Consider the following 121,896-nt stretch of genomic DNA (forward strand, 5'->3'; position numbering starts at 1 on the left):
CATAATTGAGGAGCAGGCATTGCCCCCCCAACTCCAAGCCTCTGGCAGGCACAGAATTTACACACATCGCCACATGCAGCCTCATTGGCCTGACTGGAGCTGCCCCCCCCCCCCCCATATATAGAAGTCAAACTATGCCTGTGTATATGCTTGTATATTACCTAGCATCATGTGGATCTCTGATCCATCAATACAAATAATTTGTAATAATAAACACTCACTCATACACACATGCTTACATACACAGACACTTAGTTATCTCTCCTGTCTATTTGGGGACAGTTCTATACTGCCACCCATCACTTTAGTATCTGAGTGCCTTCCACATAAAAGCAGTACTAAACTGAAATCCCCAGTGCACTTTGTGAAGACTCTGGCATTTCACCCTTTATGGGGTAAAAATTCCAAAGCTCGGGGTAGTGTTTATTAATTGAATTTGATTAATTTGCCTTCTTTTTGTGATGTGGAGGGGTATTGGTTGGGGGTTTGGGGTAGAAGAGGGTGACTATTAGCATAAGCAGTGCTGGTTGAAATTTTGTAATTCCAAAAAAATGGCCTTTTTTCAAAACCTGACATTTTCTTGAACATTTTTTTCTTTGTTTCCTTTAAAAAAAAAAAACTTTGAAGACAAGACATTTAGTCTGTTTTTAGTTTATAAATTTTCCCCCCAAACTTTCTCTCCCTTTTTTCCTCCCTTTTTCAGTGATAAAATAAAAAAAAAAAAAAGGGGGGGGTGAAAGGGGGAAGAGGAGAGAAAAGAAAAAGGGGAAAGAATGTCGGGGGAAGAAAAACTGAAAACAGACCCAAAACCCCAAGATGTAAAACAAACATTTGTGAAAAACTTTTAATATACAAAAAATTGTTGATTTTTTCAAATCGCATAATGAAAAATTCAACAAAATTGTGTACATTTTTGTCCAGCCCTCCATTTTAGGACTCTTGCACCTATCTTTGAGTATCTGGTATTGGCCACTATCGGAGACAGGATACTGCAGTAGGTGGACTCCTGATCTTGTCTGACAATTCGTAGGTTCCTAATGCTCTTTTCCCATAACTCATAGGAGGCCATCAGAGGCCTGTATTCCAAGGATTATCTGTTTTCCCCACTCACACACCATAAGATGGCAAAGAGCTTTAATTCTTTGTACTTGTAGGATAAGATCAAGAGCAGAAACAGCTGAAACTTTGGAGTGGGAAATGGAATAATTCACTGTGTGGAGTCCTGAAAGGGGGTCAGGGGAGAAGGAACAAATGCCAGCATTTCAATTTAGAGAGACAAGGTGAGTGAGGTAATATCTTACTGGACCAACAGTGAGAGATACAAGCTTTCAAGCTTACGCAGAGCTCTTCTTCAGGTGTGAAGAGCTCTGTGTAAGCACAAAAGCGTGTCTCTCTCACCAAGAAAAGTTGGTCCAATAAAAGATATTACATCACCCATCATGTCTCCCTAATATCCTGGGACCATCATAGCTACAACAACACAGCATACAACATTTCAATTTGCCAGCTTGGCAGGGCAGTGAGTTCTGCTAAATAAAGAAAAATCTCCAAAGAGTACAAGACGGATCCAAGAACAATGATTTCCAGCCACAATATTGCACTGATAATCAAAGTATGGTCCACGGGCCACCTGTGATCACCTTTCCTGGTGGTCTGCAGACTGAAATATTTTATAGCCAAAAGGTAAGAAATTGGGGGTTGGGGGAGAAGTGAGTCCATGAAAAGCTTTTTCTTAAATAGCCTTACAAAGCATTAAAAGCTTGAGCACCAGTTAAGTTAGGGAATCCCTGCAGCTCCTCTCCAGGAATGGCTTCATTTGAAATTACTCTGACAAGCAATTCTATTTTTAAAATGTCCAGCACCACTAGAGTCTTGTCCCTGCAAACACTCACATGTGTCCCGCTGAGGACTACTTGTGCTTGCAGTACATAAATGATAGAAAGATTATTGGACAACTGCGGCTCTGAACTTTTATAGTACAGCCAGCAATGTCACCTTCTACCAGAAAGCTGTACTGACTGGGATATAACTGTTCTAGGACATAACTGTTCTAGAACCTTCTTGTTAAGTGCTCCTGTTGAAATCTCCCTAGGGGTTATTTCATTAGTAAATCCTGTTTGGTAGGTGTCTTATCTATGTACATTCCATTCACTGTGCCTGATGATATCAGGATAGAACCAGAGGAAAGGTTATTATGACATCACCCAGACAAATAGAATATTCTCATCTCTTGGTGACATGTCCATTTGCCCCTCTGCTCTTGAGCTAACAGCCAGAGTAACTGGACCTCTAACTACACCTCTAGAACGAGGAAACTAAACAGGTTTACCCTGTGATTCAGTTTGGAATTGTCAGAAGTTTATTCTTAGTGCAGGAAAACTACCAGGTCCTAAACATGGTAGTGCAGGAATCATCATCTTCATCATCATCATCATCATCATCATCATCATCAGGAAGCTCATATGAATCTGAAACAAACTCAGAACCTGAGCCTGAAGCTGCAGCCTCTAAACTGGAACTCACTATCAGTCCTCTCACTGAAATCCCCCCCTCAGTGAAGAACATACTGGAGAAAATTGATGCTGCCCAGCTCGACAGAGCCAGGAAGGTACACGTTGACACCGAGCACCTGATCTTTGGGGCTGCTGAATGCATCCTGTGAGTAGGATGCAAGGGAGACTAGCCCTTTGTAGGAGAGGCATCAGAGATAGGTGGAGGTCTCAGATTTTATTCCCATTACCATTAGGGGTCTTGAGTTCCTTTCCATTTTTAGTGAACAGCTCATGTCCACTGCCAGTTGGTTTTATCAGCAATTTGAGGAGCAGAATATTTGCTTCCTGATATTTGTTATTTTGAAATAAAGGGACATGATCCTGAGAAGTGTTAAGCACTCCCATTTGCAGTGCTGAGACCCACCCTAGCTAGGTTCTATTCCTAGCTCATCCCCTGTTATACGTTACTATAGCACCCAGATCTCCTAACTGAGATCAGACCCTCATTGTACTAGGCAGCACATAATGAGAGGCAGCTCCTGCCTCAAAGAGTTTACAATCTGAATAGAGAAGTCAAACAAAAGGTGGGAGAAAGGAAGTATTATCTCACATAGAAATTTAAGTGACTTGGCCAAGGTCACACAAGGAGTCTGTGGCAGAATGTAACCTAGCTCTCCTGAGTCCCAGTCCAGTGGATTTACTTACCTGGGCTTGAGCTCCTTGCATGCAGGGTGTTCTAGAAACAGTATTATTAAGGCCCCATCCTGTCTCTTTAGGAGGTTTTTAAGCAACTGTTTGTAATTCTGGACAATGTGAACCGGGTATGTGACCGCTTCAAAGGGGACGAAGGGATGGACCCAGAGATAGAAGAACAGTTCTTCCTCTCCGGCACTTGGGCTGAGAGGAAACGGAGGGCACTTCTACTGGACAAAGTAGCCATCTTGCTCAAAGCCAGCATAGCTCAAGGGAAAGATTTAAAGTTCGTTCTGGAATCGTTAAAAGAATGGGGTAAGTTAATGGAGACAGATGGCCTCTGGGATGCTCCAGGGTACAGGCAGCTCTAGAGCCATAGCCCTAAACTTTAGGGATGTCTGGAACCATGCTCTCCACCTGGCCCCTATATCTCTATCATGGGGTCAGTCAAAAACCTGGGTCCAAAAGCCTCTGAACTTTGGGAAAGTTTTGAGCTGGATTCCAACTTCATAGTTTGATCCCATTGTGATGTTTGGGTGATCACCCAGGCTGGTAAGGGGTTCGGTCACCACCTTCCGTTATAACCTTGGGGTGCTTTAATGCTGTGCTGCTATGGCTCAGATCCCAGACACCAGTAGCTTGCTCACACGCACAAGGTCTTACCCTGGCTTTCACTGGCTTCCTCCTTCCAGGGTAACACCAACAGTTCTTATAGGCCTGTGTTTCCCCAAATCCATCCTTTCCCCAGACAGTCTAATTTTTCCCCTCTAGTTCATGACCCCCAAAGGCATGAAACTAGACTCCCAATTATCATCTCACTTTGCCACACACACTCCTCACAGTTTGCACACCCGAGAACTGCTTGGGTAAAAACAAACAAATTGTTTATTTAATAGAAAAACCACAGATTCAAAGATGAAATAGTAAGAGAGAGCAAACATATACAAGTTACACAGTAAATAAACATAAAGACACAGCTTCAGATGTCTTCTATATTAGTTACATTCTTTTTTCTAATACAAGTTACCTATTGCCTTTAAACAGTTTTCCAGCATGTCTCCTAACTGTTGGGGGATCCAGTGTTTCACAGACAACTTCTCACTTAGAGGCGGTCCCTCAGTTTCTGGATGAAAACTTCAGCTTCAAGGCTCCTTTCAAAAATATATATATTTTGATCCTTTTTTTTTCCCCCTCTCAGACTATGGTGATTCCTGGTTATTCAGACTAGGGAAATTCCCAGTTGTCTCAATGTCTTTCCATTAACTTTAATGGTCTACCATTATCCTTTCCTGGGCTGGACAATGGATAGGTACTTGAAGCTGGTATAATATAAGCAACTGGCTTGGGAGGTAGCCTATCCCTGCCTGATTGCTTCATCGCCCTGTTTTGAGGCCATGCTAAAGTTGCCCCACAGTTACAATTTACAATTTTCTGTGTATACACATACGTATATTAATAATCATGGTCTATATACATATCTCATAATGACCATCAAGTTCAGAACATTACAAGTTTTATCAAAACCTTACTTGGTATATTTTTATAGTACAATGACAGTATGCAATCAGTTGTTTTAACTGCTTATTTTGGGGGTTTAAATTTCTTGTTCTCCCCATGGGATGTCTGGACCCCAATTGTCACACCCATCTCTGCTCAAACCCTGCAGCTATATAGTGGGGGAGTCTGATTTACAGGACCATCTTGAATTTAACCTTTAGAATACCAGGAATCAGGTGATTTGCCCTCATGGTCTCCACTGAAGGATCTAAGATGAGTTATATTAGTTTTTAATACCTGTCACACACACTGTCCCCAAACATGATCCCCACCTCCTTCTCACCAACAAGGGGAGACACCCGCTTGCCCACCTCCTTAGCCCTCTCAGAGGCCCTTATTGAACACCCTAAGGGTAGGTCTATACTTACCTCCGGGTCCGGCGGTAAGCAATCGATCTTCTGGGATCGATTTATCGCGTCTTGTCTAGATGCGATAAATCGATCCCGGATCGATCCCGGAAGTGCTCGCCGTCGACGCCGGTACTCCAGCTCAGCGAGAGGAGTACGCGGCATCGACGGGGGAGCCTGCCTGCCACGTCTGGACCCGCGGTAAGTTCGAACTAAGGTACTTCGACTTCAGCTACGTTAACGTAGCTGAAGTTGCGTACCTGAGTTCGAAGTGGGGGGTTAGTGTGGACCAGGCCTAAGACTCCATCTCACACCTGGCTGTAGACATGTCACATATAAATTGCTAACCATCAGGCCAAGATCTTTTGTGTCATTTAATAAGGGTTTGATTTTCTGCTGGAAGGTAATTAACGTGAGCTTCATTCCCCTTTTTGCTTTGGCTTTTTTCAAGGTGAAATGTTGTCAGAAGGCAAAGAACAAGTAGGAGACACCCCCACTGTCCAGTGGGTCAGTGATATGGAGACCAAGCTGCTGACTTCCCTTGATTATACAGAAGGATGTATAATGCAGCTAATCGATCTCTGCACACCTCTTGTGGAACACAGACGGAAAAAGAGGGGGAAATCAAGTATGTGTTTCAAACATCTTGGAATAAGAAAAGGGGAAAAAATAATATTTCTGATTAATTTGGAGGAACAAAGATCTGATGCATATGCAGCCAGATTTTCAAAAGTGACCTTCAAGCATGAGGCATTTCAATATGCTTTATTGAGAGCACCCCGAAGTGTTTTCCCAGTCAGAGGCAAACTAAGTAGACAAGCTAGATACAGAAAGGATTATTATCCCCATTTTAAATATGGGGGACTGAGCAGTGAAGAATCTAGCCTAATGTCGCACAGAGAGTTTGTGGCAGAGCCATACATTGGACCCAGATCTTCTGAGTTTTGTCCCAGAGCCTTAACCATAGGACCATCCTTCATTTCATTATAGACCCTAATTCTTTCTCTTTGTGTGTCTAACTTTCCCAGTTGTTCCCAAAACCGGCATGTGGAGAGCATGGCGAGAAAAAGTTGCACAGAAACCTCAGGAAGCCCAGCCCTTGAGCCCTGAACAAATGCTAGAAGATGAATCTATAACTTTCTCCAGGACTTCTGAGCTCCTTACCATGTTACAGGAATTTGTAGGGTCAACACTGTTCAACAAAGCAGAAGTTGTTGTTGTTAAATATATAGTGACAATGGTGGCCAATCTCACCAAAGCCTTCACTCTGCTAACCAAACAATCCCGTGGCCTGCAAGCAAAGTATGATACCTTAGTATCCCAGGAGTCCAGGAAGCAGGAAGTTCAGTATGTGAACCTTCAAAAGGAAGTACAGGTGCTTAATGAGAAAAAGGCATCTTTGGAGGCTCGAGTCCAAAGCATTGAACACAAATACAAGATGCTTTTCATAGCAAATGAGGCAATGCAAAAAGAACTGCACAAGGTGAAGGAAAAAGCAGCAGTAAAGACAGAACCGTCTTTAAGAGACATGAAATTTGGGGTCAGGGCTTCTTATGAAAGGAAATCCCAGGAAGATGATAAACATCTGAGTAGGGAAAAGGATGCGAATCTGTCAGCTGAAAAATCCCAGGCAGACCTTGCTAAATCCCCCAGTGGGAAAAGGGAGGCAAAGGTACCAGATAAAAAGCAGCTTCAGAGACCATTGGTAGAGAGAACAGAAGATACCAGTGACAAACAGGATACAAAGCTTCTAGATAAAAAGCCATCACTGAAAGCCTCAATAGAGAGAGGTGAAGACACCAGTAACAAACAGGATACAAAGCTTCTAGATAAAAAGCCAGCACTGAAAGCCTCAATAGAGAGAGGTGAAGGCACCAGTGACAAACAGAAGGCACAGAAAGCCCCAGTAGAGAGAACTCAAGACATTGTTGTCAAATGGGATGCAGTCATCCCAGTGGAAAAACAAGAAGAGACTTCAGGAGACCTGGCTGAAAGATGGCATGAACAACCTCTGGACAGTGAGCAAACAGAGGCTGCTGACAAACGGGTTGTGAACCTCCTGGGTGGAACCCAGGAAGTTGTTGAAGATGTCACTGGTGAGTGGCATGAGATCCTGCCAGATGATCATGAGCTCAAGGCTGACAGTGAAGAAGAAATTGAAAGGCTCCTATCCCCAACAGAGCTCCCATGCCAAGGGGTCTCTAGGAAAGGAAAGCAGAGGAGGAAGAAGGAAAGCCTGTACACTGAGGAGACACATACAAAAATATCTCAGAGCCCTATCAGCAGAAGCATGCTGGACCCATCCACTGCACTGTATGGGTTTAATTCAGCTATCCTGGCTTATCTGGAGCAGAAGATGGAGAAGCTATGGAAATGTCCCTCTCCTGGGCAGAGACAAGCAGAGAGGATGCTGCCCAAGGACCCAGAAGCCCAAAGGCTCTACATGGCCTTGGAGAGGAAACTGGAAGAATGCTTCTCAAAAATGAAGATAAAATATTCCAGCAGCTTAGAGGAACAGAAGCTTCTAAGGAGCCTGGAGCTGACTGAAGATCATGAGGAGGAGGCAAAGCCACCCTTGGAGACTCTTCCTGGAATCTTCATTCCAGGGAAAGAAGTTCCTGGTCCCTCCATCCAGTTGAGTGACCCTGACAGTCCGTTTTTGGAGTCCAAAGTTCCTGTGATCTCACAATGGGGACTCCCTGCAGCCCTGTTGAAGGAACCTAATATCTCAGCACATTTTCAATTTCCCAAGCAATGGCAGCAGCAATGGCAGGAGACGGAACAGGAATGGTTTAAGAAGATACAGAAGGAGCAGCAGTATCAGATGCAATGGCAGTCACCACAGCCTGAGGAGCAGCTCCAGCAGCAGCTGCAAGGGGTAAAGGAGAAGGTAGAGGTGGAGCAGCAGGAAGAGCATCAGTTTGAGGAGCTGCAGCCACAGCAGGAGCCACTGCAGGAAGGGCAGAAAGAGTGGCAGGAAGAGAAGCAAACGCAGTGGAAGAAGCAGCTGGAGGAACAAGCAGAGGAGCAGAGACTGAGGCAGCAGCAGCTAGAGCAGCAGCAGAGGCTATATCAGCAGTGGCAGGAAGAGCAGCAGGAAAAGCATGAGGAGCAGCAGAGGCTGTGGCGGCAGCAGGAGGAGGAGCAGGAGGAGGTGCAGAGACTGTGGCAGCAGCAGCAGGAAGAGTGTCAGAGGCTGTGGCAGCAGCATGAGGAGGAGCGGCAGCAGCAGCGGGAGCAGCAGGAGGAGCATCTGAAATTGTGGCAGCAGGAGGAGCAAGAGCATGAGCAGCAGGCAAGGCACTGGCAGCAGCAGGTGGAAGAGCATGAGGAGCAGCTGCAGTTGTGGCATCAGGAGCAGGAAGAACATGACCTTCAGCTGAGGCAATGGCAGCAGCAGGAGGTGGAGCAGCAGGAGCAGGAGAAGCACTGGCAGCAGCAGGTGGAGGAGCATGAGAAGCAGCGGCAGCTGTGGCATCAGGAGCAGGAGGAACATGACCTTCAGCTGAGGCAGTGGCAGCAGCAGGAGGTGAAGCAGCAGGAGCAGGAGTGGCTATGGCAGCAGCAGTGGCAGGAGCAGCTACAGCAGTTGCATGAACAGCAAGAGCTGCTGCAAAAACAGATGCAGCAGGAGCAGTACCTGATCCCAAGGCCTAAAACAGTTCCCAGGAGCAGAGAGCCTGGGACCCTGGAACACTTGACAAAACAGATCCCACTAAGGCCAAGGAGAGAGATTGCAAAGGAAGAGGTCCTACTGTATGAATATTTCAAGCCTTCTACCCAGCAAATGGTTCCCACTCAGAGCAAAGTATCCCTGCACTCTCAAGCTCAGTCTACTGAGGAGACTAGCTGGCTCCCGACGCTGGCTCAGAAGACCAAAGGGAAGAGCTTGGTGCCCTCCAGCATGTCAGAGAAGCGGTACTGGGTGGATGTGGAGGCTCAGAGGGAGAACTTGGTGCTGCTGGGCCAGGCGACCCAAAAGTGCAGACTACCCCCACACCTGCACATGCAGGCGAAGGAGGTTATCACTGAGACCCTGCACACTGATGTTGAGAGGCTGGCTCTCCTCTTCCACAAATACATCTCCTTCTGCCACCTCCAGCATGTCAGGTACCAACATATGCAGACTACTGTTATCCATGTGGGGCCAAATCCTTGCTAAGGACCTGTTCCTGCTGCCATCAAAGCCAATGTGAGCCTGTCCATTGAGTTCAATGAGAGCAAGACTTTGCTCAGTCTTTACACAGGCTAAATTCCTATTGAAGCCAATGGGACAAATCCTGAGGTCCTTACTAAGGCCTTACTCAGACCACAGGCCTTGTGGCAGCTGGGGAATAAGTAAGGTGCAGACACACCTAGTTCATGCCCCCTCCCTTCCATGACATGCCACACACACAAACCCACCCTGGAATATCCCTCCACCTGGGGCTTTTGTGAAAGGGCTCAAATGACATCTTGCACCAGGGTATTCTCCAAAGGACAGCTGCTTTGCAGCCTCTTTGTTCGGCTGTTCCTCAGGGCAGCCAGGATGGGGTCCAGTGGATCAGATCCTGACTGGTGCTGAGCATGTGTAGCACTCATTAAAGTCTGCTTCTATTGAGCTCAGTGGTCAAACTCTCACTGATCTCAGTCAGAACAGGATTGTGCAAAGTGTGCTCAGAATCTCTCGGGATTTGGACCTAGCTCAGCAATAGACAGACCATTTCCTTTACTTCTATGGCAGTTCTGGGTGGTTGGTGCCTCTTGGGATTTGTCCCAAAATCAATCAAATTAGCTTATCAACTTTATTTTTTTTTTTGGAGGGTTGGAAGATAAAGGCTCAAAGCAGCACAAAGGAAACTACATGTGGTCTCATCACCTAGTGATCTGAGTGGGGTTTCCATGCTCCGAAATATCAGGGCTGAGATCCTTTGTACAGATCTGACAGAAAAACCTGGCCTCAAAATTACAGATGGGTCAAAGCCAGAACCATTCATCCCACCCCCAACCGTGAATTTTGGGGAAAAGGTAGTGATGAACTCAAGCCACAGCCCTTGGGTTTGGATTTCAAACACCCCAAAGGTTGAAAGTCTTGGATACAGGGTTGTGGTCTGGACCATCTCTAATTAAAAGAGATGCAAACGAGGTACTTCAACATCTAGAAATTAAGATAATAGGGCATTAGAAAAACTGAGATGGCTGGATGTATGGCTAGACAGAACCTTACATCCAAAGCACCCCTCAGTTTGCATATCCTTCCCCACTCCCCTGCTAACACAACACAAATCAAACTACGTAAATAGGTTCTATTGTGGAAAAGAAACATTTCTCATAATTTAATTCCTTTTCTTTCTATTCCAAGACAAACCTTAATGTCCAGATTGGAAGCTGCCAGAGCTGTAAATGATGGTGCTGAGGTCCGGAACTTGTATACATATGTGGAGAGGGTGGATGCTCACCGGAAAAAGGTGCTACGGTGCTGGGTGGCCAAACAGAAAACAGCAGAGCAGGCACGTCGACACTGCCTTGGCAAGATGATTTCCTTGTTTGCCCAGGTGAGCTTTCGGGGCGAAGTTCTCTTCTTGGTTCCCACAGATGATCCTGCTGACATGACTGGCATAACCAAGAGAAGAGTGTGGCCCTTGGTTTTTATTGGTCACTTTTGTTTCTAAAATTAGAAATATCCAATGGGATAACAAGACAGAAAAACAGCGTTTAAGGGGCTAGGGTGAAATTTCCCCTGTGCAGAAATGCCAGCACAAGGCCTATGCCAAAGGCATAAGTGGAACTTAAGTAATGCATCAGCCTTGCTCTGACTGTCTGCACAAGAGTGGATGTCACCTTTACTGATATTTCCCATCTATCCTTGAATCCTAGTCTTCCAGGGAGTGGGAAAGGTGTTGAGGATCAATTGTGGTTGCAAAGAAGAGGGCTGGTCCGGAGATTAGGGTACTAGTTTCAGACTTGGTTCAAGTCCCTGCTCGGCCACAGACTTCCTGGGTGACCTTGGGCAAGTCACTTAGCATCGCTGTGCCTCAGATACCCATTTGCAAACAGGATAATAACTACCCTACAGGGGTGCTCAGAGGACGAATACATTAAAGATTGTTAGGTGCTCAGGTACTATGGTAATGGAGGCCAGATAAATACTTCAATTGAAAGGAGCTGGAGAAAGGCAAAATGTTACTATGCCTGATACTGAGTAGCATGCTAACTGCCTGTAGCCTCCAGAAAAGCCAACAGGAGTTGTGGGTGCTCGGCAGCTTTCTGGGATTTGAAATAATTAATAAATCCCTGTAAAAAAAATTTAAAGTGCCACCTTCTCCTCTTTTAAATCCCTCCATAAAACCTACCTCTGCCATGATGCCTAAATATCACTGTCACCTGGCATTGGTTAGGCAAGTGGCGAACTAAGGCTTCTGCTTTTATTTTATGCTAACCTTTGTTTTTTTGTTCCCTCGTCCCATCAAATCCGCTCCCCACCCCATTTGTCTGCTGTGTCCACCTGTTGCATCCTAATAGCTAGATTGTGAGCTCTCTGGGGCAGGGACTCTCTCTTTGGTACTTGCCTATAATTACTATAATATCTCTACTATTCTTTTACTAATGATTACGAACTCCAATCCTTATGTTCTTACTCAGACAAACTCCTACTGGCAGAGGATTTAGATATTATTATTATTATTATTATTATTTATTATTACCAGTGTACAGATTAATTGGACCTGATTCTCCTCTCCCCTAACCCAGTTTTATCCCTTGTAGCTGTTACCGAAATATCGGGTCCACCTAGCTGAGAGCCAATAACAGCCAGACAGGGATAAGGAGGAGTTGCTTTATTCTGCAGAAGAAAGGAGAGCTTTGCACCTTAGTACAAAAACTCTGTCTTACACACATTTTACAGATCCTTTATACACATTCAGACCAAGGTCCTTGCAGTGTTAACACTTGATTGGTGGTGGTCAGACCCGTGCTTTTGCTATCTGGTCAGTGAAAACCGGCTTGGGACCAGCTCCAACTACCTTAAGGCCTTGAAGGGAAAACAGTTGAAAAGTTCAGGCTACTGTGTCCTTAAGGTGTCTGCTTCCCCCTAATGGCCGCTGGCTGACATAACGAATGCTCGGGCTCACTAGTAACTTTCACATAGCCCCTTTTGATTTCAGTCAGGTTATTTCTGAATGTGAGCGAGAGAAGGGAGAGGGGAAGCACTGGCAGCAGGAGGACAGCTCCTTTTCTTTGTTGTCCCATTAGCTCCGCCTGAGCTCTGAACTCCACCTCAACAGCCCATCCCCACTCGTGATCAAAGCAGTGGATGAAATGAAGGAGTTCCCATCCTCAGCCCATGCCAGATCCAAATCCCCTGGCTATCCAAGCCCCCTGGCAAGTGTGAAGAAAGTCAGAGGCTTTATGCATCCAGCTGGAGTCAGGTATATGGGGGTCTGAAAATGTTCAAGGCAGCCCTTATTAACACACCCTGCCTTGCTACAGCCCCAAATTGTGGTCTGATGCTCAAGTCCTCATTATGGTGATCCTGTGAGGTGCTGGTTGCTTCCTCTAAGAGGCTGAGCACCTACAACTCTCACTGACTTTTGAGGGTGCTCAACTTCTACCAGAATCAAGCTCCAAGAGCCCCAGCATTCCACTTGGCCTCTTCCCCTTTTCACTGTCTTCCCTCTTTCAAGACCTCCAGCCAGAGTAAGACATACCCTCTGTTCCCATCTTGGCTGTTTCAGCTTTTCCCTTCCTCTCTGTACTTGCTCTGTGGCTACGCAGAGGACTTCAGTCTCCAGGGCAGTCAACCACCAGTTGAAGCCCAATCCTGCTGAGCACCCTCAATTGCTACTGAGCCAAGTCCTGTCATTAACTCAAGCAAACTCCCTTTGGAGTCTAATCCTGAGAGGCACTTCTCACTTCCATCTCCCACTGAAGTTCTCAGAACACTGGGCCACTTATGTCGGTGCTTAAATATGGGTTTAAATGCTTAGCTTTAGCACTTGTTTGTACATTCTGGGTTGAGTCAGGAGCCCATGGCTTGGCCCATCACATTACTGTGTTAATAGGTTTGTAGCTGAGTAGTTTTTATTGCTTCCAAATGACTGTGTTCTTGTGCTCCTGCAGTGAGCAGGTTTGTGACCAGATAGAGTCAGTATGGAGGACTGATGTCATCTCTCACAGTTTTCCTATCGTTCCAAAACCCCATGTGTCACTGCTCTGGTCCCAGGCTGGTTTCCCAGATATCCCTAGATTTCTGGAACTGGACGTGAGCTCAGTTAGGAGCAAACCCCTTAAGTCTCTACAGACACGGTAAGCAGCCTTACATTTTATTTTACTTCAGTCTGCAGGACGAACCATGTTATAATAATATGACTGTGTCAATCTCTAATTCCCTCTTTCCAAAGACCTCACCAAGCTTTGCAAATATTAATGAGTTAAACTTCCGGGTGAGCTAGGGAAACATCTGTATTCCCATTTTACAGATGGGGAAAATGAGGCCCAGAGGGAAAAGCAAGTCAGTATCAGAGCCTGAAATAGAACCCAGCTCTTGTGATGCCCATCCAGGTGCTCTAACCATTAGAGCATCCTACACCTCTCTGCATGCTGAATGGGATTTCTTTTTTGACTGAAGCCACTCGGTCTCCTTGGTTTTATGCTGCAGAAAGAGCTGTATTTGAGCAGGGGGTGGGCAAAGGAAGGTGAGAGAGGGCCTTTGGGGGAGAGGAGGGAGGCAGGATGCAAATGTGCTATGAGTGGAGGCCAAGAAGAAGGCCAAAATATTATTTTCAGACACAACATTAGAGATGTAAGAGTTCCCTTGATACTTGCACATGGATACACCTATCAGAGTAACCAGGAGTAATGGGTGCACACTGAGCTAACAAAATTACCTTAGCATTACATATTAATAACAGACCAGCTAGCTCCCCACCACATGGCCTGTGTATCCACCTCTCATCCACACCACACTGCTTGTGTTCCCCCACAGCCAGATGTCGCTGTGCCCTGCTAGCTCAGTGTGTGTGTTTCTCCCCCCTGCCAAAAGCTTTGGCAGAGTGCTGATGTTTCCTTCTTCCAGGAACTTCTTAGAACTTCTGCACAGCCTGTTGCTGCAGGTTCACATGCTGCAGGTCCTGGCTCCTGCTGGTTGTGCTCAAAGCTACCTGAGCAGGGGACAAGACTCATTCCTGTGAATGGGGGAGGAGCACCCCAAAATGTGATGAATTACCACATTTTTTTAGCTGAGAAAGGCAAGCCATTTGTTCCCCATGACCCTCAAGATCTAAAAAGCTTGCATGGATTAAAATGACCAGCTATGCTCATGCAAATCCAGACAGTTGTGGGGCTTTGGGCTTCAGAACTGTCTCCTCTACAGCCAACCTAGCCTCTCTGCCTCCTTCTGTCCTGATCAATGTCACTTTGGCTACCATGGCACTTCTGCCCCTCCCCATAGCAAGCCAAAGACCACAGGGCAACCCCCTAAGGCTAGGCAGGAATATGATAAAAAAAAACTTTCCCCGCTCACAGACAAGTAGAGATGCTCGTTGAATCCAGAGCCAAAGCAGCAGATGATATGGGGTGAAAATGTGACCCTTATCTCTCATGATTTGTGGTAACATTGCTGCTACCTTTGTCTGGGCTAGAGAGTTGAGTTAATCTCCCTTCCTGTCTCTCTTCATGGGTGGCCTGTAGGTGTCACTGTTTAGTCACACAAAGCTTAAAGCATCCTTGTGTTCAGAATGACACTGCCTGCATTGAATTTGTATCCCCAACCTTTAACCTTGTTTAATTGCTACACACACATGCATGGAATCTCATTACATTTACTCATTTAAACTGATCTGATGATTCAAGGATGCAAGGGAGTTGAGTGGAAAGTACCTCTGGAAGAAAACAGCAGAACTGGGCTCACCTTCTCCAACATTCACCGAGTGCCTTTTATCCAAACATTGTTTACAAACCGTATGGCCACAGTACCCATAGAATCCAGTCACCTTTGGGGTGGAGGGCAGCAGTCAGGCTGTACAGCATCAGGTGTGGGTCTTGGGAAATGTTTGGGAAACCCTGACTCTTGTGAAAAGTACCAAGATCTTCTTGGCCCTACTCCATTTAACATTTGTATCAATAACCTGAAAGAAAACATTAAATCATCACTGATAAAGTTTGCAGATGACACCAAAATTTGGGGAGTGGTAAATAATGAAGGGGACAGGTCACTGATATAGAGTGATCAAGCTGGGCTCAAGCAAACACTGTGCCTTTTAATATGGCTAAATGTAAATGTATACATGTAGGAACAAAAAATGTAGGCCATACTTACAGGATGAAGGACTCTATCCTGAGAAGCAGTGACTCTGAAAAAGATTTGGGGTTCGTAGTGGAGATAATCAGCTGAACATGAGCTTCTAGTGCGACACTGTGGCCAAAAGAGCTAATGTGCTCATTGGGTGCATAACCAGGGGACCCTCAAGTGGCAGTAAACAGGTTATTTTGCCTCTACATATGGCACTGGTGTGACCACTGCTGGAATACTGTGTTCAGTTCTGGTGCCAGCAATACAAGAGGATGTTGATAAATTAGAGTGGGTTTAGAGAAGTGTCACAAGAGTTATTAAAGGATTAGAAAACATGCTTTATAGTGATAGACTCCAGGAGCTCAATCTATTTAGCTTAACAAAGAGAAGGTTAAGAGGAGACTTGATCACAGTCTATAAGTACCTACCTGGGGAACAAATATTTAATAATGGGCTCTACAGTCTATCAGAGAAATGTATAAAAAGATCCAATGGTTGGAAGTTGAAGCTAGATAAATTCAGACCGGAAATAAACTGTACATTTTTAACAGACAAAAACAATTAACCATTGGAACACTTTACCAATGGTTGTGGTGGATTCTCCATCACTGACAATTTTTGAATCAAGACTAGATGTTCTTCAAAGAGATATGCTGTAGAAATTATTTTTGGGAAGTTCTCTGGCCTGTGTTATACAGGAGATCAGACTAGACGACCAAAATGGTCCCTTTTGGCCTTGGAATCTATGAATCTATAATGTCCATGCAGAGCAGGCAGTATCCATGGATTCAAGGCTTCCTCTGAAAGCTCCCCACATAGTCAAGTGTATGATAACCAGGTCACCTGCCTTGGAAGGGGCCTGCAGAGTCCTTTGGTGTTGGAATCCATCATTCTAGTTATTTCAATATTGATGCTCATATTACAAAACTGTGGATAAACCTTCTGAGAGTAATGAGAGTATCAGTCTGTTGGGACTGGGAATGAATCTTACCAGCTGCAAGAAGCAAACACAATAGAAAAACAGACATGCCTAGCTCCTATGCTCAGATCTCACTGACATTCTGCATACCCAGCTGGAGGGGCAGAGGGAAGTGGTGCTTCTTAGGTGGGTTTTACAGGGCAAGAAATCTGAGGTTTTTCTCTGTTAGATGTTCACATAGTGGTAGAGCAGGAAAGGATTCCACAAGCTAGAGGGCAAACTGGGAGGGACTGAGGAGTTATTTGGGATCCAGTGGATTTTGTGTTGGTGAAAGATGCAGATTTGTAGCTCTGGAGGCTGAATAGGCATTTCAGGACCAGGTTTTTTACTTTACACACACACACACTCTCTCTCTCTCTCTCCTGTCCTTCAGTGCTTGGCCTGTCTGTGAATATTGCCTGCAATTATCATAAATTCTCAGTGGGGGCAGGACCTGAGTTACAGTGAGTTGAGTAATCAAAGTCCATTTAAGAGATTAGGTTCCTGCACAGGCTGTGGGCTCCAGCTGGCACAGTTCAGTGCAAGTTTCACTGACCAGTGTCTCTAAGACATGTGCATAAGAATGAGAGAGAAGCAAATTTAAGTGGAATAAAAACAGCACAAGAAATGATAGCAAAATATGCAGACCACGTGAAACGTTACCGTCTGGCTCTGTCATGGCATCCAGTGGACACCAAGGGGATTTCTGACTGATTGTGACCTTAGATTGTCAGGTGGGTGAGGTAATATCTTTTATTGGACCAACTTCTGTTGATGAAAGAGACAAGCTCTCAAGCTACACAGAGCTCTTCTTCAAGTCTGGGAAAGGTACTAAAAGTGTGCTAGCTAAATACAAGATTGAATAGATAGTTTGGTATAAATAGTTAGCACATGTTATAAGGGACCGTTCACGGTAAACTGTAAGATACCTTTCAGAGCTTGATTTGCTGTGACATTCGAGGTGTGTCTTTACAGCCCATGGCAGTGAGCCTCCCAGCCCGGGTCTCATGCTAGCGCTTTAAAAAAAGCTGTGTAGACAACAGCACTTTGGCCTGGTCCACACTACCCCCCCACTTCGGACTAAGGTACGCAAATTCAGCTACGTTAATAACGTAGCTGAATTCGAAGTACCTTAGTCCGAACTTACCGCGGGTCCAGACGCGGCAGGCAGGCTCCCCCGTCGATGCCGCGTACTCCTCTCGCTGAGCTGGAGTACCGGCGTCGACGGCGAGCACTTCCGGGGTCGATCCGGGATCGATTTATCGCGTCTAGACAAGACGCGATAAATCGATCCCAGAACATCGATTGCCTGCCGTCGGACCCGGAGTTAAGTGTAGACATACCCTTAGAAGTTGTGGCTCAGGCTCTGAAGCTCACTCTCCCTAGGCTTCAGAGCCTTAGCTCCTGCCCAAGCCACAGTTTCAAAGCACTCACTACACAGCTGTTTTTAGAGCACTATTGTGAGCCCCTTTAGCCCATGTCTGTTGACTTGGGCTGGGAGGCTCACTTCCACAGGCTGTGTAGATATATCCTCAGTGATGCTGTGTACCTAATGGCTACAGCCAGGGATCAGGATCCTGTTCTATGTTCTCATTTACTGTGCACACCAGATGTAATAAGGCTTATCACTTTTCATCTTCAAGGTGCTTTGCAAACATTAACCTATTAATCCTCACACACCCGCTGTGTGGCAGTTAAGTATTATCCCCGTTTTACAGATCTGTCTTTATCCACAGAATCTGTTCATGAATTTCTAGTACACCCCCTACCACAGTGTCAAGGTATCAAAATAATGAAGAAACAGAGTCAAGAGAGGTTACAGCCTGATTTTCAGAAATGCTGAGCACCCGTAACTCCAGCTGAACCTGCAGGTGCTCAGCATTTCTGAAAATCAACCCCTAAGTATCTAAGGGAGTTGATGTCAGCACTAGGATTAGACATCACCATTTCCTAATGTCCAGGCCTGCATTCTGACCATACTATTTAAAGGCCTGACTCTGTAAGGTACTGAGTGTTCTTAGCACCCAAATAAACCAGTCTGTGTTGCAGTCAATCAACACTTTGCAGGATTGGTCCTTTTGTTTGTAGATATCAGTCACTAATGCCCCTAGTTCTTACATACATACAACCTCACTGACTTTAGATGCAGCAGGTGTGCAGGACTGGGCTCTGCATAGCTATTAAATAATTAGTATTTTGTAACAATAAGCCTGTCTTCTTTTTTTTTTTTTAGAATCCAGAACCTTCCCAGATGGAAAACATATGGACACAAGTAAAAACCCATGTAAATATAGGATAGTCCAGATGCAGTTTAATGCACAACAGAAATGTATGTAGAAAGCAAATAAAGTATATTTTTGTGTTTATTTCATGGCCATGTGCCTTTACTGTAAGACTGCAGTTTATGTTCCAGTCTGTTGAGGCTGGGATTGTCAAAGGCTCCTAAGGGAGTTCCACTGAATTCTCAACTTCCGTTGGACTCCAGTCCTTCCACTGAATTTCTGTTTCTGCTCAGGAATGTGCCCCTCCATCCCCCTGGGCCTTCTCTTATTAGCTGAATAAGGGGCTGCAACAGAAACAATTGCACCTTCTGCCCGTGTGTGTTACAGAGCAAAATTCATGTGCTCTATATACTGAAATCAAGAGGTTATATAGTGAAAGGGACTGAATGGCAAGGTGAAAAGCTGTGCTTTTCAGGCAAGCATTAGCTTGATATAGATTTGGGCTGGACTATAGCAAGCTTTATCTCATTTTGGTGGGTTGAGGTGACTGATAAGGGGAGGAATACCAATGGCAGAGCCAGGGCTAGAACTCAGGAGTTCTGATCTCCTAGCCCTGCTTGTTTCAGAGTAGCAGCCGTGTTAGTCTGTAGCCGCAAAAAGAACAGGAGTACTTGTGGCACCTTAGAGAGTAACAAATTTATTTGAGCATAAGCTTTCGTGGGCTACATCCCACTTCTTCGGATGCATCCGAAGAAGTGGGATGTAGCCCACGAAAGCTTATGCTCAAATAAATTTGTTACTCTCTAAGGTGCCACAAGTACTCCTGTTCTTTTTGCCCTGCTTGGCCACTCTATCAGAGTTGCATTTATTTGCATAGAGGTATGGGGTTGTGTCATGTATTCCTTAGTAGAGGACCTGGAACAATAGCATCTTCAGAACATCCTGACTACTGTGCTAGGGAAGTATGGTGATAAGGCTTGTGACATATGTATTTGAACCAAAAGCAAAATATTTCACAGTCATCAGAACCAATTGACTTGGGCCACGCATAGCTTTTTCAGCACCCCTCACATTCATTTTGCAAGAGGAAACTCCACCTCAAAGGAGCGCTGGGGGCAGAGCATCAGGAATTTGCTTCCAAAAGAGGCCAAAAGTTAAATACTGTAACTACCAGGCACTCTGACAAATGCAAATGACTAATAACTACTGTAGTCAGGAGGCCTGGAGTAGCTGAGATGGGATCAAGATAAATTACTGCTGGGTGTGATGTGAGATAGAATCACACTCCCAGCAGCCCTGAGGTTTTGGCTGCTCCCAGACACAATGGAAATGCATCCCTCCCAACCCTGCAGCTACTTATGTAGAGCTCTTTTCCTAATGTTCCACTTACACCTGTGAATATAAGAACGGCCATACTGGGTCAGACCAAGGGTCCATCCATCCCAGCATCCTGTCTGCCGACAGTGGCCAATGCCAGGTGCCCCAGAGGGAGTGAACCTAACAGGCAATGATCAAGTGCTCTCTCTCCTGCCATCCATCTCCAGACAAACAGAGGCTAGGGACACCATTCCTTACCCATCCTGGCTAATAGCCATTAATGGACTTAACCTCCATGAATTTATCTAGTTCTCTTTTAAACCCTGTTATAGTTCTAGCTTTCACAACCTCTTCAGTCAAGGAGTTCCACAGGTTGACTGTGCGCTGAGTGAAGAAGAACTTCCTTTTATTTGAAGTGCAGCCAAGCTCTGACATCTGGGCTGCAAGCTCTTCCAGGAGTCTCTCCCCATCTTAAACCATGCAGCTGAGTCTAACGTGGGTCACGGTGTGAGCTGATGTTACAGATGTGTTCTCCCTGCCTCTGGTGAGAAGCTCAGGTACATGGGCTGAGAGTACAGTATAAATACCTCCACAGCAGGGCAGCTTATATAGCCTCTCCTGTTAGATGAAATGTCGGATCTACTCAAGCATGCGAGTGGCTTTGGGACAGGGACTGTCTGTTATGTATGTGTGCAGCACCTCGCTGTACGGGGCCTCTAGATGCTACTGCACCATAAAGGTAATAACAATAACTGTCTACTATGTGGGTTTGTGTCTAGCAGCCCCCAGAGGAGGTAAGACCTGATAGATGCACAGCTAAGCACTCCTTTAGCTGCAGTGGTCAGGTCCATTGTTCTTGGAACAGAAGGGTCCGAGTTCTGTCCCCTGAACAAACCTGTGGCATGCATGTAGCCACGCTGTGCAGTATGAATGATACGAAGTAGTCTGCATAGCTTGCACCGAGCACCGAAGAGGTGAGCCCACAGCATTGTCTCTCCTCATCCCCCACTCAGTCGTGTGTGCTAGTGTAACCAATTAAGCAGCTAGAGCTTCTCTGGTGAACACAAGGCAAGCCTGGAGCTGTTGGGGGTTAGAGGGTACACACAGTATGGAAGGCAATGGACACTGGTTGTCTCCACCTGGTATTTGGGTACAATTCCCAGAAAAGCCTGGTGTCCACAAGCCTATCAGAAACATCTGGCTTGAAAACTCATTTTAAGGCAGGAAATTAATTTGGATGTTAAGCCATTTCCTTTCATCTCTATGGAGAGCAACTCTGGTGGCACGACAGCTGGAGAGCAGTATTTGGGAAATGCTGATTTTCATTAAGTTGCAGAGAGGAGAGAGAGAGGTCATGGAAAAGCCAGGGATCCCCTCTCTGCCCACAATGCAACTTAATGAAAAGGAAGAGAGGTTCCTGGAGTGGGAGCAATTTACAGCCAACACTTCTTATTGTTCTTCCCTCACCCTTAAATTCTCCTTTTTCCAGGTTCTTACATGAGACCCATTTCCAGCCTGTCAAAGAGCCTTTAAGGGGTTCAGAACCCAGCTCTGACCTGTGCCTGGTTTTCCGCTTAATTCATGGGATTTAGAGAACTGAGTGCATGTGATTGAGAGTCAGGGTTGCTGAGAGATACAAGCAGCAGTTTGTTCTCAGTGGGAGAGGGAGCTGGAAGGAGTGTCCGAGTGCAGGAGTCTCTTGTGTCTGGCGTGTTGTGTAACTGGAGTCTAGGGAAGGACCAGCAGTGGGTCCCTGCTGGGGAGAAGCAGGAATTGCTTGGGAAGGATTAAGCCTTAGGGAGTGGACTGATTTGGTGGGAAGAAGCCCTGAGGGAACTCAAGCCAAAGGTGGAGGCTCAGAATGAAAGTGTTGCCTCTATCAGACTTTAACTCCACTTCCAATATTAATAAATGAGACCCTGGATGGGGGGACTGTGTGGAGCTGTACAAAGTGTGATTATACTGTAGAGTGGAGCTGTGGCAAGGACTGTTGTAGAGAGAAGCTGCACCATCAAACAATCCCACAAGGGTCGTAACTGTAGCAAAGGTTTGCACAAAGCCTGTGGGAATGTCAGCTCTGTTTCTGGATCCGAGCTCCTGATGGATCATATGGTTGCATTTTCAGAAACTTCTATTACTGCTGGCGTAAATGGTTCACTTCCCAGGCAAAACCAGTCCCACTGCTGTGAGGTGGGTAACCCTGGCAGCCTTAAAGCTGATGAGCAGTAATTACAGTCTTGTTCCAACATAGTTTAGTACAAGGCAAACAGTTTAGAGGTCTGGCTCTGAGAGACAGCCCGGCAACAGCATTGAGCAATCAATCCACTTTGTCAGGTTCTGGGTACATCCAGCAATCTGGCAGTGCTGAAGTGTATATTCTGTGACAGATAAATTCAGTTTAATGGGTTTTCTCATCTTCTGCTCACTCTCCTCCCATGCCTCTGGACCACCCTCCTAAAACCACCACAGATGTACTAAGGGTTCTCTTTATCTGTTTAAAATGTATCTGTATAAAAAGTCTATATGGAGCAAGAGTGAGAGAATAATGAACTGGCTGGTGTGTATGTTCCCTATTGGTCTTTGCTGGATGGAATCAGAACAGTTCCATCCTGTGGCATAGGCCCTGTCCTGCTAGCAGCTGATGGAGATTCTCCCTTAGCTCAAGCTGGGCTTTTGGAGCAGGAGGAGCTGAGCTCTGTCCCCACTGCTGTTGTGAAATTCCAAATGGTCACAGTGTGCAGCACCATGACAACAGTGAAGTGCTTGTTATTCTGTGGGTGTAATTGACACCACTTTATCAATGGCAGAGTTATAATGATCTCATACCAATCCAGATGGCAAAATGGCTACATCTTGGACATTAAAATGGTAACTGATTTCTACCATGGGTGTGTTACAGTGTTAACGCTGGCTACAGAGTGGGGGGACAAAGGCCGAATGGCAGGGGCAGCATGACAGGAAGCATGCTCTGTTGCTGCCTGTGCTGTACCAGTTCTGCCTCTGACATACATCAGTCTCTGGGGCTGTTAATTCAGCAATGGCACTAAAACAGAAAAAGCAAAGACATTTAGAGACAGTGGGTTCCCCCTCAGTCCACTAACTAGGACAGCCAGTGGGAGTTTTTCAGTATCAAACACATCAGGAGCTACTCTCCAGTGCTCAGGAGTCAGGGCAGCTACAGTGCCCCTCTGCCTTCTACTTAGGTTTCATCCAGGTCTGAGAACACTGAGGGAGGGGAGAGGGGAGAAGTAAGTAGTGAAACATGTTGAGAGGGAGGCGTGGGGGCAGGAGGGACAGGAACTGCAGTTACCAGATGCTGACTCATCATGCTTTTCCTCTTGGACCTTGCACGGTGAGCAGCCAGGAGGGACATTAATGTTTAACTCCATTTAAGCTGATTTGACGAGGGGAAGGTGAAGAGTATTTCTCTCCCTGGAGCCACTGTGCTGTTTGTACCACAGATATGAGGGCCTGGTGGCTGAATGGGTTTTGTCATACAACATAATCCAAAGAGCACAATCCAGCTGATAAACTCCAGAAGGAAAGAGGGGAAATCAACAGCATTAACGCTTTGGCCTCCATTTTCACGGTTTACTGGCCACACAAATATAGCTGGAGGATAGACAGACAAACACTGTAAAGAAGAAAAGTAACGAAAAGCTCTCTTCGCTTGCCAGCAACCCACATTATCAATTATGCATCCGAAGAAGTGGGTTGTAGCCCACGAAAGCTTATGCTCTAATAAATTTGTTAGTCTCTAAGGTGCCACAAGTACTCCTGTTATTTTTGCACATTATCAATGATGATCCATTCAGAAACAGGACCCCCAGAACCACCTGAACCCCAGCCTTCTCTGGCTTGTAGCATTTACAGTGTGGAGATCGGAGCAGGGCTCACGGGCTGTGCTGCAGGACCCATTTCTGTGTGGCTTTCTTCGATAATGTGTGTCTCGGGAAAATAGCTCTCATTGTGCTGCAACTGGAAAGCGGTAATTGGGAAGTGCTGATTTTCATTCCATTGGAGGGACGAGGAGGACAGGGGGAAAAGTCAGGGATGTGTTCAATGTAGTAGGCGAAGTCCATGGGGTGGGGGTGAAGGCAATAACATAGTGTCTAACCAAGATCACCCTTCTTCCTTGGATTGTCGGTCACTTTTTCTCCACCTTGAATTCTTCTTCCCAAGGTGAATGAAATCCTCACCTGACAGCCTCAGTCAGAAGGCAGATCTAGTAGATAAAGCACAGGATTCGGAGAACTCCGAGTTCTGTTCCCAACTCTAACACTGACTTACTGTATAACCTTTGGCAAGTCACTTCCCCTTCCTGTCCATCAGAACGCCATTTGTAAAATGGGGATAATGTTGACCTGCCTCTCAGTCAATGATTGTTACTGAAGCACTCTGAGATCCATAGGTGGAAGTGCAGAGGCAAATCACTAGCGCAGGATTGTAATAAATCCGTGGCTAGCTAGGAGCCCTCTGTTGGGCACCACACTCTGGGAAAGATGTGGGGAAATTAGTGAAAGTCCAGAGGACAGCAACAAAAATGGTTAAAGATCTAGAAAACATGACCTGTAAGGAAAGATTGAAAAAAATTAGTTTGTTTAGTCTGAAGAAGAGAAGACTGAGGGGGGACATGATAACAGTGTTAAAGTACATAAAAGGTTGTTATAAAGAGGAGGGTGGTAAATAATTCTTTTTATCCATTGAGGACCAGGCAAGAAGTAATGGACTTAAATTGCAGCAAGGGAGATTTAAGTTAGACATTAGGAAAAACTTCCTAGTTGTAAGGGTAGTTAATCACTGGAACAAATTACCTAGGGAGGTTGTGGAATCTCCATCATTCTAGGTTAGACAAACATCTGTCAGGGATGGTATAGATAATACTTAGTCCTGCCTCAATTCAGGGGACTGGGCTAGATCACCTATTGAGGTGCCTTTCAGTCCTACATTTCTATGATTCTATGCTTGTCACAGTGCTGCTTGACACAGTCTCTTGGAACTTTGCAATGACAGAAATGGAACTCAAATTCCCCTTCTCCAAAAGCAAGAGCCCCTACCAAATGAGCTACAGAAGAATCACCATTAGCTGATAGCAGAATACAGCCTATGAGGGCACTCTTCAGTACTTATGTTGTTTATCTTTTCAAGTAGAGGCCACACACCAGCCAAGTCCTTGCAGGGTGTTTCTGTATTTCCTTTTTATTTGCATAAACCACAAATTTCAGCTGAAAACCCCTCCATGAAGGTGTTTGCGCCATTCACTCCCAGTTTGGTCCCCTCCCCTCCCCCTGCACTGCATACTGTGCATATGGACAAGGGATTAAAAGCAGAGCATAGAGAGATACAATGAACCACTGGGTTAAATGGAGATCCAATAGCCATTAACAGTGACTTGAGACATGTGGCATTAAGGAGGTAGTCGTTTATTAGAGATTTACTTCGGCCTCCGCTATAAAATGAAATGCGTACACTGGGAAAGAAATCAAAAGCTATGCCTGTCAGGCAGATCCGGCCTCTTTCTCAATCCCTCAGGAGGGCTGAGTGGAAAGGAATTCTGTAATTCATCATGTGAAAGTGACAGTATATGTTAGAGTTAAGGAGCCCATAGCAAGAAAGCACATGACAAAGGATGATTGGAACAGACTGGGGAACCTATCCGTCCATCCTTGCACTGTGACTCTGAAATGTTCTCTGTCTGAGGGAGGCTGGAATTCTTTCCCCAGGATGTAATAGTGGCTTTTGCTTTATTAACCTCTCACGTGACTGGATATCTCAGACCAAATCCTTCATATGAAGGCCTAATTCTGAGGCTCTTTACCCTGCTCTGCCAGTATAATCATCATTTAAACCCATTTTAAGGCCCTGCCACTATACAGCTAGAGAAGTTGTAAAGGGAACTTAATGTAAACGAGAATCAGCCCCTAATTAGTATTTATTCAATCAAACCTCCTAAAATCTGCCTTGAGTTACACCCCTGTAAATCTGGAGTAACTCTAATGTTACTCTAGATTTGCAGGGTAAATATGGGATCAAGATGATCGTGGCAGATACGGGGCCAGCTTTCTGCTCTCTGTTATGCCCGAGCAGCAGTGCTGCAGTCAAGAATCTGGCTTGTGATAATATACAATGACTTTTGTATGTATTGCAATCAGTTAACTGGTTTGACTGTAAGATGCCATTGAACTTTTTCTCAATTGATTTTAGCTGGTAAAATTAAGATGTTGGTTAATATTGCATTCTTGTAAGGAACGGTGGGCGGGGGCATACCCTATTTGCCTGAGTGTGGACTGAATAAGGACACTAGGATCTGATCCTGTGCTTGCTCTTTTATCTATGCTCCATAAAGAGTCAGTTTTAACTTCTTACACTTGTTTTCTGGAGCACTATGTTTCCATCCTGCCTAGAACCTCTGATCTTCAGTCCCAAATCTGCACATGCTTTTCTGACATATGAGCTGTGTGAGAACTCTCCTGGGACTTTTTATACAGCCCTCCTGATTGCCACTGTAATGGTTGTTATGCTTGTTTTTCTGTTGCCTTGGCTCCATAAAAAGAGGAATGTACATACTGATAGAGACTGCTTGGAAATAAAGTAAAATTCCACTTTAGTCACTGATTAAACCAGTGTTGGGAGGGACTTTTATGAAGTTAATTGACTGGGTGTAGTTCTAAGAAACAGAAAGGGCATCTAGGTGTTAGCACTGGCCATATCACTGAATGCTGCCCTCAAATCATAGCTGCCCAATTTTGCAGCATGCTGAGACCATCTTATAGGGAGCTGAACAGCCTCAACAACTGATTGGGAATCAATGAAAGGACTCAGCCTCCATCACAGAGTGCCAGCATATGTCAGGATTGACCCTAGGTGAAATATTAAACAGACTGTTGAGACAAAAATAAATATTGGTCTTGATTCTCCTCTCCCATGCCAATTAGGAAAAACTCTACTGAAGTCGATTGAATTCCACTGCTCTAAGAGTAATGTAAGAGGAGAATCCAGCCCAATTTAAAAAAACAAAACCCTGTTCCTATGTTACTGACTATACCTGAGATTGTTAATCCAGAAAGAATGGTTAAAATCTCACTGAGTTTTCACCATTTATGATGATGTCATAAACAGATGGCCTGTTAGAGATTCATTAAAATAATTTATGAAAACAAATGAACATCACAGACACTTTAAATTAAATTACATTAAAGCATGCAGTGCAAATTATACATATACCTCATCTAGGTAACCTTGTGTCTTGTTATGGCTGCCTCCTTGCAGCCCCTCACCCCCTTCTTGTTGTGTGCCATGTCCCTTGTCACATCGATTTAGGTCCTGATCCTGCAAGCAGCTCTGGACAGATCTCTGCGCCCTCATGGAGCTCTTTTGAAGTCAATAGGGCTCCACATGGATGGAGAAGTCTACACATGTTGTACTATCATCAGGATTGGGGCTTTAGACTGTAAATTCTTTGGAACTGGGACTGACTTTTAATATATGTTTATATAATGGCCTGGAGTCCTAATTCTGATTGTGGCCTCTGAATGCTACTGTAATGCAAATAAGTAATGTGCTAAAAAGTATGTTTATCTTTTACTATTTGAGCAGTGAAACTAAACTCGCCAATTTCACTTTCTGGTTCTTGTGCACTATCTCAAGTACCTTCTGTTTGGATTCCCAACACTGCAGAGGAATCCTTAAATAAAAGATAATTATTTTAATTACAATGCTTAAAAATAATAACTTCTACATTTTTATATTTAAGGAGAATCATGGACTACTGCGCTCAGGGGAGGGGGTAAAATGGGATCCAGTGGGAGCCACCCCTCCTCCCAGCATCCCACTGGATCCACAACTGTTGGGGAAACCCAACAATTCTTGGGGCACTGGGACCCAGATGGTACCGCCCCTCCCTCCATGTGGGCTTTGGAGAAGACAGCAGAGAGGAGCCAGCCAGAGACTCCAACCAGTAGGGACAGAAGCAGCCAAAGCAGGGGGATCTTTGGTCCTGGGGACATGTGGAGAAGTTTCCACCGTTTTGATTGGACTTTCTCTGTGCTGTGCTTCAGCTCCCCTACACCTTCAGTCTCTTCACTTCAGCTTTACTCTAGACCTGACCCTATTATCCTTTTCTCCCCTGCCCTGTCCCCCTCACCTCTTCCCTTTTCTTCCCATTTAGCTGATCCCCTCCTGAATAAACTCCCCTGCCCCAAAACAGTGATGGAATTTATATGCCATTTGCTGACATCACATTGTTCACTCTGCAGGGGTGTTCTACCCCTTCCCTGATCCTGTGTCTGTCTTGTCTATTTGGACTGTAAACTCTTCAGGGCAGCAACCACCTGTTACTGTGTGTTCATAGAGCACCTAGCACAAGGGGCCCCACTCTAGGTTGGCCCTTAAACATTACCATAATATACATTATTAATTATTAATAATCATAATAATAATAATAGAAGATGGATGCACAGATAAATGCAATCCCCATGGAAAAAATGTTCTTAAATTGGAGTTATTTGTTGAAGTAATTAATATAATATTATTATTAATGTAACCTTTAATTAAAATACATAACTACAGCATTACCATTGAAGAATGTATACATTAGGAAGACAGGAAATGACCAACTAAGGTAACTTACATAAACATGCTATTTCCTTTACATTTCGTACATGTAATTAATAAGATTGACTTGAGCAAGTTTACCTTACAGATGCCGGTAACAGCCGCGACCTTCCTCCATCAAGACATTCTTACAAATGCTTTCAACATATAGATCACCCGTCTGTGTGTGTGTGTATTTGGTGATGTGTCTATCTTCTGTGTCAGAGTTCAGGTTGTTATTGGACTATGTAAGGTGCACATTTCAATACTGATATTACTGTAATTAATGTAAACTAGCTAGTAATTTCCTGTCCTCTTAGTGATTCGGGTGTGTAATGGTCTGTATTGTGTCTGAGTTACATTCATTTCTTCAACAACCTTAAGTCTAAGTTAACAAAGATTTTTGTGTGGGGGAATTTCCCTGTGTTTGTAAAATAAATAAAAGGATCCTTGAAAGCTTCAGTTGGGTTGGCACAGGAAACGTTTGCCCCATCTAGGTCCCACTGGTGCTACAGAAATAATAATAATTTGAGGTGGGATTTTCAAAGGAGTCTGATGACTTTTCCACACTCAGAGTTGCACCAGTTCAACCAAATATGTGATTTTAAGCCCATTTGATTAAACTGATGCAAAAGGCTCTGAGAATGCTCTTATTTTGGTTTAAGCAGGCTTATATCAATTTAGTTTAAGTTGGTTAGGAACAGGTTTAAGCTAAACTGAAAGAACCTGCTCTTAGGATGAAATAAGAGCATCCACATGGGTTTGGATCAATTTATCTAAACCAGTTAAAATGTGTGTGTAGACGAGGGTTAGAGAATCAATGTGTGAGATTATAATGCTAGTGAAAGATGCCAAATTAACAGCCCTGGAGACAAATTTGTCTCTTTATCTGCAGGACAGGCATGCATGGAACACAGCAAGGCAAGCTCCTCTCCTGCCCCCGCACTGCCCGTGGTCCTCAGCCCCACCCTGGCAGGACCACATCTAGGTAGGAGAGGGGACTTTCCTCTCCCTGTCTACATTCAGCCCTTGGTTTCTTCTCTTAGGGTATGTCTCCACTGCAGTCTGCAGAGTTAACCCAGGTGACCAGCACCTGGGTTAGCCTGGTCCTGATGTGAGCAACCCCTCTGCAAAGCACACTGGAATTGTTGCATCCACACTGGTGCTGCATACACTTGTGTGAGGCATTCAGACATCTGCAATCATGTTCTCTGCTTCTTAGCATGCACTAAGCTGTGTCACTCTATACATTATTTTGCACTGTATTGTGGGAGAACTTGTCTGTCCTTCGTGGGCCTCTCTGTGGAAGTGCCCTTAGCTCACCAATCCAGAAAGGCGAACCACTCCCAGCTTGGCATGCTCTAGACTTCTGTCCATGGCCTCTTTTCCAGCCGGTGGTAAGGCATAGATACAACTCAGAATAATGACCTGTTCTAACTGTTGGCATTAATGTAATTCTCATTTTGGAACCAGGAGGCAGACACAGGGCATGAGACACGCGGGGTCATTTTGGCAGCAGCCTGTTGCCCTGAGAAAGTGGTAGTGTGCCTTGCTAAGGAGATCATGCAGACATGGAGCAGTGAAGACAACTGATGCACGTTTTAATAGCTGTAAATCCTCCTATGCTGAATGATAGTTCTGGAGCAGGGCCACAAGCACAGAGTGATGGAATCACATTGTCACATAGGCCTGGGACAACCAGCAATGGACCCAGAATTTCTGCACGAGGAAGGCCACCTTAGACTCCCAGCCAGGATGCCTGTGTTGGGGAGATTTGGAGCAGGGCAGACTAAACTTTATTTTTATTATTGATTTGGGCCTTTCCATTTATAACCGACAGAGAATGAAGAACTAGAGCAAAAGGGCAGCGAAACCTATGCCAAGGTTTTTATATAGATAAACATCTTGAGGAGCCTGAAGAGAGAGCACACACATACCATGCTAATGAAGATACACAAAACTGCCAACGTCTCAGTATTTAGTATAGGGAGAGGAATGCAGATTATCTCGTTTGGCTGCTAGAGAACTATCTACTTACAAGCAGAAAATTAAAAGCATCCAGCTGGCTACACAATCACTCAGCCTCAGTTTTCTCTGATGTGCAGTTATTTTTTCCACTCTGAATGCTACCTCCTCAAAGCTAATGAACCAATAAATAAAAGGTGGGAGATCATCTTTATTCATGGTTACTACTATCAGGCATTAGAGCAGCATTCCTTATGGTTTATAGTATTACTATTATTATTTATTTGTTTTATGGTAGCATGTGGAGCCCCACTCTTAACTGCATGGTGCTAGATGCTGCCCCCACACAGAGAGTTTCTGTGCAGAAGAGTTTACGATCTAAATAGGCAAGACAGACAAAGAATGGGAAAAAGGAAATATAATTATCTCCATTTTACAGGTGGGGAAATGGAGGCAGAGCTTGTGTGACTGGAAAAGAGCTGTGTAGCTCAAAAGTTTATCTCGCTCACCAACAGAAGTTGGTCCAATAAAAAGTATTACCTCACCCACCTTGGCCCAAGATCACACAGGGAAGCTGTGGCAGAACTGGGAACAGTGTCTCAATTTCCCCAAATCCAGTTGTTTATATGAGGGATTTGCACGAGGGCAGCTATATTGGTACAAAAATTCCCTAGTGCAGGCAGGGCCTCCTCTGCCTCCTAGTGCTGCTGACTTTCCGCATTTTGGTGCAAAACCATTGATCATTCCAGGGCCACCTGGCACCAGGATTGGGGCTATCGTGAGCAGAGCTAGGCTAAGGACACAATCCATGAATCCAGAAACCCTCCTGTTAACCCTGGTGACCCTCTATGAAAGCTCGGTGTCAGGCCTCGTGTGTCAGGCAGCACGCAGCTAGGGGACACTCAGTCCTCTACAAGGGGAGAGGAACAGAACAGGGGGAGATTACTGCGCATGTGCACAGAAGCTTTGCCAAAGAGGGGCGAGGGGACAAATGCGCATGCGCACCTAGGGAGAGCGCCGGCGAGGTGGGCGCATGCGCGCAGGAGGACCCGGCCAGGGAGACGGGGCGTGGCTAAGGCTTCTGGTTGGGGGTGGCTAGCGCCAGGAGGGGGTGTGGCCAAAGCTCCCCTGGCGAAGCTACCTCCGCTGCTCTAGGTGCCGCCGCCGTCTCCTCAGCAGCGACAGGTGCGCGGTGCTGGTCCCGGTCGCCGCCCGGCACAGGTGGGTCGTCGCGGGCGCTGGGGCCGCTTGGCCCGGTTCGGAGCCGCCTGGTTTCCCCGCAGGGGTCCGGTCCCCTGCTTGCTGCGGCGCCTGGGTCGGGTCCGGCCGAGGAACTGGGTCCCGCTCCGGCTCCCGCCGTCCCTGGCCGGGCCGGTTCCCTCCCAGACACCCCCCGGCGGCGGGTTCGGATCCCGAGGCGGGCGGGTTCGGCCCGTCGGAGCCCGGATTCCCTCCGCGGTTCTGGCCCAGGCCGGCTCCCCGCGCAGCCCCTGAGGAGCGGTGTCGCCGGGGCCGGGTTGTGGGGCTGGGGCGCCCCGGGCCTTGCCCCCCCCCCCCGGCTCCTATCCCTGTGGCCTGCCGGGCCGACCTGCCCCCGTGCCCTGAGCGCCCTGCCGGCAGCCGCCCCAGGGGCTGAAGCCACGCTCCCCTGCCTGCCTGGCGGGCTCCCTTGGCGGGGCAGGCGCTGGCTCGGTCCCCTCCCGCAAGCACCTGTCCTAGGGGTCCGCTCCTACGGGTGTGGGAGGGCAGCCCCGGAGGCAGGCGGATCTGACAGGGCAGCCAGATGTGAGACGTAACCGCGCTTGTGCACCTGCCAGAGGCGCATGAATACGCACTGACATATGCCTTTTAAACCGTGGGTGTGCCTGGAGAGCTTGAGACGGGCTTGATCAAAACTGTATGCCTGCTTTATGCCCTGGATTCATTTCCTGCCCCACCTGAGTCCTGGAAATCTACTCGGTGAGCCCTAGGAGGAAGAAGCCGCTATTCATGTCCACAGTGGGAATTTTCTGTGGAATGGAAGCTGGATATGTGACCCTTTGCTTGCTTTAGCTAGTTTAAAAAACTAAAAGTTTGTACTGCTCTAAAGCTGTGCTGTTATAGTAAATCAATGCCCTTAAGAGCTTTTGCTGTATAAAGTTCTCACAACTGCATAAATCTTGGATAGATTTGCCACCTCCATGTTCAAATTGAAACAAAATTGAAATGGCTTCTTCATATTGTTACCCTGTTTGGCCTTAGTGGCTAGCTTAAAAAAACTCTGGAGTCTAGTAGGTGGTTCTAATTGGGTGTAGAAATTGGTGATAGTCAGGTATTTCTTTAATGTACTCTTCTTTATTTACAAAGAATGTATAAAGAATCAAGAAGTAGAAACCACTTTTTTTTTTAACTCACAGCCCCAAGCAGCCTGTACCCCAACCCAAAAACTTCTCCCCAGGTTTCTTCTAGGGTCAGCTGCATTCTTTCAACTGCTCTTTCCAGCTGTCTTTCACTCTCTCTTTTTCTAGTTTGTCTGTTTTGCCTTCCCATACATGTACCACCTACCCAAAACAGTACTCAGCAAAAGCTCCTTGGTGGGTTCACATTTCTTTTGTTTTAGGTGGGGGTTTATCCTTGGAGTAATGGTAATTGAAAGGCGTGAACTCACCAATCAGTCTCAATGAGGTCATCATATAAATTGTCTGATCACCTGTGTTTATTTTCTTCTCTTCTGTGCTATGCAGTATTGAAAATTCAGCAATGAAAGTTGTTTGTTCCCATCTTTCAAAGAAATGAAAGGTGTCTGATGGCATCTTGATATGTTTGTGGAGAGCCTGTTTTATATAGGCTGCTAACAAATGTTTAGTAATGGGCATGGTACAGTCTTCACGTTCTTTCAGTATATGCCCTAAATACTAGGTGAACTCTTTGAAATGCAATTTAAGAAAAAAGCCCCAGTAATAATTATTTTGCTGTTACAAGCCTCTCACCACCATTAAAGAGGAAAAATGTTTAGGGTTATCCTCCCTTCTCCAGCTTTGGTACAAATCTGGACCACAGTATCTTCGTGTGCTACAGTGTATGGTAACTTTACACAGAAACTACAAGGTGGTTATTTCAAGTGACTTGTTCATGGCCATCTGTCCTCCTCAAGTGTGGACTTATTTGTTTGGGGTAGGAAGTCAAGGAATAGTTCTGAATTTTGAATTGAGTGGTTAGAAAACTGAAAATTTATCTTCAAAAATTAAAAACAAGAAAACATTCAGATTAACCTGCCACAATCCCAGGAAATAGTGCAGTTAGCATTTTGTCCTGTTCTGGAATATTATGTTTGTGGTGTCTTCAGATCTAATTCTGACTGCAGACTTTGATCTTATTCCATTAGTTGAAAGATTAGACCAGGGGTAGGCAACCTATGGCACGTGTGCCGAAGGCGGCACGCAAGCTGATTTTCAGTGGCACTCACATTGCCCGGGTCCTGGCCACCGGTTCGGAGGGCTCTGCATTTTAATTTAATTTTAAATGAAGCTTCTAAAACATTTTAAAAACCTAATTTACTTTACATACAATAATAGTTTAGTTATATATTATAGACTTATAGAAAGAGACCTTCTAAAAACGTTAAAATTTATTACTGGCACGTGAAATCTTAAATTAGAGTGAATAAATGAAGACTTGGCACACCACTTCTGAAAGGTTGCCAACCCCTGGATTAGACTGTATAGTGAACCCAAAGAACCTTATTCTTTCAGAATTTCTCAAGTGAGAGGTAACTTTTAGTTCAAGCGACTATGTTATGGTAGTGCACAGAATTTTTAAAGTAAGCTCTATAGAGAGAATTCTGCTGTTGTGGTGATAAGTATAGAATCTTAATTTGTCTTCTATAAACAGTATCATAGCTGGTATCTTTATCAGCTTAGGAGCACCTGTACCTCCATTGTTCTTCCTTGGGCAGTAGGAATATTTCTAAAATTCCTACTGTATCTACTTTAATAAACTTCTGTTAGAAAGTCAGTGATCAACAGGTGTATCTCTCTGTATTTTTAGCTTGACCAACTTGTAAACTAGCATTCAACCAATGAAATTAAATATTAATTTTGTTTAGAGGATGGTCTTTTGTGTGTGTGTGTGTGTGTGTGTGTGTGTGTGTGTGTGTGTGAGATGTGCAGTGCCCCCAGTGGTTCACTAGAATGTGACAACAAATATATTTATAATAATTGGTCTGATATTTTTTAGGGTGACAGTATCGGTTAAAAATGTAATTTTTACATGTTCAACTTTGAACTGAATATTTGAATTGTACAAGCAAAGCCTATTCCTAAAGGAGCTTGAATTTTAGGCTACACAACTCCAGCTATGTGAATAACATAGCTGGAGTTGACGTACCTTAGGTCGAGTTACCGCGGGGTCTACACTGTGGGGGGAGTTTCTCCCGTCGACTTACCTTACTCTTCTCATCAGGGGTAGAGTACAGGGGTCGACTGGAGAGCGATCTGCTGTCGATTTGGTGGGTCTTCACTAGAGCCTCGATCCCGGCTGTAGTGTAGACTTGCCCTTAGTAAATGTGAAGAAGCTTAATGAGAGGTTGTGGTAGCTACTGCTACTTCAGTGAGCTATTGGCACTGAAGCCAATAGCTTGGTAGCTAGACAGTTAAGAGTCTTGAGTCTCTGAGCCCCAGGCAGCATCAGGTATTTGTGTTGATGCAGATGTCTGAGCTTTTTACCAAAGAACACTTCGTATGAAAATAAGTCCATTATTCCATTATTCAGTATGTTAAATGACCTCTCATATTTGAATATTTTCCCGCTGATTTAACATACGTTTATTAGATCACTTGTCTGGTCTTAACAGCAAATGCTTGTACTACCTCCGAGTTTTAAATCTAGGTTTTTACATCATGTTTAAAATAAGAATTGTGAATGACAACTTTCTGGGAATGGCATTCTGAGCAGTAAATATCTGGGACTTAGGTGCTATTATTTCTGAGAAAATGGCTTCAAAATCTCTGTAGATCAGAAAACTGGCAGGGAGATGTTTGTTTCTGTATTGTATGGTGCCAAAGTTCAGCAAAATGACCTGGTGTTTTGTATCTCTTGTTTGTTACATGCCCAGCTATTTTTCTTCATACGATGACCTAATGCAGGGGCAGGCAAACTTTTTGGCCTGAGGGCCGCATCGGTTTCATAAATTGTATGGAGGGCCAGTTAGGGGAGGGGATTGTGGCCTGGCCCCCACCTCCTATCTGCCTCCCCCAGGACCCCTGCCCCATCCAACCCCCCCATTCCCTGATGGCTCCTCTGGGACCCCTGCCCCATCCACTCACCCCCGCTCCTTGTCCCCTGACCGCCCTCGGACCCCTGCCGCCCCATCCAACCCCTCCTCTCATTCCTGATGCCGCCCCCCCTCCCAGGACCCCTGCCCCCATTCAACCACCCCTTCTCCCTGTCCCCTAACTGTCCCCAGAACCCCTGCCACCCAATCCAACCCCCCTCCTTCCTGACTGCCCCCCCAGACCCCTGCCCCCATTCAACCCCCTGTTCCTCCCCCGACCACCCTGACCCCTATCCACACCCACACCCTCTGACCACCACCCCAAACTCCCTTGGCCTCTATCCTACCCCCCCACTCCCTGGACCCTTACCGTGCTGCCTGGAGCACCGGTGGCTTGCGGCGCTATGGCTGCGTTACCCAGCTGGAGCCGGGCCATGTCGCTGCCGCCACCACGCAGCACAGAGACCGGGTCAGGCCGGGCTCTGCAGCTGTGCTGCCCCAGGAGCTCACAGCCCCGCTGCCCAGAGCATTGCGCCAGTGGCGGAGCGAGCAAGCTGAGTCTGCGGGGGAGAGGGGACAGCAGGGGAGGGGCCGGGGGCTAGCCTCCCGGGCAAGGAGCTCGGGGGCCGGGCAGGACTGTCCCGCGGGCCACATCCGGCCATAGTTTGCCCACCTCTGACCTAATAAGTAGTAATCCTGATAAGTTACTATTTAGATGACAACCAAATGAACTTCTAAAAATCCTAGTACCTTCCTGTGAGTGCAAAAAGATACGACGCTGAGCAACATACATTAAACCTGAAAGTGCATCTACTGCCTATAACTGTTGACCCAAAGAAGAGCTCTGTGTAAGCATGAAAGCTTGTCACTCTCTCCAACAGAGGTTGGTCCAATAAAAGATACTACCTCACCCACATGGTCTCCCTAATATCCTGGCATCAACATGGCTACCATATAGGTTATCATCAGAAAAATAAACTTACAGAAGTGCAAATTTTAGAGGTGTATATTTTATTTTGATTAAAAAAAAAAAAGATTTTGGGTAATGAATTGGTAGATTAGTGGGTCATCAATGGGATGATTTAATTGGTGTTGGTCCTGCTTTGAGCAGGGGGTTGGACTAGATGACCTCCTGAGGTCTCTTCCAACCCTAATCATCAGGGCCGGCTCCAGGCACCAGCTTAACAAGCAGGTGCTTGGGGCGGCCAAGGGAGAGGGGCGGCACCTGCGGCAATTCGGGGGCGGCAGGTCCCTCGCTCCCTCTAGGAGCGAAGGACCTGCCGCTGAACTGCCGCCGCCGATCGTGGCGTTTTTTTTGTTTTGTTTTTTTTCCCCAATTGCCGCCGCCGATCGCAATCGCAGCTTTTTTTTTTTTTGCTTGGGGCGGCAGAAATGCTGGAGCCGGCCCTGCTAATCATCTATGATTCTATGATCAGTGTATACCTCTGCTCTGCTCAGTTGATTTTACTTTGTTGGTCCCACTGCTCAGCTCTGATGTCCCTTTTGCTGTTAACTAATGAGCTGTTACAGCAGATGCTTCTTTTTGCAGACACCTCAATATAAATATCTTTAAAAACAAACCACTCAGTCCTACTTTGAGGCAGCTAACTAATAGGGAGTCGAATCTGTGTATAAATACTTTCTCTAGCTCTTCCAACATATATGTGGGTTTTACTCTACTATGGTAAATGTAAAGTTTTAATTTACACTGGCTGTGATGCAAATGGTGAAGTTTAGCTATGGCTGATGCACCATTTTCTACTCCACCTTTTGGTAAATTGTCATGAAGACTTGCCAGGTTCCAAATATTCTCATCCGCCCTTCCACAATGATGATAAAAGTGCTAGTTTACTAACCCATTTAACTCCCCCCCTCCCCCCAACACTAACTCAGCTCAAGATTAATTTTGCAAGGCTCTTTTAATAGTTATCTTAGTTTGAGTGATTAGCGTATTAGACAGTTATAATGCTATTTCAGAGTTCTAGCTATCATTACATAAAACAAACTAAAATATTCACTAAACCTGTAATCTTGTAGAGACTTGTATGTTCTTAACTTCATGTACTATGAGTAGTCCTATTCAAGTCAGATGTTCCGGTGTCTGAGCTAGTTTCCTCTTGAGGTGGCATTGCAGTGGCGTGGCAGGGAACCTGCTTTTCTCAGTTCAGAGAAGTCCATGGTACCAAGCTTGGATCTGACCGGAATTATGCACCCACCTGGTTCCATATATGGTACCATCTTACTCCAGAACTGTAGTTTCCATGCCAGTGAGGGCTCATTATCCAAGAGGAGAATACTCCAGAGAGAACTTTAGATCTCCTCCAACAGATCCAAAGGGAGTAATTGGGGTGCTTTCCTTACCTCCATCCCAGGAGCATGGTTCTGTAACCCCTAAAATCTGTTTTGATTATTTTCATGGGATACCGTCACAAGGTGATAACCCCATTGGCATAGTTAGTCATGCTTGGGAGACTCATTTTGTAGAGAATCTCTTACTGGACTAGGCTAATAGGTTAGTCTTATGGTCCTTCGGAGCCCTTTTAAAGAAGGCCTTGCAGTTGTTACAGATTTTACTTGAGTGCCTTTCCACAACATGCAAGAGGAATTTCTCATTGTGGTCTGAGGCAGAATACAGTTTATTGTCCAAGAGGAACATTTCTTAAATCCTCGTTCTTGCTATTGCGACTCTTGTTTTATAAGACTAGTCAACCATGTTGGACAAAACTCAAGGAAACTCAGAACTACGTTATCAAAAATACAACAAAACAGTTGAAAAGCTAAAATAAACACTTGTAATCTTTAATGCTAACAATGTAAATTATTTACAGCCAGATTTGAATGGAGCAGGGAAGAAGTTGGTTCCATGACTCGTCAGGCAGATATAAAGGAGCTGATGAGGCAGGTTATTTATGTACTCTCCCTATGGAATGTGTAGCTTGAGGGAATTTCTCATGCCTCCTATCAGGCAAATACTGCTCAAAAAGGTTCCATAACCATGCAGCTGGACACATGACTTCTACAGGGGACTGTGGAGGCAAATACATTTGGAGTACAGACATTGCTGCTGGCAAGTAACCCCTTTATTATCTACACTTCTGCATGTCTCTGGGTGCCTTGTCTGTGTCCTTTAGCTTGTGAATCTCTGGGGCAGAGAATGTGTGTGTATTGTGCAGCACAGAGCATGTTTGTACAAAACAGATAGTAAACTAATACTCATAGTAGTCAATTAATATTGCTTTCTGGAAGTGGTCTGGAATGAATTACCCAGAAGGGGCTAGGAAGTAGCATGGATGCTTTAGAAACATGATGAATCTTTAAACAAAGTAAGATATTGGAAGGTGTTAAGAATATGGAAACACAGGTTTGTTAACATCTTCATGACAACTTCCATTGTGTGTGTGTGTGTGTGTGCGCACGCACCCTGTAGCCATTCAAGATTAAGCAGGCTACTTTGTTTCAGTTATGAAAAAAATTAACAGCGATTGCTCCCATTATGGAAGAGATGTTTGCTGGAATGAGTCATGATTGTTTTAACACAGATGTGACTGTAGGTAAAGGAGTGGTATCTGAAATATAATGCATGTGTTATCTGCTGGAAGTCAAAATTCTGTTCGCTTACCTTTGATAGTAATAATGTTAGTGCTTAAAACAAGGTGTGGTGTTTAAACATTCCTGTTTACTTTCAACTTCCCTTGCATATTCTTTCTGTTACAACAGTGCAGCATCTTAATGTCCGTGTCAGCTGGCCACCTCATCTTGGTAACCGGATTTTCCCGTAAATGATCTGACCTTCTGATCTTCAATAAATTAAAAATTGGAAAAGTCTTTTTGTATACATCTTAATTGCTTAAAATATGAACTAACTCCACTCTTGTCACTATTCCACCGAATTGTATACCCAAACCAGGGTGAAAATGCAAAATTACATAATAGAATTAACTGAAAGTGAAATACAGCTTTGTTACATGCTCCCTGTTTAGAGCATGTCAGTCATGTTCAGCTAACATTAGACAGCAGGCTTAATCCTGTGAAGCACAGGTATGTTGCATTACATGTAAAAGTGCAAGGTACAAAGCATGGAGAAACTGATCCTGTTTTTAACAAGCATTTCTGTGTAGTTAAGAGAGGGATATATTAGCACATGGATTACACTTACACCCAAATCTCAGCTATGCCTATTCACTGTTTATTGTTTACTTGGCATTACTGGAAGGAAGGGAACAGACTAACTGGTGACTAGAGACTCTGCTACAATGAAATTTTCTTTGGTTATAGCCATACATAAAACGGCATTATTCCCGTGCAAACAGTGGCCTTGTCTGTCTATGCTGCAGCTTGCACAAAAGCAGCTACTCAGTGATGGCTGTAATTGAGGAAAATCTCTTGGTGTAGACAAGGCCTTGTTAATTTGGAGGAATGTATCTAGAACTTAAAAAAAGAACAGGAGTACTTGTGGCACCTTAGAGACTAACAAATTTATTTGAGCATAAGCTTTCGTGGGCTACAGCCCACTTCTTCGGATGCATCCCTGAAAAGGATGCATCCGAAGAAGTGGGCTGTAGCCCACGAAAGCTTATGCTCAAATAAATTTGTTAGTCTCTAAGGTGCCACAAGTACTCCTGTTCTTTTTGCGGATACAGACTAACACGGCTGCTACGCTGAAACCTATCTAGAACTTGTGCACCTTTTAACCTCCACTTACACTGGAGCACAGCAGCCTTGCCGTAGCAAGGCCTTAATGTCTATAGACATTTAGTGCAAAATTATTTGTGTATGGAAGAATCTTGCTGCTAAGTGGTTTGCTATCAAGTGGGCTTCGCTACATGCTTCCTTTCTGTGCTAGAAAGGGCTCTTACAGGCTAGTTTCACTGGATTTTCAGTGCATCATGAGACGAGACTTTATAAGCAAGTACTTTGAGTAACTTTTCATCTTGTGAACACATGCACTGTCTGCCCTAACTATGCAAAGATGTTTCAGAATACGTAGTTTGGAAAGTGTCAAGAGACTGACATCAGTAATATCAAATCCATCCAGAACTGAAATTACAGTCATAGGCCCCTTTATGACCCTTTTCAGGGATTTGAAACTTGGCCCTTGAAAATTTCAGCTGGACATAAAAAGTCTCTGAGGTTTGGCACAGTAGTAAGTTACACAGTAATTCCTTGTTTATTCTCCTCCCCCCCCCCCCCCGCCCTTCTTCTTATTATTTTTTTTTTCACTTCTACCATTTGAGGAACCAGTAGTATGCTTTTTGTTGTTGTTGTTTGGTTTGTTTGTTTGTTTGTTTTTACTGTTTGATATTGTGGCTAATAGGAAGTTTTGCTTTCATATGCAAACTCTAGTTTTGGCACTGGTTTGTCAGTATGTGCTGTCTTGGATAGTACAATAGTCTTGTAGACCTTTCAGAACATTGTGCCAGTGAAATTCAAATGGGCTGTTCTGAAGAACCCTGTCCTTAGTGGAGACACATCCATAGATGGTTCCTGGTGGGCAGTGGTTACCGTCTCCAGTACTTGAAGTTGGAAAAAGTTAGAATGTATTGACTTGTCCACCTACAGATTTTTAAGAGTTGTGCTCAAACTGCATCAGGAGTATAGCCTGAAAGGATTAATCTGAAATCCATTCAATGGTAGTGCAGCCTGGATTTGCTGTGCTTGCAAAGTGTCTGCTTTCAAACCAGGAAGTAATCATGAGTGCATCGTATCATAAAGTAGGTTATCATCCTGATACACATTTTTTCCCTATTCTGGGTCCTTTTTTGCATGGGTTAGAAAAAAGTCCCTAGAGAAGTGTGCTAGTTCTCTGCTTTTAGTTGTGGTGACACTAACATTTTCTTAGTGCTTCCATTTCAGGTGTGATTTTACTCCAAGAGTGGATCTGTGGCGCTATATTCTGAGGGCTCGTCAGCGTCTAGTAAATAAATCTTTTTTTTCCACTTGTGAATGGATCAAATTAAATACATGAAACTGATGAAAAAATATCAATCTAGGCAGTATTTCTTTACCGTAACACTATAAGGATCCCCCTATCAATTTATGCTCCCATATCTTATGGGAGCAATCTTCAGACATGTGAGAAGAGATGTTGCCTTAAACAGTGTCACCTTGCAGTGTCTCTGGTGTGATCAACTGATACTCTGTGCCCCAATATCACAGAAAGGAGGAACAAGCAACATGCCCATTAGGAGCCAAATCATTTGTGGAGTTATCATGGGGCCCTCAAAACTGTTCTTAAAAAAATAACATAAAAATAATTAGATGTGCATAAATTCTGGTTTCGCTTTCTGACAGCTTCCATGCTGAAGAGCTGTTCAAAACCTTGTCTCTGTACTGCTGTAAACTGGATGTTTAAAGCCATTCCTTTAGGTAACTGAGAGCTGTTGTAATATCAAGTTTGCAGACCTGTGCATGAGCGGAGGACTTGTTCCAACTCACAAAGGAAGCGGCTGCTGCATTAAATCTGAAGACCATGACAATAAATGAGCAATGTTTGCATAGGAATTACATCCTCTTAGGTTTCATAACTCTAACCTTCTTACATAAATGCCTGAAGGTTTGTTTTAGAAACCAGAGTGGGAAAGGGCAGACAGGGCTTCCTGGAGCTTATTTGTGCCATGGAGCCTATGGATCTGAATTGCAGGGGGTCTCATGTTAGCATCCTTTTCACTCTGAGCTTGTCTTCTCTTCCCATTCTGTTGCAATGGTCAGTGTTTTTACCAGTAAAATAGATTAAAGTTCCTTGAAGATGTTTTTTAATCTAGAGCTATTGATTTAGTTTTTTTATCCACTTGATCCAAGGAGCCTGCAGTGACTGTTACTTGGCAACAATGATCTGAGACATGCTTGTAATGCCCAAATAAAGACTGACAATTTGTAGCCACTCAGTCCAAATCCTTTTTGGATCACTATTTCATATTGATTATTTCTTTGCTTTGTTTTTCATAGATCTTTCTGCTTTCACAAGATGGAGCCATCTCCATTTAACAGAAGACAATGGACTTCACAGTCTGTGAGAATCACTGCCAAAGAGCTTTCTCTAGTCAACAAGAATAAGTCATCAGCTCTCCTTGAGAGGTTCTCCAAGTAAGTGCTGTGAAGCTTTAGTTCAAAAACAGGTGTGTAGCCTAGCAGCTGACACCTTGCGAGCTGATGGTGGCAGTTCCCCGTCTGCACTGCTTACCTTTTTAAAATTCAGTTAAACCCCATCTTCTGTGCAATAAAATACTCACAGAATGTGCTTCAGGCAGTTGGCAAATCCTGATGCATTAGCCATAGAACTACAATACCCCTTTCTGGCTGCCATTGTGAGCACTAGCACCCCCCTCCTGCTGGAAGAGAAGGTGCAACCTTGATGGTTGATTCATCTTCTAATCTTTCTTTATTAGAGGAGTGTTCACTTGCAGAGAGGCAAGGTAGACTGTGGAATCTTACATTGGTTTCCCATTCAAACAATAACGTTTTCTTGTAACCAAGGAAGGAGGCAGCCCTACTAAGCAAACGCTTACATTAAGCGTGCTTGCTGGAAATGCACGTCATTGGTACTTGAGAAGTGTGCAGACCACAGGTGGGGACCTTCAGTGTAAGTTGGGCACCTAACTCCCTTAGGCTGCTTTGAAAATCCCAGCCTATTTTAATAATATTGCCTGGTATCAACTTCTGTAATTGGTACTGGGATGTGTGGAAGCCTCACATGAGAGGCAGCTGCTCTGAATTATTTTTTAAAATACCTGATCTCTAGTCCATTCCTGGAACATGCTATTTTGTTCTTTAGAAGTGTTGAGTGCAAGGAAGAAAATGCTTGTTATGGCTGTAGTCAGTGATTCATCTGCCTCTAGCTGTGATTTTGAAATTGAGCCTGGTCAATTTGCTAAACTTTAATAATCCTTTAAAATGGCATTTACTGGAGTAATTCACCACACTATACTTTAACCAAGCAGGGCTTCCCTACCCTTATGAAAGCAATGGCAGGGCTATTTAGAAAGGACACTTCAGTTCCCACGTGGTTCACCAATCTTGAAATCCACAGCAGGAAACATAATCCTACTACAGCTCTTTCAGCTAAATCTACTGCTTTTAAAACCATTTTTATATCCCCAAATACCATGCAAACTGCCAAGCTCTTCTCAACTTGTTTATAAGTTTGTGACTAACTATTAGTGAAATGGAGGGGCTGTTAGTGCAGATTTAAACCAGGCATTGTGCAGACTCCTTTCCCTGCCTGCAACATCCATGTCTTTCCAGGCTGCCTTTTCCTTCAGTCTTCTGATATTTTTTTTCCAATGCACCTCACTCTTTGCCTGGGTCTCATGCACAACTCTGCCAATGAACCTTGTTCCACCCATGCAGTTGCCCTGCCATTTCCAGTCCTGGGCTTATCCAGCAATGGTAGTCAGTTGTACAAAAATGGAGAGATTTCTCATAGATTTGGATGAGATCACCATGTTAATTGTTGCAAGTGGCCAATCGGGATTTGAGCAAAAGCTTTCAAAAGGTGCAAAACTAATACATAAATCCAATATGCTAGAACCTCACCATCTCGTCTTACCTTGTAGGCTACAACTGTAGTGTACTCCTTTGAACAGCAGAGACACAAACTTGTTACCAGACACACTGAAATCAGTACTTTGTTTCAGTGATGGATACTCTTTGGGTATTGCTAGTGTTCAGGGGTTGTGATGGGCAAAAGAATCAGCAAAAAGAGATAGAAGAGAGATAATTTACTCTCCTAGAAATTAAACACTAAATTTGGGGAATATAATTGTCCCCCTCCCCCAATGAGTGGCTATTGATAGATTAGGTCCAAATTCTGCTATGCTACCAGTGGCTGCAGCTCCCTTGACTCCAGTGAAGTTGCATTCAAATATGCAGGGCTGATAATCTTGGCCTCAGTTTCCATAAACTGATCACATTCCTTCTACAGGCATTTCCTTATTTTGAAAAATCAATTAAGGTTTTGAATTAAATCTTGGCTCTGCACAAGCCTGAGCTCCTGGTTACACAAATGTATTTCTGCCACATGCTCCACTGTCATGGAAGTTAGCTACCTGGGGCTGTCGGTCTTTCCCAGAATCAGGTGTTTGCAGTGGCTTTTACTCTGCACACACTTCATTTCAGCAGCCAAATAAAATAGCCTTCGAGCACCAGCCTAACTGTTCCCTGCCAGTCTCTCTGCCCCAAACTGAGCTGTTTGTTGGCCTTTTATCTGAGGATCAGGTGACCTGCTGATGATCATGTGATGCCTGACATCCAATCAATCACCTGGGATGCATCTAATTAGTCAGAGGTGGGGCTAAGCCAGCTCCCTTAAAGGGCCACCCCACCCTCTGGCACACCTTCAGTCTGTTTTCTCCAGTGCATCTTTGTGTCTCTATCCAGGAAGAGGCAGAGCAGCAAAGGACTTGCCCCATTTGTTGCTCACTTCAGTTCTGTGCCTTGCCATGGAGGAACTGAGTTGGGAAGACAAACTTGGAAGCTTTGTAGCACAGTACACCCTAGATTGGGGGTTCTCAAACTGGGGGACTCCTCAGGGGGTCACGAGGTTATTGCATGGGGGGGTCACAAGCTGTCAGCCTCCACCACAAATCCCGCTTTGCATCCAACATTTATAATGGGGTTAAATATATAAAGTGTTTTTAATTTATAAGGGTGGGTCACACGCACAGGCTTGCTGTGTGAAAGGGGTCACCACTGCAAAGGTTTGAGAATCACTGCCCGAGATCGTCAAAGGCTTGGACCAGCGTAACTACATCCATCAAGTGCAGGCGCTTGTGTGTTTTTCTTCTGTCCTTCAGAATGGAAGCTGCTTGTGCAGCTCATGGGGTGGGAGAGCAGCACAGGCTTTCTGCTTAGACTAACAAAGGAGGAGAGGGAGGGAGAAACCTCCCATGCAAGATGCACAAATCCAGCACACAGTGTAAACAAATGGCCTGATACAAAACTCAGTGATAGAGTACAAATATAGGCAGGGTGGTAAGAGATTGTTTCTTCTACTGGATTAGGCCATCAGATAAGATTTAGTCATGGGGGTGGCACCAGCAGATATTTCAAGAACTGTGAGTTTATAATGTCCTTTCAAATCTGCTACTGTGTCACTAACTGGCTGTAACTTGCTGACAATTTGGCTTTAAAATTAAAACTCCAAACAGATATGTGATTTAACTTTTAAAAAACTCTCATATATGACATGTTCAGAGGCTAGATAATAATAGGATTTGCAAAGCCTAAGAGATCATATATGCAATCTGTTCTTGGGTTACTTTAAGCATCTTTCAGCATCAGGCCCCAAGCAGGCAAGAGAGATCTAAGTGGTGTGTTTGATTCCAACGATATGATGGCATGGATGTGACTGCAAGACAGCTGGAGTTGTAAGGCTCCTGAATGGTACACTGGAGAATTCAGTGGCAGAATATAAATGTAGGAAACAGGCTACCATCCATTGCTTCTGAAAAGTAGAACTTTAATTACTATAAAGTTGTTTATCGCTACAACATTTTGGTGGGAAAACCTATGGCTTTTTTTACAATTTATTTGGGCTCTCTTTTAGTCTTTGCAACCAACTGAGCAAGGTCTTTCACGATCTCTTAGCTTTGGTTCTATCTGTCCAGGGCAATGAAGTGTGGGATGGCTGCTGGGTTTTTTTAATGGCTTTACTAGTTAATGGGTTTTAAATATCGTTTTTGTCTGTAAGAGTTGTATTGCTCAAAAGAACATGTCACTGTACCTTGTTACATTGTTCATACGCTTTTGTGTCTTTTACCACTTTTTCCATGACAATCAACCAGTCATACTGATAAGTGTTCAAGATCTCCAGTTTTTTGTTCATGAGGTCTGGAAAGTATGTAATATCCTTGTTGCAGGGTGAATGTGCTCCCACCAAAAGATTTGGAACTTTGTAGTCCAGTTAATTTTTCCCCCCCCCTTTCCCAAAAGGTATCAGAAAGCAGCCGAAGAAGCTACTGCAGAGAAAAAAAGAAATGTAAGTATTTATGATCCTTCTGGAATGAGAAGTATCATGTAAATTAGGGTAACTAGCTATGTTACACCTTTCCTGAGACTGCTGCTCTTGAGGGAAGCTAAACAACCCATACATGCTCTGTGGCTTTTTTGTACTTTGGCTTAGATGCAGTGTTTGCCTTTTTTCACTAAGGGCTTGCTTTTGGCCTGTCTTCCCCCACTGGGTTGACTGAAGCACAAGGAAGTCAAGTGACTTGCCTGAGGCGTCACACTGAATCATTGGTTCAGTTCTAAGTAGACGCCAAGATGCATCTGGCTCAGAGTCCTCTGTTCTAATGACAAAACATGAATGACCACCTCTGTGTTCTGAGCTGTAGGCAGCTGTATGGTTTCTATGCTTGTTTGCTCATTTCTTATCTAAATTTTGAAGCTTAAAGGGATGCTGTCAGCTTCCAATAGTTCTAATTTGTTATTTTCCTTTCTAACTGCGGAATCCATTTAGGGGACCCTTCTCTGAAGTAGATTTTTAAATCATTTGGACTGACTTGCCTTGTGGGAGGAGAGCCATTCTGTTTGGCTCTGCTATTACCGTTTCGCTTCCTCCCACTGCTCTGGGATCAGGGGACTCCGGTGGGTGAGAATGCACTAAGATGGCAAGTCTGCATTTACAAGCAGAATCTCTGCTTATTCTTCATTTAAAATGTACAGGGTTAACTACGGTGTCCAGAAGGAATGAGCAATTCCCTCTCTGAGCATGCTTCCTCAGTCATAAGTGAGCAATTCGATGGCACACTTAATAAGCATTGGATGTCTTGTCTCTGGGTCACTGTAGCCAGGGCAAGAAAGACCAGGCAGGAGCCTGTTCAATGCTCCTTCATTCCCATACTCTGTCAGGTCTCAGTAAGTCTTTGGATGATCATGTAGGTCAATAATTCTTGCTTGAAACAGTTATATTTAAACCTATTTATAAGAGCAAGTTGTGGGGTGCTTTGCAGGATGTAATCTCTCAGCATTAATAGGGAAGAATGCCAGCTCACTACTGGAAGCTATTGCATCACTTGTATGGGCAGGGCAAAGTAGAGCCTAAGCACAGAATGACTCATGGTATGATGCATGCCAGAACTCCATATGCAGCAGTGCACCTGGGATTCAAGGAGACTTTAGCTGCAGGAACTTCAGTGTCTAATTTTGTTCTGAAAACTCTTCACGCGGGGGACCTTTGTTACCTCTTTAATACATTGTGCCATTTTCCCTACAACATTGGTACTTGCTTTAAATACAGTGAGCAAAATAAACTGATCTTTTCCTGAAGCTTAGGTGGATTCTAGTTAGTTTGTAAAGAAGCATTCAGAATGTGACTAGAAGAGTAATGGGGTGAGAGACTTAAATCCCAATATAGCTGCTAATCCTGTTTAATTCCCTAAAGCCTTGCAGACCTGTTCTACTTGCAGTTAGTTTCACTTATGGTAGGATCCATAAGGAACAGACCACAAAAATGCAGCGCTGGCAGGTATTAGATGTGAATTTGCTAAATGTGGGGTTCTGTTGTTTGTACATGGGGTAATCACTGTTGAGCAGAAGTAGTCTGAAGGTACTTGAATCTGAGGGGTAGTATTGCTGTGGGTCACTATCAGCTAACCCAGAATATGTTCTGTTGGCTTATGGCAGTAGTGTGGCAATGCTTGTAGGATGTAACTTATGTGCATGAGTGTGTGTCATTCAGTGATCACAATGTTACCTTTAGTAGAAGAATTAAATATTCCACTATATGATCAGATTTTATAAATGGATGAAAAAGAATTGTAATGTTTAATTTGTATTGGGTGGTGTAAAATATTGTGTTTAGAGGCCTGTTGGCACTGAAATGCTGCCACTAACTGAAAGTAGAAATGCATAAATCCAAAGTAATAGTGGTTTCTGAAAGATAATCTTTAGTTCTTGTTCTCCCTGCTTCCCTTAGAGCAGATGGAAAACATTGCAACATTTGGCATAGCACCCCTCCACATGTGCCTGCTTTTCCCGTTGTTAACATAAGTCTCTAATTCTAAAGTCTACTGGTGTTGATTCTGTTAGATTTCCTTAGTGTGTGGATTCAAGCCTTTTGTGTCTTTAACTCTCATTAGACCTTGATTCCCATTTTTTCCTTATAAGGCCATCCTGTTTGATCACTTCCTGCTTCAGCTTCTAGCTTTTCTCTTCTCCCCCCTCCCCGATCTTAGATGCTTTCTCCATGTGGCACAGTTGTAACTATTCACAGCTGTCTGAAAGAGCAGCGGGCTAAGAGCAGCACTGAGTCTTTACTTCCTTTTGTACAGAAAAGAAGTGCTTTAATGCTTCATCAGGCAGTTTGACTGGCATTAACTTCTTGTTCTTTTTAGAACACAGAAAATCTTCCTCCTCATTTTAAAAGGGGGACTCTGAGTGTGTTAAAGAAGAAGTGGGAGAATCCAATATTGGGAACAGAGTCTGGGACAGAAACCCTACAAAGCAACTGTACTGAGGTTAGGCAGAAGGTTCCCAGCCCCAGTGTTGGAGTAGAAACCAACCCTGCTTCTGAAGCAGAAACTGACCAAACATCAAGGGTCTATACTAAATCTCAACTCCGATCGCCTTCTGGAGCCTTTGACCAATTGAAATATCCAAGTGTTGACAGCAAGGAGTCTAAGATCTACTCATTGGAAAGTGATAAAATGGAAAATTGTGTAAGAGAATCCAGACAAGAAGTAGGCAAACCTGAGACCAGTGAAAACCCGGACTCTTCGGGGAAGATAGAGAAATATAACATCCCACTAAACAAACTAAAGATGATGTTTGAGAAGGGCGATGCAACTCAAACAAAGGTAAGGATTATATAACTTCAGACCTTAAGAGGCTAAAAATTAACTGCCTCCTGGGCATCTGGAAACTCTCTGCAGGGGGTGGTTCAGAGCTATTAACTGTACAAATGGCAGTTTTATTCATTACTGAAGCTGAAAAATGTATTTTGAAGTGGTTGGTGCTAAAGAGCTGAAAACTCGTGGATGTCACTGACTCTCCATGTATGCAATCTTGTAACTGTGTTGGTCCTAGGGTATTAGAGAGACGAGATGGGTGAGGTAATAACTTCTATTGGACCAACTTCTGTTGCTGAGAGAGACAAGTTTTTGAGCTTACACAGGGCTTCAAAGCTTGTCTCTCTCGCCAACAGAAGTTGGTCCAATAAAATATATTACCTCACTCACCTCGAGTCACTGACTCTCTGTTGCAGTTCCACAATAGCAGGGAATTATTCTTTTAACATGTTAATCTGGGATGGATAGATTATTTCTCTCATTTTTGGTTGGATCCAATCGAAAACACAGAATGGACTGGTATTTGAGTAAATTTTTTTTTTTTTTTTTTTTTTTAAAGCAAGGTGGGGCTGACTGCTTCTTAATTTCCCCTATGGGCACTGAGCAGTGAGTCATTTAAACATGATTTTTTTTGTTGTTTTGTTGTTTTTTGTTTTTGTTTTTTTGTTTTTGTGTGTGTGTGTGTGTGTGTGTGTGGTTTTTTTATTTTATTTTATTTTTTTTATTTTTTTTAACAGAACTATTAAGCTCCCTTTGTGAATAGCTTAACACCCACTGCTGTGGGACAGGAAGGTCTGCCAAAGCTACAGGGAAAGTCTAAGGCTCACAGTATATTGTACTGAGCTGAAACTCCATCTCCTCTTTGCTATCCTCTCATCTGTGTATCTGAATAAATGTTTCCTATCAAAGAAAATCCTCTCACAGAGAAAATAGCTAGACGAGCTCATGCCTTTACTAGTTTTGACATGCAAACGCACAGGGCTTGCATTTTCCTACAATTGCTCATGAAATTTGATCCTGCATGTGGACTGCAGATTTTGTCCCCAGGGAGAATTGCTTAACTAGAAAATGAGTTGCATATGCCAGTGACTTACAACAGAGTCCTGGGGCCTTAATGCTGGTGGATTCTCCAGTTTTCTCATAATTTCTTATTATTTCTGCCTTTGTTTTACTCATGATGGTTTTATTAGATTATTCAGTAAAACAAAGCAAAAACTTGGACAGGGGAGATATTTACTTTAGATATGAAATAAAAGGGGGTTTGGGGGACAGAATCTTTGGGTTAGGCTGAATATTTGGTCAGAATATAGGCATTCAAAATGGTTTCTCACAGTAACCGTTTAAATCTGAGTTCTTAGTTCTCATTAAAATTTGTAAGAGCTGCCTTTGCTATTGACTCCATCCCTAAGGTGCTAATTACAAGGAGCAGTAGCAAGGTGTGACTTTGGAGATTTCTTCTCAGGAATTCATTCTCATGGGCACAAGTTTCCAGAGCACATGAAAACTCCACAGGAAAGTACCAGTTTTCCAGCCAAACTTGAGTAACTGTATCTGAGCATTGGGGGAAGGAAGTGTTTTTGAACTGACCAAACTACTCGTCTTTAACAGCTGGAATTGGTAACTGTATGTCATAGATAAGTCGTTATTTGAAATTCGGTCACAGCAAACTGGCTAATACAGAAATTGACCCCAGCAGTTCTGAAAGTCCTAAAACTTTGAAGGATTCTTCCCTTAAATTCCATTTTTGTCCACTCAAAATTCATTTTGCACATGCATTCCCTCCCTCAATCAAACTTATAAAGTAAGATGTCTACGTTTTTTAAAATGAAGGGGAAAGGCCTTTGTTGCAACTAAAAAGCACTTCTGTAAGTTTTCTGGCCCTGGAAATTTTAGGGGGTATGAGGGTGATATCATGCAGATACAGTCATGCAGCATAGGGATATACTTTAGTTGCATTACAGTTGGGAACAACTGGAGAAGCAGCACAAGTCTGGGTAGTTTCAAAGTGCAGTGTGCTCAGTTCTGTAATTGAACATGGATAGCTCCTAAACTGATGGTCCTGACTGTCCCTGCCCCTTATGTCCTCACCTGCATCTGTTTGTAGAAACAAAACTATCCAGACTCTCAAAACTGAACAAAAAAATGGCTGGATTAAATTTTACCCAGGGATGCCGCACCGCCTGCACAAGTTCTTCTTTTCTGTTCAGATTTTGATCCAGCTTCTGAATCTCAGAAGCAAGACAAATGTTTATTGCGTCTTTGGGAAGAAAGTACTTCTAAGCATATCAGTAGCAGCCTGCCTGAGAAGCGGGTGTGGGACTCAAACCGATGCCTGAAGCAAAAGACCAGCTTTCCTTTATTACTTATTGGTTCTAATGTCTCAAGTCTTTGGCAATTTCAAAGATACTTCAGTGTGTCACAGTGACTCACATCAGATAAGGCACACAAGCGCAAGTAGTAGAAGAAAGTCAGGGGGAGCATAACTTAAAACATTCCAATCAAGCGTTAAGATACGATTGTCCCTTTTGAGTTGTTCTGAGGCAGGTACTTGTTCTTTTTGGCACTGTTAATCTGATATGCAGTGACTTGTATTCTTATGTTGCTATATAAATTAGGTGTGGTTTGCCTAAAGCAAGATGAGTTGTTGGGCAAAAGACCAAATGGAATGGCAACACTGCACTTGCAGCATCTTTCATCCAAGAAACTTGGGCCTTTTCAGAAATTGGTTTAAAAAAAAAAAATTTTTTTTTTTTTTTTGCATACCCCATTTTACAGATGGGGAAACTGAGGTGCAGCAAAGTATAGTACTTTGCCCAAGGTGTCACAGCGAGTTTGTGGCAAGTGTCTTACTGAATCAGGTGAAGGTATTTCTCCCCAGTCCTTTCTCCCTCCCCCCACAAATGCACATGTACAGTTGTTGGGGAGGGCTGAGGAGATTGGCTTGAGACATTAGTACACTTGTTATGTTACTGCATAGCTACAGTCATGACACTGTCTACTTCCAGGATTTGACTCTGATTTCCTGCTGCAGTGAATTCCAGTTTGACAATATACTGAGTGAAGTGGTATTTCCCTCTATTCTAAACTTACTGCCCTATAACTAGTGTCCATTTGTTCCCATGATGGCATAAGATGAACAAAAGAAAGGACTATACCTCTCAAACTTTGAATCACTCAACTCCCTGCTAAGCAGAACCATAGTTACTTCAGCACCTGTCTCTAGATTGTAAACTCCTTGGGGGCTGTGACCAGGTTTTGCTCTGGTTGATAGGATAGCCAGTACAGTGTGCTTTCATGCATAATGGAATGAATTACAACACTGGGGAGTATTTTGCCCAATCTGGTTTAAAAGCATCATGAAAGAATTTTACTTTAAGCTTCAGGAAACCCTAGCTTTTTATTTTATTTCTGTTGATGTGTTTAGTCTACATAATCTCTGAGCGAAGATTTCAGGGAAAGTTTGTTCAAATCAGTTCCAGTCTGCTGACAGGAAGGAGGATGGGGTATGTAGGGAGGAGAGAGGAGGAGGAGGAAACCACTCCTCAAGGAAGCTTCTAGACTTAGGCATCTCTGTTCTTAAAAAGGATTGTTTGTCATCTAAATGAGAATGGAATCCAGATACTCACAAGATTTTAGTTATATACCTGAGAGCTTCTGGTTTAAGAGAACTGCTGTTCTTTAGTACTTCCAGATGCACTTACCTGACCAATTAAACTTTCTTCCTGGGTCATATTGTGCCCTTGTAAGAACTTGTTTGTTCCACCTTCCTTTCTGCTAACCACACCCAATATAAAGAAGCATGAACTTTGTGTTTAACTCTGCAAACTAGATGTCAGATATGTCTCCAAATTTATGCTAGTAGGAACTTTCAATAGGCTAATGCAGCCGATGTTCACCTTCTCCCCCCCACCCCCCAAAAGGACACTATTCCTTAGCAGCGCTCTCCCAAAAATCTCAACCTAAAATACTCTGCTTCATGTACTGGGAGAAAAGAAAAACTGTTGTCTATACTTTAATCCCAAACTGTAAGGTTTCAGGCATTTCAGAGTGTTGGCTCAGTGTGGTAGTGGTGGTGAAACTCAACAAGAATGTGCAAGCAAATCTTGGAGATGACTGAGGAGTCTGCAAATTCCTAGAAGTGCGTAGGCTCCGCTTGGGTGCATCTGTCAGTACCTTCACCAGAAGGAAAAGGTTGGTCTCAGTAAAATGCTTTTCCAATAAGAAACATTAGCAATTTTCTAAACTCTAGAAATATAAAATTTCTAACCTTGCTAATGGAAAACAAGGGATTTTCCAACTGCGTTTTCCTTTCCCGGTGAAGTTCCTCTGTTCTGTGTGCTAAAGAGGCCTGATTTTTCACAGTGATTATCTTACAGTGCAGCTCTGTTAGTATAAAACTGGAATTTCTATCAGTTTGGTGACCAGAAAATGAGAAAATTGTTGGAAGCAGGAAAAGAAATGTGTGGTTGGAGTGTTTTGCCAAATCTCCGCTCTCCCCCCCCCCCCCGCCCCCTTAATTCCAGTGAGCTCTGAGACTTAACTCTTCCTGGGGAGAAGAGAGCTCTCATCTCCTCCTGCTGTTTTTATAGGTTGACTTTCAGCTGTGAAAACATCCAGTCTTGGTGTAGGCAAATTAAACTCTGCACACCACAGAGAATTCAGAGGAGCTGTTGAAACTTATTTCTATAATTGTTGGATTTTTGTTGTTGTTGTGCATTAAAAAGTTTTATAGGGAGCCATTTGAGGGTTGATTGCAGCAAATATGTATCAAATCTGAAGGAGCTGACCAGAGAATCTGTCTCTGCTGCTAGTACAAAACACCCTGGCATAGGAATGGCCATACTGGGTCAGATCGATGGTCCATCTAGCTCAGTATCTGTCTTCTAACAGCAGCCAATGTTGGATGCTTCAGAATGAACAAGGCAGTAATTGAGCGATCCATCCTATCCCAGCATCTGGCAGTCAGGCTTAGGGACAGCCAGAGCATGGGGTCGCATCCTTGACCATCCTGGCTAATTGTCATTGATGGACCTATCCTGCAGGAACTTTTTTTTTTTTTTTTTTGAACCCAGTTATAGTTTTGGCCTTCACAACATCCTGTGGCAGCAAGTTTCACAGGCTGACACTGAGTTATGTGACGAAGTACTTCCTTTTGTTTGTTTTAAACCTGCTGCCTATTAATTTAATTGGGTGACCCCTGGTTCTTGTGAAAGGGTAAATAACACTTCCTTATTCACTTTCTCCACACCATTCATGATTTTTATAGACCTCTATCATATCCCTCCCTTAGTAGTCTTTTTTAACTGAAAAGTTCCAGTCTTTTTAATCTCTCCTCATGTGGAACCTGTTCCATACCCCTCATCATTTTTTGTTCCCCTTCTCTGTACCTTTTCCAATTCTAGTAACTTTTTTGAAATGGAGCGACCCGATCTGCACATGGTATTCAAGGTGTGGGTGTACCATGGATTTATATAGAGGCATTACATCCAGCATCACAGCCATGTGGTTGGTGGTTTATCCTGGAGATCTGAGGCTATTTCTGTCCAGCACCAACCTATTGAAGTGTCAGCCTGACTACCAGACCTAATTTGGGGGTCAGTCTGACTCTGATAGGTTGTGCTTATTGATTGATATAAAACATAACTGTAGTCATCTGCTAAAGTTTTTGTTCTCCTTTGTAGTTACTGAATGGTAATGATGATGTATTGGTATCTTAAAACCTATTTCTCTCTTTCTTAATTTCACATCTTGATGAAATGATTTTTACTGAGCTTGTAAACTGTTAATTTACAAACTGGTATGAGTGCTTATATATCTCCTTCTCTGGACATCTAGCTTGTAGGTTATGTACTGGAGATCAGCATCTACCATATGGCATTCTAGTTGTTTTTCACAATCAAAAGGCATCTATGGATATGTCTGGAGAGGTAGGTATCCTGTGACCAAACTTGATATTGCTTAAATAGGACATCATCTGCTAGATTTGTTTAGTCCAGTAAAGGAGATTTGCTAGAGACACCTATGCATCTCAAAGGATTATGCACAACAATCTCTGCCTTGTCCAGAGAGCTCATAGGTGGATTTTGTCTTACAGATTTTTCGGGACCAGAGTAGGACTGCAGGTAGCAGGAGAATCTCTGAAAACAGCTTCTCTTCAGAGGACCTTGACATCTGCTCTGGAGAGAGGAGCCACAATGCTTCAGGTTGGTAGTCTCAAGCCATTTGGGCCTGTGCATTAAAACAACTCCCTTTTGTGCATGTAATAGGAGGGAAATAACGTTGTCTGGCAGAGGAAGGAGATAGAAAGCCTTCCATCTGAGGCTCGAGGCAGTGTGGCCCTTGAGCACTGGATTGGGACTCAAAGGAGCTGGGTTCTTATTCCCTACTCTGCCACTCTCCTGCTGGGTGACCTTGGGCAAATTGCTTCATCTGTTTTCCCCATCTGTAAAATGGGAATCATGATACTGACCTCCTTTGTAAAGTGCTTTGAGATCTACTGATAAGTGCTAGATAAGAGCTAGGAATTATTGATGATGATGTTTATGAACACTAATAAACTAAGCTTTTTTTTACATAATATCTTTGCACCCCGTATCTTTCTCCAGGATCCTACAGAGAAACTGGGGCATGGGAGAAAAAAATTCATAGCAGAGCTAATAGAAGCCATATCTCTTGATTCCTAGTCCCATGTTCTATTAGATGGTGGTACTTCTTCTCTTGGAAAATAAACTTAATTTAGAAACCAGAGAAATAATAAACACTCTTCTCCCTAATTCCCTGCCTGCCAGTATTTCCCTTGTGACCCAGTACTGTGAAATTCTTCATGTTGCTTTAAATCCCTCCAAAAGTTATGCACCTGCTATGGAATTTTTGACTCATGAACACTACCTTGTATTGTCCAGGTATCTTTACACAGCTTTTGTTAGAACTGTAGCTTTAAATGCAACTCCTATGTTTCCAGCCTATGGCTAGCATTGAACTTTACTTCCTAGTGCTGCAAACAATACCCTTATCTGAGCCAGGCTAGAGAGAGAGCAATGAAAGGTACCAATTCTTACCATTGTACACCCTAGTAAAACATTGTGCCTTCTAAATTAAAATTAATTTTTCATTTGAGGCTGGGTTAGTTCGTGAAAAGCCTCTTCATTTCTAGTTCTCCACATCGTGGTCAAAACTATTATGTAAGTGGACCTTAACTGGGAAGCTAGTTAGTTGAATAATCAGAGGTGCTGGGCCTTTAAATCTTTTCCCTGTCTAAAATAAAGGCTGTAAGATAGTGGTGAACTGATGTGGAGAAAGGATGGCTTGGTAATCTGTGACAGAGCACGGGAAGTTAAGAGATCTGGGTACTATTAACAGGTCTACCACTGTGGCCTTGGACAAAACGCCTAATCTCTGTTCTTCCTTCTCCTCCTATGTAAAATGGATAGTTCCCGCCCATCTTGCCAGCATGATGTGAAATTAGGTTTAGTTGTTGTATGAAGTGTTTTTGTTTTGAGATCTTCAGATGGAAGACACCATGTAAGTGGTATATTTGGGGATTTATTAGTATTGGAGGGTTAAGCTTCACTTTTTTTTTTTTTTTTTTTTAAACCCTATGTTCTTTCCCTTCTCCTCCTCCATCTTCTCCCCCCCCCCCCCCCCCCCCACACACAAAAAACCAACCCTGGGTACATTATTGGTGTAATGAACAGTCTTGCATTACCATTCTTTTCTGGGTTAAATGTATTTGAACCCATTTGTTCTCCTCAGCACTTCTCACCTGCTATCTGCTTGATAATGCCTATATGTTCTTCTAAGTACAGATTGTTTTTACTATCTTTACTGCTCAGGAGTTTACTGGCTGGATTGTGCCAAAGCAGATGTTAACTGCACATTCTGAGGTGCTGCTTTTAGTAATCAGTTGTATTTGCTGGGGTAGACTGGTACTCCTGGTATAGCATAAGCCATGGGGTAGAACATCTCTCAAGTCTGGGATTCCCATGCGTTTTGAGAGTGGAGGAAGAAGAGACCTGAATCTCTTTGAACAGAAGATTTTACTATTCAGTGCTTCACTTATGAAGGTTACTCTAATCATATAACATTCTTGTTCCAGATCACCTGGTCTGTAGCTCTCCAACATTCAGCCCAGACAAGCCAGAGAGTAGAAGAAACCTGGAGATGCCTCACCTAACAGAAACTTCAATAAAGGATAGACTGGCAAAGTACCAGGCAGCTGTGTCCAAGCAAGGCAGCTCCACAGGCCACGTGGTACGTCTATCTGTGAAGTAGTGGCTGTCCTACTGGTGTAGCCCTGAGGCTAGTAAATGGTTCTGATGGAAACTAGGCTATTAAAATGTAATGTTCTCATATTTGATGAGAACAGAGTATTCATTGTCTCGCTTGGAATTAAAAGCTGTCTTCTGCTCTGAAGAATTGAGAAAATTGCAGCAAGAGATGTGTACTTGCCCTTTCCTGAAATAATCTTGATACTTTCAAAAGACCCAACTGGTGACGTGCTATCTGAAGACCCTCCTTTGAAATGCAACTGGCTTCTTTTATTCTGCATGTCTGTAGCACTCTGTATCTGAGGATCTCTGCATGCTTTAAAAACACTAATGAAATGTAATCTTATGAACCCCCTGTGATTTAGGGGAAAGTGAGACATAGTGAGATGAAGTGACTTACCCAAGATAATACAATAGAGTTCAGATCTTCTGACACAGTGCTGTGCTTTATAACCAGCCATCTTCCCCTTTGCAACCATTACTCTTCACATCCCTTTTCTCATCTATTCATATGAACTCAGCCTGTTATTTCTTACCTGTGCTATTACAAAGATCTGAGCTGTCCTCATTGGCCAGATAACTGAACAGGAAATGAGAAGCTAGTGAATCACAGCAAACTGTATTGTAGCTAAAGAAACAGCAAGAGTCTAAGCTTATGCCCCAGAAAGAAGGGGTATGTCAATTGGAACCATCAGCTGCTTTGTTTAATGTTAGAGGCTTTTGTTGAACTTGTGTCCTTTATAGCCATACATTCCAAGTGGATGACAATATTCTAGGTAGAGAAACTAGACTGGTGACTTTTTGGCCTCCAGTGTTGAAGAGTCTCCAAGTTAAGCTTGGGAAGTGCTTGTGGTTCTTAGAAGTGTCTATATCTAGAGATGCATTTTGAATCTTGATGCTGGAACACCCCAGCCCAAGCTGAAGGGATTTCTCCACGCCATATGCAGTGTGGGTCTAATTCTCAAGCCCTTGGGCAGTAATTGAAGTAAACTTAATGGCATGAGCTGCAATTACTTTCAGCCAATGTAATAAATCTGCTTAACTGCTAATAGCAGATTTTAGATCATGCTTCCCTGTGTTACATTCAGTTTGCTAAATTGTCTTTTCTAGTTTTGTAACAGAAATGGCTGGGGTTCACTGACTAAACCATTCCCTAGAAGCCAGCAGCCAGCCAGTTTAACAAATGGACTCCTTTAGGTTTTGTTCACAGTGAAGTCCAAACCACACCAGCTGGAACACTAGTCTGGCTTGGTGTCCCATCTGCTTGGTGAGCAGAGCGTCTTTGAATGCCCCTGCTGGCTGAGCCTATGCTATATAGATTATCACCCTCAGTCACTCCCAGCAGGATTCTATCGTGGCCTCTTAACATTGATTGTAGCTAAGTGTGGATGCAAATGGCTACAGCTACAGCAATGTTTACAATAATTTTCAAATAAGCCAGTGGAAGCTATGGCTCTTATTCCTTGGCAGAATCACTGAGAGCTATCTTCCCCCTATGAATTCCTTGTATTCCCCACTGTCAGGGGGCACAATGGATCTTGCTGGTGTGGAAGTATGCAATTTGTACTTTCCTACTTCATCCTGTATGTATCCAGCTGAAATACCGGTAAAATCTTAAAGCAAGGTCTAGGCCCATATATGCTATAAAACAGAACTATTAACCTTTTTGGAGAGAGAACTCTTTTGTGGGTTGTCTGTTGTGTAGACAGCACCTGATCAGGACCAAGGGCTTGTCTACACTGGCAACGTTAAAGCGCTGCCGCAGCAGTGCTTTAATGTGGCTTGTGTAGTTGCAGCAGAGCGCTGGGAGAGAGCTCTCCCAGCACTCTTTTTTAAAAACAACCCACCTCCACAAGGGGCGCAGCTACCAGCACTGGTGCACTGTCTACACTGGTGCTTTACAGTTCTAAAACTTGCTGCGCTCGGGGGGTGTTTTCACACCCCTGGGTGAGAAAGTTGCAGCACTGTAAAGTGCCAGTGTAGACAAGCCTTAAGTATGCTATATATTTTCTTCAGTTGTAAGTGTGATAGCATAATCCCTTCATAACACTGCAAAAAATACTTGGAAAAATTACTTGTATTTAAAGACCTGTCATATTAAACACTAAGGTTCAAAGAGATAGGTACTAGCATATAAATCCCTATTTTTTTTTTTTAAGGCCTTTTGATGTCCAATATGCTCCTGATGCTTGGCAACTTCTTTCCCCTGCCACAGAAAGGCTGTCTCATGAAAGGCATGAGCCTTGCATTGCCACAGAGTCTACTGATTGATCCGCAAAAGAAGCATGAGGTTTCTCTGGGGTTTTTTTAGATGAAAAGTTCTGTAAAACTTCCTGAAATGAGACAAACTTTGAGAAAGATGAAGGTCCAATTTGTCACCTGGCTGGCTGGTTGGCATGCACTGAAGCTAGAGTAGAACTCACTTTCATAGTGCATTAGAGAATAATACATGTTCCTTGCCCTGAAGTGCTTATGACCAAATAAAATAAAATATGGGGCAGCATTTCAGGTAAGGGAAGATGTGGAATTATCCGGAGTGACAACAAGAAAGAAGGAAGTTGGCTTTAAGGAAAGACTTGGTTGGTTCTTGGTGGAAAGGTATTTTGATACTGTGATGATGGCATGGAATAAAAGTTATACTCCCTTTATTATCCTAAACTTCCTCTCCCACCTTGGTGTATTTCACCCATCAAATATTTGTCGACTCCTTTGTCCTCTTGCCTTTAGTCATCAGCTGTGTGTTACAGGACATAGTATTCACAAGACTTCTTTTAAGAAGAAACATGGAAAGCTCTCTCACTCTAAGGGAAAAGGAATGTCAACACTCAATTCCTTTGTTGTTCTATAGAATGAGATTCAAGCCAGTGACAGTGAAATCAAGAGTTACAAATATGAGCAGAAGGAGAATGTGCCACCAAGTCCTGAGGACTCCGTTTCCCATCAGGATGGGGATAAGGTAAGATGTGCTCATATTGATTGAGGATCAAGAACTCTCCTTGAAATGGAACTGCTTGAAGATACACAACAGGCATCTGGAAATTGAGCTGTATTGGCTGATACAAATTATCTGCATGCTGTGTGACTCATGATTTTGAGATCAAAATTTAGGATGGTAATTACAAACAGGCAAGAGAAATTTTAATTTGTAAGACTCGAAATAAAAAGTCCTTTGTGTGCAGAATATCTAGCTATTTTTTTATAACTTTATCTAGAGGGGGTTGCGCTTGAGTTTGCCAAATATAGTAAATGTTCTTGATGTGGCAGAATCCTTGAATTTCATAATGGTGGCATATTAAGAACATGGGAGGAAGAAGCATTATCTAATAGCAGCAGCAGACTGGAAGTGGGGCCTCCTGAGTCTTATTTCTGACTCTGCCATTCCTGAGTGACCTTTGGGCAAGCCACTATACTCTTCTGTGCCATTTTCCCCATCTGTAAAATGGGGAAAACACCTTTTAGGTGCTTTGCTTGCACACTTAAATTTCTGGTAAAGTGCTTGGGGAGCCTCAGATGAGAGAAGATGTGTCAGTGCAAAGTACCGGGTCACAATGACTTGAAAGTGGGTCACTGCCGCAGAGTTGCCAGATCTTGGTTAATGTAACTGGTAACCTGATTAGCTTTTTTGTTCCTGCTGTTTAAACTTAGTTTTAAAATGAGTACTTTATTGTGTGAATAAGGGACAGTAATTATATAAAGTCTCAAGGCATCTGTGACTTAAATTGGGGGGATGGTAGAAGGGAATAAAAGTAGCCAAACAATAATTCAAATACAGTGCATTACGGGCTTTCTGAACACGTGGCAGCCTAATGCTGGGAGGGCTTTTAAACCTTTCCGGACTTCCCAAAGCAGGCAGCCAGACTGTTGCTTTCAGCTTCTTGCTGGGAACTGAGCGAGTCTTCACATTTTAGCTTGTTGTGGGGTGGGAAAGCAGCCACCAAGGGGAGCCTCTTAAAAGGAAACCTATTAAATAAAAGCAGTTTCTCTCTGTTAGACTTTCTGCTGTTGAATGGAAGATTTGAATAAAATCCTCTCTCTGCTAGCTCTTAGAGTGAAGTTACTTTAATTTATAGGCATTCCTTTAGTGACTGACTTGATGTGTAATAGGAGCACAGTGTAAGAACCTACATTAAATAGACTGTTGTGTGGTAGTAGGATGGTCACTTTGACATCACTGCAGGATAAATCTAGTGTCCCTGTCCAGGGCACACCTATTAAATGGCAGAAATTTCTGGAGAAAGAGAAAGGTTCAACAGAACCTTGCTTACTTGTACACTCATAATTCAAGTGCAAAAAATCACTGCTCCCCTCATTCTGTACATCCCAAAGATTCAGTAACAAAGTGGTTAAAAATTCTTTGTTATGGGTACAAAGTAAACTGTGGAATGCTTATTAGGAAGTATCATTAAAATTAAACTAGTCAAATGAACAAAGTATGTTATCCGGACTTGTTTGTTTACTTCCTCATTAATTTCCAAAGTGCAATCCTTTGCAATGGGTCTTTCAGTCATTAGTGTGAATTAGTGAGGTTCTGCTGTTAATCTCATTATGGCATTTTAGTTCCTCAATGTGTAAGTATATTTAAGCTATATTTTATTTAACATAGAGAGAGAACCAGGTTAAAATAGCCCTCTAGAACCTGCATTGAGCTTTTCACCTGGTATGTAAATTATTCTGTATCTGAACCAAGTTTATACTAGGCTGCGTCAACAGTTCTGTTAATGAAAGAATCTTGTACTTCAGAGTATTTATATGTGTGAGCTGAGCAGAAGGTATAAAACAGTGAAATTTGTAAATTCTTTTCTAAAGAAGGATGTAGAAGACAGACCAAGCAAGTTTGTTCTAAACTGGGAGCATCACAGCTTGTAGTTTTAGGAGGAAACTTCCAAAATCAACAGTCACTTAGGCTCCTATGTATCCTTGACTACTCAAGAAGTGGCAGTGAGGGAGGTCCTGAGGAAGGTGAGAAATCCAGAACATATGTTTTGTAGCCAGTGCTAGCATCGTTGAAGTTCTTAGCTTAGGGTGGACACTGGCTAGTAAACAGGATTTTCTGTTTTATTGTTCTATTAATTGCCCATTATTTTGCTACTCATGCCGGGATTATCCATTTATAAATTTGAGTCTGTTAACTGGTGAGCCCAGCTGACTTTCATATGGTTCACAGTATAACATTACTTTTGCAGGTTTTCTTCAGGGAGAAGAGTCTGGGTTTCCACTCCAATCTTTCTGAAGATGGCACCAGTAAGCACTCATTCTCCTAGCCCAATAAATATAGAGTGGGCAGGTGGATGGCAGGATGTGTTGGCACTGTCTACTTGTATGCCATGCTTATGTCAAGATGAGTTTGCCCTTAGAACCCAAAGCTTCTGGAGGAAGCATCAGGCTTCCCATTTAATCACAGGGATATGCTAGTCAAGACTGGATTTCATTTAACTTTATGAAGCAATCTGAGCATAAGAACTCAGATCCTAACACACATAATGGAAGCCCACTCACATTATCTAGGCGCCTTCTTGTAATTTTGTAGCACATATAAGCCAGTTGTTTGGTTAAAGTGGACATTTGTTCATGGGCCTGTAATGGTCAGCCTTGTCTTATAAACTCCCATTTCCAGTGGTTTAGAAATTGGCTGTAGAATTTGCTGATTATGAAACTTGTCATATGATAGCCCAGAAGGAGAAGATCTTATTCATAAAATTTGAATAAAATTGGGACTCTGTGTTTTTTTAAATGTTTTTAAAGATTGTTACTTTTGAATATAGTAGTCTTAATTCAACACTTGCAACCCCTTCAGATTCTTGGGATTTTTCCAGTAAAAATCTTGTGCTAAAACCTCAGCCCAGATCAAGACCTGGGAATTTTTATCAGGTTTATAAATTGGTTTTTAACTGTAGTACTGAGACAGCTTTAATGCTTGCTTGATAAAGTCTTTATATTTAACCCCAGCAGTGCAATTCTCCCACCATTTGGACTTAGTGTTCCAGAGCCAAATACAGCAAGCACTGTAGCCAACAGATTAGTCAATAAATATATTAGCAGTAGCTGATTGACTAAAGTGCCTTCCAAAGGTATTTAAGCACATGTTTATAGCCCATTGACTTCAAGCTTAACTTTAGGCATGTGCTTAACCATTTTATTAAATTGGAGCCATATTTCCCAGAAACGAGGTTAGTGCATACTGAGAAGCTGGCAGCTATCTCATTCCCTCAACACAGCCTCTCAATTATTTGATAATTTCAGTGCAGAAAAAGATGAGTAAATCTATTTGCTTGCTCTGGCACTAATGCTTTAGTCATACACGTTTAGGAACAGACAGACCTTTAAGCCTTTCTCTGACATAATTGCTACGTGGTCTTACCAGACTGAACTTCCTAGGAGTTTCTCGTGGCTTTTAAAAATGAGTTTAACAGAACTTTCCTTCCCCTCCCTTCCCCAGTTGAACTAAACTCGCAGAGTGAGACTGAAGCCAAGAGACGTGTCTACACAAAACAGCAGAGCTCTGATTCCAAACCAGCCAACCAGACTGACACCTCTCCACCAAAAGTAGTGAAGGTACAGTAGCTATTTATTTCCTAAGCACTAGCAACAGTTAATACTTAAGCAAATCTGATTGTATCATAGACTCAATCCAGCCTATGAATCTGTGTTTGCACTCCCAGGGGATCTTATGCTATTGATCCATCAATATCCAAACTCTCTTCAGCAGAGAGCTCTTTACCATAGGGCAAAGCTGGAGTTTGTCTTTATTTTGACATCTTTAAAAAAAAACAACTCATGTTGGAACTAACTCCTGACAGAAAAGAGACTGGATATAAAGGAACTTTGCCCAGTGCTCAGCATAGGGTTTTGAGTTCTGAATGGAAAAGCATCTCAACACAATTGTAATTTAGTTCTTTAAAGATGGAGTTTGTGAGCTGCCTGCTGACAGCTGCCATGTTGTTAAAGGGGCACTGTTCCAGTGACAGTATGGGAATACTAATTTGCTTCTGGAATGGGAGGAGAAGTTTTGAGTACAGAAATCTGGATGTAGGTCTTGCATTGACAAGCTCTTGGCTTTCCTTAAGTCAGAGTTCCTAGAGATTTTCATCTAGGTCCTGATGCTAATCTTTAAAACCCACCCTGGGGCCTCGCTGTCTGCCTTCCTCCTCACCTCAACCATGATAGCAGCTGCAATCAAGAAGGTATTCATAGCTGAGGGAGCTCAGTGTATAACTCCTAGGAGCTGGAGTCCTGGCATTCTCAGAGGCAAGCCCTTTGATGTGAAATTCCCTTCCACTGGAGATCAGGATGAGTCCCAGTTTTATCATCTTTAGAGCCCAGTATGCTGCTCCTCTCTTTACCCAAGCCTTCCTTCCGTAGTGATGGCTGTAAACCTGCTCCTGACTTTCTGGGATATAAACAGGCAAGAACAACCCCAATATAACTGTAGCTGAGGAAGCGATGGAGAATTTTTGGACAGGGATTTATTTTCTCACTTTGAGGCACACAGATGTTATGTGATGAGCACTTTAATGATATCTCAATAACGTGATGTGAGGTGCATCCTCTTCACACATGCTGTCTGAAATAGGAAGTCTTATCCCTGCTCTGCCACAGACTTCCTATGTTACTCTTGGGCACATCACTTCACCACTCTGCATTTTCCCCCCTTCTGTAAAAGAGGGATAGGTATAGTATTTATTTTATTTAAGAAGATAGCAAGATTTCATTAATATCACAGTGCTGTGAGCAGCTCTTCTGAAAGGTGCTGTATGTGCAAAATTTGAGATGGCAAAAATGCCTTTAGAACTGTATAACTTGGAAGGTATTCCAGTGTGTGTTCATATGTAATCTGCTTATCCTTTAAGTTTATGGTTCTTTGTGCTTATTTCAAAAGAATCTGCTCACATGATAAAACCCAACTTGGATCTCTACCTTCATTAATAGTTGTTGCTGCAATTTTTAGAGAACAGCCCAGATGCTGTTGATTTCATGTAAGGTTCCTATTTCTCTTCCAGCTTCTGTTTCCTGTTCCTGGTTCCTAATCTCTACTCCTGCCTTCTGCTTCCCTTCTAATGTGAGCTCAACTCTCGGCTATCTCTCCAGCTCACCTTTTTTTATTAACTGGGCTTCACCCTCCTCCTGTAGTAGCTATGTATAGTAATGCCCAGAAAGGAAATTTTTCTCTCTTCACCCCAAAAAACCACCTCTTCAGCAGACCAACAGGGGTCACTGTATACCCATGTAAGTTTCTCCTCTTAGATGGGGACGTGTATTGCAATAACACATGCTAGCACTATGCAGTGCAGCCTTGCGGTTATGCTGTCTTAGGAAGAAGGGCAACTTTTATTGGTAAGGAAGTTAGTAATGCCTTGTTCCTTTTTGTGGCAAGGGTGGGTGAGTAGATCTTCGTCTGGGCTAGTAAACTTCAATGGCGTGTTCTAGAGCTTGCACTGACTCACTTACACAGAGGTGAGAACATTGGTGCAAAGGGTCAGTGCCTTGAAGTTCCCTTTTAAAAATAAATAAATCTCTTGAGGCTCTGGGAGTTTTTTGAGGTTTTCTATCAAGTTCTCAGTATGGATTAGTCCCTTAGTGTAATTTCAAATACCTAATATCAAAGTTTATTTTTAAAGTTCCCAATCTAAGTGCATTAGACTAGAAATAATATATAGCAAACTGCCTAATTATGTGCAACATTAAAGTTGTGACAAACCAGTTTAAATCAACTGGCTCTGTTCAGCAACCTGATCCTCATCTATCATAACCTTCAGTTCTTAACCATGTCATCATTTTATTTAAAATACAAACTAGACACCAACCCCTGTAACTGTCTCCTGTGATGTTGCACTTCCTGCTTCCATATCCCTTAACCATCATATCCTTCTCTTAAAGGCTTTTAGTAAACTTGTAGTAGAACATGCCTTTGCAACAAAGTTGACTGTATCTGAGTGTGATTTTCTGTACCCCTTTGACACTGGACCTAGGTAACTTTCTATTCTGTTGCTAGAAAAGCTGTTGCAATCAGGTCAGTCCAGAAGGGCCAGCTTTTTGACTGGATATTCAATATGCCATTTCCTCTTTATTAAGCTTCCATGTTAAGTCGCCTCTAGTAGGTGTGTTAAGAGTGAGGAGCATCAGGTGACCTCTTTGGTGGACATAGAATATCACCTCCTTGATGCTGTCAGGAGACACATTCTGAGGTTATTCCCAAGTAGCACAATGCTGACACTTGATACTTACTAGTTTATCCTTAAGATATTTCTTAACTTTTATGGGATGTTGCCTCTGATGGAGTACACGCACTGTTACTAGTCTGTCAACATCAGGGTTAACTTTAGTTATCTGTTGTGTAACTTTAATTTTAGTGAAACTGCAAATCCCTAAAAGCTGAGTGTAGCTAGTGCCTTTGCTGGAGCTCTGAAATTTTTCATATGGGGTTAGATACATTTCTTGCTGCCCTGAACTACTGAGACTAACTTTTTAAAAGCAGGCTGTAGGAATAAATTACTGGCTTAATTAGAGTTTGTATGGAAAGTTGCCTAAATGAGCCGCCTTCATTCCTAAAGCCATAAGCATTTAGTAAAACTTACTCAGCCTAAACCTTTGAGCAAACTGTTCCCCTCCTGTCGTCCTCTTCTCTCCTCCTCCCCCCCCCCATGTTTGTTTGGCCTTCTCATTACTTGTTCCCCCCCACTGAGCTTCTTGTATTGCTGTTCATCTCACTGTTTTTGTTTGTTTGTTTGTTTGTTTGTTTTTTGTTTTTTTAAACTTATCCCCTCTTGTATTTTCCCCACTTCCTCATCTTTCCCTATCAGCAGGTTTGAGGCAGAGAGGCTAGGACATACAAGGTATTAAACACCTGTGGCTGGCCTATGTCAGCTGACTCTAGCTTGCAGGGCTCAGCCTGCAGAGCTGTAAACTGTCAGTGTAGGCATTTGGCCTCAAGCAGGAACCTGAAATGTCTACACTAAAAATTTACAGCCCTTGAGCCCAAGTCGGCTGACACAGGCCAGTTGCAGGTGTTCAATTTCAGTGTAGATTTACTCAGTCTCTTGGGAATGGCTTGATAGAGCTTACTTTATGACCCATGTGAGAATTTTAACACTTCCACTGTCAATTCTTGACTATTGTTTTACCTCAGAGGTTTAGGTGATAGGAGAGCAGAGAGGGAGAATGCAGGATAGGCTCTTGCTATCAAACCAAGGCAATGAGCCTGTAATAGGTCTGCTTTACTCAAGTAGGGTACAGGGTACAAGTAGGGTTCAGAGCTGCTAATTATTAACTATTAAGTAAGTTGTTTCTGAGAACTCTGGAAGTCTTGGACAAAACCCAAGTCAAGTCTCCTCACCCACTAGTTCTTATCCAGTTAACAAGCCCTCTTTTCTTCCCTTAGAAGTTTCAGTTGCCAGTGAAGGAAACCTGTGTTGCGTGTCAGAAGACAGTGTACCCAATGGAACGTCTCTTTGCCAACCAGCAGGTGTTTCATATCAGCTGCTTCCGCTGTTCACATTGCAATAGCAAACTCAGGTAATCTGTGCAGAGGGTGAGGTATATGAGTGTGTCAGTCCTTTAGAAGGAAATTCAACCTTCCTAAAACATAACAGGAAGCTGAATACGATACTGTGCAAATGTTCATCTGTGAATACAGGCAGCTGTAGTCTAGTTGATTGAGCAAGGGCCTGGGAGTCAGGTTCTACTCCCAGCTCTGCTGCTAACTTGAGCATGACCTTGGACATGTCACTTGAATTCTCTATACTAGTTTTCCTATCTGTAAGATGGGGATAATACCTACCTGCTGTAAAGATCTTTGAGCACTTAAGAGGAAAACCCATAGAAATGCCTTTTTTATACTGGGTAGGACCTTTCCTCTGGCGACACCAGGTCAACACACTATAAAACTTGCTTTTCTAAAAACTTTGAGATGTTTAATGCCAAGTTTTTCAGTGATCTAGCTACAATTTGGGCCTTAATCTACAACTGATTGAGAGACATGCAAAGTGCTAACATTTTGTTTTCTTGAACAGTCTTGGAACATATGCATCTCTACGTGGGAATATTTATTGCAAGCCTCACTTCAATCAGCTCTTTAAAGCCAAAGGCAACTATGATGAAGGTTTTGGGCACAAACCGCACAAGGAACTATGGGTAAGCAAAACTGAGAATGAAGAATCCCTGGAGAAATCTGCCCACACTGTAAATACAATAGAAGGCCCTCAAAGTCCGGGAGTAGAGGATGCCCCAATTGCAAAGGTGGGAGTTCTTGCAGCTAGCATGGAAGCAAAAGCTGCAGCTTTGCCTGGAAGGGAAGAGAAACCAGCAGAAACAAAGAAACTGAGGATTGCCTGGCCACCTCCATCAGAGCTAGGTAGTCAAGGAAGTGCATTGGAAGAGGGTATCAAAGTATTTAAGCCAAAGTGGCCCCCAGAAGATGAGGTGTCGAAGCCAGATGTGCAGGAGGATGTGGACCTGGATCTCAAAAAGCTACGAAGAACATCCTCACTGAAGGAAAGAAGCCGTCCATTTACAGTAGCAGCCTCATTTAGAACAATGTCTGTTAAGGGCCATAAAACAGAGAACGTATCTTCTCCTTCCAAAGCAGATAAGGTCACATTCAAACAAAATGAAGAACTAGAGAGTGAGGCAGTGATGGAAAGAAAGCGAATGGAAAAAAGAGCTGAGAATGGGAACAGCCAGAACACTGAAGAGAAGAATAAAGAACTGGAGGAAGAAAGAGGAAGGGAAGTGTCTGATATCAAGGCAGACAGGGAAGAGAACTTGGTACAGAATGGTCAGGTGGGTATGGAGACAGATGAGGAAGAAAACGCCACAGTGCAGCAGCCATCTCCAAATAAAGAAATATTTGACTCCAACTCTCCTAAACATTTCAGCTTATTGAACATGGTCCCTGCTAAGGAATTATCCCCTAGCCAGAATAGCAAATCCAAAGATGTTGTGTTCTGGGAAGGTGAAGATGTGGAAGATTTGTCTGTGGAAGAACAGATCAAGAGGAATCGTTACTATGAGGAAGAGGATGAAGATGAAGAATAAATTGGTCTTTCACTAGAAACTTGCTGCAAGGTGCTGGGCCTTAAATTGGTGTATTAGCTTTTAACAAGCAGCTGCCCTCTGTGAAAGTGATGCTATCCTGCACGTTGACACATTAGGGAACAACAGAATGTACAGATATGAGGTAGAAAAGTACACTAGAAACCTGCAAAGATCATATCTAGCTGTATGGAAACATGTTTGATCCCTTGGTGTGGGACAGCTGTTCCTACATCAGGTAATCACAATTTACAGCATGAGAACACAGATCTATTCTATACCCTGGTCATTGTATTTTATTCTTTTTGTGCTTTGGCACTTATTCCAGTAACAGTAGTTTGCAGGATTCCACTGTACTCCCAAAGGTGGTATTAAACACTTTCTGTAATACACTATTATTACCACTATGAATGCTACTGCAGTGCTTAGGGACCAATTCCAAAGGGACTTGCAAGCCTGCTTTAAAAATGATGACTGAATGCACTTTAATACATGTAAAGGGCACAGCTGGGATGTTTTTCCTCATGAAAACACTAATTTTCTTTGTGCTTAGTATCTAGCAACTAAAATATATTAAGTACACAGAATGCAGTGTAATTATTTTTATTTGCTTGCTCTTGATGAGTGGAAAACTTCTTACTTTGCACTCTGCTCTCCTGTATACACAACTAATTCTAAACTGGAATTAAGAGGTAGTACAGCCCTCTGGCTGGTTAATGCACCAGTGTGCCCCTTGCTGGAATAGTAGTGCAGATCAAACCCAATGATGACTGACGATACTCTTGAAGACAAGCCACCCCTTTCACAGGAGTCTGCAGGGCATTACTCTTGCATTCCATGTGCTTTTTCTGAGGTGACTTTTTTCTACTTTTAGATTTCATTCCCTCTTCTGATTCACTTAAAACTGCAAATAACTTTTTTGTAAGGCCTTTTGACAGTTATTAAACCCTACTTGTACCAAACTGCTAGAGATCTTTTTTTAATAGTTACAACTGTGAGACTTACACATACAAAATCTAAGAAAACTAGACAAACAGTGGGATTCTTTCTGGGAACTGGTTTCTAGCAAAGCTTTTAGTACATTTTTAAACTTGACAGGATTTATTTTACAAATAATAATTTGAATGGGGGGGGGAAGGGTTTATTCCTACAGTAGTTTATTCTCTGTACTGTATTCACTTGAGAATTAGTCCTAACTATATTTTTATAGAGGTGTAAAATATTCTACTTTCTTCCAATCTTGCTAAGTATGAAACATTTGTATTCAATAAAGCATTGTAATTTACTTTGAACTCTAAGGCTGAAGCCTAATTCATGTTTTTGTTTTAACTGCAATAAGACAGTATATAAGATGACCTTGGTTGAGAAGGTTATGAGTTATCTTCTCTTAGCGTTGAAGTCTTCATAATTTGATTTCATACCAGTAGGTGACACTGTTGGACCACTCTAGCCAGTTTGGCAAATGGCAATACACATGCTCCTGGAACAAGGATTAAAAAACAGGATAGATCAGAGGGACAAACTTGTTTAACCCTTTCATTCTTGATTTTAAACAATTCTTAGAGAAAAGGACTTGAAGGCACTTCCCTAGTTACATGTGCAGGTCTGGGGGAAACCAAGTGACTAGTGGTAGCTGTAAGTGGAGCTCCTTAGGGAAGGGGCAGACTGGGAAGGTCTGGGAGGAAATACAGTAGGGAGGTAACCAGCAGCAGTGAGGAACCACTTATGCAGTAGGGGGAGAAGTCTAGTAGGGCAGTTGTCTGGCCGGAAGACATTTAGCAGCTATAGACACATGGTGGCCATGCACAGTTGCATGAGATGCTGGCTGGCAGGAGGTGTTGGGTACACAGCCAGGCTAATAAACTGATCTGTGAGCTGTTAATCATGCTCGGACTATAGAGTTAAAGAATGCATTTTTCTATTTCTGCTAAAATGCAACTGGGGCCTGATTCTCCCTCAACCCCATGAAAAATACAAACTCCCATTGAAGTCAGTGAAAGCAGCAGGTGCTCAGCACATCTGAAAAGCAGGTCCTTGGCCTATGGAAGTGAAGAGGAAGTAAAATGTGCTGTCTTCCTGTTTTTTCAAGACTTTAATATTTCAACATTTAATACTCCAATTCAGATACTAAGTATGAAATCAGATTTGTTAGATGTGCCCAATACCCATCCCATGTGGAGCCAATACTAACTTATGACATGGATCAAGTTGTGGGAAACATGATGTAGCTCATGGCACAGCTAGCTGAGACCTTGCCATTATGCATCAATGAATATAAATGCCATGATTCACAAGATGAGAAGGTTCAATTTCTGGGATATAAGGCTCACTATTGCCCTATCTTGGTGAATGACACTATAATAGTTTTCCCCCCTAGAGAAGTTTGTACCACCAAGAGTGTCTCTTAAATGTTAAGTTTTTGCCAAAATTCTAATGTCTGTACCCTTTCCAGTCATCATTTTGTATTAGTGGCTATCACCACAATATGAGTGCTTTACATAGGCCAGTTCATTTGCATCCACGATAAAGCAGCTGCTATGAGAACTAACAGAGCCACAAATTATCTTCTACAGTGTACGCAGATCCTCAACCCTAAGACTCATTCACCAGATGCCCTAGTGTGATGGAATTTCAAAGCCTATTTGAGAAAATATACCAAAATAAGCAAATCTTAAATCAATGGCAACCTTCCACTAATAAACATTAATATGTTTTAGGCACTCCATTTGGTTTTATATACAAATATTTTTTGAGAACTCTTAGACAATACAGAGCATAGTCTACACTCAAGCCACACTTCAGAACTGAAGATTTCTTCTGCATCCTTTATTTGTGAGCAACTGCATGGATTTGGCTGCAGAATTAGGTCCTCCCTTTATAAATGGGATGAGTAATAGTCTGAGAATTTTAGGTCTACATATTCAAATTTAATCACTACTCCTATCTTTGAAGAAAGTAGCTCCATGGCTGATGGTAATTAATAAATGAAAACGCTAAGGACTTCTATCACCCTTTCACTGCTGCTCCAAAGTTTCAATAATGTCTTTATAATCCAAAGTAAGTCCACAAAGAGTATAGGAAATGCATCTCTAAATTCTCATTGTCTCTGGTGCCCTTGTTCCTTTCAGACAGTTGGTGTGGCTTGCTTTCAACAAGAGGAAGAAACTGGACCAGTCTGCAGGAGTGTATTGAAGGACAGGAGAACTAACCTATCGAATACTCTCTTGTCATTCAATCAAATAACTAGAGCATTGCCCAATAAATTAGGGGGAGACAGTGTGGTCTAGTGGCCTGAACATAGGGCTGGAAGACAGGAACTTGTTTTCAACCTTGATCTGCTAATAGCTTGGGACATGAGTCTGTTTCACCCTCTTTAAAATGGGCATAATACCTCTTCCAGGTAGTGAGGACAATTTGTAATGCAATTTTAAACAATACTATAGAAGTTTAGGAATATGAATTCAAGATTTCTTCCCCTGCCTCTCAAACTAACTAGGTAAAATCCAACTGTGATTTAAGGGGAAATTGTTTTGCTAAAATATTTGTTTTTAAAATTATCAGTTTCTTTACCACCCCAAATGGAGGAAGAAAGAAAGCAAAAACATCTGTTTGTCCATGTCCCCTTGAAGCATTTGCAAAAAGCAGAGCACCATGAAGGTGCTCTAGGTCAACTGGCTGATCATAAGACTCACAGTTCTAAATTCAATAAGTAAAATCTTCCTAAATTTTCCTTGCTCGGGTGCGGTTGAGTGGGAGTACTTCCGACATCTCTGTATTTTTATTCTAAATCTCACCTCAGTTTAACTCTTCTATAAACCCTAGCACCAGTTCACATTAAATCTCTGGATGACCTGTTAATGCTGTAATCCCACTCATACTTACTGTACAGTGTCAGTTGCCCACTCAAATACCCTCACTCAACCTCCTCTAATTAGCTGAGCTAGTGGCTTTACCACCCACACGGGCAAACAGGTTGGGAGTAAGGGGGTGGTTTTGTGTATCTTCTCAAAATCCAGTAAGGGAATAGCTTTATGTCACTTCCAAAGTCTCAGGACCTCTACTGAGATTGCTCCAATTTTTCTAGCAGTTCCATCCTACCAGCTTTGAGGAGTTTAACATTATAAAACACAAAGATCCCTAATCAATTATTTTCCCAATATATCTAGTGGCTTTATGACCATATGAGAATCCTGTTTAAAAACTACTGTCCTAGTTTTCAATACACTGCATCTTGCCTTGTCTCTCCTCCCAACTCTTCTAGAGTGAGTCCTCTCTCTGTTGTCCTAACTTGCCTGTTGCTACGTGTGTTTTCTCTGAAGCTCACCTTAAACAGCCTCCCTGTATCCAGCTCATTTCAAACCACACCTGAGAATCTTTAATTTGTGTTATATTTGTATCTTTTCACTTTCTCTGTCCAACTCTTCACCTATTGTAGACAATTAAGTGACTTAAGTAGTTGGTCATCTAAGGCTCACAAAGTGAATGAGACTTAAGTGCTTTTCACTTTTGAAAATGGGGCCTAGGCACTTTTGAAAACTCTTCCCATCTAATGCTGTCAAATATCATTCAGTAATGCATTTTGTGATATATTGGGATAGAAAGTGGTATCAATTAGCTAACTATTGATTGACAAAGCTACCATTATCCAAGCTGTGGAGCACAATACAAAGGAGCTGTTTATGGTCCAAGAGATGGAGTTTAACCCATAAGTAGGGACACTAAATAGTTAAAATAGGGGTACACCTAGGGCAATTGTTTTAGGCAGACTGCTGGTTTGATGTGGCATGTGCTTCCTGTGTGCCTATATATACACACACAAGTAGCCAAGTGTCATGTTATCAGATACAATAATTGTATTGACTCCGTAGAAATTAATTATAAGTTACTGATGTGCATAGGTGTTCTAAAGGGAAATAGGATTTCTGCCCCAATCAAAGACAGCTTTCAAATTAGCTCTGAATAGTAAACCAGTGAGAGACTGCTACGGGGTTTAGAAAGTGGGATGTGAGAGAGAATAGTGGTGGGGAGAGTATGTGCTCTGACAGAGCATTATCCTTCCCATTGTAGCTACTACTGCTTTTACAGAAGGGTATAGTTTTAAATGGCCCAATTTGAAGGAATGGGGTCTGGCTGAGCTCTTCCCTTGTCTTCAGTAATCACTCATACTCCTTTTTTTCCCCTGGGTTTGTGGTCTGAACTAAAGTTGTCTAGATTTTCCTCTGACTGTGGCTGCCTCAGAGGACTAGTCTAAATGAGTGGTTTTCAAACTGTGGGTCACGACCCAGTACTGGGTCACGGAATGAAAGGCACTGAGTCACGGCGGCTCTGGTCGGCACTGCTGACCCGGCTGTTAAAAGTCCTGTCAGCAGTGCCGCCCTACCTGTTTCGACACGGTGCTGCGGCCCGGAAGCAGCCAGCAGCAGGTCCACAGGGGATGGGTCACTGGATGATTCCCTGTTCGGTTCATTCCCTCTGGGGCACCTGGCATTGGCCGCTGTCGGCAGACAGGACACTGGGCTGGATGGGCCTTTGGTCTGACCCAGTCAGGCGGTTCTGATGTTCTTGAAGGCAGCAGTTGCGCTGTGGGTTTTGGTGAGTGGGCCGGGCTAGAGGGCGGGTGGGCCTTGCCCTGAGGAGGGGAAGCGGCCGGCGGGCTGTAGTGGTGGGGATGGCGGCAGGGTCTGGGAAGAGCCCAGCTCTGGGCATGGGGCAGCAATGGGGCCCGAGGAGGGGGGAGCGAGGCCCGCCCTGTCCCATGGATGCTATTCAGTGCTTCCATATCATGATGCCAACTTTTCCCAGCCTAGCGCTAAAAACTTCCCAAATCTGGTGAAAAATTCCCAGACGAAGGTTTTTACAGTGCTTCTATCTCCTGGGAAATTTCCCCAAACCTGGGAATCTGTGAGTAAAATGTGTCAAGTTGGGAAACTGGGAATTTTCATTCAAAACATTTTACTCACAAATTCCCAGAGTTTGGGACATTTCCCAGGAGACAGAAGCACTGATGCTATTGGGCACGTGACCCTTTGCTGCCCCGCCCCGCCCCCCCCTCACCTCAGCCGGGGTTTCCAGTCTCCGCCCACACGGCGTAGGGCAGGCTCAGCGTCCCCCCCCCCCCCAGCGCGCATGCTCCCGGCCCGAGGGGGCGGGCTTGTATCCCCTCAGGGTGTCCGCGCGGAGGCGACCGTCAGAAGGGGGCGTGGTTTCCTGTGCGGCGCAGGAGAAGCAGCAGGTTTCCGGGGGCGTGGCCCCGGCATGAGGCATCTACCTTGAGGGCGCAAGCGTGGGAGCCTGCAACGGTCTGGTGGGGCGGCGGTGGGCGGGGCCCCGATCCGAGCGCCGCCCTGGCCCGTTGGCTGCTGCCGGCGGGGGGAGGCGGAAGATGGCGGCGGCCGCGGCGGCGCTGCTCTCGGCCTGGTTCTGGAACGAGCGCTTCTGGCTGCCGCACAACGTGACCTGGGCGGACTTGGCGGGGGAGCCGGGCCCGGAGGGCGGCAGCGGCACCCAGTACCCCCAGGCCGGGCACGTCCTCTCCGCCTTCCCGCTCGCGCTGGGCATCTTCGCCGTCAGGCTGCTGTTCGAGAGGTGAGAGCGCGGCCCGGGGTCCGCCACAGCCCCCCGACCGGTCCGGGCACAGGGCTGGGCTCTCCCGAGCATCCCCAGGGGCTGGAACTGAGGGGCCCGCCCCCAGGGCACCCCCCGGACACCCCGGGGCTGAGGAGCCTTCCCCCAGCCTCCATGGCACCCCCGGGGACTCCTGGGGACAGGGCTGGGTACCGCTCTCCCGAGCATCCCCAGGGGCCGGGGGTGAGGGGGCCGCCCCCAGGGCACCCCCCGGACTGACCGGGGACCGGGACTGAGGAGCCCGCCCCTTCCTCCATAGTACCCCCCGGGGGACCCCTGGGGACAGGGCTGGGTACCGCTCTCCCGAGCATCCCCAGGGGCCGGGGGTGAGGAGCCCGCCCCCAGGGCACCCCCCGGACTGACCGGGGACCGGGACTGAGGAGCCCGCCCCTTCCTCCATAGTACCCCCCGGGGGACCCCTGGGGACAGGGCTGGGCAGCGCTCTCCCGAGCAGCCCCAGGGGCTGGAACTGAGGGGCCTGCCCCCAGGGCACCCCCCGGACACCCCGGGGCTGAGGAGCCTTCCCCCAGCCCCCATGGCACCCCCGGGGACTCCTGGGGACAGGGCTGGGTACCGCTCTCCCGAGCATCCCCAGGGGCCGGGGGTGAGGGGGCCGCCCCCAGGGCACCCCCCGGACTGACCGGGGACCGGGACTGAGGAGCCCGCCCCTTCCTCCATAGTACCCCCCGGGGACAGGGCTGGGCAGCACTCTCCCGAGCAGCCCCAGGGGCCGGGGGTGAGGGGCCCGCCCCCAGGGCACCCCCCGGACTGACTGGGACTGAGGAGCCTTCCCCCAGCCCCCGTGGCACCCCCGGGGACTCCTGGGGACAGGGCTGGGCAGCGCTCTCCCGAGCATCCCCAGGGGCCGGAGGTGAGGGGGCCGCCCCCAGGGCACCCCCCGGACTGACCGGGACTGAGGAGCCCGCCCCTTCCTCCATAGTACCCCCCCAGGGACCCCTGGGGACAGGGCTGGGCAGCGCTCTCCCGAGCAGCCGCAGGGGCCGGGGGTGAGGGGCCTGCCCCCAGGCCACCCCCCCGGACTGACCGGGGCTGAGGAGCCTTCCCCCAGCCCCCATGGCACCCCCTGGGGACAGGGCTGGGCACCGCTCTCCTGAGCATCCCCAGGGGCTGGAGCTGAGGGGCCCGCCCCCAGGGCACCCCCCGGACTGACCGGGGACCGGGGCTGAGGAGCTCACCCCTTCCTCCATAGTACCCCCCGGGGACCCTTGGGGACAGGGCTGGGCACCGCTCTCCCAAGCATCCCCAGGGGCTGGAACTGAGGGGCCTGCCTCCAGGGCACCCCCCGGACACCCTGGGGCTGAGGAGCCCGCCCCCATGGCACCCCCTGGGGACCCCTGGGGACAGGGCTGGACAGCGCTTTCCCGAGCATCCTCAGGGGCCGGAGCTGAGGGGCCCGTCCGTAGGGCGCCCCCCGGACTGACCGGGACTGAGGAGCCCACCACTTCCTCCATAGTACCCCCTGGGGACAGGGCTGAGCAGCGCTCTCCCGAGCATCCCCGGGGGCCGGGGGTGAGGGGCCCGCCCCCAGGACACCCCCCCGGACTGACCGGGGACCAGGACTGAGGAGCCTTCCCCCAGCCCCCATGGCACCCCCCGGGGACCCTTGGGGACAGGGCTGGACATGGCTCTCCCGAGCATCCCCAGGGGCCGGAGGTGAGGGGCCCGCCCCCAGGGCACCCCCCGGACACCCTGGTGCTGAGGAGCCCACCACTTCCTCCATAGCACCCCCGGGGACCCCTTGGGACAGGCCTGGGCACCACTCTCCCGAGCATCCCCAGGGGCCGGAGCTGAGGGGCCCGCCCCCAGGGCACCCCCCGGACTGACCGGGACTGAGGAGCCTTCCCCCAGCCCCCATGGCACCCCCTGGGGACAGGGCTGGACAGCGCTCTCCCGAGCATCCCTAGGGGCCGGAGATGAGGGGCCCGCCCCCAGGGCACCCCCCGGACACCCCGGGGCTGAGGAGCCCGCCCCTTCCTCAATAGTACCCCCTGGGGACCCCTGGGGACAGGGCTGGGCAGCGCTCTCCCGAGCATCCCCAGGGGCCGGAGATGAGGTGCCCGCCCCGAGGGCGCCCCCCAGACTGACCGGGGACCGGAGCTGAGGCGCCTTCCCCCAGCCCCCATGGCACCCCCCGGGGACCCCTGGGGACAGGGCTGGACAGCGCTCTCCCGAGCATCCCCAGGGGCTGGAGCTGAGGTGCCCACCCTGAGGGCACCCCCCAGACTGACCGGGGACTGGGGCTGAGGAGCCCGCCCCCAGCCCCCATGGCACCCCCTGGGGACAGGGCTGGGCACTGCTCTCCTGAGCATCCCCAGGGATCAGAGCTGAGGAGCCAGGACCCCCAGGCACACTCACCCACAACCTCTAGAGCAATGGCTCTCAAACTTTTTTTTACTGGTGACCCCTTCCACCCAGCAAGCCTCTGCGTGCGACCCCCCTTATAAATTGAAAACACTTTTAATATATTTAACACCATTATAAATGCTGGAGGCAAAACAGGGTTTGGGGTGGAGGTTCACAGCTCGCGACCCTCCATGTAATAACCTCGTGACCCCCTGAGGGGTCCTGACCCCCAGTTTGAGAACCCCTGCTCTAGAGAACTGTCCCTGTCCCCAAGAACATCCCTAGGGACTAGAGCTGAGGAATTGGCCCCCCAGTGTACTCCCTCCCCTGGAGAAAGGGCTAGGGAGAACTCTCCATAGAATTTTCCAGCACCCCACAGGGTATGCTCCCAGCTGGCCGGGGAATGCTTTCCAGAGCCCACATTAGGGACTAGACCTGAGTGCCCCACAGGATATGCCTAGAGCACCCTAGGAGCAGTGTTGCAGAGAGGTTCCCAGAGCATCTTCCAGCCCCACAGGAACCAGAGCTGTGCATCTCCTGCCCTTGAGGGTTCCACCACTCATCTATGCAGGGGACATCTTCCCCACTAAACTCAGGTGCAGCTCCCAAATCCTCAGGATCAGAGACCTGCATCTTTAGATGTTGTATATCAGGGAATGGGAGAGGTACCTCTAGGTGTGGTACCTGGGGAAATCTGCCTATCAATAAGGGCCAGACAGTGATATTTCCTTATGTACTAGAAATGTGAGAGTTCATAGCCATGAGACACTGGGAGATTTTCAGCTATATGATCGTATTCAAGCCTTATTTGTGTGTGAATTGCTGCCTTCTGACCAGCCAGTTTATGTCTAATGCCTTCTGCAGTTCAGAAATACTGTTATGATTCTGAGCAGGGTGACAGAATGACATTGATAGAAATTGAAGTCCCCTTTATCCACTGGAAAAATATAGCATGGGCAATAGCAGGGCAAGCTTCCTCCACTCTGCTCTTCCAGTGTATCTCAAATCTGAACATACACAGGTTTCATTCAGTCCTAGGCCCCTTTTCTCAGACTGCCAATGAGGGAGCCAGGTAGTCCCAACTGTGGCACTAGTTTTTGTGATGGGGGACACCTATCCATGAGAGAGCTGATGGATACCCACCAAACTCACTTTGCACAGGTCACCAAACAGCCTTCAGGTACCTATGGGTACATCTACAGAGCAAAAAAAGACCTGGAGTAATGAGTCTCATAGCCTGGGTCCGCTGACTCAGACTCGCCTGTGGGGCTAAAAATAGCAGGCGTAGCATGTTGGGGCTGGAGCCCAGGCCCTGAAATCCAGTGTGGGGATAGGTCTCGGAGTGTGGGCTCCAGCCCGAGCCCAAATGTCTACATTTCTATTTTTAGCCCTGTAGCATAAGCCCTGTGAGCCTGAGTCAGGTGACACAGGCTCTGAGGTTTGGTGCCTCAGGGTTTGGTTTGTTTGTTTTTCCTATGTAGAGATGTACCCCACGACTCTCGATCATTGACAACATGGCCGCAGTTTGTGACAATATCTATCCCTTAACCCTTTCATCCTCTCATTAAACTACGCTTATTTGCTGCGGATGTGCTCTTGTGCAGTGCTCCGAGCACAGCACGTATGTATTTGGAATAATCTCTTGTTTTCACTACTACTTTCATAGTTTTGATGATCTGAGAAGATGTAGTTTTGACCCTTGTGTTATAACAGGGGTTCTCAAACTGGGGGTTGGGACCCCTCAGGGGGTCGCGAGGCTATTACGTGGGGGGTCATGAACTGTCAGCCTCAACCCCAAACCCCGTTTTGCCTTCAGCATTTATAATGGTGCTAAATATATAAAAAAGTGTTTTTAATGTATAAGGGGGGTCACACTCAGAGGCTTGCTATGTGAAAGGGGTCACCAGTACAAAAGTCTGAGAACCCCTATGTTATAAAGAGCGAACTCTGACGTGTGTGAAGACAAATGAAGATTCTTAATGATCTCTTCATCCTAATGTCTTGTTGGAGCTGCCAGGTTAGCTGTGTCGGGGACATACTCTATGAAATGTTCAGTCCACACTCACTAATAAAACACATTTGAAATTGTGTGATATCATCTCTGGATTCTGGATGTGCAAATTAATTTTTTTGCTAATGCTCTGTGAACTTGCCATTCTGTAATGCACTTCCTAGATTTTGGATCTTCTTTACATGCAGTTCAAAGATGGATGTGAGACTTGTGGGGTTTAATTCAAAACATTTATGCAAAAACGTATCTGCACATCTCAATGTGTGATTTAGGATATAGAGACTTCAATTGCTTTTACCACTTGGCCTGCACAACTGTTGGCCAGGCTGAACTGCTTCTTCTGTGTTACAGTTGCTAATAGTGAAACTGTTGTATAGGTTGATACTATTTAGCAATTCTCTTGTTCATTCTCACAGCTCTTTGTTACAGCTTTATCTAGACTGAAGAAAGGGAGAACCGTGGGTGTAGGAATAGCATCCTGTGTAAAAACACACAAAACCTGAAAGCATAGAATCTTATTCATATTAGGCCTGGTCCACACTAACCCCCCACTTCGGACTAAGGTACGCAAATTCAGCTACATTAATAACGTAGCTGAATTCGAAGTACCTTAGTCCGAACTTACCGCGGGTCCAGACGCTGCAGGCAGGCTCCCCCGTCGATGCCGCGTACTCCTCTCGCTGAGCTGGAGTACCGGCGTCGACGGCGAGCACTTCCGGGGTCGATTTATCGCGTCTAGACAAGATGCGATAAATCGATCCCAGAAGATCGATCGCTTACATCCGGACCAGGAAGTAAGTATAGACGTACCCTTAGAGTCAACTGCATGAAGAAAGGGAAATGTACTGAACAGTATCCTAAAGTAATTCTTTGAGGTAGCACCCAGTTAGGATTTAAAAAAATCACACACTACGTTGTTACCATGTGAGGCTTTCTCGCTGAAGGATGTGGGGAGTTGTTTGTACAATCCCATTTACTCTATAAAACATGAAGCTTAGTCATTTCTCTTGATGCTTGCTTCATGTACAGTAAACCTTAGTTAAGTTTGCATGAAAATAAAATGGAATATTACATAACACTAGAAAATGTACTGCAGGGAGCAGCTTTGAATTTGCAGGGAAATGCACAACATGATCTAGGGCTTTTCCACCTTTGAAGTCTGACATCCAGATCTGTTGATGCTTCAGGCTTGCGATGGTTCAGCAAAGTACTCTGAGAATTCAATTTTCTTTTATTTCAGTGCCTGTAAAGCTAGAAAAATGGCGATTGTAGGCTAACCCAGGATAGTTTCTTCAGACAAGTGAAATGCAATTGCTTGCTGCTGTCCTGCACTTGAATATTTTGAGTGCTTTGTCCATCACTGCATCTGACCAAAGCTAAAGATAAAAAGTGGTTAGCTCTGCCACAGTTTCCTTGTAAAACTCACTTCAGTTAAACTCCTCCTAGTTCCAAGCAAATAATTGCACCCTATGTTGCATCTTGATGATGGGGGACCTGCATATGCCTTAAAAAACATTGGAGTCTCTCTCTTCTCGTTAGGGATTCTGATTATTCACAAATAATAGACTTGAAAATGTTCGTTCTTCTCGTCTGGTGCATGAGTTTCCCTGATTGTTTCTCCTTGTACAGCCAAGTGCAGGTCAGATTTTATGCATAGGTGACACAGAAGGGGGGTGTTTGGCATTGTTTCCCAAAGGGCTTTTACACAGGGAGACAACAGAGGGGCACTAACCAGGTCGCTTTGGTTCTTTCAGTAAATAGTTTGATAGAAGACTGATTTGTGGTAGTTAATTTCTCTGTGCAACAAGGGCAAAACCTTTTATTTATGAAAAGGGCTGTAGAAGGTAACTGACTAGGGTACGAGTCAGTTTCCTTTTGTAGACTTTATATGTAAAGTGCTATGGGTGTTGAGCCTACATAAGTAATCTAGGACATCAAAGAAGGGGGGTGGGTGAAGAAGAGAAGCGGAAAAATATATAAGAAAATAGAACAAAACAGTAACAGAAAAAGCAACTGTTTTCCCTTCTGTCTCTCCCCCCCCGTTCTCCCTCCATCCTGCCCTCAAAAAAAAAAAAAAAAAAAAAAAAAGGGGGGGGGGGGAGACAAGCATTCCAGAATTCCTTTGCTCTGCCTTCTGAGGCTCCTCTTCTGAAGCATCATGCCATCCAATGCAAAGGACCTGGGGGCACAGTTCCCATCTTAGAGTGCCAGGGCTGGCCCTGGTCAAGTGTCCACACTCAGTAGCAAACAATGACAGGAAATTGTGTGATGGAATGTTCCCTGTTGCAGGGGTCAGGATGGAATCCCTCCTCCTCTTCCCGTGTACAGCACTGAATAACTGGCCCAGGGATATTGGTTTTGGGAAGAAGTGCAGAAGATTATAATTTTCCTTTGAAGCATCAGGTATTAGCTGCTGGCAGAGACAGGGTACCACACTTGATCTAGTACAGGAGCTTCCATGTTAACACTTCTTTCATCATCACCATAACTTCTGGGTTATGTTTCCTGGCTTTGTGGTTCATCTACATCTGAGAGCTTTTCTGTATCTTTAATGAATGTTTTCATACCTCTACCCCACTATAGGTCAGGTTTAGTTTGTATTTTGCAAAAGCATATTGTCAGAGACCCCAGTCATGCTGATGCCTGGCTTGTTTTTCTAAACTTGCTGCCTATTAATTTCATTGGGTGATCCCAGGTCCTTGTGTTGTGAAGGGGTAAACAACACTGCCGTATTCACTTTCTTCACACCATTCATGATCTTATAGCTCTCTATTATATCCCCCCTTAGTAGTCTCTTATTTAAGATGAACAGTTCCAGTCTTTAATCTCTTCTCATGTGGAAATTGTTCCACACTCCCAATAATTTTTTGTTGCCCTTCTCTGTATTTTTCCAATTCTAATGTACCTTTTTTTTGAGATGGGGTGATCAGAACTGCAGTCACTATTCAAGGTATGGGTGTACCATGGCTTTATATAATGGCATTATAATATTTACTGTTTTATCTATCCCTTTTCTAATGGTTCCTAACATTGTTTTTTGACTGCTGCTGCAAATTAAGCAGCTGTTTTCAGAGAATATCCACAATGATTCCAAGAACTCTTTCTTGAGCTAACAGCCAATTCAGACCCTCATCATTAGTATAGTTGGGACTGTGTTTTCCAATGTACATTACTTTGCATTTATCAACCCTTCCCTCCTCTTCCTCCTCCTAGCTCACCACTTTGAACATGTCATAAATGTTCACATTTATCTAATAAAATCCCATTGTGCACATACCACCTTCCAGGCCTTGGGAATTATTAAATCAAATGGCTTCCTTGACACATAATTGGCAGTAACACTGATGACTCAGAGATTGAACTGTATTTGCAGTTCTTTTGCTTTCTGTGGCTTTCTCCTTCCTCCTCTCATTCCCCCATTCTTTCTTCAGTATTATGAGGAAGTGTGGGTTTTCTTCCTTGAATGATTTGTTACAGCAACACACAAGTTTCTCTTCTAACTGAATGTCATCTTGATGCAGAGAGCAGTTTACAAAGAGATCTGTGAAACTTTAAGTTGACTGTAAACAGGGAGGTGTCCCTAGCGAGCTGGGGAGACCTGCAATGTATTCTTCCTATAATTTGCTCATGCTGATTACTTCAGAATGCATGTAAACTCATAGGTGCTTTTTCAGTTCCTCCAGGGAGCTAAGGGGGATCTGCAGTGTGTTCCTGTCTGGCTAAGAAACCTCCCTGGATTTTTGCTTCACATAAGTCAGTGTTGAAAATTAGTGTCTTGTAAATCATTTACATATCTAATACAGTGAGATTATGAAGGAGAGAGTCTGCACAGAGGCTCAGCCTCTTATCTTGAGAGTGCAATTTGGTAATTGGATCCCAACTGCTGAAAGGTGCATCGGTCATAAATTTTATCTAGGGAAAGTTTTTTGTGTGTATGTCTTTTCTTTCAAGCTGGGGTGGGGACTCAGCAGGCAAAATAGAATGCTGCCCTGTGGGAGGTTGGATTTGGGAAGGAGAGCTCTCCAGAGAAGATATTTGTGCTCTTCAGGAGGAAGAAAAGACAGAATGCAGAACACTCAGACTTCCCAACCTCCATTTTGTCTCCATTTTCTGCCTTGGTTGTCCATCAGGCAGACAGGGAAGGTGGTTGTCTGGATATTTTTGGGAGAGTAGAAAGTTAGACTGGGCATTTGGGTAAGAATTGAGTGAACAAAATATATCTCCAATGGGATGAATCACAATGCCTTGTTAATTCTGAGAATGCTGCCCTGGCAGGTTGCAGAGTCGGTAGGACAGCTCATTGAGGTATTTTGACTTGCCATTGACTTTAAAGGGCTATATTGATACCCCCATCTCTCCCATTTCTGGAATCCATAGTACCTGGATTGCCGCTGACTGACCTGACCTAGTCTGCATTCACCTTGCGATATGTCTCCTGTAGCCTTAGGGTATGTCTACACTGCAGTGTAAGCTCAGGGTTAGTAGAACTTGAGTTAGCAGACACTGGGTTTGTTAGCGTTGGGCTTGAGTGTCTATGCTCATTTGTAATCCCAGGTTAGGAGTAGTTGAACTCTGGGTCCCAAACTGGGTGTCCAGTTTATCCCCCTGGGGTCCTAGTGCCCTCCCAATATGTGGTCACTCTAGCCTTTTGTTCGAGGGAAAACTTGACTGTCCAGCAGATGAATATAGCCAGCCTGTGGGATTGTGGAATACTTTTAGTGGACTCCCAGAGCATGAATCTAGTGGGGCTAGGTCTACACTGCAAAGCAACAGGGTTTGAACCCTGGACATCAGTTTGGCTCAGACCTTCCACTCCTGTGGAGTCCTAGGATCTGGATTAGCATGATTTGTGCATAGATGGAAGGAGAGGTTAGGCTTGAGCCTGAGTTCAAATCCTGGGCTTACGTTGCAGTGTTGACATACTCTTAGAGAGAGAGAGAGAGAGAGACAGAATAGTTGTTCAGATACTTTTCCACATGCTGAAACTTCAGGCCCCTGGAATGCTTTTTGCCAGTTTTGGGCAAGTTACTAACATCTAAGTTTCCCTGTCTCTAAAATGGGGTTAACGATACTTGGTATGCTTTGTAATGTACTTTGAAATCCTCTAATGAAAAGTGCTGTTCAAGTTCAAAGTCTGAAGATCACTGCACTTGTGCTCTGCAGTGACCTGTTATTGATGCCATCTCTAGGTGTGGGTTGAGTTTATTGCAGATTGTAGTATGGATCTTGTAATATACAGTTTGCTAGCATTTGTCAACAATAAATGCATTGTACAGAAGTTGACAACCCAATTCACAAGTACAGATTCCTGATATCTGACCTAAAATCTAAGTTGCATTGCTCTCTCCATAGTGAGAGTTGATTGCGTATTAGATATATTGCTTTTGTGTTCAGCCTTCAAAGCAATCATGCTCAAATGAGTGATAAGTAATTCAACTCAGGGAATGTTCTGTGGATTGTAAGCAGACAGGAGTTCTTTGGGAATGGCGGGCAGGAGGACCAGGGGCATTTCTAAAACATTTGGTCTTGATCTTTCACCCAGTCCACATGATGATGATGATGATTTTACTTAAGTTTCCTCCACTTAATACCTTACAGCTGTGCAGCAGAATTAACAACACAATTAGTACACACAAACAGAGAAACACCTCCATTAAAACTCAAATAATCAGTTGACTGGACCTGTAAATGGTGAGAGGAAAAATAACAAATATGGGACAAACAATAGTTAAATTAAAAATCAATGTTTGTAGTAGAGCATCATCTTGAGGTATTTAAGAGTGGAAAGTTGGACTGAGACAGGTCTCAGAGGGGGTGGGTGGGAAAGTCCCACATCCACCATAGCAAAGGTGCATCTGCCTGCCAACCTGAGATGCAATGGCGAGAAAAGTGAAATGCTGGCCTCTCAAGAGTGACTAGTGATTTTGGGTGTCCAACCTGAGGTGCCTTAAAAGAATTTCAGAAAGTGCTGAGCTCCTGCCCTCTAATCAGCTGCCTTAAAGGTGTCTCAAGATGCGTGCACAAAATCACTAGTTTCTCTTAAAAAAAATCTTGGCCGTTATTTGACCCCCTGGATCAAGATTCCAGGAGAAAGTCTTTAATGTATCTGAGGCCTATAAAGTTCAGGGCTGTAAAAATGACACAAAAAGAAAACAAGTGTCAAATTACAATCATTCTCTCCACCTTTATAGGCACCTATTGTAAAGAATGCAGGCCCAGTATTGCTTAAACTAATGAGCAGACATGTTGCTACCTTTTGAGCAAGCTGCAGGTGATGGAGGTTCCTTGCTGAGAGTTGCAGTAATCATCTTGAAGCTACATGCTGCTGTTACAAGGTTGTAATGGGATATAGTGCTAAGGTTGTGCAAATTGTGAATCTGAAAATCCACTCTTGGCGCCCAGGGAACATTCTAAAGTGACATCAAGATTTTTGAGCTTGCTCCCACAGAGTCCCCTTAAGTGGGAACGTACGAGGATGTTCTCTTTACCTCGACAACCTCTACCCAGTAGCAAGACTGGTTTTCTCAGGGTTGAGAGAAACTTATCCAACTGGCAAAACAGAGACCGTACTTGGAGCCATAGATCAAGAAAAATATAACTGCCTGCGGATAATATTTATTCTACTTTTAATTATGGTTACGCATCAAATATGCCCACCCTGGACAGGAAATTGCTAGCAATAACCATGTTGGAAGACGGTTGTCGGTCGCAGTTCTGGTTGAAAACACTGTTGCTAGCAGAGTTAGTATAGTATAGACAGAGCCCAAATACACTCTCTTAAAAGTGATGATGAATTCCACAGCTGTCACTGAGTTTCCCATCTGTTTCTTAGGCTTTGTCTACACTACCTCGCTTTTAGCGACACGGCTGTGCTGCCATAGCGATGCTGCTAAAAGGCGCACAATGTAGCTGCTGTTTGTCAGCAGGAGAAAGCTCTCCTGCAGACAAAGTCCACCACCACCCCACGAGTGGCAGCGGCTTTGTCGGCAGGAGAGTGCTGCTGCCAACAAAGTGCTGTTCACACCGGCACTTTTCGTTGGTAACACTTTTGTCGTTCAGGGGGGATGATTTTTAACACCCCTGAACGACAAAAGTTTTGCTGACAAAGTTCCGGTGTAGACAAAGCCTTAGACACAGCCTGCCTCTACTGCTGTGTGTACCCCATTTGCTTGTGTTGCTTCTCATCCATGTGCGTTTTGCTATGCACCCAGCATTCCTTTATTGCTGCTATGTACGTTTTCTGTGTGCTTGTCTGTGCAAGCCAACGTCTGTTACATTCATAGCCTGGAGCAACCTTTTATTACTTCTAAATAATCATCTTACCTTTTGATATTTTTTTTTAAATCAGCTGTGTTTTCCCTAGGCCATTTGGAAAAAAAAATTACCTTTGTTTTCAAAGAATTCAACTATCCAGGAATATCCTGGTATGAAGTTTTGGGAACAAAAGAATAACATGGCTGTCAGCTTAAAGTTATCACCATCAAAACAATAATTTTTATCCCTTATCTATCCCATCTTTCTATTAAGAGGTAGTTAGTAATTTAACAGTTTGATTTCTCTGCCCCCCCCCAATGCATCAGATCGAGATTTAAAATAATAATAATAATTCCACGACAGTGACAGTGGTGAAAATATTTGAGACCCATGTAAGATTGAAACCAATATTTGTCTCCACTTATTTGAGCCCACCTACCCACCTTACTGTTTTCTCCTTTAAAAAGAAATACTCTGAATTTAAAAAAAAAAAAAAAAAATCCTAACCTAACCAAATGTATATGTTGATAGACAATAAACTGAGGAGGAGTCAAGATCTTTAACCTTAGCTTTGGCTTAGTTCTAATCAAAGATCTGCAGGTAACATACCACAAAATGAAATAAAAACACTTGAGATCTTAAGGTTCCATGTATAGGCTATATAGCCACAGTTGTAACTAGCTCGTTATTTGTCTAACATCTCCTCATCGCACTGAAGAGGACAGCTGAGGACGATCAGATCAGAAGGTTGGTATGTTCCAGCAAGAACCATTGTTTTTCCATAAGAATTTGATATAGATCGTGACTGCTCTGCTGGAGCCATTCTAAATTGGGCAAATGCAAATGGCATGTATTGGCCCTAATGCAGCTGTTGCTGTTTGTTTTGTTCCATCCTAGAATACTCAAGGAGCTGACTGAGGGGATATTTGAGTCATTAGCAATTGTCTTTGAAAAGTCATGGAAGACAGGAGACATTCCAGAAGCCTGGAAAAGGGCAAATCTAGTGCCTATCTATAAAAAGGGAAATAAGGACAACCCCGGGAATTACAGGCCAGTCAGTTCTGTACCTGGAAAGATAATGGAGCAAATAATTAAGCAATCAATTTGCAAACACCAAGAAGATAATAAGGTGATAAGTAACAGTCAGCTTGGATTTGTCAAGAACAAATTGTGTCAAACCAACCTGATAGCTTTCTTTGACAGGGTAACAAGCCTTGTGGATAGGGGGGAAGCGGCAGATGTGGTATATCTTGACTTTAGTAAGGCTTTCGATACTGTCTCGCATGACCTTCTCATAAACAAACTAGGGAAATACAACCTAGATGGAGCTACTATAAGGTGGGTGCATAACGGGTTGGAAGATCTTTTCCAGAGAGTAGTTATCAGTAGTTCACAGTCATGCTGGAAGGGCATAACGAGTGAGGTCCCACAGGGATCGGTTCTGGGTCACCGAAGTATCCACAGTGACCTTTCCAGTGGAGGTGCGGTCACCACTGAGTATCACGTCCAGTTCTTTGTAGAACCAGCAGCTCGTGGGCGCAGCACTGGAGCGGCGGTTTGCCTCCCATGCCTTGTGGTAGGCGTTCCACAGCTCCTTCACTTTGACGCTGCACTGCAGTGTGTCCCAGTCATGGCCCCTTTCTGTCTGTAGGTATCATAATTCCTATGGCTGGAGCGCAACTGGGATTGGACAGCCTTCTCTCCCCAAATGCTGACAAGGTCCAGCAGCTCGGCATTCTCCAAGCGGGGGATCGCCTGGTGCATGGAGCAGGCATGGGCACCTGGAAAGATGTGCTGAGACCACTGCATGCGTCACTGAGCAAACAGGAAGGGGACTGTCAAAATTCCCAAGGAATTTAAGGAGTTGGTCTCACGGTTGGTCACCTTAGGGCAGGGCAGTAGAGTTCAAACCGATGACTAGAGAGGCAAGAACAGGCATTGTGGGACACCTCCTGGAGGCCAATCGCAGCACTGCAATTGACCAGGATGTCTACAGTGGCACTGCGGCGCTGTAGCCCCGGCGCAGAAAGCTGTATGCCTCTCATTGGGGTGGTTTTTTTTACTGCACAGTTTCTGCGCACTAAGTGGCTTGGCAGTGTGTACAGCTCAGGAGTTGCACTGTGGAAAGCTGCTTTACTGCACAGAAACTTGCCAGTGTAGACAAGGCCCAGGTATTTTCAAAAGTAATGGCACTACAAAGGCTTCAGCACTTAGTTTAGACATTCACACCTATGTGAGCTTTTGTTTTTCAGGCCCTCCTTTGTGAGTGACATACACTGACTAAGGCAATGTCTATGCTATGAGTGCTACAATGGCACTGCAGTGGCACCATAGTGTAGACTCTTCATACAATGATGGAAGGGGTTTTTGCAGCGCTGCACGAATTCCACCTCCCTGAATGGTGGTAACTAGGTCAACAGAAGCATTCTGCAGCAGGGGTAGGTTGGCATGATTTTGCTCAGGGGGTGAAGTTTCCACACCTCTGAGCATCATAGCTATGTCAACCTAACTTCTAAGCATAGACCAGGCCTAATGTTCGTATTTAGTAGCTCAGCTGGTGTCGACAATGATGAGGATTGTAGTGTATGCCAGGGTTTGTCTTCACTGTCATGTTAACTCTAGTTATAATTAGTGTTGCCCCCAACTTGAATCTTATCAACATACAAAAACCCTTAACCTGAGTATGGTGATGCTTTTAACTAGAGTTGGCTGACCCATCGGAGTACAGAGTACAACTTAAGTCAGCACAGCGTGTCATCTGCTAACACAGTCACTGTGCCACTTGAGTTTTATTTAGCAGTGTTGCTGGTCTCACTCGTTATCTACACTTGAGTTAACTCTGCAGTGAAAAGGTACCCTATGGCTTCAACATCACTTAAGAATTTGCCCCATTCAATTAATTTGAATATTTACATTGGTGTTTTTATTGCTCTCTGTTTTTGCTTAGGGTTTTTATTATCTGTTTATCTGGGTAAAAAATAAGCATCGTCATAATCTCTGGACCAGAGGAAATACTGCATTTTAGGCTTTATTTATAAAATAGGGGCAGTGTTTATTAATAGTCAACTCTCCTTAGACTCTGCAGAGACTCTTAGACTGTAGGGAGGGAGCAACCTTTTAGCTCCCATATCTAGAGTTCTTTAATTCAGTGACAATTCTACATACCTCTTCCAGCCAGGAAGCAGCAGAGGCTCAGGGACTGTTTACTTTTTCCTGATGCTTGAGCTGAAAGGGAGAGTCATGAATAACCCCTCTTCCTGTTGTGAAAGCTATTGTTCCATTTACTGTGATAGTTCAGAATCTTCTCCAGATTATCTGCGGAGTTTCAATGCATGTTTTCAAACTGACTTTCTCTAGAGCAGTGTGTGGAGAAGAACGGGAAAGATCATAGAAAATAAAACTGGAAGGGACCTCGAGAAGTCATCAAGTCTAGCCTCTTGCTCTGAGTCAGGATCAAGTAACTCTAGAACCATCCCTGACAAGTGTTTGTCCAACGTGCTCTTAAAAACCTTCAATGATGGGGATTCCACAACCTTCCTTGGAAGCCTATTCCAGAGCTTAACTACCCTTATAGATAGTTAGAAAGCTTTTCCTAATATCTAACCTAAATCTCCCTTTCTGCCGGTTAAGCCCTTTACTTCTCATCTTACCTTCAGTGGAAATGAAGAACAATTGCTTAGTCCTCTTTATAAAAGCCTAACATATTTGAAGACTGTTGTCAGGTCCGCCCTGTTAGAAGTTACCATTTAAGTAATGAAGAAACCCTGTTTTTTGTTTACACTTGGTGACCTGTTGTCATGTGTTAGAAATAAAACCTCTTATCTATCAATAAAACTAAATTATTTTGGTAGATTGGAATCTCCACATTGGACAGGAACAACCTGACATTAATACAGTACTCTTCCCTGTTTATGACAAGCTCTCTCTGGGATTGTTTAAGACTCTTCTCAGTCATCCTTCTTTCCTCTGGAGCAAGACCACCTCTAAACTGGAAATCTTGTCCCTAGAGGGAGGGTGGTATTAAATAGACCAGAACTGAAGTGGATATTAATTGAACCGGGACAATACCCCTGCATGGGGGCGGGAGGGGGGAGAGGAGAGGTTAAATTCAGTAGTGTCTGTAAAGTACTTGGAGGCCTGTGCTGGCAGGCACTATATTGATGCATGCATGTTTTGGTCAGAGTCTACATAATAATATTCTACAAGAATGATGTTCTGAAGGATGCCTTGCTTCTTTGGGCACCAATTGCAGCATCTTCATCTGAAAAAGTAGTGTGTCTGCACTCCTCTTGCAGACCAGAAGGTGCTTTTCAGAGTGTCACAGCAACGGAAAGGAGAGTGCTCAGAGTTGTGAGGGACCTACTCAAGTTTTCAAGATTAACTACATGCCTCTCCCTCTCTTCATGACCTTTTAGGTATATACTTCTACCCCAGACTTTACGAACAACTTCTTCCATTTCTTTCTTCCTATCATTTTCCAGGATTATGTGGCTTCTGTTTTAGAGAGTTATGGATTATTGGGTGTTGGTTTTTAAATGGTGGTGATGTATACCTTTATTCACTGGACTCCAGGCTCTTTACAAACTTTAATTCGAGCCTCACTACATTCATGGCAGGCAGAGCTGGGGAAATGAGGCAGTTTGGCAGAGCTGGGAATAGAAACCAGGTTTCCCAATTCCCAATCCTATGTCTTAACCACAAGGCCATCTTTACCCTCTTCTTCCTTAAGGAGTACTCTCAAATTCTCTAACACTTGTCCCATATGTTACAATTATGTAGCCATTCAGAAGCATTTCATTCTCTAAAATTTAAATAAAAAAACTCTGGTTCAAATAAGTTGTCTGCTCCCTCCATTTCTAGAGGTGCTTCTTCCAGATCGCAGGTGAGAAACATTAGTGAGGAAGCTTGTCCTGCTGCAGCTGCACTAGTTCTGTGAATGTACAGCAAACCTCGGTCTGCAGGGCTCCATCTAGCATCTCTCATAAGCACTAAAACCCTCTGCTGACAAGGATAAAAATGCTATAATACAAACTCACCAAAGAGACTATCCCGTAACCCTCTGCCCCATGTGTTCTCACTGCATTAGTCTGTTCCTTGGCATTGGCAGAAGGAAATCCTGGGGCCAGTGATTATACAGTACCAGCTTGAAAAAGGTTGCATTGGGCAAAAGGGGTGCATCTCTTGAAAAGTGTGTTTGGGGTATTTGGACTATTTGTGACCATTCAGAGCCAAGATAATTTAGTCACAGAGAAGGGGAATTAATTTCTTATTTTAATTGGACTCTTCCTTTTGGACTTTCAGGTTTATTGCCAAACCATGTGCCATAAAGCTTGGCATTCAAGACAATGGACCTCACAGAGCTCAGCCTAATGCAATTCTAGAGAAAGTGTTTACATCCATCACTAAGGTAAGTCACTCTTCAGGTTCTGTGAGAGGTTCAGGCACATAAATGAGAACTGGGCCTCTTTTTTCTTTTGTCGCCTTAGGGAAATACACTTCGCAGCTCACATAACTCTCTGATTGGAATTTGTGTACAAAAAATACCGGTTTCTCTTAGTAACTTTTGCTCCTTGCTTTAGTTCACATATGACTGTGTCCACCTCCTTTCCTGTTTTCTGCAGTGACTTTAGTTCTGTCTGTGCTTGAGCCACAGTATTGCAAGCAGAAGAGTGGTTTGATGTGAACAAAGTGAGAACGTGAGTTCTTTCAGGCCCCTGAATTTCTGTACAGAGTGTAACTCTCAAATTTCCAATATTCACTAAGAGATTCCCCTGTATTTTTCACTCTCTCCTTAGAAGTTACCACTCTCTTCCTTGGGGACCATTCTTGTGCTGGTCTTGCTGGTCAGTCCCACAGATGCCTTCTTCAGATTACTTCTGCAGACTTGGATAGCTTATCACTACAGAAATCTAGTTGTAGAAAGAAAGCAGTTCAATAATAAATGCTAACAGAAGAGTCCCGTTGAGGGATAGACTATTGAATGTTGGCAGTAGATTTTCTTCTGGTTATTCTGTTGCAAAAAAGGCGAACATCATTCTGAGATTGTATTAGCAAGAGAGTTGTAAGCAAGACACGAGAAATAATTCTTCCACTCTACCCTGCGCTGATTAGGCCTCAACTGGAGTACTGTGTCCAGTTTTGTACACCACATTTCAGGAACGATGTGGACAAATTGGAGTGAATCCAGAGAAGAGCAACAAAAATGATTAAAGGTCTAGAACTCATGACCTATGAGGGAAGATTGAAAAAAATAGGTTTGTTTAGCCTGGAAAAGAGAAGACCGAGGGGGGACATAACAGTTTTCAAGTACGTAAAAGGTTGTTACAAGGAGGAGGGAGAAAATTTTTTGTTCTTAACCTCTGAGGATAGGACAAGAAGCAACGGGCTTAAATTGCAGCAAGGGTGGGTTAGGTTGGGCATTAGGAAAAACTTCCTGTCAGCTTGGTTAAGCGCTGGAATAAATTGCCTAGGGAGGTTGTAGAATCTCTATCATTGGAGATTTTTAAGAGCAGGTTAGGCCAACACCTGTCAGGAATGGTCTAGATAATATGTAGTCCTGCCACGAGTGCAGGGGACTGGACTAGATGACCTCTCAAGGTCACTTCCAGTCCTGTGGCTGAGAGGAATCATAGAATCACTCTTTCATTTGAATATCTGCCTGTTATGCTGTTTCACTATTGAATGACTGAATCCTGCAGGTTGTCCATAATTTCTTGAATACTGACTGTTAAACTGATAAAATCACAGACTCCCGTGTAAGGAAATAAAACAGAGACTTCTATATTCAGATGTGGTAACATTGCCAGGTGTTCTGGGAGAGAATCTTCTTAGTGAGTGCAATGGAAGATGTTAAAGTGTCCCCAGTAAAAGCTAGTCTCATTGGAGCTTAACGTGGTCTGTTATGCAGCCTGAGTTGCAGATAAGTAGAAGGAGATTTGTGGTTTGCCAGTGTTAGGGAGGAAGCTCGTGTATCAGTGTCTTTGAAAGTAATGTTGAAAATGAAACACGCACCCAAGAGCGGGGACTGCGCTGTTCAGAACTTAAACAAAACTTCATTTGCCTGGACTACTATAGCTACTTAAATACTATTGGCTTAGATCTGAGGAATCCGCATAGAGGATGACATTGATGTGGAAAAAATTTACCACCTCTTCTGAAACTAGTGTTCTATAAAACAAGCCTTATGACTTTTCCTTTTAGATGAGGGCATCTGCACTCCCAATGCAGAAACATCCTTTCCAGGTAGCCCAAGCCCCTAAAGCCTACATGGAAGAGAAAATGGGTGTGATGGAATTGCGGGAAGGTGGCAGTAGTTCTAGCACTTCACCCTTAGAGCAAAGATTTTTCTGTCATTCAAATTATATTGAACAGTGTGCGGTGGCCCTCTTTGCTAGTTCAACACTCTGCATATCAGTCCGGTTTTGTAGGTAATCGTAAGTTGTGAAACCTGTTTAGCTTCTTTCGGTTGTAGCAGTTCCCTGGCAGAGCTTATTAAAAGGACTAAAACTAACTTGACCTACCTCAGCAGTGGTCATTTGTAAAGGTTTAGTTCATTTTGTCTGCTCTTCTATACTAACTCATGTCACTATTTATTTAAAAAAACAAAATCTATACCAGTGAAGACCCCAGTCAGAGATTGGGCTATTAAGTATCATATTGTACCTATGAGAGAATTCTGTTATATTTGTGAAGTTATAAACAGCAATCTACAGAAATGTCAACGTCTGTGTATTATATGCCTATGGAATTCATAAACACTTAAGATTGGCCAAATCTGAGCCCTTATTTCAAATCAAGAGACGTTGTCATGTCATGACTATGCACTCCTGCTACCCTAGGGGGATTCAGCTCTGACTATTCATATCAGTGGAATGCTCAAGCTTTTATGCAGATTTCTGCTGATAGACCAGACCAGCTTGCTAAAAATTCCCTATGTACTATACTGTGGAATGCTAGTTAGCTGGTAAATTGTTTCCTGTGTATCAGTGCTGCTGTTGGGAGAATTGGAGGAGGAATAGGGGAGGAAACATTGAACCCACTTACATTATTTAAAAGTATCTGAATTCTTGTAATGGTGGGTAATGTGTGTGAAGGCTAAAGGTGAATATAATTATTATTTTTTACTGGTTAGAGTTCAACAGATTTCTCCTTCTAAAATTGAATTTTTAGCAGATTACACCTTTCCTAGCATGATTTTTCATTCTCTGTCTCTACATCTCAATTTTGTGATAAAGGTCAGGTTTAGAGAGGAAATGTCTCAGACAGAAGATTTGGGAGCGTAAGAAGTCTCTGTGGAAGATTGAGAAGGCAGAAGAAATGTCTGACTTTTTTGTTTCATTTCTTCTCAGTGTCCAGATGGAAGAAGGTTAGAAGGTTTGTCAAAGCAGCTAGACTGGGATGTTCGAAAGATCCAGCGCTGGTTTCGCCATCGTAGGAACCAGGACAAACCCACCATCCTCACTAAGTTTTGTGAGAGCATGTAGGTTTGTGCAGAGCCCAAAATATGGCCTCAATTCAAGCTCCAGTTGCATGTTGTATTTTAACTGAAATTTTTGAATTTTTAATGTAATTTGGTGTCTTTCGGTGCTATGGGAAGTGTAAAGATGTGCGTGCATCTCCTTGTCAGGATACAATGTTGCATGGGTTTTTGTCCCTGGTGTCCCCTGCAGGTTGTCTGTCTTTGGATGCCACTCAGTCTTCCGTCTGAGAAGCAGCTAGGTCGGCCTCCTTTCAGGCGAACAAAATGTCCAACTGTAGTTCAAAGTCCAAAAAAAACCCCAGCCTGTGGGCCCTGTGCTCAACTTTTCCTGGAGTTCCACTGCCTTTACTTGGCTCTGGTATCAAGTACACGAGCCTCCAGCAGTCTCTGGCCCTTCAGCATTTCCCAGGATCCCCCTTTCCTGTCTGCTCTATGCAGCTTCTCTCTAGACTGAATCCTCTCCTCCTATTGATAACTGAACAGTCACCCAGGTCTTATCACCTGATCCTTCTTTAGTCCAACCCTCTCTTGCTGACAAGTAACTAATTAGTGCCCAGGTGGAGTGACTGTGCCTAACTGGCCTTTAACTCTTTCTCACAGGTGATGGGGGGGTTCACTCCATCACAGGGAGAAAAATGCCAACCTAACAAGTTTCTACCCAGACCAATAGAGAGAAAATTAGACTGGGTTTTAGCATGCTGTTATATCAATTGATATGTGTGCCATGAGAGACCAGGACAGCTCTACAGGAATATTTATGGTCTCAATGGCCAATGATCCCTTTCTGAGAGAGGCTTGTATAGTGGACCATATCTCTCATGCAGATGGTAACACTTCACCTTGTGTATTCAACTGAGTAACTCCCCTCAAGACAAGGGTGAGCTGTCTGGACAGTCTGATTTCCTAGACAAAACACTTTCCTGAACTAACTTCATGGCTTAGGCAATGGCACATGTTGTATGGACACTTTCTGGATTCTTGTTCCATCTCACTCTCACTTCAGTTCACTATCTTGCTCTTTGCTTCTTTCTGTCTAGGTCAGGGGTCGGCAGCCTTCGGCACGCAGCCCATCAGGGTAATCCGCTGGGGGGCTGCGAGACATTTTGTTTACGTTGACTGTCTGCAGGCATGGCTCCCCGCAGCTCCCAGTGGCCGTGGTTCGCCGTTCCCGGCCAATGGGAGCTGCGGGAAGCAGCAGCCAGCACGTCCTTGCAGCCCGCGCCACTTCCTGCAGCTCCCATTGCCCGGGAATGGCAAACCGCGGTCCTTGGGAGCTGCGGGGGGCCATGCCTGCAGACAGTCAACGTAAACAAAATGTCTCGCGGCCCGCCAGCGGATTACCCTGATGGGCCGCGTGCCAAAGGTTGCCGACATCTGGTCTAGGTACTTACATGATCCCCCCCATTGCTGTAGTTTCTGAACACCTTTCCCTGCTCCTTCTGTGGTGGTTTCTTTTTCCCAATCACTTCCTTAATATCCTCATGTAATTCTTACCCAACATTCCCCCTCCTCCCCCTGCAAGTAAAGCTTTATATACTTAGAGGCACCCGATAAGATGAACAAATAGGAATGGGAGGAGGACTTCCCCTATATCTGTCTTAATTGGCTTGCAAGTGTAGTTTGAAACATGTTATGTGTACTAGGGCATCTGCTATGTGCCTACTGTCACATTTCAGGGCAACTGCACCTGTATTTCCCCTTAGTTGTCCAGCAGTGGCACCCACTGTCAGGCTTCTGGCCCTCTAGCCATTGCCTTTCTTGGGTGGAGATCCTCATCTGTCACCTCCTTGACCAGAATATTTCCAGGCTGAAGAGTTCCCTGCCTTCACTGTGGTTTTTTTTCCAGCCTAAGCAGGCCTGCTTAGCTTCTCCCTTTAGAGTTAATACACAGTGTAATTGCAGACAGTTATAAGTTACCACACAGGACTTCCTCTGCAGGTCTATTTAATTCTTAGTTTAAAAGCACTACAGAGAAAACATTAAAATCAATAGAAGTACCTACAGTCATGCTAATAAGCTTACCAGAGATCACCCCAACTGGCTCTAACATGGCGTCTGGCAGGTGAATCCTTCAGACCCCAAAGGGCTCTCTCGTGGTCCTAAATTCATAATAGCTTTAGCTCAGAACTAGCACTCAGTCTTATGGGGTCTCAGTAGGTCAAGTCCTTCCAACCCTTTCCTAGGTCCCAGAGGTCCTGTCCAGTTTTTGGATCACAAGGAAGGCCCTGAGTGAGGTTCAATTCAGGCTCCTTATTGAAAAATCTGTGTTTTGTCTGTTGGTCCCTGGAGAATCCAGATTGGGTCTTTGACCTGTCCTCCTATAACAAGGGATCATCAGACAGTAGGTCCCTTCCCTCAGGGCGAAGCCTCAAAGGCTGAGTCTGTACAATTCCACATCACACACATTGTCCCAGGAAGTGTTTGAAGTTACAATCTCTGGGAAGGGTTAGGATTAGTCAGTCCCCTAAAGAAGTTGCATACAATTCCACAATAACACACACACAATTTCATTTTAAATACAGTGGACCCCAAAGTATTGAACTTAATTCAGTAATGTTAATCTCTAATTCCATAAGGTTTGTCCAGGGTATTGTCATATATATTGCACTAGATCACAATGGTTTCTTTAGAGTTGCTGCCTTAGCATATGTACATACTGAGATGTATAACTTGGCATTAACCTTGGTATGTATTTCCAAGACAATCTGTAGACTTTTTTGGAGCTATGCTGTTTAATATTTTTATTTTGATGGACAGATATTCCAAAGGGCAATATCAGTCAATTTGCCATGTATGGAGAATTACACAGTAGTGGGTGAAAACTCCACTCCTGTAACTGCCAAATTCGGTTCCATTTATAATTATTCCAGTTTTTGCTACACAAACATTAACCATACAATGCTCATTTAACTTCAAACGTTTAATTTTTTCCCTTTCTCATTTCCATTCACAGGTGGAGGTTTATGTTTTATTTAAGTATATTTTCTTATGGACTCAAATTTATCTGGTCGGTGAGTTCAGTTTGTGTGTTTTTTCTTTCTCTGCTTGCTCTGAGTGACATAATATGGGACTAAAATAGCAAGAGTTCAGTGGCCTTAGATCTTCCTTATGCTTCCTAGTCAGGACCCTTGTGTATTTTAATTTAGAGTCATGCCTTCACAAAACAGGAAAGGCTGTCAGAAATGCTAGATGACTCTCTTCTCTGATGCCAAAACAGGATGGGCCTGTCCACTCTTAAGCAGACTCTGTTTTCTCACTTGCAAGGACATAGATCCATCTCTCTGGACTGTCTTCGCACAGAGCTCTGCAAAGCTCAACATTTCCACTTTGAATTTTTATGTGCACAGTGGCATGTGATTGCATGCAAAAAAATGGCTTTCATCTCTGTGAAACCCCAGAATAAATGTAGCTTGGACCAAAGAAGCAAGGTGAAGACCTTTGAAATAGTATTGTGGTAGGGATGAAGTGATTTAATTGGCCAAAACCAGAGCATATGGGGAGAAAAATGCTAGTAGGATAATCTCTTCTTTTCACTCTAGTCACCCTGGTTTTGGGACACACGACAATGCTGGTACAACTACCCTTTTCAAGTAAGATATATATTTATATATTTACCAATTCATGGAGGATAGGTCCCATCAATGGCTATTAGCCAGGATGGGCAGGGATGGTGTTCCTAGCCTCTGTTTGCCAGAAGCTGGGAATGGGCGATGGGGATGGGTCACTGGATGATTACCTGTTCTGTTCATTCCCTCTGGGGCCCCTGGCATTGGCCACTGTCGGAAGACAGGACACTGGGCTAGATGGACTTTTGGTCTGACCTAGTTTGGCCATTTTTATGTTCTTATGTGTGATGCTCCTGTTTTCTGAAGTCCCTCAGTTTTGAGAACTGATCCCTTTGCATGTCTCCAATGTTGTTCCATGTGAATGGTATCACATTAAATTTGTGAGATCTAAATGCCTCTCACTGCCCATAGAGCAGATGCAGTACAGGCTGCAACAAGGTAAACTTCTAGTCCATGAGTTACTGCTCTGCTCAGGAAATTTCACCTCTGAGTGTGGGGGCAGAGTTCTTCACTGGCCCATGCAGTTCTTGGCCTTTGAGCTCAGACTGCTCACAAGAGGGTAGTTGTGATGTGGTATTTTTCATGGTGTAGACACTGGTTCATCAAACTGGACTGATCACCAGCTCATATATTTTAAAACAAATTTCCCTATCTGGTACTTAGATTATTAAAAGTAGAGCAATTTTACAAATGTAATTATATCCGTCACCATTAATTGCAGTTTTCTTTTTGCACTTCATTCAGCTCAGATAATTGTAGACAGCCAATCAGGTTCCCCTCCTTGTTCTTCTACTCCAACAGGAGGCCACAGCTCTTAAGTTGCAAACACTGAAAGGGAATTTTATTCCTTTAAAAATAAATCTAAACCATAGACCTCTGTTGATTAAACCTGTTTTTTACAAAACATAAATTTGGGACCTTCTACCTCCACTCCTCCAGAAGTCTGGGGCCACAGGAGAGGTGGGTTGGTTGTTAGGGGTGGCGGGAAAAGTCTTTTAATGCAAATTTTGGAGTACTTTGCCTTTTAATCAAGTGTTCTGTTTTGTGTTTTTTCCAGCCCCTAATATCCAGTCTTTACTATTATTATATCATGGAGCTGGCCTTCTATTGGTCTCTCATGTTTTCTCAGTTTACAGACATTAAACGGAAGGTAAGAGAAGCCAGAATTTCACTAAACACATGAACAGACAGGGCTAACAGAGTAATTATGTCTCTCTGGCTAGTAAAAACTGCTTAAATATAGCTATAACTGCATTTTCCTGTCACTCATCTCTTTTCACATTCCACTTTCTTTTGTAGACCATACACAGTCAGGCCTTTGGGGACTATCCTGATAAGCAACCTGGCAGCCCATCCCTATCACTCTGCAGAGGGAAGAGGGGGGAATCTATCCATATATCCCAATAGAACAGTTGATTCAATCTTTGTATACAAATATATTTTAATTAGGAGACTTACAGGAAAATATAGAAATAAAATGCTCTAAACATTTTCTAGACATGGGTGGTGAGGCTAGAATAAAGCTTTTTAGTTTTGGCAAAATAAAGAGGACTAATACTTTATGTATTATTCTATAGGGAGCATGGCTTCCCCCTGTGACTGAGCTAACCTACTTCTCACATGCTCTAGAAGTTTTTATATGTAGTGCTAAGTGATTTAGGAGCATAAGCCCCATTTTCAAAAGTTACTTGGGTGCGTAGGAACCTAAGTCCCACTGAAAGTAACTTAAGCACTTCAGAAGATGTTACCCTGCACCTCTTCTTTTGGGCTTGGCAAGTGATTTTGGAAATTCCTTGAGTCTCAATTCATATGGGGAAGAGTCTCCTTGCTGTTCCTATGGAACACTGTGTGTCTTCCAAAACACCAATGATTTTTCATTCAAATGCATTTAAAATAGACTTCTCTTTCCTAAGCTCCAATGTCTGTATCTGTTAGTCACACATACATACAGTCCTCTGTTTAGTTACAAACAAATATAGAGGAGCTTAGTGAATTTTTTTTCGCTTTGTTTATGTGATCGAGCAAGGCTTTCTTAACTTGATATATTTTTACTCCCTTCTGAAGAGAGAACTTCCAATCCCCAGTGAAGAAGTGGGATTCCAAGTTATTCCTCCAACCCCATAAAGCAGGTTGATATACAACTTCCCAGCCAGTTTCAGGAAGTACTGTGTTACAAAGCTAGTCACACCTTTGTCTGGGTGGCACTTATCTCACAGGTTAAATTTTGGGTATGATTTCCTGTTTTTAGTACAGTAAACAACCCATAGAGACGTAACATTAGTTGTGATTATCCGCCTGAGTAATCCCATCTTCAGCAGTCTCTCGATACACAACAAATACTCCTAGAAGATGAAGCACTGCTAGCAAGTCAGTATTGGTCTAGATAAAATGCAGAATCTGATTAGAAATTAAATCCAAACAGTTGAACCAAACAGACACTGAAAAGTACAAAGCTGAGAAGGGCATAGCACAAACTGGAGACAACTTCCTTAGACATTCTGGTCATTGTCAAGTAACAATTCAAATTGGGAGCTTCTCAGTTAAAACCCCATCAGTACAGATACATTATGCAGTCTTGGGAGAAATAAACAGGGATTGGCCACTGTAAAATATTACCCAGGATTTATTAAGCAGTGGAATTGAATTCAGGGGATTATGGTGAAGGAGAAAAAGTAGAACATTAGTGGGCAATTATCAAGAAAATAGTCATGAGACAGCAAATGTGTAAGGTAGGAAGTGAATCTTGTAAGATGTTATCATTTAAATGCTATCAAATCTGTGCTTGAGTGCCAACCTGGAGTTTCACTCTTAACTGTAATCTTTTAAAATTTTGCTTATGGGTTTTTACTTTTATTGAAATCTGGCTGTGTGTAAATAGATTGCTGTTTATTGTGTATAAACGGTAAGTGATGTGACAAGAATCCTGTCTCACAGGCTCCATCCAAGCTGGATGAAACACCATAATTTGTGACTGTCAGTATGAAACGTGGTACTGTATCTAAGGGGACGCTATCAGGTTGAAATTAATAACTTCTTAAATTAAGATTTCCTGTTGCTAATAACTTTACTTTTTAGTTTTACCGTCATCTAATTTACTTTTGGCTATTAACACTAATTAGTCTTTGTATTTCACACAGTGAAAATAGAGTGGTCAGTTTCACGTTTAATCAGTTTCACTTACCTGTTCTTATTCTTTATGTAGCATTTTGGGCCCAGTCACTTAAACTGGGAGTGGACTGACCAATCTCTGATCAGAGTGTGCTAACAAAGACCCTATCAGACACTTTGCTGGGAGGGCCAGAAGCTTCATCTGACAATGGGGGAAATCAAGCAATTGCTGCTGGAGTATTATAGGGAGGGGAAACAGTTACACAGCTGCAGGCAACAGTGTGAGTTCAGTCTTAATGTTAAGTTTGGTGGCTAGGGAAAGGGGGAAGAATGAAGGATGTGAATGAACAGCCCCACTGCTGTTCAGCTGTACTGGAGTGAGGACGATCTGTACTGAAGTAGGGAAGAGATGAGTACAGCATGGGACCATGCATACCTGGCAGTGCTGGTGCCCACCTTCACTCTCGCAGTGGGAGAAATGGGCTGTGTCCCAGAGGAAGAGAAGCTGACAGCTAGGTAATGTTGAAATGAGGGACAGTGCAAGAAGAATCTTGAGCTCCTGGAGTACATTCCCAACGAATTGTGATGGCGCATGGGGTCATTGTAGTGAGTGTCTTCTAGTCTCCAGCATGTCCCTGGGTGTTACTTTAATTCAACTGAAGAACTCAGGGAGAGCCCTAAGAAATACTTTAATTCCTCACCCCTTCCCACTTTCACTCTGGTCATGGGGCAATAGGAAATTCAGGTAGGGAGACAAGAGTCTGAAAAAAATCATATCTCAACTTTAAACTTTCTTGACACTATTTTTTAAATCCTTAAAATTATGTATGTAAATGGTGGTACTATAAAAGTTTAGAATGGAGCCACAAAAGGTTCCACAAGTACAAGGACTGTTGATTAGAGAAATAAATGAGAAGATATTTACTTGAAGGAACCAAGCCTCTTTGGGTAACTTGTTTAAACAGTGAAGTTTGATTTAGCAGCAATCATGTTTAACTAAACCTGGTCTTGATCCATTAGAGGGGCTTATACAGAAGAGCCTTGCTAAGGTTTGATTTGGGCAATCCCGGGTTTCATTGTTAAGTGAGAGAAAATATTGTGTGGAGGTTAAAACCCAGAACAGATAGATCTATTCCTAGGTCTGCCACTGACTAATTTGTGTCTCATTGGGCGAGGTATTTTACCTCTGAACTTCATTTTCCTCATCTCTAACATGACATAGATAATACTGTTGTGGGTGGTGTGAAGCTATGCTCATTAACGTTTGTAAAATGCTTTGAGAGCTTTGGATAATAAAAGGTCTCCTGGGCTACTATATTTACATTGACTGGTCATTAGTATCCATAAAATAGTGACAATCCCAAATGAGGTATGTATAGAAGTTAAATCTCCATATTGTAAATTCAGAGCGAGTCCTCATGGGTACCTTAATGCCAAAGCAGGTCAGTTGAATAAAAGTTGGTGCTAACTGGCATTTCCAGGAGCTGTGACATTCACTTGCAGTTGAGCAGCAATCCAAAAGATGTGGGAATTATTTCTACCTTAGAAATCAATGACAAGATTTCCGGTCTTATCTTTACAACTGAATGCCTCGCTGAACAGGATGAGCAAGGGGCAGAGACGGTAGCAATGATTTAAAAAAATGATCCATGTGAATAGCAGAGTGATGGCTGGTCATGATCACTAAAATCTAATTCCACTCTGCTGAGTTTTAGGCAGAGTGGAATTGGAAAACAAACTCACAGTTCAGAGGAAACCAGCAGTTTATCACTCTTGCTCTATAAAGTGCAAAGTAGCAAATTGTCCCAATTCTTGTATTAACTTTGTCCCCGTCCCTGTCCCGCCCCCCCGGCAAAAAAATTAGTCTGTAATTTCTGGATTTGTTCTGTCCTGAAATACAAAGTCAAGCATGCTACAGTAGATCTTGCAGCTGCAGAAATGGAGAGAGAAGCAATTGGGGCACTGTTTTTTATTCATTTTAATAAAGAATTCAGCACTACAAAATTGGATTAATTCCCCACTTGAAATGCCTTTACAAAGATGCAAATACAGGATGTAGATATTGGGGGGGCGGCGCTATGTCAGAAAATTGGGCCCATTTTTTGTGCTGTAGAATTTTAATGGACTGAGTTGCTGTTACTGTATTGCCGGGCATGCCCTGGTGTATGGATCATGCATTGCCTCTGCTTGCCTTACTTCAGGTGGACTTTTCCCAGTTGATAGCAGTAATATCAGGTCTATTTCTTATTACTCATGTCAGTGATTTCTAGAGTGGACCTTAGGGGTACATCTACATGGCAATCAGGAACCTGCAGCAGCAAGTCTACAGACTACGGCAGTAAAAACAGCCATGTAGGTGTTTTGTCTTGGGCTGAAGCTCGGCCTCTGAAGCCCACCCCCCTCCTTGGATTTCAGGGCTCAAGCCTGAACACAGCTATTTATGGTGCCACATCTCAAGTCTGTAGACCCAGGCTCTGATACTCACTGCTGCTTGCCGTGTAGACATATGCTAGCAATGCAGTCATCCCAAAGCAGGGAGAGTCAAAGTGCAGGCCGGATGTTGGCCTCTGGAGTTTTACAGTGAGGCCTGCAGATGTACTTATCTTTGCTACAGAGCTGCAGCCCAAGGAGACTACTGTAGACCCCAGCATGCAACGTTCCCTCTTGATTGAAGCAAAACTGTTAATCACGATGCAGCATGCTGGGACCTGTAGTCTCTGTGGTCTGCACCTCCCAAGTAAAGATGATTGTGGCTGAAATCTGCTCTGCTTTTTGCAAACAAGGAGCTTGAGAGTCTGACCTAAAATTACCATACGGCCATTTTTTTGTCAGTCCTGGTGCCCCTGTTCTAAGCCTCTGTGATCATTTGGCTGCCAAAGATCCCTCACATTTCATCTTCCCCTTTCAGGATTTCCTGATCATGTTTGTCCATCACTTGGCTACAATTGGACTCATTACATTTTCCTATATGAATAACATGGTGCGGGTGGGAACTCTGGTGCTATGTCTACATGATGCCTCAGACTTCCTCTTAGAGGTAAGTTTGCCTGCTGCTTCCTGTCTGAGCTTTGCATCCCTAATGACAAAGGAGCACACTCTTGAGGCAAGAGGATAAAACCTAGCCTCTCCTCTTTCACCCCTCACCTCCCCACACAATCCAGGCAGGATGGCTCATAAACACGCACTGCTGACTCCACTCTGTTGGCTTTTCCCCCATGACATCTCCCAAGTTGATAATAGTCCTTAAATGTTCCAAACTCCTTGGTGACTTAGTGGCTTGAGTGCTCCAGAACTGTTTTCCATGTGATCAAATGATTGTGTCGGGTGAATGCTGTTTTAACACTTCGTGTTTTTTCTCAGGCTGCAAAGCTGGCCAATTATGCCAAGTACCAGCGCCTGTGTGATGCCACCTTCATGCTCTTTGGTGTTGTGTTCATAGTCACTCGACTGGGTATTTACCCTTTCTGGTAAGTACCTGGATCTTTCTGAATAGGGTCAAGTATTTGTTCCTTCCCTCCTCTAAAGGTAGCCTTTGTATTAGGGATCTTCTCACTCATTGCAGCCAGCCCCTCAGGGCGGCATGAAGCTGCAGCCCTCCCAAATGTTGCTCAGGAGCAGCGCTTTGAGGTTTTGAGGTTTCTTCATGTTTTGTCATCTACTTGTAGGGGCACCCCTAGGGTGAGCAGAGAGTCCAAAAGTGCAGCTGAATGCCACCCCCAACTGCAGGGTGAGAACAATGCTGATCAATTGCAGCCTACTCTCCCAGCCAGTAACTGCCAGATATTCTACAAATCAGGCTTGTCTACACAGGAAACTAAGATGACTAAAATAAAGGTCTGAAGTTAAAGCACCCCTAAAACCTTTGTGGATTTGGAGGGTTAAGCTTCAGTAAAAGCCACTTTACTTCTGACTGAGAGCATTCACCCAGCAATTTAGTGTGCATTAACTTCATACCATTAGTAAATTCGTCCAAACTTTCCTGAGTGTCCCTGTGTAGACAAACCCATAGAACCAAAGGTGGTTTGTGTCTTGTGATTTTAAGATCTTGTAAAAGTTGAGATGCCAGTGAGGCACATCCTCCCTGAGGCAAGGTTCAGTTTGTGACCCTCTGCTTTATGGTCATCCAAAGTACCTAGCTGGTCTCAGAAGACTGTCTGCCCTGACTCCATGTTCTAGCTGCGTAGAGCTTGAAATAGGTATTGGGGTATTTTTGGATTTAGAAATCTTAGCTAAGATGTTTGTAATCAATCATTCCGTAATGAGATTCCCCTCCTGTACACACACACATGTGGACAAAGTCAGACTTGGTGGGATTTTTTTTTGCTGATGATTGTATTTGTCCATGTCTTGTTTTCCTTGGGAAGGTGTCTTGTAAGGTCTGCTACACCTGGGTTTGTCATTGTCCTACATCCTTATTTTGTAAACAGCAGAGGCCTACTTCCCCTCTCTTAGGATGTATTTCTGGGGTAGGATAAGCTCCTATTTAGTTTTAGTTTTGTCCCTGTGGCAGAGGCACCAAGGGCCCTTGGATAAGCATCCCTATTTATATTTGTTTGGAGCTATACAAAAATAAAGGGGTCTAGATAGGGGAAATGTCGGTCACCTCTGCCTGCCACAAATTATGCTCCCTTCAGAGGGGCGGGAGTTACTGCTTTACACTGACAAATGAGACAATCCTCTCTGTGCTCTTCACCCCATTGTCTGACATGATGCAATGTGCTCTCTGGCACCACCCTGACACTCAATGTGTCTTATAAATCTTTAATGTGGTTTCCACTGGCTGTAATGTAATTCCTCAGCTCCATAGGGAGAACTTGTGAGTCTCCGGTTGCATCTGAAGGTGCTATGCTATTCCACTCAGTACAGGTTCCCTTCCCTGATCAGTGATGTAATGACATGAAACTGCATGCTGACTCCACCACAAGCTGTTTCCTAGGTAACCATTATTTTTTAACTGCAACTAAGGCTCTTGATTCCCTCCCTGAAAAGTTAATTTCTCACTTTTTCAATAAATGCTGAAAGCAAAGTAATCTTTAAAAAAAATCTCTCTGCAATCTCCCCTAGTGACTACTTTATAAACAGTCATCAAACTACTCTATTAAATTCCTTAAGTACTGCCAATAAGTCCCAGTGAAGAGAACAATGCCATAGCCATCTTCAAGGAGGCACCTGGCTTTGACCCACTAGTTGGTTTTCAATTCCTTTGGCCTGGTCCACACTACCCCCCCACTTCGGACTAAGGTACGCAAATTCAGCTACGTTATTAACGTAGCTGAATTCGAAGTACCTTAGTCCGAACTTACCGCGGGTCCAGACGCGGCAGGCAGGCTCCCCCGTCGATGCCGCATACTCCTCTTGCTGAGCTGGAGTACCGGCGTCGACGGCGAGCACTTCCGGGGTCGATCCGGGATCGATTTATTGCGTCTAGACAAGACGCGATAAATCGATCCCAGAACATCGATTGCCTGCCGTGGGACCCGGAGGTAAGTGTAGACGTACCCCAATGACTTGAGAGAAGGGACAGAGGAAAAGGCTAGGAGCAAGGGAACAGCAGCTTCACTGTCAAAAATTCTTCAAAGCCCCCTGGTGGCAAAATTCCTTCCTGACCTTTACATGTGGTCAAGATCATCCATGCATGTGAATAAGGCTCATCTCTCCACTCAAAGCCATGCATACATCCCAAACAGCATTGGTGATCCAAGCAATTGCCTTCTATTCCTCTGATGCCATTGTGAATGCTGATCGTACCCTGGAGAAGAGGATGGGGAGTGGATTTTTATATTTAACCTAAATTCTGAGTCTCCACATCTTCTCCTATTGCTGCTTAATTCAAGTGACTTTAACCCAAGTCCAGCTTCCAGCCTTTCTCTACTGTGCAAGGGACAGTATATCAGGGGCATCACACTATGAAAAGAGGAAAGCAATAGAAGCTTAAATGGGACAGAAACCTATTGTTTATCTGCCCAGTCAGCTCAGTTCAGAGTTGGAAACTGGGAATTCTAGTCAAGCAGCAAAGCAGCCAATCTAACAAGCGCCTTGATTTTCTTTCAGGATCTTGAATACTACCTTGTTTGAGAGCTGGGAGCTGATTGGCCCTTATCCTTCATGGTGGTTGTTCAATGGACTGTTGGTAACCCTGCAGGTTCTGCACATCATCTGGTCCTGTCTCATCATTCGCATTGCCTACAAGGCCCTGATGCGAGGAAAGGTAAGGGCGCCTGTGGCTGGGCTGGCTCCTCTCTCACATAAGTGCTGAGAGGATCAGGGCATCTGTTTGAAAATCAGAAGGAGCCTTCTGCATTGTTCAGTGAGGCCAGTGCTGGCTCCAAGGTAAGGGGTAGCAGGTTTGCTGCTTCTGTGAGTGACTCACTTCCTCTAGGGATGTCCTGGTCAGTTAGGCTTGGCAGGCTCTAGCACCCACGTGGCCCAAGTGTATACATAGGGAGGCACACACTCCTTGATGGTCTGGCCATACAAGTGAATAGTGCTGTCTGGCCTGCTCAAATGCTTGAATGACATCATGCAGTTCAGTTTAGTTTGTGCATTGCTCTGCTTGTTCTGGTAACTTGATCAAGGCTTTTGCCTTCCCTCTTGTGCAGCTTGAAGACCAGTTGCTCTGGAGTAAGAGGCGGGGAAGGTTGTGCTCCCTGGTTTAATCTGGAGCTGCCTAGGATCCTCTAACTATCTTGGGGAAATTGTCCATGTTACAAAATCCAACCTTACCAACATTTAGGGTGACATGAGCTCAATATCTGGATTCAGAGTAGCAGCCGTGTTAGTCTGTATCCGCAAAAAGAATAGGAGTACTTGTGGCACCTTAGAGACTAACAAATATATTTGAGCATAAGCTTTCGTGGGCTACAGCCCACTTCTTCGGATGTATAGAATGGAACATATATTGAGGAGATGTGTATATACGCATACAGAGAGCATGAAAAGGTGGGAGTTGTCTTACCAACTCTGAGAGGCCAATTTAAGTAAGAGAAAAAACTTTTGAAGTGATAATCAAGATAGCCCAGTACAAACAGTTTGATAAGAAGTGTGAGAATACTTACATGTAGGAGAACACTTTAACCTGTCTGGTCACTCAGTAACAGACCTGAGGGTGGCAATTTTGCAACAGAAAAGCTTCAAAAACAGACTCCATCGAGAAACTGCTGAACTTCAATTGATATGCAAACTATATACAATCAACTTAGGCTTGAATAGAGACTGGGAATGGCTGAGCCATTACAAACATTGAATCTATCTCCCCATGTAAGTATTCTCCCACCTTTTCATGCTCTCTGTATGTGTATATATATCTTCTCAATATATGTTCCATTCTATGCATCCGAAGAAGTGGGTTGTAGCCCACGAAAGCTTATGCTCAAATAAATTTGTTAGTCTCTAAGGTGCCACAAGTACTCCTGTTCTTCTTTCAATATCTGGAGCTCACTACAGTAATAACCCAGGACTAGGGCTGTCTGTGCATATCCCAAAAGTGCAACAAGGTAATCCAGGTGAGGTTGGCATGGTAGGCTACTGGAAACGTAGTGGGACCTGCTGACAGTAGGCTAGTGGGATTCTGTTTATAGTGTCCAGTTTCAGTGTGCAGAACGTTCTGGTTAGAATGAATTCCTGATGGATAAGCGGTGTGGACGGCAGCTCTTCCTGTAAGAGGGAAAGATGCTGCTCTCTGCTGCAGGCCCAGTTGCCTCAGCGAGACGGTTACGTGTAAGTGTAGTTAGTGTTTGTCCTAGGAGCATACTGTGCTCTCCCACTTGGAGCTTGTGCCTGTCGCGCCACTTCACTCAAAGATAAGCATTTCTTGGCCTGTCTACCACCCCAGCCAACTCGTAGAATAAAAATAAAAGGCCTTGGAGCTTGGCTCTTGGAGCTGCCGTCCTGTCCCCAGCACATCAAAGCCTAGATGAGCTGTTACTGGCCTGGACTCTGATGCTAGTGCTGCTTTTTGGGTTATACTGGAGTTCCCAGGATTCTTGCCAGGTCTGCTTATGGAGGGGCGACTCTGCTTCATCAAAGACATGATTCTTTGGAACAGAGTGCTGCGAAGTCCTTCCATATGCCTTGAAAGACATGACAGGGAGGCAGCCTGAACTACCTCCTTCTGGCTCTGATGGACATCCAGGGAACAGAAGGAAAATTTCAAGTTGTGGCTTTTAGATAAATGCTCTGTGAAGAGGGATGCTTGTACCAGACACAATCCATGGGCTTCTAGCACAGTTTCTTTTCCCCTGCTGCCTGTTGCTGAGGATTTCCAGGCAGCAGGGGGGGTGGAAGAGACCAATCCACAGGCATTTGACTAGTAATAGGCCCTGAGTAGCTTGCTGTCAAGTTCTTCCTCACTGAATCAGTGGTTTTCAGGCCAGTGGCTGAAGGCTGGAGTACTTTGAGTATCTTGGCTCCTGCTCCCCATTTTTACCCATTTGTGTCATGGCTGGAAGCAGCTTCCTTCAGAGCCAGGGAGTGCTGTTTGATCCTCCACCAGAAGGGGTAGCTAGACAGTAACACAGATGTTTGTGCCACCCTAGCTATTTGGGAACTAAGGGTACGTCTACACTTACCTCCGGGTCCGGCGGCAGGCAATCGATGTTCTGGGATCGATTTATCGCGTCTTGTCTAGACGCGATAAATCGATCCCGGAAGTGCTCGCCGTCGACGCCGGTACTCCAGCTCAGCGAGAGGAGTACGCGGCATCGACGGGGGAGCCTGCCTGCCGCGTCTGGACCCGCGGTAAGTTCGGACTAAGGTACTTCGAATTCAGCTACGTTATTAACGTAGCTGAATTTGCGTACCTTAGTCCGAAGTGGGGGGGTAGTGTGGACCAGGCCAAAGCCTGAATCCCACTTGTGGCTGCATTTTCACTGCCTATAGACTATTGGTCTATTTGTAGGGAACTTGTTTAGCCTAAAGGAATATTTGAAGCAGAGTTCTCTGGCAATGTGTGTTGCGGGAGGGCCTTCTGAGGGTTGGGGAAGGAGCATGTTGCAAGGTGTGTGTGTGTGTGTGTGGTCTATTATCATTTGTTACTGTCTTCCATGGCTGCTGCTAGTTTCCCAGTACGATATCTGTCTGTGTAGCTGTCCCCACACCTGGAGGTCTATATCTCTCTCCTCTCCTTGCTTTTCTCTCCTGACCAGGTGACCTAGCCAGGAAAGGACTAGACCCTGCCTCTGTACTCTCCACTCTTTTCTCACTCCTTTTCTCTGTGCCAGATTGGAGCTGGACAGTTTCATCCCTTGCATGTAAGTGTAATCTGTGCTTTTGCTTGTAGAGTGGACCATATGTGTGTCTCTTTTTCTCTCTGAGCTTTAAGACATAAATACAAAACTGTGAGTCTGAAAAGCTGTTTGGCTTCAGATGGGCTGCATTTTGCAGCTTCCTTTAAACTGCCTGCCTCACTGTGAGTTGCTCCCAGTTAACAAGGTGTGGTTACAGATCACAGGAAGCTAAGGTGCTGGTTTGTCTAGCAGCTAGAACAAGGGACTGAGAGCCTGTTCCCAACTCTGCCATAGTCTGGCTGTGAGACTGTCATTGGCCAGTGTATAAAAAGGTGATTCTGCACCTCCTAGATTAAGCTTGCACATGCAGCTGGCCTGTCAAAACCCAGCCTGGAAATCATTAACTGGTACTGGCTTTCTGCCAATTTTTTCCATATGTCAGGAAACTTGCTCTCAGAGTCTGTTTTGAGTCTGTTTGCCCAACTCAGAGTAGGCAGGGCTGAGCCTGATCCTGTACTTTGCTGGCATGTTAGTCACTGAGAAACTGCTTTGCCCGCTGTATACCTGGGGCTGTTAGTTCCAGACTCCCAGGTACAGGGAGCTTCCCTTGGGCTGTGCAAGGGTAGGGCAGTGCTATACAGGCAATGGGGAAATAAGGAGACAGCTCACATCTTTCAGCACCAGTGGCTTTATAGCTGTGGCATTTAGCCAGTTACTGGGATACTCGTGTGTGAATAAATTTGAGGTGGTGAACTTTTCGCATTGTTGTTTGCTGTGTTATAGCTGTGTTGGTACCAGGATGTATGAGACAAGGTGGATGAGGTAATCCCTTATTGGACCAACTACTGTTGGTGAAAGAGACAAGCGCTTGAGCTCCTCAGAGCTGCTCATCGGGTCTGGTCATCTCTGTGGAGCTCGAAAGCTTGTTTCTTTCACCAACAGAAGTTGGTCCAATAAAAGATATTTCATCACACACCTTGTCTTTCACATTGTCGTGCATCGTTTGGCATTATGCTGATAATACACTGCCCCCTTGTGGTAAACTTTAAAGAGCGATTACCAAGAAAGTGCATGGTTGACTTCTCTAGTCTTCAGACTTTGTTCTGAAATTGTACATCAGACTCTCTCCCTGGCCAATACCCTGTAAAGCACGGAAAGAGATTTTGGAGGATTCTAAGCTTCACATGCAAACTAGATAGATCCTATGATCATAAGACCTAAGAGTGGCCATCTATAGAGATGTAAATTATAGAGCCTCTCTGGTTATAGATGCTTTCTGCATTCCTAGTGTCATTTGCAGGACTATGAATTAACCTTTCCCTTCTACAGACCACCATTCAAATGTACCTTGGCTCACAAATTAAGAGTTTGATGTGTACACCCATTCCTGAAAACAGGGGTTCCCAAAATGTGGTAAAGATACCACTGGTGGAACATGTGCTTGACATTTCATCAATGCACTTCACAATAACTTTTTACAAAGGTGGTACATGAATCAATAAAGTTTGGGAACTGATGTCCTAGATAACTAACCCACCGTGTAGTTCTCTGTAAACAGAGGCTCTAAAGAGGGAGGCATCTTATGCAAATGGTGATGTGCTAAATGGGGCCAGTTCCTTTTTGAAATAAAACATCAGTACTTTCGAGCAAACCTTAAAAACAAACACAAACTCATCCCTTTAGCAACTAAAACCGATGCTTCTTCCCACCTCCTGCTGATTACCAAAAGGTGTCTGAACAAGCTGGTAACTCATAATTTAGTGTTTAGAAATATTTGTTTTAATTTGCCATTTGGAAAGGCACCCTTTATAATCTGTGCTATAATTTAGCTACTTGAAGAAGGATCAAACAGCGATATATTGCAATGGGCTCCTTCCATGGATCTGAAAGCACTTCAACAACACACCCATGTGAGGAGAGCAATAATACTGAATTGGAAGTGCAAAAGTTAGCTTGGCCAAGGCTGTACAACAAATCAGAGTGCTGGAAAATAACACATCTCCTGACTCGGTCCCCTATTCTGAATTCTGTACCTCGCTCCCTATATGTGGTTGGAAGGTCCTGCTTGTGAGGTTCAACTTTAAATAATTCAAAGAATATAATATAGGGGGCAACTCTGCACTGGTTGATCAGATAGACAAGACCTCTCTAATGGCTGTTTCCTGTGAATTTGTAATCTTTCCTCCACCCCTACCTTTGATTTTAAACTTTCAGGTATCAAAAGATGATCGCAGTGATGTAGAGAGCAGCTCTGAAGAGGAGGACATGACTTCAAATAGCACAAAAGGAATCTTCAGCACTTCAAGCAATGGTGCCAATCGGATTAATGGTCATGTGGCTAGTGCCCAATGGGCAGAAGAGGAGTAAGGCCGGAGGAGGTCTCCAGCAAACACGGACTTGTCTCTAAATATCTAGATGTGTTGCACTCCACATTCCTAAGTGATCTTTAATCAAGATACCCCTTCCCTCAAAAAACATCCATCAAATTGGAGATGGGCACAATCCAGACCAGTCTAAGGTTTCACACCACAGAAGGGACCGAGCCAATTACTAGTGCAAAAACAAAGATGCAAATTTCACTTTTTAAAGAAAATAAGCCATTTTGTATTTCATAGTCTCCTAGACCCATCTCTAATATTATTTGCAGAAGTATTTTTGTGTGTGACAAACTGGTTTTTACGAAGATCAACTCCAGCTTGATGGGATGGAGATTGACTGTGGACTGGTTACGGTACCATTCCAAAAATGTTTCTTGACCCAGTGCAAGTTCAGTCTGTTTTCTTGATGCACTCCAGGATCCATTTAGATTGTGTGGTCTAGTATCACTCAGATACATCATGCTGTAAGCTGCCCAGGCTGTAGCACAGAAGCTTTTTTAAATCATGTTTAAATTATCAGTCCTGCTGTGACTGTGCTACAGCCATGCATTGAATCAGATTGTGATGGACAAAGCGTGTTTTAACTTGCCATTTGGATGCTATGTGCTAAAGAGATTCTAGTTTATAATCTGTGCTGTTAAGATGGACCAAGTGGTATTTGCTGCCTATTGTGGTGCTGAAATGCCCATCCAAAGTCTTTAAAATGTTGCACTCCTGACCCTAACTTAGAAAACGATCACAGCACATGCATACCTGCAACTCATGTGAATTTAAAGACTTTTACAGGAGTTATGGGATGTGGTTGGTTAGATTTATAAGACAGGCCATTAGCCAAAGATGGAGCAATGCTGGTGGGTTATATTAACTTTCCACACAGGCAGAGTTTGCAGCCCTGCCTGTGTGTTTTTTAAGACAGAAGTGAGCATTGCTGCAGCTGCCTTTCCAGCCCACTGACTTCGGAAATCAGGACAGCAGAGGCTTCACTTCTTTCTTTACTCAATGGTACTTCAGGGGCAATGGAAGACACCTGAATGTGTCATAATCATGTGCAGGACTTCAGAAATTTCTTGAGTTATTTTATACAATTGTTTACTCTTATCTGATTAAAAAAAGCTTCAGAAACTGGTTTGACTTGCATTTTTACTGCATTTCTCTAAGAAGGCAGCTGCCCCTGCTTTGTAAACTTCTCACCTTGACATATAAATAAGAACTCCTATACACTGCAGAAAGTTGTAGTATTGCTCTTCTTGTTGAGTTGCTTCTAAACTAGTGAACCCCCTAATACCCTAGGCAGAATGGTGCTGGTAGGAACAGCTGAATCAAATGAGAGAGAATACTGTTTAAGATTCTGTGCTTCACTTAAGTGCCAGCTAGGATGCTTGGACCACAGGTCAAATGAGCTTTAATCAAGTGTCATGCTCTTCACACACACACGCGCACACACACACACATTTGGAAAATTATTCACTGTGTGCAAAGCTCGACAAATTACCTTCATGAATATTTTCATTAGCCCTACCTCCAATAACTTCTATTCAGAGTCCCTAAATTGCCCCAAAGTTAGTGTACCTCACTGAACTCCCTTCTTGTGCTGAACTTTCACTATGCATTCTACTCAAGTATATCTATGGCAAGAGAACCTTGTGTGTACTGGGTATGAAGTTTACATTTATCAGTGTAGAGTTCAAATTGGAGTTTTTTAAAGCAGATACCTAATACCACTTTATTTTCTTGGAGTAGACTTAGTTTTAGTTCATCCATTCACAGCAGTTAGTAATCTAGCTTTAATTTTCTTTGACTCTTCATACAAGTTTTATCCTAAATCCCTGTATCCTTATACTTGTGTAAAGCCTCCATCTTCTTAGTTGTTCCACTCAACCAAAGTAAGATGTTTTCTTTCTGGAAGATGGTCTCTGCTGCATTTCCATTACCATGTCTAGTATGGCCAAATGCTTTTCCAAGTAGCCTTTGCCAAATCTACTTCCACTTCATACTATCTTTAGAGAAATACTTACACATACTTCAATTAAGGAAATTCTAAAGTTAATAAGAGGAACTGGCAGCTGCTGCTTCACCTGTTTTATAGCACTGTTACTCTAGTAGCATTGAGATAAAACAGCCCAAAGTCTTGGTGTTCAGACCAGAATCTACAGCAAACTCCATCGTCCACAATTTTTTTCCAAATAAAGGAAAGTTCTTGTAAGAATTTGCCACTTTTAATCTCAGAACTGTTTAACATTGAAATGAAACTCCACAAATTAAGCTTGTGGAAGTGAGTGTCTGGCAATAGGGAGGAGGACTCATGACTATCAAATTCACGCATTTCTGGACGGTTTGGTGACGAAGACTTTACTGTGGATGTCAAACCATTGGTTACAAAATCTAATTCGCTTGGGAGCAGGACTCAGTCCAAAGCTGTCCCAGAAATTTGCTCTCCACTTCCTCAGTTTGAGTCTACACTAGGAAATTAGGTCAGTATAACTATCACTCAGCAGTGTGAAAAATCCACACCCCTGAGCAATGCAGTTAAACTGTCTACACCAGGAGTTAGGTCAATGGGAGAATTCTACTAGACTACATCTACATTACAGGTGGGATCCACACTGACATCAATCCACTGGCAGTTGATTTAATGGGTCTAGTGAAGACCCACCAAATCTACAGCAGATTCCTCTCCAGTCGACCCCTGAACTTTATGCCAGATGAGAAGAGTAAGGTAAGTCAACAGGAGAGTTTCTCCTGTCGACCCCTCGCTGTGTAGACCCCACGGTAACTCAACCTACCCAGACATCTGTTGGGAAAATAACACAGCAGGGCACAGATTATCCAACAAGTTCTTAGAATGTATTAGAGACAATTTTTTATTTCGGAAGGTGGAGAAAACTACTGGGGGGAGGATGTACTAGATTCAATTTTTGACAAATAGTGAGGAGCTGGTTGAGAATTTGGAAGTGGAAGACAACTTGGGTGAAAATGATCATGATTCTAAGGAATGGTAGGAGGGAGAACAGCACACTAAAGACAATGGATTTCAAGAAAGGAGACTTTAGCAAACTCCGGGAGTTGGTAGGTAAAATCCCATGAGATGCAAGTCTAAGGGGGAAAAACAATTGAAGACAGTTGGCAGTTTTTCAAAGAGACATTATTAAGGGCACAAGAGCAAACTATCCCACTGCATAGGAAAGAGAGGAAGTAGGGCAAGAGACCACCCTGGCTTAACCAGGAGATCGTCAATGATCTAAAACTCAAAAATAAAGAGAGTCCTACAAAAAGTGGAAACTTGGTCAAATTACAAAGGACAAATATAAACAAATAACATGAGTATGTAGGGACAAAATTAGAAAAGCCAAGGCACAAAACGAGATCAAACTAGCTAGGGACTTAAAAGGAAACAAAAAAACATTCTAGATACATTAGAAGCAAGAGGAAGACTAGGGACAGAGTAGACCCGTTACTCAATGAAGGGGGAAAAGACAACAGAAAATGTAGAAATGGTGGAAGGGTTAATTACTTCTGTTTCAATTTTCACCAAGAAGGTTGGTGGCGATTGGATGTCTAACATAGTGAATGCCAGTGAAAATGAGGTAGGATCAGAGTCTAAAATAGGGAAAGAACAAGTTAGATGTCTTCAAATTACCAGGGCCTGATGAAATGCATCCTAGAATACTCAAGGAGCAGACTGAGGAGATATCTGAGCCATTAGAAATTATCTTTGAAAAGTTTCAGAATAGCAGCCGTGTTAGTCTGTATCCGCAAAAAGAACAGGAGTACTTGTGGCACCTTAGAGACTAACAAATTTATTTGAGCATAAGCTTATGCAAATAAATTTGTTAGTCTCTAAGGTGCTACAAGTACTCCTGTTATCTTTGAAAAGTCATGGAAGACGGGAGACATTCCAGAAGACTGGAAAAGGGCAAATATAGTGCCCATCTATAAAAAGGGAAATAACCCCGGGAATTACAGAGAAGTCAGCTTAACTTCTGTACCCAGAAAGATAATGGAGCAAATAATTAAGCAATCAATTTGCAAACACCTAGAAGATAAGGTGATAAATAAGTCAGCATGGATTTGTCAAGAACAAATAGTGTCAAACCAACCTGATAGCTTTCTTTGACAGGGTAACAAGCTTTGTGGATGGGGGGGGAAGCGGTAGATGTGGTATATCTTGACTTTAGTAAGGCTTTCGATACTGTCTTGCATGACCACCTCATAAACAAACTAGGGAAATACAACCTAGATGGAGCTACTATAAGGTGGGTGCATAACTGGTTGGAAAATAGTATCAGGGGGTAGCCGTGTTAGTCTGTATCTACAAAAACAACAAGGAGTCTGGTGGCACCTTAAAGACTAACAGATCTGTTAGTCTTTAAGATGCCACCAGACTCCTTGTTGTTTTTGGTTGGAAAATCATTCCCTGAGAGTAGTTATCAGTGGTTCACAGTCATGCTGGAAGGGCATGAGTGGGGACCTCCAGGGATCGGTTCTGGTTCTGTTCAATATCTTCATCAACGATTAGGATAATGGCATAGAGAGTACACTTATAAAGTTTGCAGACGATACCAAGCAGGGAGGGGTTGCAAGTGCTTTGGAGGATAGGATCAAAATTCAAAATGATCTGGACAAACTGGAGAAATGGTCTGAATAGGATGAAATTCAATAAAGACAAATGCAAAGTACTCCACTTAGGAAGGAACAAAAGGGGAAATGATTGCCTTGGAAAGGGATCTGGGGGTCATAGTGGATCACAAACTAAATGAGTCAACAGTGTAATGCTGTTGCAAAAAAAGCATACATCCCAGAATGATGATTTAGCAGGAATGTTGTAAGCAAGACACCAGAAGTAATTCTTCTGCGCTGATTAGGCCTTAACTGGAGTATTGTGTCCAGTTCTGGGCGCCACATTTCAGGAAAGAAGTGGACAAATTGGAGAGAAGAGCAACAAAACTGATTAAAGGTCTAGAAAACATGACCTATGAGGGAAGATTGAAAAAAAATTGTGTTTGTTTAGTCTGGAGAAGAGAAGACAGAGGGGACATAACAGTTTTCAAGTACATAAAAGGTTGTTACAAGGAGGAGGGAGAAAAATTATTGTTCTTAACCTCTGAGAATAGGACAAGAAGCAATGGGCTTAAACTGCAGCAAGGATGGGTTAGGTTGGACATTAGGAAAAACTTCCTAACTGTCAGAGTGGTTAAACGCTGGAATAAATTGCCCAGGGAGGTTGTGGAATTTCCATCATTGGGGATTTTTAAGAGCAGGTTGGACAAACACCTGGCAGGGATGGTCTAGATAATACTTAGTCCTGCCTTGAATGCAGGGGCCTGGACTAGATGACCTCTTGAGGTCCCTTCCAGTTCTATGATTCTATGTTGACTCCCGCTACATTATTCACATAGCTTGCATAGCGTAGGTCAACTTACCGCGGTAGTGTAGACATAGCCTTATTGACCTAGCTACTGCCTCTCAGGTAGGTGGATTACCTACGCTGCCTGGAGAACCCCTCCAATCCGTGTAGGTAAAGTCTCCATTGAAGCATTACAGGGGGGCAGCTCCAGTGTTTTAAGTGTAAACAAGCCCTCAGTCTCCCTCAATCTGCAGCTATTCAGTTTGCTGGCCGGGGAGAGGAGAATTTTAGAAGAACAGGTCAAGGCAGACATCCCCACTGTGAAGGGTTTTGAGTAAAATTGTGTATTGGTGTTGATTTAAATGACTTGCTCCTTCACCCAGGTGGTTCTAGTCACATATTGACAAGAGGATAAATAAGTAAAATATTTAATTATCACATGATCAAAACATGCTTACACAGAGTTACTTTGTAACCTCTCGCTAGTGCAGAGAAACAAGACACCTTAGTGTGCGGGAGGAAAACCCCGGATGATCTAAACTAGCCCTCATCTGTGATCTGGAAGGGTTGCACTTGCTACCTGATTACTGCAGCAGAAGTAATCTCAACATAGCCTCCGCGTTGCTCATTAAATGTCTCTCAGCATGCGGTCAGCCAGGGAGCAGCAGTCAGTCTTCCATGGTCCCTGGGTTTAGCTGGTTCTGTTCAAGCTGCTTCAGGGCTTTTTGGCGCTGGAAGTAACGGTAAACTCTGGCGCTGCAGAGATAGCCCCCGTAGACGGTCAGAAGCATCATGGAGCCGGAGAAGGCCTTGTACCCGAAGTCCGCTAGCTGCTTGGCGGAGACCATCCTTGCCCCTGAAAAACACAAGGCCGGTCTCAGGCACGCGGCCTCCTACCCGCCGCGGGGCCGGCATGGAGCGCGGGCGGCTGCTGGCCAGAGCGCGCGGAGTGCAGCCCCCCGACGCGTAGCGAGTCTGTGAACGCCCGAGGCCCCCGGTGGCAGCCCGGGCTGCCCATGGCCGCGGGCCCCCGAGACGCGGCGGTCACGCCCGGCGCGCAGCCGAGGGCCCGTCCAGGGCGGACACTGACCGCGGCTTCCCACCGCCACACGGAGCGACCGACACCCCCCGTCCCCGCGAGACGCTGGCGGCGGCGCCACGAGCTGCAGGGCGGGGCCAGCTCCCCGCGCGACCGTCACCTGCTGCCGGGGGCGTCTCAGAGACGTGGAGGTCGGTTGCTGTTCCGGGTCGGACGCCTCGCGCTCACCCCGCCCTCAGCCCCCTACCTACCCCAGTGACCTTTCCCAAGAGGCGGCGCCCTTCCGGTCACGTGCTCCGAGCCTGGCGGCGGAAGTCAAATGCCGTAGCGCTGCATGCTGGGAGCTGTAGTCTCTGGGCGGGGAGCCGGAGCAGACGGGGCGGCACGAGCGGCGATGCGGGAGCCAATGGCGGTTGGGGGATGGCGCCCCCTGTGCGTGTCTCTGCGCTGGTAATTAGCCTAGCCAGCCCCAGGGCGCCTGGCACGTGACCTGGCCCGCCAGGCTGTGACCCCAAGTCATGCGCGCGCTCCCGCCCCCTCCGGCAGCGCGCAGCCTTCGGTCCCCACGCGGCCAGGCCCCGGGAGGGGGGGCGAGAGCCAGTGAACCAAACTCTAACCCCGCCCCTGAGGGAAACCACGTCACGCCGGCGGGAGCACCCCCAGTTCCAGCACCTGCGGCCCAAGTGCCGCTTCCCCCCCCCCCCCCCCCGCTATTTATAGCCCCGCCACCAGCCGCACTTGGGCTATTCGATACCGCGGGAGCTTG

At 44.3% G+C, this 121,896-nt stretch overlaps 3 protein-coding genes across 6 annotated transcripts; 2 read left to right on the plus strand and 1 right to left on the minus strand.

Moving 5' to 3' along the window:
- The first annotated feature begins 31,561 nt into the window (after positions 1-31,561).
- Positions 31,562-69,911, plus strand: LIMA1 (LIM domain and actin binding 1). The gene is made up of 11 exons (XM_065419445.1): positions 31,562-31,631; positions 42,607-42,744; positions 46,591-46,636; positions 48,993-49,454; positions 55,540-55,652; positions 57,557-57,695; positions 60,561-60,668; positions 62,896-62,953; positions 64,149-64,264; positions 68,088-68,221; positions 68,719-69,911. Exons 2-11 carry the CDS (start codon positions 42,626-42,628, stop codon positions 69,740-69,742), a joined length of 2,319 nt encoding a protein of 772 aa, XP_065275517.1. The 5' UTR covers positions 31,562-31,631; positions 42,607-42,625; the 3' UTR covers positions 69,743-69,911.
- A 6,210-nt stretch (positions 69,912-76,121) lies between these two features.
- CERS5 (ceramide synthase 5) lies at positions 76,122-115,866 on the plus strand. Of its 2 annotated transcripts, XM_065419370.1 has the most exons (12): positions 76,122-76,324; positions 93,294-93,399; positions 96,341-96,471; positions 99,425-99,482; positions 100,011-100,061; positions 101,095-101,187; positions 106,054-106,182; positions 106,506-106,612; positions 109,197-109,353; positions 109,774-109,782; positions 112,379-112,393; positions 114,584-115,866. In XM_065419370.1, exons 1-12 carry the CDS (start codon positions 76,122-76,124, stop codon positions 114,734-114,736), a joined length of 1,212 nt encoding a protein of 403 aa, XP_065275442.1. In that variant the 3' UTR covers positions 114,737-115,866. The 2 variants fall into 2 exon arrangements, with proteins under 2 accessions (XP_065275442.1, XP_065275441.1); XM_065419369.1 differs by lacking the exons at positions 109,774-109,782; positions 112,379-112,393.
- A 4,639-nt stretch (positions 115,867-120,505) lies between these two features.
- LOC135891877 (cytochrome c oxidase assembly protein COX14) lies at positions 120,506-121,435 on the minus strand. Of its 3 annotated transcripts, none has more exons than XM_065419558.1 (2): positions 121,382-121,435; positions 120,506-120,947 (listed from the first exon to the last, which is right to left on the minus strand). In XM_065419558.1, the coding sequence occupies exon 2, from the start codon at positions 120,937-120,939 to the stop codon at positions 120,760-120,762; it is 180 nt and encodes a 59-aa protein (XP_065275630.1). In that variant the 5' UTR covers positions 120,940-120,947; positions 121,382-121,435; the 3' UTR covers positions 120,506-120,759. The 3 variants fall into 3 exon arrangements, with proteins under 3 accessions (XP_065275630.1, XP_065275629.1, XP_065275631.1); XM_065419557.1 differs by lacking the exon at positions 121,382-121,435 and adding an exon at positions 121,291-121,373; XM_065419559.1 differs by lacking the exon at positions 121,382-121,435 and adding an exon at positions 121,182-121,218.
- Between the last annotated feature and the right edge of the window lie 461 nt (positions 121,436-121,896).

The sequence above is a fragment of the Emys orbicularis genome, chromosome 19 (assembly GCF_028017835.1).
Source record: "Emys orbicularis isolate rEmyOrb1 chromosome 19, rEmyOrb1.hap1, whole genome shotgun sequence".
Taxonomy (NCBI): domain Eukaryota; kingdom Metazoa; phylum Chordata; order Testudines; family Emydidae; genus Emys; species Emys orbicularis.

What these genes read in the sequence shown, in the direction of transcription:
- LIMA1 (XM_065419445.1), top strand. Translation starts at nt 42,626, where the DNA reads ATGGAGCCATCTCCATTTAACAGAAGACAATGGACTTCACAGTCTGTG. An exon ending in AGCCACAATGCTTCAGGTTG is followed by an intron (nt 55,653 to 57,556) that starts GTAGTCTCAAGC and finishes CCTGGTCTGTAG; the next exon opens with CTCTCCAACATTCAGCCCAG. An exon ending in CTCCACCAAAAGTAGTGAAG is followed by an intron (nt 64,265 to 68,087) that starts GTACAGTAGCTA and finishes TTCTTCCCTTAG; the next exon opens with AAGTTTCAGTTGCCAGTGAA.
- CERS5 (XM_065419370.1), top strand. Translation starts at nt 76,122, where the DNA reads ATGGCGGCGGCCGCGGCGGCGCTGCTCTCGGCCTGGTTCTGGAACGAG. An exon ending in CCTCAGACTTCCTCTTAGAG is followed by an intron (nt 106,183 to 106,505) that starts GTAAGTTTGCCT and finishes GTTTTTTCTCAG; the next exon opens with GCTGCAAAGCTGGCCAATTA. An exon ending in CTGGGTATTTACCCTTTCTG is followed by an intron (nt 106,613 to 109,196) that starts GTAAGTACCTGG and finishes ATTTTCTTTCAG; the next exon opens with GATCTTGAATACTACCTTGT.
- LOC135891877 (XM_065419558.1), bottom strand. Translation starts at nt 120,939, where the DNA reads ATGGTCTCCGCCAAGCAGCTAGCGGACTTCGGGTACAAGGCCTTCTCC.